Source organism: Glandiceps talaboti, chromosome 8, assembly GCF_964340395.1.
Source record: "Glandiceps talaboti chromosome 8, keGlaTala1.1, whole genome shotgun sequence".
NCBI classification, from domain to species: Eukaryota; Metazoa; Hemichordata; class Enteropneusta; family Spengelidae; genus Glandiceps; species Glandiceps talaboti.
Genome location: NC_135556.1, coordinates 17557433 through 17660228, shown reverse-complemented (window position 1 = coordinate 17660228; position 102796 = coordinate 17557433). Strand labels below are relative to the sequence as shown.

At 35.1% G+C, this 102796-nt stretch overlaps 2 protein-coding genes across 5 annotated transcripts; both read left to right on the top strand.

Moving 5' to 3' along the window:
- The first annotated feature begins 31890 nt into the window (after positions 1-31890).
- On the top strand, positions 31891-60279 carry LOC144439281 (glutamate receptor 4-like). Its single transcript, XM_078128558.1, has 18 exons — positions 31891-32113; positions 44006-44187; positions 47231-47284; positions 48891-49055; positions 50003-50164; positions 51045-51167; positions 52185-52298; positions 52995-53204; positions 53728-54107; positions 54642-54840; positions 55445-55689; positions 56128-56242; positions 56524-56658; positions 56943-57065; positions 57489-57506; positions 58184-58286; positions 58800-58841; positions 59939-60279. Exons 1-18 carry the CDS (start codon positions 31891-31893, stop codon positions 59950-59952), a joined length of 2607 nt encoding a protein of 868 aa, XP_077984684.1. The 3' UTR covers positions 59953-60279.
- Positions 60280-64698: 4419 nt separating this feature from the next.
- LOC144439079 (glutamate receptor 4-like) lies at positions 64699-96981 on the top strand. Of its 4 annotated transcripts, XM_078128332.1 has the most exons (19): positions 64699-64845; positions 66102-66266; positions 70486-70737; positions 77408-77589; positions 81233-81289; positions 82016-82177; positions 83001-83159; positions 84787-84909; positions 86210-86323; positions 88018-88224; positions 88472-88851; positions 89661-89859; positions 90560-90807; positions 91489-91603; positions 91886-92020; positions 92776-92898; positions 94124-94144; positions 95243-95354; positions 95755-96110. In XM_078128332.1, exons 1-19 carry the CDS (start codon positions 64752-64754, stop codon positions 95844-95846), a joined length of 2940 nt encoding a protein of 979 aa, XP_077984458.1. In that variant the 5' UTR covers positions 64699-64751; the 3' UTR covers positions 95847-96110. The 4 variants fall into 4 exon arrangements, with proteins under 4 accessions (XP_077984458.1, XP_077984459.1, XP_077984460.1 ...); XM_078128333.1 differs by lacking the exons at positions 95243-95354; positions 95755-96110 and adding an exon at positions 96722-96981; XM_078128334.1 differs by lacking the exons at positions 94124-94144; positions 95243-95354; positions 95755-96110 and adding an exon at positions 96722-96981.
- The last annotated feature ends 5815 nt before the right edge of the window (positions 96982-102796 follow it).

The window sequence follows — 102796 nt, the reverse complement described above, 5'->3', positions numbered from 1 at the left end:
AACAAGAGGACCTTACCACGTGTGAACAACCAATAATATTATTAATATCATATTGTAAATACATGAAGCTACTAGTACTAAAATTTTAAGCAATACACACAACAAAATTTGAGAAGCTGAGAACGTTCGACTGCAAAATGTCAGTCTCGTTCACTCTATGATAGAGGGCGCTGTTTGAGATCACATCACAAAGTTTTGTTTGTTTGATCAATGCAGAATGCTCCCAGAGATCTTAAGGAAAAACCATTATTTTTAAGATAAAAATTGTATACCATAATCTTGGTTATAATGTGTTATTGTGGCTGAATTAATATCAGTTGCAGAAAGTAATCATTAGACGTTTCAGGAATTGAATTGGAATGACGATATGTTATTGATGATTTCAGAGTGGTTATACACTTGGACACAGAAAGTAAGCAGCCATGTTTTGAGAAAAATAAAGTTGCTTGGAAGTAACATTTTTAAGTCACTGTGGTAGCATCACCATTTTCTTCTGCGCAAGTAAAGGTACTTGGTGTTAGAGTACATGTTGATCAATCAATCCAGTGACCTATAACCAAGGAGTCAAATTCCCTCTCATATAGATGCGAAAACAAGAAAATATCACTAGCTGATTCACTCTTCCTTGTAAAGTATAGCTCCACTATGTGCTGCTAACAACAGTGGTGATTTCTCCTTGTTTGTAATAGCTTTCTTTTAACAACTAAAACAAGTATATTCGTTGCCATGGTCTCTACAAACATTGTGTAGTTCTGTGTATAAGTAGATATAGACCTGCAACAAATCTCAGGCTGTATTAAACTCTGAAATTCTAAAATTTCTTTATAGCGACAGGTGGATGTATATTTAATTATGTACAGAACTCAAAGTTTCATGATTTCATTATACGAATAGGGAACTTGCAAACCCGCCATGTTGAATGTTGCATCATGGGAAATGTGATAATAAATACTAATAAATACGTATTGTAAACAATACTGTTACATCGTTTGCAACCACGAATGGTCAATTCATAGTTTACCCTGACTATTGTGGGAGGTTTTTTATCGGTAGCTCAAGATTAGGTATTACGATAACCACATATAATCCAATAGTCCTTTGCGTCTGAGCATGCCCAGTCTGAATTGCAAGTTCCCTATTATGCATACACATTTGTTTGAATGGAAAATTCTGCAAAAGGGTATCAAACAAACAGTTACATTTTATGTTCTGAAAGTTCATAATTTAAAAGAACCATTTGACTGACGTGGCTTCCAGAAAAGTTTGACACTACGTATTTTGTTAGCATATACAAATTACTGCATATTTGATCAGATAATAGCCACTGATACGTCAAGTGTCGCCATTATGTCGGTGATGCCTTGTTAAATATAAAACCTATGTTGTCTGTTGAAAACAATTCACAATTCGAGATTCAAAATATTGGTGGCAGCTAATTAAAAAAACACCAGTTTTTCATTTTTGAGGTTACATGACAAAGCCTCACATCTATCTAGTAGTCATTAAAACATTTTTAGTATCAATGATTTGAAAATCAATATTTATTTGAATTGTATTTTATTATTTATGATATGTATAATTAGCGAGTTTTCTCATCACATTTTGTAATTATCCATGTATATCGTTATTCAATTTTTAAAGGTTATTTCTGACAAAATACCAAATTTGAAAAATAAATGATTTAGTGAACTTGTAACATTTTTTTAAAAAGGTAATCGTTTTAATAATCCATGTTAGCTGGAACAAGTTAAGTATCAGAATGACGTCACAGCTCGATATATAATTTATGCATAATATAACTACATGTACAGGTCAGAACTATAGTTTTGATTGAATGTTTGTTTGTTTGCTTAAGTATTTGCAATCTGATTTTGGCATTCTTTTAAAAGCATTTGCTTTTTAGAGACTCGTAAACATAAACATGAGAACTTTGGCTACATAAATTGATAAACAATGAGGAATGAAGTATTCCGAAATATGGTGAAATGAAAAGAGGTAACGGGCTTAGGATAAAACATTTCATAACTTTGTAATAAGTAACAATTATTTCATACCTTTGTATAGTTTTGTTAAATATAATCATAATATACATTGTACTTCTCAATGCATTGTGTTTCGATGTGATAATATCGCACAATTGTACGCATAATTTTGATTTATAGCTGTATGTATATGTATATGCATATGTATATATATATATGTATATGTATATGTATATGTATATGTATATGTACGTGTATACATAAACATAATGTCGTCTAAAACGAGTGTGTGCTATTGTTAGCAGTATATTGAGAGTGTACTGATAGGCCAACAGTTGTACCAATGTCCGTGTGTATATGATTAACTCGATTAAACATTCACTGTACATTTCAACGCATAATGTCTTTGCTTCTTATCTAAATGTTATATTTTGTTATCAGGATTGTGTAACCATCGAAAAAAAAGCAATGACGAATCGTTTAATATATATATATATATATATATATATATACTCGGTGAGTATCAATCTGCTAAGACAGTGCTCTATACCGCAGTGGCAGAGCGTAATAGTTTTGGTAGTACTGGAACTCTTTCTTGGGTGTAACTCGGAGTTTCACGCATATTGCGATCATCAGACACTCTGATGTGAGTGTCTGATGATCGCAATATGCGTGAAACTCCGAGTTACACCCAAGAAAGAGTTCCAGTACTACCAAAACTATATATATATATATATATATATATATATATATATATATATATATATATATATATATATATATATATATATGACCATGCTGTCGTTCGTATGATTTGTACCCCAGGTAGGAACTGTGATTGTTCGAAATCTGAGTGAATCGCTCCTTGCACCCTATCCACAGCATAATACACATATACTGTTATGGAGCATCAGATATTGTCACTTTTCGACTTTGTTCGGCAAACATATCTGAAGTCTACATACCTTACTGGAAGACTTATAAGTTTGAGTGTACGCAGTACCGGTTTGAATCACTTTTAGAGGACACTTACGATATTAGCAGTAGCTGTGCAGGGTTAGAAGTTAAGCATCAGCAAAGATCCTGCAACTGTTTACATCGGGAAGGGGGGGTTAAAGTTGGTATTTGCTGGTATATTGCTTCTGTCTCTTTATACGTCAACATGTCGTTAAATATCTGAAACTCTACTTACAATATGCTATTCAAACTGACATCTGCAGTTTTTTAAAAGCACAGTGTATTGTCATCTAATCGATCAACATTCGGTACAATTAACGCACACTGACAAGTCACGACAGTCTGTTTAAATCTGAGTCGGCGAGGGCGTACGCGCGATGGCATCTATATTATATACCGTATTTGCTACATCTACAGTGACGTCGGATAGTTCTTTAAACGGGCAATGGGGACACAAAAGACAAACCAAGTAAGATGTGAAAATGGTAAATGAATCAAACAGCAACATATTGTTTTTAGGTTGTTCACATATACATATTTCAATCTGTCTCCACTCGAAGTGATTATACTGTGTGAAAATGGTAAAACATGGTTATTGTTGTCATGTTTTATGCTTTCCACATACATTTCTTTAAAGTCATCATCCTTCGTAAGCTGAAATATTGCCATGATAAGTGGTACTCTCCCGATAAAGCTATATATATAATGCATATTATAATGGTGACGGTGGCAGTATCACTACGTACATCCCACACTTGATTTCCATGGTGACCTTCACTAGTCCCTTAAATACTGAGGCAAAATTAAGTGCAAGAATTAAGGGCTTTAATACTTATGTATTTATGATAACACACCGTGCGCATAGTCTGGTTAATAGCGTTAGGTTTTTAGTGGTGAACACAACTCGCCGATGACGATAAACTCCATTGGTAGACACCTATTATCAGATTCAATTTGTCTCCGTGAGTTGTTTTTTTCTACCTCCTATAGTGATTTGGAGTGAATGCATAATAGCGCCACCAGCGCCGTATACGGTTTTGCCTTTTATACTCTTTCCTTTTATTTAGTAGACTGCAAACGAATAATCGTGTTTCAGGACAAAGCAGTGGGTAAGTAACGTATTCTTTTGCCATCTAAACAGTTTTGAACTCATCATATCTCTATGTGAGTATCAGGTTTTGCTGTTTTGTGTTTGCTTTGTCAGATTACACCTATGAGTTCTCTACAGATAAATCAAGCTTTGGAGTGAGTAACAGATACACGATGGGGATAGTTCCATTAAATGATATGATACGGCTGATAGCTTCGAAACAAAATCACACTAAGTAATACTTCTATATGGATAGGGGTATTCTAAAATAACTCTTACAAATGGAACTCACAACAACATGAACCTTTTTCACGAACGTTTACTTGAAATGTGATTCTACTTACGCCAGTACATTTACAATTATTAGATGGACGCACGTGTAGATGAATAATCATGTATATGTTTCAAACTTGTTAATCCAACTTAGTATGCCATCGGGGACATTCAGTAATATAATTGAAATTATAATATAGTAGAACAAATAAACTTTGACATTATGACATTATAATTAACACTATTAATAGATCTAAAATGAAATAGAACACAAGTCATCATTGTGTGACATCAATATATGACATTTGTGAATCAGACCTATTATCGATAAATTACATCTTAATAAGGGGCAAGATCAATAGTTCAATGTAGGATGAAAGACTTTTACTTAAGGGCTTGGAGGGTGGGGGGGGGGTTGAGCCATTTTAGTTCTCATCCTACTAAATACAATCTTTATGTCAAATTGAGAATAGTACGATTTTTTGCTATAGTAAAATTCATGGGACTAAAATTCAATAAAGTGTCAACAGACGAACGATTTTTTACTCACTACATACTGGCTTTAAATTCATAGCACAACATACTGCTACATACTGATTTAAAATTGATTGTGTGGTTTGAAGCAATTTTCAATTTTTGGCCAATTTAGTTAGAAGAGGTGGGGTGGGTGGGGGGGGTGTCTGAGGCCTAAGTATAAGAATTTAGTTTTTTATCCTTCGTTGAACTATTCATCGTGCCCCTAAGAACAAATGATCGAATTATAAATTTATAAAAAAAAATAATGTGGCTGACCTCTGATATGGTATCGTGTTGTTAGTAAGAACGTCACAAGGGATTAGACAAGAAGCCTATGGAACAATTCTTTAAAATGTTACGTTTGCATGTTTCACCCGTTGTAGCAAATGTCATAATTATTAATTTATGACCTTAATTATAGTTCGGACGGATATAAGTAGTATAATTATAGTAATAATAAAATCATAATGAAATGTAATTACTACTTATAATGATCGGCCTGCTTTGATATCTAACGGCACCGTTTTAACTTTTTAAAAGTAGTTATTTATAGTGTTTAATAGTCATCATTAAAATATGCATAATTAAGATGTTCGTGTATTTTACATTGCGCACATTGTTCTGCGCACGACGCACTAAGTAAGAACTATATATTAAACTAATCATTTTTCAACAATGGTTTATACGATTTAGTTGTCATCACATGTAGAAGAAATAATGAATATGATTATTACGATGTATAAATTTTCCAGTGTCTACAACATAATGGGCATAAAGCTTTTTAACCCCATCCACAGTACGTGCACGGCGAAAACACCGTACCGTGTACACACACATACGCATGTTCCGACTGACACTAAGTTAAAACTTGAGACACTTTTAATCGAACATATATATTACTTCCATAATAAATATAATGATTGTGTTATTTTCAGTTTCACAAAACGGCAGTTCTTTTCAAGCCTAGGTTTTTGTGGTAAAAAATAATCAGATTACATTGTAAACTAAGAAATTGTAATCGATAATATGTGTCACGATTTATAGACAAACAATCAAATCCCAACATCACTCCTTATTGAAAATACACAAATTGTTTCCTCGTGATTGAAAAATAAAATCATTTCTTAATCGAAAACAAACCGAATAGAAAAGCGAATCGAAGCTGCTCACTGCTTTTTGTGCAAATGTGAGAGACGGTCGAATACCATAGGGAAACAATTATACGAAGTTTTTCATTCTATACAATGAATAAGTATGACATATTGAGTTTTCGTTATTCTACTTACTTTTTGTACGATTGAGATGAGACTTATCAAAGTATAGCTCAGAACAAGACGAGCTATACTATGACGTCATAATAAGGTCAAAGGTCAATTACGTTGCGCGCACCCATGCGACACTTTTTACAAGTAAAATAAGGGGCTTTCCCTTTGTGGATATGGTGACCATATGGGTTTTTTTCTATTCGTTGGATACATAAAACTACAATTACCTTTCACAGAGAGATTAGTTAAGAATCAATGGTTAATTGTAGTAGATTTCGTCCAATTCTCTATAGATAGAGAATTTTGAATGAACAATTATAATTATAGACTCTCAAAATAACACTAAACAGATATTATTTTTGACGATATTTTTGAAGTCTATTAGTGTGGGGTGACAAAATGGAATGCAAAATTGAATAGACTGTAAACATATTAAAAAATATACTTCAGAATTTATGCATGTTATGAAATTGTAGATTTTGGTGATGTTACCCATTTTTTGGTAATTTCAAGCTTCAAAGTAATATGGTGACCCCCTTTTTTCCTTTCACATTTTAATTCATTGCTACATATTCTATACTATACACATGCAAAGTTTCGTTTGGAATTTATGGTTAATACGAAACTAGCGGGCCTCCTTTAAAGAGTCCTTGTTGTAATAAATATGTTATTTTTAAAGAGCATGTACCTATTTCATTAGTTTTTATGCCTTGACAATAATTTCAATTAAGAAAGATCTGATAGGAAAATCTTGCTCCGTTTGCCGACTTTATAATTAATGGCATTCTGGTAGTTTTACTGATGCACTGTCACCACCAAGTCTTCTTAACCCAAATTTAAATTAACCCATCATATATAGTGTTTCTGTATACTTGATGTAATACATGTAAAACGAGTGTCACTGGCAGCCTTTCAATCTCTCTGTCTATACCCAGATAACTACATCCATCATACAAACAATTCAAATTCTGTGAGCATCTCACTTTTTAAATACAATTACATCATTTCCCTTCCCTAAACAAAACTGATAAAGCACTTTTACAATCAGTGAATTGGGTTTAAGAAGTAAATATGTTTTGACACTATATATAATTGCTAAATTCCCCCACTTTGAAGCTGTATAACGCAATTGCATTTCTTTGCTATCCCTAATAAACTGTGACTTCATGCTATGTTACAGCTGCAATTGCTGTAACAAGAGTTTTGACACAAGATCATCTGCCATTTTGTTCCTAGTGTTCACGGTATATCTAGAACCACATTCAATGGTGCATATCAAGTAAACCTATTGTATATATAGCTGTGCACATTATATGCTATTCAGAAATGATGAAGATTAAGCCATTATAAGCCTATTAACAAAACTGTCCGAAACAATACTGCTATTATTAGGCCTAAAATATAACATTATTTGCTTCGGGTTACCCTCCCCCACCTAGTTTTACACTGCCGACCCTAATTTTTTTTACGTATTCATAGAGGAAACTGACAACTGAAAAACACAATATGAAACTTTTCTTCCAATCTGTAGTGGTTGTACATCCGATGGAAAGAAACTAATAACATAGAGACCATAATATGGAAAACAACAGAAAACATAACTACCTGAACTAGACATTCATATATATATATATATGCAGATAAAAAACTGTGTAATAATGTCAAGCTACTGTTCAGTTAAACACGAGTCATTGTGGTATGGTTAATTATATGTTAGTGGTCAGAGTATAGATTTTAGAAACGACTGAACTCTTTCGCTTATTTAGATACCGTAAGTTTTGTTTCCACGCCTTAAGTACGAAATCCAATATTTGTGAATGAGCAGTACGTAGATGGAACGATTGAAATAGTGATATCATGATGAGTACATCGATATAATGTGTTGTAAAGTTATTCAAATATATGTGTTATATTAACTACTGTGTACATGTATGAATGTCAATGAGCGTTAATGGGTAGACAAGTAGATGTATCTGAATCCATAGATGTGTACGTACATGTGGTGATGAAATGCAATAAATCTACACTGTATATTTGAATGCAATCTGTCTCTCCATCCTGTTCAGGATATAAAGTGACGAGGCGTTGTATTCAACGAGTTAATACTCTTAGGGTGTTAAGAATACCAAATGTCTTAACTGTTCAATAATCACATGGGGAATATCCCTACCAGTATATGTAGAGGATGATCCTCCTTTCATTTGTCTTTTTTACCTAAGAGGTTTTTACACCGTTCAAATTAAAGTCTTGGCGATTTTCTTGAACTCTACGTACGGTAGGGAATCTTCTTTGAAGGAAACATGTCATTCTCAAATGTAAGACGAATATGAGTTGTGCACTTAGCATTACTGTTAACGTTCTACGTGTAACTACAAGACTACAGTATCTGGTGTATGTACTTTGATATGTTGTTGTTGTTGTTGTTGTTGTTGTTGTTGTTGTGTTTTTTTTGTTTGTTTTTTGTTGTTGTTGTTGTTGGTGGTGGTGGTGGTGGTGGCGGTGGTGGGGTGGTGTTGTTGTTGTTGTTGTTGTTGTTGTTGTTGTTGTTGTTTTCGTATTCGTATTCGCTTGACTCCTGCTCAATCGATAAATTGGCAATACAGGTATTCAGTTTGGATTCTTAATTAATAACAAAACAAAGCAAAACAAGATTATTTTACTATTTTTGATTAAAAACGAATTATACTAAGTCCAGGTTCGTAATATATATATATATATATATATATATATATATATATATATATATATATATATATATATATATATATATATATATATATATATATATATGCAAAAATGTTATGATACTTACAAGAAGTGATTCGTAAACTATTCAGGACATTCCCTGTATCCAAATAACAGAAAAAGTGAAAACAAATGAATGAATTTGGAAAGAACAGAATACGATCACAAGCATTCGTTTATCAAGGTGGTTAAAGCCGCATTCATAGAATTTGATGAATTGGGGTTAAATGATGAATGATGTATGATGTAGACAGGTGTGGACAGGGCAAGACACACATTTCACATGTCAAACAACAATACCAATAGATTCCTGTTTCATCCCCATGTTGAATTTCGAACTGATGAAAACGATTAAAATTCTACAAGAGACTTCACTAGACGTGGGTTTTATGTGATGTTTGTACTTTTCTCATTTTCCCCTAACATGAATTATTCCTATTCCTTTCAACAACGTATTCCGTCCATTGAGAGACATTTATCTTCTGCAGAAGCTGACATCTTCACGGATACTGTAATACATCTATCTGGCGATCGAGTTGATTTAAATTAGTTATGGCTAAACAATTCGATATCGAATGATGGGGTAATCTACTGCTATCCTGTATCGAATTTCAAAATCTCTCCTTTGAGTCAGATATGACTTGATACCGCAATAGCATCTAGACTATGAATGCTTGTGGGGGGGGGGCATTTCAGAGTTTTTTTTCTAATTTAGAAACCCTGTGGAACATTCCTATCAAGACTAAAACAATATTATTTCAAGTCCCAATTTATATATGACCTAATTGCCAGATCGACCTCCAAATAAAATTGAAGCAACAGAATATAGTGTGCGTAAACGATACTTCCAGCTACAGTTCAGTTATATAGATATTTTAATGTGCATTGTATGGTCTTAAAATTAGTATATATAGGTATATAATGCCTATTTTAATGATACTTAGAAATTTTGTTCACTGAAAAACGCTTTGAGTCTGCCATAGAGGTGAAGAAACTCGCTGTCATGAGGCTGGATTTTGATTTGATTTCCTCCCATCACCCAACTGCAACCTACCAGGATACCATTGGACCTAAACTGGAATTAGTTCAAATCACAGCGCGCATTAACTGTTACTCTGTTCTTTTTATCCTGTAATAATTTCTCGTTTACTACATACTACATACTTTCCCAACGTACTATTAAATGTGTGTGTGTGGTCTTTCACTTAGATAGAAAAGTTATTCTGAAAACATCATTTTTGTATTGCATAATTTAGTCAAGGGCATTCTTTTTTTTTCTGCAAGCCCGTTTTTCCTCCCCTATTTCAAATTTCAAATGGTTCTCAACTTGCTGTATATTGAAAACGAGGGAAACGTGTCGAATATCTCATCCACCATCCTAATGGTGTGATACAACAGATAATTACCCTCAACTTAAAGTAGAATGATCGATCATAGCATGAATGTTATTTTCTATAATTTATGCATACATTTGCATAACAGATACAATCTTGTACTTTTTTCCGTGCCATACTCCATGTTGTTAGCGCCTCCAACGACGGAGCCTTTATGAAAACATTATGAATTGATTGGATTTTATGTTGTACTTCGTCCATCCAAGCAATCTGGTATACATGACATCTTGAAAGCTATAACAAAAATGAAATGAATGTGAAAGAATAAGTAACATATCTATATGGACTGGGGGATCGTATTGGAGGGTCACACTAAATGCCACAGAATCCGATAGGGCCTGATTTCCCTCGGCCCTCCACCTTATAATTACTGAAGACTCCCTCACAAGAGATGGGGGATACATGAAAGTGCACACCATGCTATTGTATTAACTCCGAAATCATATTTCTATTTCACAATGCAAGGGTTATCAGGTTATCACCGTTTGCGTGAGATACAAACTATCTGCTTGCTATTAAAGCAGTAGAGCTATCTTTAAAATTGAAGAAATTGATTTTGATGTCTCTCTTTTATATGTTACCATGAATCGTGACGTAGAAGTCTTTTGGGTAAAACCAAAAAGTACGCTCTCGTTCTCTCTGCTCTTCACTGAGTACGTGTCCATTGCAGAATTGAATACAAATTGATGTATACACTCAATAACACTGATCAGGATTATATTGCTGATTCACAATAAACCTGCAATTTGTTCATTTCGTTCAAATGACAGAGCTATACATAGCTTTAGATGCTGTGATGTAACACAAGGTCATATGGTGAGCATGCATTCGAATTCTCTCGAGCAGCTCCGCTCACAGTCTGTCATTTGAACTGCCATCTACAATCTGCTGGTGATACATGTTTCAAGGACAGCAAGACACATTTATCTGCAAAACAATAGCTATCGATTCATTATTGTTCCTGTCAGGAACCAAAGTACATTAGGTCGTGTACACTTTCTTGATTGGCTGATTCACTCAATCTAGATCTATTTTTTTTCTATATAAACTGTTTTACCAATACTTTGATCTCGGTAGGCTGGGTCTCAATACTCACAACCATCATATAGACAAAATTACCATTAAAGTGGGTGGACAAGACAGGTTTTCTTAATTCAGAATCACACCACTAACTTTTTATTTGTAATTGTAAATGTGAAGTCAAATTTATGTTCTTCTTAATTCGTACATGTACTTTTTCAACGTAAACGTTAAAAATGAAATAATATCTTCGTACTTTGTGATTTAAGACATTCATTTCTGCAATTACACTGGTACCCCCTCCCCACCCCACACCCGTGCCCACCTTCATCAAATCATATTGTGACAGCTGTTCTTTGAAACCTATAACACACAAACTAATGCCATCAATTTCACGAAGTGGTGGGTACAGCCCCCCCCCCCCCTTATAACTGATACAATCATATATTGTAAGTATGGGATGACGATTTGGTATTCGGTTGAACTGTCATTAATCATGGGGTTCAACGACCTGTAAAAACTCTTAACTATTATTACATCCAACAATACATGACAAGTTAACAGCCATATTTCTCCAAGTTGGTAAATTACGAATACTTGAGAAAAATATTACTTTGAATGACCTGAAACAAACTTCCATGAATCGAAGATGGCTTCATAAGGATAAGCTAGAGATGTGTACAATTTGAACTACTCACTTACAGTTATGTAACAGTTATGGAACAATTTGCATACATTAAATATGGCCACCATTTTGAAGATGATCGCCATGCATAATACTAATAGTATGACGACAACAGACCAAGACAACCTAAGATCTTTGCTAAAAATGTACCTGTGTTGCATATATGTATGTGTGATGGGAAACAATTTTTCTAATATTTTGGCCTTCGTAATATTTTTTTATAAATGCAAACTCATAATACATTTGGTACTCTTGAAGATGAATACGGAAAAGAAAGTAACGTTGGAAATCTGTTAATCTTATATATCGATTAGACAATCTGGTCCTAATGCAAGATACTTGTTTTCTATTTTTTTTCCCTTTACAATATAAGAATGTGTCTGATAGCTTGCATAAACAACGAGATCATTCTGACAAAACCTTCTGCAAATCTACGTCATATAACTATTATCGATAAAGCCGACAATGGAGGGCTGAATTACACTTTAATATTGGCCTATAGGGTATGTTGTCGGGAGCTATCTTCATCTCCTGAACGAAACAATGTGTACAATAGATTTTAAGTGAATAATGGTTTTTTTATTTAAGTATCATTTCGAATATTTCTGCAATTACGAAAGTAAATTGTATTTTTCGACGATTGATGGTCCCTGCGTCGTGATTTTAAGATTGCCAAAAGGTAACTTATCCTAAGTAACAATATTACATCTCGATGATAGCAAACGTAATGGGTTATAAAAGCCATGGCGACGGATTTGTGAAAAAAATGTTCACTTGCTGATACACACGTCAACAATTGTTCGAAGGCACAATTTTGTCGTACTCATCTAAAATCTATGGATTCCGAACCATTTCAATAAATTCAAACAAAATGGCCATCATTTTCAAGATGGCCGTCATGCATATATAATACTAACAGTATCATGACAGTAGGCCTTGGGAAGATGTATAGTCGGAGCGCGCAGAAGTAAACATTTCATGGAAGACTGGCGGTGTAACACTATCACATCCCATGAAATATTAATTATATCAGCTGCGGCAGATGTACTCAAACGTTTGAATCAGCATTCGACCTGAAATTCAATATTCCCTAGCCGGAATTATTTCACAATTCTTCAGTCAATCCTTTCACATTGGTGCTCCGTAAACAGAATACAACTAACAAAATACACCACTTGCAGTTTGCAAGACTTGAGAACGTTACATTACAAAAATATGCTGTCTTGAAATCCGTCAAATCTTCTTTAAATGTGCAATACTTTGACTCACTACTTAATATGTTTTTCTTACAAAAACACCCACGATATCTCTTGAACTGGAATTATTTATTACTTGATAAATGCTCAAATAATGGTAAAAAACTAACATCATAAAAGATTACGATTTGTTTCCCAAATCCTTGGCATTCAGCTACCAGGTTAATGTATATGTATGCAGCAATAAATCAAATATACGACATGACAGGGAAACTACTACATGGTATGGACATGGCATTTCAACATCTTAAATTCATGAGAGTGCTCAACTCATTACCTGAACATATTCTCAACTTGTTTTATGGATATAGGTATTTACAACACAAGGCAGTTAATCCAAAACATAAAAAAAAAACAGACTCCGGTTCTACAATTATGATATAATTAATAATAACAATGGTACAATTTCATCATTTGAGGCGACAAGAAAATTTGCATTGCTGTATTTTCGTTGAGTGCGATACATTTATCTTAGCAGATCGTGACCAAATACTCACATACAATGTAATGATTTATAATTCTCAAGTGTCTATTGTATTTTGGAATGATATGAAAGATATTTGTAGCTCGTGCACGAAATTTGAGGCAAAGTTGACGTTTATTTTGTCAAGTCAGACAATAAAATGTAGCAATGTTTAAGATGTTTTGTCTTGCCAGACGATAGAATGTAACAATGCTAGTAAGATGTTTTGTCTTGCCAGACGTCCTGTTCCAGATTAACTGACTCCTATCATAGGTACAAAGAGATAGTGATACTGTGCTATTCATACACAATTCGTTGTACACAAACAAATCATGTGGTGGCATATATATTTGCTGAAGTGGAACAGACTGATAGCGGTTGTGATTAGATATATGGTGCATGAAACCCACTCTATTCTCATCTCAGTGAATACAAGATACCTTGTCAAGAAACAATTGATCACCACTTTCGTCATTTCATTCGATTTCCTCATCAGGTAACCACTTGGTATGTAAGTGAATGAGATAAAACTCAAATAGACTACATTAGTATAAATTAACACATATAGCATGACTGAGAATATCATCCCTTTGACGCAAATTCTTCACATAAGTAAAGCATCTAGTATCTCGCATCTAAAGTGCCTAGAATACAGGAAATCAAGGCTTTACTAAAACTACTGATAAAGTTGATGGTCAATGGCATGATTAATGGTATAGTGACGGTGATCGTGGACATATTCACCAAGTGGAACACGTCCAATGTGATAGTGACTAGATCACTTTTATATACAAATAAGAATTGATTCGTGGTTTGAAGTGAAACACCACTCCTGATCAGGAAAGAGATACATTTTCATAAACCGTGGGTTCTAAAGAGTGATTTCATCACTCGATTACTTGGATTTCAGAAAAACACTAAGTTGAGCCTTTATAGAGTATCATTGCTATGGCCCAATGGATGATGGGAGACATCTGAAATACTATATTCGTGGTTGCATAATGAATATTCATCACTCCTGAGTGTTTAGTCCCTTTAGCGTAAAACATTTGTCATGAATATTCATTGCACAAACATGAATATGTTATTTCTACCGATCGACTCCCATGATGTACTTGCCCATCACGACATGTGACACAATATGTAATCTAAATTAGGGGGAGTATTTGGTTTAGTTTATCATATATAATTTGGTGTTCGTATAACAAGGTCTATACTGAGGAATACACTGGAAAATTAAAAACCTAGATTTTAGGAACACCAACGCCTAGTTGTGGATCATCCTAACTATTCCTAAGCCTATCCATAGAGACTGCCCAGAACACTAAACAGGTATAGGAAGAGTACTAGTGTTTATGTTCTAGCTAGACAACCGGATAGGTTACCAGGGGAAACAAAAGAGAAATACAAGACATAAAACATGGAAACTATCTCCAAGAACAGACGGAGGGAGTTGCACTTTACCCATGTCCAGAATAGCAGTTTGAAGTCAAGAACGCCTAAACATCATGCCATCATCATCGCTGAACACCATCAAGGCCTCGGGTTGAAAACTACGATCAATTCAAGCATCTTAGTTCAGTTGAAAATAATTTGATTTTAGTGACGTAATCACCTACACAGGTGAATCAAAGTTAAGACAATTCCTCTTTTAGACAACGGCTACGGGTCAGTAACCTTTATCGATTAACATACGGCTTCAAATAATTGAAAACACACTTACAGAGTCTTTTATCAATGTTGTTGTGATGTGAAAATGGTATTAAAAGATTAAACGGATTGCTTTTGGAATGTGATACGCAGGGTGGCTGAAAGGCATGTTAACGATGGAAATGGGAAACTGGGTGAGGTGAAAGCTATATACACCTTACGTTTGTTTGTTTGTGTGTGTGTTTGTCTGTTTGTTTGCTTGCTTGCTTGTTTCTCTGTACGATCGATCGATCGATTGTGTGTTTGTTGGTTCGTTTATATGTGTGTTTGTTTGTTTGTTTGTGTTTTTTTAAAGAAAAAGATTATATTGTCAATTTCAACCTGCCTGCATCATCACTTGCTGCCATATTGTTAAATGCGACCTAATTATTTCAACCTAGTTGGTTACAGTTCAATGCATTTATGAAGAACTGTACTTTATTATTAACATAATATATTCGTCTACTCTTAGCTCTAAAGTCTCCCGAGTGTTGCCAAAGTTCCGTGCAATGCTTTCACTTCTAACCTTTGCTCTATTGAGACGGTATCATTGCTATCGTGACATATTTGCTGAAGGCCAGAAGTAACTTTCTATCCCGATAAAATAGAGCTTTGAGACAATTGGTTCAGATAATTGTGTCTCTCTTGGCACAGCAAAGCTAAAGTAGCCATAGAAAGGTTTTTCAGCTCTTCGACACTTTTGGATGAACGGCGAGGGAATACAATAGTCTACGTTTAGATTAACCTTTCTGTCTGCATAATAAGACAGTTTCATTTGTATTCTTCCGTGTCACAATCCCACGATAAATGAATATTTAGTATCAGCAACATGATTCCAAATTAACACGTCACTCTTACTATGCCAAGTGTGTCAGATGCTAACTGTTTAAACCTGCACTACCTGTAACTGGGACATTTTTGTCATCACATAACCAAAGATATATTCACTGAAAATTGCAATTAATTATTTGAAAAAAAAAACCACAGTATCTGTTAATTAGTGGTCATATTATCCATAGGTGATGCAGTAACTAAGTTTAAATATGAGTAATAGTTTGCTTTGAATCTGTCGCCATGCTAAAACTGCACTGGCTTGTAAAATTATTCAATAAGACAACCACAATCTATTTACTGAAAATTGCTAAAATATCAATAATCAGACATTGCACACACCAATCAAAGGTGGATTTTATCGCGCGCTGTTACGGGTGCGGACCAGAAAATGAATTTGATGTCTGATTGGTTGTACCACATCTACACAATTGACGTTCACACACGGGTGATCCAGTACTGTTCAGGGTGTACGATATTACGAAAATCTTCAAAAACTGTTCCAGACGCAGCTAGTGCCTTTTTTATCTTCAAAATTATTACATGGTTGAAACATATTGTTAATCATGAATATCCCGAATTCAACCACGTTTATCTGTTTGTAAACGTTTAGTTCCAAACTATTATTGAATTTAGGACTGACTATTATGTCATTAAATGTGATAATCAATGCATGTTATGCTTATATGATGTATCCACTGAAGAGAACACTAATTTAACGGTAATCTCATTTAATTTGTGCATTTCAATGAAGGAGAAATATGCTTTGAATTGTTTGTCATTAGTAATTACTGTCTTTATTTAAAACTTTCAATTGTAATCATATGAATGTACGCGAGTGTAGTACTGCTTAAGAATGTGACATCATCTCAGACGATAAAAAGACGCTGTCCAGATTCCATACCTTAATCTTACTATCCAGATAATGACCTTGGCGACGTTTCGAAAGTATGCTAACACTGAAAGCAACAATTAATCACAGTTAAATATTCTTTTGACGTCGATTTGCTAGTGAAGGTTTGACCTTTACCCTTCATAATCTTTGCAACAGACACACTGCATTAAAAGACGATATTGTCATGGGCTACATTAAAAGATTAGTCAAGAATTCACTGATCCAATGTTTATGAAACTGTAAATGTTCTGTAAATTTGATTATAATGAAGTGTGTCGATGATGAGCAGTGGCAAGTGTTCACTGAAATGAAAACTGTGACTCTGGCCTCATCCTTAGTTAATGATGCAACTAGTACTTCGATACTAAAGTGCAATTAATCATCGATAGGTGTGCAAATACACTACAACACCTAGAAGAAAATCAGATATTTTCAAAACAGTTTGTCTGGTTTGCTTTGTTCCTAATGGTGTCTACCTACACACGTTACAGATAGCTATATGTGATTCATGCGGACAGTTTTCTTGGCTATCAGAATGTCTTGTTCTAATTGTTTTGATACTATTCGGGTCGTTTAAGCTTAAGTACAAGTGACAGTGGTTTGCGTTAGTTTACGACTGGATGATAGCAGTGGCTAGCTATTTCGTACCACTTAGTGTCAAATAGTGTAAAACTGATAAACCAGTCATATCTGATCCATACTACGTATGTCACCATAGTGGACAAACGTTTATATCACCAGTACATGTATGCCATTATAGTGAACAAACGTTTATGTCACCAGTATTGTAGTTGGTGATGTTCTTATTGATTTTAATTTTATTCTTGCCTTTTGGTATGAAGTTGGAGTAGCTAAACCTCTCCGGACGCATAGTGTGTATATGTTGCCATGGCAATATTGTATGATAGGATATGTTTATACAGCTGTTACACCAGTTTAATTAATCTTAACAATGAAGTGCAAGAATTCTGCGGTCTCGTGGCAATATTGTAGGCTACCAAAGCTCAGTCTTCTGTGATATTGGATAATGGAGGATAATGGTCTCCTTTCTCTACAGACATGGAGTCTATTTGCTAAAACCAAAATACATACTCTACTGGTCACATGACATCAATTATCATGATAACAGCTTGGTGTCTCGTAAATGTATGGATTTATACAGTGAAAATCATTCAAACAATTAACAATGCCAGAAGCTAAACACTGGAACGAAACCCTTGTGAAACTAACTCAATAAAATAACAACCACGCCAACATAAAAAATACTATATCATCGCGATTTGAAAACATCTCTACAGTATGTACAAGAATACACACACATACATACATACATACATACATACATACATACATACATACATACATACATACATACGTGCAATCATGCATGCATGCATCCATCCATCCATCCATACACGCACGCACGCACGCACGCGCGCGCACACGCACGCACGCACGCACACACACACACACACACACACACATACATACATACATACATACATACATACATACATACATACATACATACATATGAGAATTGCTCTAAATAACTGCATAGCTTTCAAAAATACCTAAAGTATGTACGCCATAAACTTGCATATGATATCACAATTAATAACCAATAGAACTCTCAACATATGTGGACTGCCAAATTATTTGAAGATCCCTTTCAGCTGAGACTTTTCCCCATGTATAACTATAGATAATGTTATCTCCTACTCCCTTTGTTTGCGGTACTTTTCTATCATTTAATGTAATTACATTATTTAATCAGCTAATAGTTGGCACCATGCTTTCTTTTCAAAAACCAGAAAATAGCGATTCTATTCTAATTAATTGCCAAGAGCCAGCTGTAACCGATGCTTTGTTAGTGAAACCCGTTTATAATTACACTGATGACGCATGACAAGGCAATGATATGCAAAAAACAGATACCTACGAACATGTTAAAATGTAAAGCAATGAAACAAAAGAGTCGACTTTGATATGATGCATATCAAATCGATCGGTGTAGATTAGTCAAGGGATCAGACACTATGGCGATGGAGTTATCGATTATGAATTTATAATCCTAGGGTACGTTTTTTCCTAATTGCAATCGTGAGTGGGATTTCCACGCTTCAGGTATGTCTTATTTCCATACATTACACTTAATACATCTTCCAACTGACGAAAAAGAAAACCTTTTACTCGAATTTCTCGTTTAATAATTAATGAATCTGCGTCAGTGGTGCATTTAAAGAAATGATATATACGCTTACGCCTTAAGCTGGCTTTGGTATTAAAAAGTGCCTGCATGTATACGGTTTGAATGTCATCTTTAATATTGATGGAACAATTAGCTTAATTAATGGCGAGACCGTCGATCATATCTATTTGTGTGTGCGTGGCATGCTTAAAACTTGTATATGTGTATTTTCCATGAAGTAAAACTCATTGCAGTACGTGATGCCTAAACATTTCAGTAAGATTGCATAACTGTTTAAGATGGACCTGAAGCGATATTTTCCCTCGTCGTTCTTCAGCCAGACTACTTGCACTTTTTGTGCATTTGATTTTTTCTTTATGATTTTAAGGATAATTTACTACTGCTTTTGGAATGCTGAAGCACGGCGTCCATCTTAGAACGCTTCTGAGCACATTAAACGACTTCTAATATATGACTGTTCTTAAAGAAACTCGAGTCCATACTTCCAAATCATAATTCAAAACACACATACTACTACTACTCCAAACGAAGCTAGTTGAAGGACTGTCCTATACTGAACAATGAGGAAAATGGAGTCTTATTGATTGATCACAAAATATAACATTGTTTCAGGAGGATTACATCGTTGTTAGAAATGTTTCGGTTGAATAGCCAAGGCCAAGACAATCTCTAGGTTTCGTGTAATTGGATTCTGGGCATACCGAGATGAACAATAATATGATTGTATCGCTATCTAGTATGGTAGAGCTGTGATATCCACTTCAATTCAAAAATATATATATATAAAACGAGGAATTGTGTGCGATCCTCGGATTTAGCAAAACTGCGTTGCTGTTCGATTTCCTGATGTCGAAGGACATTATCAAAGCATGTAAATTAATAAAAGTCGTCCCTGTTTTACACGTGAATAAAAAGCGGACGGATTATCAGACCAAAATCTAGATTAGGATCGTTATCGTTATAAATTTAATATATCGATACAAAATTGTGTAATTAAACGACAAGTTGGAAATACTCACTGGTGCCATAAGAAAATGAACCGATTTCAGTAGAGTTTACCTTGTTAAATGGCCGCACTTTCGACATCAAATCTATTAAGGGTAGGAATTTATGATATCATTTGCTACGCATATGCTTCGCTGATTTGGCACAAAATAGTTAAGCCGTCATTTGGTTCTGTTCAACCTAATCCTCTATCCTGTCCGTTGAGAAACACTGCAAATCAACCAACACAAATTATAACTTGGACCGTAACGGTTGAAAATTGATGTTTTCATCACCACTGAGACCTCGTTAGAATAGTAATCGATGTTAGTTCTAAAACTTATTACTACTAAAAGGAAACGAAAATGTCGTACTTAGGTTTATCTTACTTGTTATATCTACAAATCATTGAACAGTCAGTTCACCGTAAGCTCAATATGCCATTTCTTTTTTTTAAATCCTACTACTCGAAATAGTGGAAAGGTTATCCACCAGAAGTTGCACCGAGACTTGCACGTCAAGTAGAGAACTTTCCCCGTCAGGTAAACTTCTTTAATGGAAGAGGGGAAATATTGACAAATTTCAGAATTGTGTGACAACGTGTATATTAAGTAAAATACAATGAAGTCAAAATGATTGATTGAGATTCTGTGAACATATAGGTGACGCAGCTGGAGTATGTTCTGTCAATCGTAAACTTAGGTAGTCATGCAGAAGAGAGTATTGCTACCAAGAAATGCCAATCATTACGATATTAAGGCTTACAATCCCTTCCAAAAAGGAAAATGTTAACAAAATGCTGGACTATGTTTCTCTGTTTCGAGCACGTCATTATGATAACAAATACCACAATCACATATGCATATGCACATGTTCACATGTCTATACGACAGACTTCAATGTGATTCTCTACTCAACAATACAATAAGATATACATACATACATACATACATACATACATACATACATACATACATACATACATACATACATACATGCATACATGCTTACATGCATACATGCATACATGCAGACAGACAGACAGACAGACAGACAGACAGACAGACAGACAGACAGACCACCTAGGTATCAACTCGAACACTATATGTACAGTGATGATTTAAGGAGTGATGACAACGTTTTGTAAGAAACGGAAATTGATGAATAATGTTTCAAGAATTAGAAACTATTTGACATTATTGTGAGCAGTCTAAATTCAGATAATTAATGTCTATTGAGTCATTCTATAATGTTAATGTAACGTCAGTGCATTTAAACATCCCCAGATCAATAGGTTTTATTTTGAATCATTAATTTGATTAACCTCAACTAGCATGTAAGTACTGGAACTAAGTGATATCAAATATAGTCTTCTTTCTGTACGTCCTATTTCTACTTTTGTGAGTGGCATTTTGTTTCAAACATGTTTTGTTCCCAAAATTCATAAATTTTTAAAATGTTGTATGTAGAGTTTAAATAATTTATTGATCGGGAGGTGGCCGATTTGACGTACAGTGTGTGCTCTGTCTCTATCAAAGTTAAAGTGTATCCATCATCATGCCGATATCTTTCAGAGATGACTGACCTATGACAAACACAGGAATATCAAAATGGTTGACATTTGACAGTGAAAGGAATTTACAGATTGTTGACATTTGACTGGAGTTGGACTATCAGGCGGTTTTACATATGATAGGGTTGTTTGTTTGAAATTTCTACTCTTCAAGAAGCTGCAATATTTTGTATATTTCATTAGTGTTAAAGTTTTACCCATTGAAATTTACACCACACAGTTACAGGAAAGTGTTCAATCATGCTAATAAAATATTTTGTCTCTTTGTTAATTTTCGTCGATAGTACTGTGAACATTAAATTGATGTCCGTGTGTAAACAATTGTGAATCAGGAACGGACCAGGTTACTTGTTTGTCAACAAATTGTGAATCAGATGAATGCTGGCAGGGTTTGACCGCTAAGCATAAAGTGTATTATAAATACAACCAGCGGAAAAAAAAACACCGGTGCGTTTGCTTACTTAATGTAGTAAGCAGGAATGAGAGACAAGGTCCATGTAAAGACGTACAGGTACAATGTGATTAGTGTCGGTAACGTATCAAAGCATAAACACCACATGAGCCCAGATCCCATGACTCTGTTTACTACACGTTTTAACACTGTTACATTGTTACTTCCACAGAATAAAAAAAATGATAAAAGCTGAACCTACATCAAATGCCACTCTTGTTTTTGTATAAGTTCAATATTATGTTATGTTATGTTATGTTATGTTATGTTATGTTATGTTATGTTATGTTATGTTATGTTAGGTTAGGTTAGGTTAGGTTATGTTATGTTATGTTACGTTAGGTTAGGTCCAGGTTATGTTATGTTATGTTATGTTATGTTATGTTATGTTATGTTATGTTATGTTATGTTATGTTATGCTATGTTAGGTCCATGTTATGTTATGTTATGTTATGTTATGTTATGTTAGGTTAGATCCAGGTTATATTATGTTATGTTATGTTATGTTATGTAATGTCATGTTATGTTATGTTATGTTAAGGTGTTCTATGTGGACTTAACAAATTACAATTATTATTAAATGTTGTAGTTTATCGTATATCTTCACATGACTGAAGTTTGGTGATAAAGTGCTATTATTTTATATGATAAAGTTGTAAGTTGTAACATTTGTTTTTACCAAAATTTGCTTTTGCATGAAGTGAGCCAAGGAACCTAAATTTGTCTTTCTTCGGCTCACTTCATTCAAGCAAACGCACTGGTGTTTTTCCAGTTAGTTCATTCCAGTTATTCATTAACTCTTTATTACAAAAGTAAAAAAGTACTGAGAATATAACAAACAATCTCTGATTGTGTAAATATCACACTTACAATGTTTTAATAAAAACTAATGTAATTTTACTGGACAGTCACTTGAATTTAACATGGATTTGACTTGATTCTTTTTCTACTCGTTGCCCTTACATTATTTACGTAGTCTGCAGTATTTACGTTTCTATTTTTTTTATTTCATTATCCCTTATTGAAATGTCTTGATCTATACAACTGTTACCTCGGTGGATGAATAGCAGTCATGTTTTCTTTCAGTTGGTTGAATTCAAATAAAAGAAGGGCAGCAATAATAGGATTTAAAATAAAGCCATAAATTTTGCTTTAGAACAACTGATTGATTTGATCATGTCCGCAGGAAGTTTGTAATTACATTTACTGTACATACTGAGTATGGTATTAAAGCAGCTATTGTATATTATCGCTACTAGCTAAATGGTGCAATTTCCATTGGCTGTATTTACATTAATGATCTTGTCGTCATTTATGTTATTTATGATGTTCTTTGTGATGTAATACATGTTGTTGTTGTTGTTGTTGTTGTTGTTGTTGTTGTTGTTAGTGGTGATGATGGTGGTGGTGGTGGTGGTGGTAGTAGTAGTAGTGGTGTTGGTGGTGATGGTAGTAGTGGTGTGGTGGTTGTGGTGGTAGTATACGTAGTAGTGATGTTAGTAGTGGTGTGGTGGTGGTGGTAGTCACTATATAGTTGTGTTGGTAGCGGTGGTGGTGGTGGTATATGTGTTGGTGGTTGTGGTGGTGGTGGTGGTGGTGGTGGTGATGGTGGTGGTGGTGGTGATGGTGATGGTAACAGAGGATGTAAATGTAGTTGTAATTACAAATACGCCTAGTAGCATGTATAGTTATATCAGGTAGAGTCATACAAATGAATTTAAAACGGCATTGTATTTGATAGTATACTAAATATGATAGAAAACTTTCATAATAGGGTCTTCGTGTTATTCATGTTGCTATTAAGTATTCTGTTTTCACTGCAATTTGCCACATAGTTAGATAAGTTTTAAAAATAAAATCATTCCAATTCATAGATTTGTGTACTGACCAACTGTATGGGAAAAGAACTAACTGTTGTACAAACACTGAGAACTTAGCATGACTCTTGAGATATAGTGACTGGGCTATCTATTTCTGACCTGCTTACATAAACAAAACTGTTGACATATGCACGCTATGATTTATTACAAATAATATCCTATTATTGTACAGTACATCTTATTATGATCTTTATCATGTCAAACAGTACACGGTGTTAAAAAGTAACTAATATCTATCTATCTATCTATCTATCTATCTATCTATCTATCTATCTATCTATCTATCTATCTATCTATCTATCTATCTGTCTGTATGTATGTCTGTCTGCCTGTCTGTCTGTCTGTATGTTTGTCTGTCTGTCTATCTATCTATCTATCTATCTATCTATCAATCTATCTACATATGTCTGACTGTGTGACTCTATATTTGCATGTCTATATTTATATATCTATCTTTTATCCATCTATCTTTTAGCTATCTATATATCTATCTATCTATCTATTTTTCTATCTATTTTTCTATCTATTTATCTATCTATCTATCTATCTTTTTATCTATCTATCTATCTATCTATCTATCTATCTATCTATCTATCTATCTATCTATCTATCTATCTATATGTATGCAAATATGTATATATACACATAAATACTAAATAGACACATGTGTAAATGTATGTGGTATCTGTACGTATGGTTTAGTAGAGTGTTTCACTAAAGTAATGTCATTATCTCTAACGACTGATTAAACAAAAAGCGGAAACACAGAGAGCTAGTCCATAAATAATATGAATATTATTGGCTGATATAAGATCATTTCACAAATAATTATCATGATTGTATCTTCTCATTATTTTTATTCCAATAAAAAAAACTATAAAAAATATTAGACTTTAGTGCAACGTTTTTATCACAAATAAAGATGATATATTTCTTCGCAGTGAAATGTACAAAAATAATTCGTGGACAAAACATTACGTCATTGTTTTTGCCTAATATGGTAGCACAACAATTATCCCAGTGTCCAATTTCTCATCATACGTTTCGTGGCTTCTTCATGTGTATTTAACGTATGAAATGTAAACTCAAAACGATTTAAATGTAATGTTTATTCTGAGGAATATGTCCCTCTTTAGATCTCCCCCAACGTTGTTAGCAGTAGTGCGCTTGCCAAGCATTGACCTCAACATGTTTGTAAAGTTACTCGGTTTCCTTGAGATGACAGTACGTCTGGCCATAAACTAGGGCTGTATAGCTAAGCATCATTACAGTAATGGCTTAGTAATAGGACAGTCTAAATTTGAAACCGTTTTATCTTTGAACACGAAGTACGAGTATTCCATGCTATATCAGTGTGATTCGTGTGTTTTGAACAACTGAAAGTATTCGATAATCAGATCCCGGAATGTATCGGTTAGCTCACTCCACATTGCTTTGCAATATGAATATAGCCAGGCACGTGTACTCACACACAGATAAAGGCACATAGAATAATACGTAAACTGTGAAAAATGAACGCTTTATTACGACAAACGAAAGGGCGATGAAATTCAAGAACCGAAACGAGGTGGTTGCTAATGAGAGTCGAACATATATATCGAATGCCTGTACACAAGCATCTGTCGAATTCCATGTATGGCCTCTGATGTTGTTGTTTAGTGATTTTATTCTATATGCTTTGCCATCTGTTGTGTTGTCTTGCATATCTAATTGTGTATAAATCACATGGTATAATTACAGGTCTTAATGCTTTAGATGTTGCAGCGGTATTACCTGGGGGCCTGATGCGAAAAGGTCCGCAACTGTCCTTATCACTATTCATGACAAATGCTGCGCATGCTCCTTGCAAACCATGGCAGATTGAGTTAGGAGAACATAGAAGAGGTACGAGTCTCGCGGGATGAAAGAAACAAGCCATCATTGGAAAATGTAGACAGGACAAATGGCTCGGCTTTCTACGGGTATAGAAAAGTGACATGATGGCGTATGAACTCAGAAACTGGACTACTTTCTACTTTCTTTGTTTGACCTTTATCTTTAAAGCACTGGTCGATTCTGAGGAGGTAAACATAGGTAAGTTCACACAACTATTTTCACTCACATGCGTGTTGGAAACACGTCATATTTAGGCATACCTTATTGAGGGACATTTTGAAATTCTATCATACCATGTCAAGTATTATGATGGATTAAATTCATGTTTTGAAGTTTTCTTATAAAGACATCCATGTATTTCTCGTTATTTCTGCTATAGTGCAATGAGACGACGACGACGATGATAATAATAATAACAGCACACAGAAAACCTTTTTGTCATGGTTATCGCGTAGTTCAATTTCCCAGCCAAAAGCCATTTAAAATTGACGGAAGATTGCATCAAACTCGTTTGGGTAACAGTAATGGCTGTCAAAATTACAGATCAAACCGATCTACGTATCATAATCATAACTTTTATCATTCTGAGACCTCGCTTTTCGAACAATAACACGAAAAATTATAAGGCTTTAATACTTGTATTAAATTGTCCACAAACAGTTGGCATCCAATACACCAACATGACAGTTTAATTATGGTTGAATATTAGAAGCGTGTCTTTTGATCATCTAATTATATGTATGTGTCATAACATATATAGCTGTATAGGAAATTACTCATGGATGGTTCTTTTTTATTAACTATTACAGTAACATTGTAATATGTGAGAATTGTTGAAAGGACTGTGCAGACAAAAAGTTGTCAATTCCTCATAACAATGTTGGTACTTGTACAGTTGGGTTTTTTTTACACCATGTGGTATATTATGTTTACTGTGTGTTTGTGTCACTCATATATGCTGGGATATTGTTTATGTGGACATTTTTGTTATGTAAATTGCTGTATTGCCCAATCACAACACTTTCGATTACATTCCATTGCTATCCCATCATTAAACCGGGGAAGGGAGGGGTCGTCAATACCCATCTTGAGATAAGGGTAATAGCTAAATGTGTGTGTGAGAGTGTATGTGAGTATTCACTTAAGCGTGTGTGCAGTATGTGCATGTATGTATGTATGTATGTATGTATGTATGTATGTATGTATGTATGTATGTATGTATGTATGTATGTATCAATGTAAGTATGTTTGTTTGTTTGTTTGTTTGTTTAAATTTACACAGGGTCAAACAAACAGCCATGATTTGTAACTGTTAAACAAAGACATGGTCTGGCAGACACGGACAATGTCAGTGGCACGTAGAGAATGGTCGATCCGTCGTCTGAATAGAGCAAAATCGTGAAACTCCGAGTTACGGCTTTTGACCTCCTATTTTTTGGTCAAGTCTATAATTCTTTGCCACTAATATTCCATTGGGCACTAGTGGAACGCCTTTATCTATACACAATACACATAGACACACAGTTCGAGATCGCCTGACAGAAAGAATGGCGATTGAGCGTATATTGCAGTGACGTCATCACTATGCAAAGGTGTGCATATTACATGTTGCATATAAAATCGTCATTATCTCATTGATCAGTTGTCATCTCAAAACTTAACGCGCAGTGGCGAATCCTTAATTGCTGTTGGCTGATAACACTGGTGTATCTCAACTTTCTCACGCATACACAAACATGCAAAGAGTAAGTGGTGTAACTTAATACAACCCCACAGTACAATAAATGTTTACAAGTAATAATCCTATAACATGTGCAGATTGTTCCTTATATAGTGATTATAGTGAGTTCATTTGATAAAGACCCGCGGTTAATGATACTATTACAAGTTAATCTAGGGCAGATACAACTTGCAAAGATTTGTGGTGTTGTCGTGAGGAAATTCGGCTTTATGAGTAATTTACAATTTACGATTAGTTCCTGCTATGGAAGACTTTTGTGAGTCGTAAACTTTCACTACCTTAACTCTGTTACAGTAATACTTCAAAGACTAAATTACATTTTATGGTCAAAGTTTACGGTGTAAATAACGAGTAATTTTTAAGTAGTGTATGTCTGAACTTTGAAATTGTAAGTATCAGTTTATTTGCACAAGGCGTTTAATTCTTGGAAATGTTGTGATATTGAATATCCGTGTATGATATCACACTTCGAAAGGCAATCGTCCATGTATGTATGTATGTATGTATGTATGTATGTATGTATGTATGTATGTATGTATGTATGTATGTATGTATGTATGTGTGTGTATGCATGTATGTATGTATGTATGTATGTATGTATGTATGTATGTATGTATGTATGTATGTGCGTGTGTGTATGTGTGCGTGTGTATGTGTGTATGTATGTATGTGCATGTGTGTGTGTATGTATGTATGTATGTATGTATGTATGTATGTATGTATGTATGTATGTATGTATGTATGTATGTATGTATGTATGTAATTTATGTATGTATGTATGGGTATGTGTGTGTGTGTATGTGTGTGTGTGTGTGTGTGTGTGTGTGTGTGTGTGTGTGTGTGTGTGTGTGTGTGTGTGTTGGATCGTAGAAATTAGCAACTTAGGATATGAAACTAACGTACCCAATTTGTATTCCAGGAGGTGTATTTAGCCACACGTTTTCTCAGGAACAGGGAGCACTAAAGCACGCTATATTTCAACACAACATTCGGAGCAACTATACCACCCCACAGTTGCTGATAGGAGCAGATGTTAAGAACCCTGAGCTATCAGATATATTTTCACTGGGAACAAGTTGTGAGTATAACAATCTCTATTTTAAGAGCTTAAATTCGCCATGTAGAATATTTATGCTATTATCGCGTTTAAGGTCATATTAATATGCAAACCCACGATCACGATCTAAGTGTCTGGTGACAAGTAAAACAAGAGGAAGAACACACAATAGCGGCCTTCCTTTATTTAACCCAGGGCCTATATGTTAAGTGTACATTTGTTGTGTAGATGGATGGGAAGAATATCGAGACAGCGTAGATCTGAAGATTGGATATTTCTCTGCATATGCAAGGAATGGCTTGTCTGTTTAGCCTTTGTTTGTGTGTTTGTTTTTCAATGATAAAGACAAATGGTGTTCGGGAATGGATGGCTTCTACACAGACTATCGGGTTTTCCGTGACAAAGTAAATAAAACGTGCGAAGAGTTGCACTCGATTCCAGTAATTTCAATAACAGTACGTGACGTGAGTTATTGCCGGCCAACATGAAAAGAACTATACATTGTTCATTGTCATACCTGAATGACAATACGTAGCTCCAGCTCCACAGTGTTTTCTTCTTGGCTGTCTACTTATTTGTATGATCACCCTTCAGTCGATCTAGATGATTACAAGTTGATAAGGAGCTCTTAATAACGTCACTATATGAATGAGAGCTAACTACAGTGACGTTTTGTGTAAGCGTTAACTCTAGTGTCGCAATGTTACAACTTATCGAAATACATCCGAGCAGTGTTGTTATTTTTTTGCGAGCTCAAGTTTTGGAGACCTTATACTAGTATATGCAATCTTGAAATTATAATTTTGTAAGCGGGGGTATCTTTGTATTCACATTATTATATAACCTTACAGTGTTCGTACATGTCATCTAATGTCACTATCAAACCATGCATCTTGTACGTCACAATAGTGTTTCGCATTTCAGTCGATAACTTTATCTATGTGCAGCCACCCATGTATGAAGCATTACTAAGACATTATCTATAACAAAAGGTATCTACATTGAATTTCAAAAAGATTCATCTTCCCCCAATCGTGACAAAAAAAGAGAATGACTCGAAAAATAATATTTTATGCTGCGTACATATACATGAAAATGATTAACGAGATAACTTCAGTTCCCAGTAGATTTGTCTATTTTTAGTTACCCTGCACCATATATGACAAGACTACGTGAATATTTCGTCCTAATGAAATCGTTACAGAAGTAATAATAGTAATATATAAGAGTGTAAAGATTAGCCTGTAATATCTAAAGTGCAAGTGCTGGTCAGATTCCATGTTTTCCTACTTCCAAGTACTTTTTTAGAAATTATAATTCCTTTCAATGCGTTTGAAGATATGGGCGAAAGTAACGCATGCTAGATTGTATGTATCTAAGAACGTGAACCAGGGTACATTTATTTATATTCAGACTATAGCTAAGATTCGTAATATCGATTACATACATGGATATTATTTACAATGGATAGTAGAGACAATATCAATGGATCATTTTGCAAACTATTATATTAAAAAAAAATACATAACAGCGTGAATACCCCTGTGGGCCCAATAATGGCACTCGCAGTTGATGTCTACTGTATTTACACTGCGCACACAATGCGATATTTCTTCTTTAGAAATCGCTATTTGATTACATGTCTGCGCTTTCCAAATGTAGTGCCCATTTTATGGAGATTACGACTACTTACAATGCCATACACAGGATCATTTATTCACTAGTCAAACGTATTATGGGATTCAGTAGAGTGTTTGTCAGCCGTAGAAAAGACACGATATGATAGCATTGTGGCTATTAGATTAAAGCGGCTGTCACATTTCATTTTAACGCAGGGGATGTTCGTTGGGAACCCTTACGACAATTGTGGAATTAGATAGAAGTAATCGGAAAATGCAATCTAGAGGGATAATAGAGTGGCAGATTAAGCTAGGAAAACCAATAATAAACTCTTTAAATATTGCAAACTATTCGTGTTCTCTGATGTGAATTCAGTCCCCTGAAGCCTGATTCCTTCATTCATAGTTCACCACTGGTAATAAGAAATCTAAACTATTTTTTCTTGTCATACTGTGTGATTTACTCCATTGTAAAATTCCCTGTTTATCTTTTAAAAAGAAGCGACAATTATCAAATAATCTAAAAGTGGAACGAGACATTAGTATAACAAAGGGTCAGAAGTCAAAGTTCAGAAGCCCGTTTGTAATACTTCTAGTACAAACCAACAACTTTTTCACGTTTGTTTACTCATACATCTGTCTGGTACGTAGTCATGATTAACACCTGTAAACAACACCAAACCTGCAAAACGTTTACCGAAAAAAAACCCCACATATGAGATCTTGTGTGGTATTCAAGGGATAGTCCAATTGTATACCAACAAATGATGTTGCTGTTCATAAAATAACGGACAGAAGTCGTGTCAAATGGCCATCACTTCAACATTATAGCAGACTTCATTACACATCGGAACCCTCAAACATTGCCGAAACATTTTACCCGGCCCCTATAATGAACAAGTTCAAGTCCAACATATATATATATATATATATATATATATATATATATATATATATATATATATATATATATATATATATATATATATATATATATATATATATACATGTTGAACTTCAACTTGTTCATCATTCAAGTTCAACGTAAAATAATGGCCAAGAGTAGTGAACTGTTTGCCGTCACGATTACGTCATACTCCTTATTAACTGCAATATAATAAGAACTAAAGGGGCATGTGCTTCTTGAGTGTATAATTTGTATATTGAGGATTTGTTTTGGGTCATGGAGATATAAAAGTGTCTATTCATAGCAGAGTTCGTAGTCCTTTTATCTCGATGTTGATCCATCAACGTTTGTTATAAAATATTATATTCTTGCAAATTGCAATATGGAAATCTATCAACTCCTCTAACGTGGAAGATTGATAGTTAGACATTTCTTGATAAAAAATCTAGATTCAACAAGAAACATGACGTATTTCTTTCTTTTTTTCCTTTGCAGTGTGCGATCTCTTCAATTTTGAAGGAGGGATCTACATGGTAGTCGGGGTTTCCAGTAGTACTTCACTCCCTACTATTAAATCCTATAGCAATAAATTTCACATTCCATATATTACACCCAGTCTGTCGGGAACTGGTCTTTTATCCGACGAGACAGACTTTCAACTGTATCTCCGACCCTCCCCTATTCCAGTTTTAGTTGAATTAATTTTCCGTCATCGATGGGACACGTTTCACTACCTATACGACGACTTAGAAGGTGAGTTGGATTAATTATACTGTTTTCACACCATATCGCTGTAGAAGTGTGTTAATGAATGGACCAACACAAACGAATTTGAAAGCGAGGCTTATGACCTCATAAAATGGTGCAAAGTACACAAATGACAGAGGGCAATAGCCTCGCTTTCAGTATCAATATGGCCGTCGATGTCAAATAGTTATTATGTAATGATTGATTGCAACTACTAGTGTTTGATGAAACGTTCTTTCAATCTTTCAAGTTTAAAGCTTACAGTTAACACAGTCACCACTGTAAGTTAAGAAGCTTATAGCACTGATTAAAAAATGTTTAGGATTGAAGCTTATTTTGGCTATTAAAACGTCGCGTGGGGCAAATGTGTATGAAATGCTCGCACACAAATAACCTGATAACGATCGAGGTCAGATTGTCTTTCCCTGGTGCAATGTTTTACCGAACCGTTACTGTGAGAAGATGACTGATCGATCCCGAATGACAAACGAATGATTGCTATCGTAAACATATAAATGATGTCGACCAAGGATAATAGTTCTTAAGAATGGGGGATTTTTACCTCGTTAATCGTGTGAGAGGTACAAACACAGTTTTCAATTTCCAGCCATTTGATATTGAACCAGACATGTTTGTTATCGCGTATACGAACACATTGTGGCTTTTATTCAGAATTGAAAGTGATTATTAATGACAATGGTGTTATTGACACGGTGTTCAAGGATAGACGCCTGCGTTACTTGCCTTTAATGGCTACAACAAACATTAGCAGCGATGTGACATGTAAAAGTGACGTTTTTTTTATAGAGTGATTGATGTGTTAACTTCGATCGCGATACGTTTGCATAATAAAATTCACAATGTCGTACATAGAACTGAAGACAAATAGCCGATTTTCACAACGGTTGAGTGGTGAAGACTGAGAGAATGAATGACAATTACATGTAAATTAACAAAACAAGCAAAATATTCAAAGACGATGACGTCATTTACGTGGCATAAGTTGAATTTGTAATTTTTGTAGTCAAGCTAAACTGCTTACATGAAACCTTGATGAGAATAGTGTTATTGTCAGTGTATCTCTTCTAAGTTCTATGATATAATGAGTGTCTTCTGACATCTTTAGAACAGTAATTGAAAAGTAAGGATTTCCGCTATATTTTATACGCATAGTACATTACGTCATCGAAGCGTATATCTCTACACAGCTTGTGCCACTGCGAATGTCACCAAATGATTGTTTATGCCAGTGTAGTTTCGAGCACCTGTCTATACAAATGAAGACATCAACCATGTCACTGCGTCATCAAAGAATCCACTCTGAGATATACTAGTTACATCCAATCAAGTAATTTAATTGTAACAAGATATGAAAAATCACTACCCCGAGCAATGTTAAATATTCTATTCAAGCCCCTGGCATCAGTAAAAGCTCACTGCAAGCTCCGTAGGAGTCACTGTTAACCACGTTAACTGACTCTTGTATCTATACGCCAGAGGATAAACCAAGGCTAGAAATAACCGTGTGTCATTAACGTTTCATAGCTTTATCGGGAGTAGCAATCACTTGTTTATACATGCAGTAAGGTAACGAAGAGAGACTGATATAAACCAGGGATGTTGTCGTGTTATCAGACTCAATACACGCTCCCTTTGTCACCGAGTTCTCATATCAAACCAAAGTAGTATGTTATGTTCACGTTACAATGTGAGAACAGTTTGGGACAAAGAGATATCAGATATCAATTTGATTAACGAACTATATTTTCATAGTGACTTTTAGCCTATAAGGTTTCGACAATACAACCTAATTCACGGTGATTGACTAACTGTCAATAATTGATTAGTTTTACCAACCAACACGCGTTAAATCACAATAGTATACAATTTAAGATAACTTGAAGAAGCTTTTAGGTAATGATAGCTTTAACATCATTTGAAAAGACACATTCCCCGGAGCTCACATTATCTGCAACTAATACTTGAGGTCATTAGTATTCCTAGTTTTTAATTTAGTTTTCTTCTACATGTTGTCTAATTTCCAAGTCTTTTATATTTGGAAATATTTAATATACTAGATTATATGCTGTTTATACAACTAAGACAAGTCGTTCATAACTCGAAAGATGACACATTAAACAGACACATTCAAAATGTATGCACATATCCATCTCATTGACCAGGCATTTGTTTATGGCCTATCAAAATTGTGTTTACACCGCAACTATCAGTCCCATTACTGAGCAATTTAGGAAAAGCCACGTTGTCGTTAGACTTATAGGTCGTGTGGTTGCGCGGTAGGGATTCCTTGACTGGACTCTCCTGTTGAAGAGGAATCACTTTTGACAGAACAGGAAATGTACAACACCCATAGAAGCGTCACGGGAATTGCAATGCTTTACGTTCGACAATTCAATTTTGCTTGGATAGGCTCTGCAAACACATTTCGATTAGTTTGTCATTATTCCACAGTGCATTTTTCCTGTTGACTGAGTCGTGTTTCCCTACTCGGTCTGTTTGCTTGTTATATTTAATATGCAACCCTACACTTACAGAACATGTTCACGAATATATGAAGACTGCATGACGGTAGACTATACACGTCACAGTATGCGATCTTAACGTTAACACATTTAATACTCTCCCTTCATCCGTACGCCTTATCTTTTTTCATACCGGATATTACACTCAAATTGCCATTTCTGTCTCTTTTCAAGAGAAAACTAGCCTAGCACGGTTCAGTGTTGGCGTTTATATGAGCTTCCTTTTCCCTTGAGCTAAAACGAAAGAGAAATCTTCACTAGACTCGCGATATAGAAATGTCCCGGCGCTGGATATGATGATGGCACATTCAGACACATACTGGATGATCGAGAATGATGTGTTTTTCACGTGTTCTGGGGGTTTAAAGGGATGAATGCATAATTGATCGAGAAATTACGCCACAATCTTCTAGGAGAGCCTTGTGTATTAAAAGTTACGATGAGTAGGGAGTATCATAAATCTATTTCAAGGAATCGAACACGATTGTGTTTTTGAATTATACGAACTTACTTTTTAAAATCCATAAATTTGACACTGCGACTAGCCAATTCGAGGATTGATGCGTTCAAGAGGGAAATACTCTCTAGAATAGAGGATTTGGTGAATAGACAGACAGACACATACAAACTACAACTTATCTTGTAATATTATACCTGTATGAACAAATTAATTTCAAATTATCTTACAACACTAATTACCAACAGAAATATTTAATTGTATCTGCCTCGTCAGAAACTTTAATCAAATGTGATATTCTATCAAAATGTACCTGCAAGCTTAAGGTTGCCATAGAAACATGACATCCGGTACGTACAAAAGCAAACTTTGAAGTACCCGATTCTATTCTCTAAATATTGGATGCTTTTATTTTCGTAAAAAAATTGACACGCCTGTTTCATTTGATTGTTGTTTTCGCCACATATGATATAATTTTTATCACTTGAATGAATCTGTACTAACATTTGCGACGGTAACTACGTCATCAAGACTAAAGGTTAGTGTTAATGGCAATGTACGTATTTACAGCTTGGTGCTGCGAATTTATGATCCATCTTGTATATCCCAAATGGAATACTGATGCGTTCCCCGGGGAATCTATACTGTCATCTTGATTAATCTTAAGTCTCTTTTCGGCCTCGTTTTGCGCATGCGGGGAGACAACTATCTTCCAATTTCCTGTTTCCGTTGGCCAAGTGAGTGTAGGTATTCTTCACCGATGAGATCCAATTCCGCGCAATCGAATGATCACTTCTGTGTTATTATATTGACAAACGAATCAGACCTCTAGAAATGTCATTTTTTTTGCGTGTCAAAGTGACAGGTGTGTCAAATGTCATATGACGGTCAGACTTACAAAGCGTTTTGGGACATGTTGTCCTGTTATCATGTTATGTCAGCTGGCTAACAGGAATAGTTGAACAGTAATGACCGCGGTTATAACTTTAAAACGTGTTTGGCATCGATAATGTAAAAAGTGACACACTCTTTTGCGGGAACACGTTCCCAGGTCACCACTTGTACAAAAAAAGTGGCCAAAGGTAAAGTGATGTTTATCCTGAAACATAAATATGAATTAATCTAATGTGACCGTGACACCTAGAAAATGGGTTTAATTGTTTTCTTTTTTCTTAATGTTTTTGGTTTGTTTTCTTTTCTATTTTCGTTACTTTATCTTTACTCTTGATACAGAGACGTGTATATTACGCTCATGTTTTGAGAATGCCCATATTACTAGTAGCCAAGCAACATATCAATTTCGAATCATTATGACACTGTCAATATATTTGAATTATTTTTCCTGATGAACGATGTTCGAATTACAACGATCTTAATCGAAATGAATATTCGGTACCACAATGTTTTAAAGGGTCCATGCAATGATATCATATACATTGAACATATACGAATGTATTAAATTATTTCAATTGGAAATGTAGATTATTTCAACCTTGAAATTTTACATATGTACACCATGTTTGTCACATTAGGTGGAATTATTTAGACGTGTCTTGACGTCTTAGCCGTTAGTTGATAACACAATCATTGTAGTCATGAGGCTCTTCACAGTTAACACTGCTCTTTATGGGGCACACGCTTTAAGGTTATTGGCTGTATTGGTCATGTTTGTTGAATAATATTGATTATCCTTGTTATTCCATAAATAAGGAAAAACGTTTCCCCGTCTGTTATTCTAACTTGTGAAGGTCAAGTCGTGTCAAAAAAATAGTGGTCTAGCCCTCACCAAGTATGGAAATATTACACAGAAGACACATTATGACATGGTTGTTTTACAGTGAATTTACGTGGAAGGAAACCATTCAGGGTTTTAAAGACCTCTTATTGTTCTGAGGTGGTTATCCATACACGCTTTAAAATGATTAATTGATGTAGTAGCAATAGCCCTTAACTTGTCAAATGTCTACGACACGTTGACTGAAAAAATATTTACGTATATCCATTCTGGATCTGTCCTTAAATAATTTCAAACTGTGTCCTCTTGTTGTCGAAGTAGATACTTTGAAAAAACACACAACTGGATCAACGAGAGTATATATGTCCATGGAAAAGTCTATACACTTCTAGCAAATCAGTGTTTTAGCACCAATAAATTCAGAAATCACCATGATATTGGTTTTCAAGCTACTTTATATATTCAACTACTACATCGCTACACTGTCTTTAGTCGAAAAGGAGGCTACAATTACAGACGAAGCCACTTTAATATAAACCGACAACTCGGTGAGATGGAAGTGTAGCAACATTCGCTATTCATCCATCAATCCCTCGTACAAATGCTAAACTAATCATCCCAGTTTGTTCAAACTTAATTCCATTCACTAAAATCCAATTTATGGATAATCATCCTATTCAGTAACCTCTGACCCCAATTAGGCATATACAATACATAACTCAAGTCATAATTGAATTGCCAGGAATTCATCATTGATTTTAGTGTCGTAATTGAAAAAAAAAACTCTCCTCACTTAAGCAATGTACTGCAATTCAAAATCATTTGCGCAAAACGATAACATAGTCATTAAGTATTATCCCCAGCTTTATGTTATGAATCGACAATTCGTAAACTGTAACATTGGCTAGATCATTTTCGCTTATATCGTAAATTGATTTAAACATATTACAAATTGTTGGTTTCATTGAGAATCTTCAGCTTTACTCTGAGTGGAGAGGTCGATTTTAGTGTCAATTTTGAAGATAAACAGATTTGAAATAATGAAATAATTTCAACAAAAGGCAGATGAAGTGATGTTTTGACATTTATTCACAACTCAGGATTGGGTTGTTTTTTTTGAAGGCATATTGAACTTCAAATATTAATGCTATACTAAAAACGAGCAATTGATTCTGTATACATGTATATGTAGTAGTGTATGTAGTGTGTATATGTGTTTGCCTGTGATATTGATTAATTGGTTTAAGCGGTAAGGATGGGTATTGCACTGGTTCTGTTAGTCATGCAAGAGACTGGGGACATGAGCAGCTGGTGCTAACGCTTAATTAATTATATGCAGAAACTCCTTGTAGACCAAAAAACACTCAACGTCGTGAGAAGTGGGCGCTGACAATAGCATTACTTGGATGTGAAAACGACAAAACACTCTTTATGTCATGCAAACATATCCCACAAGGTTTGAGGCCTGGGTAAGGAACTTTTTGTGATGGCCGGTATTAGTTTGTCAAATTCGCATACACTTATTCTTTTAATATTGAGATCGATCTATCTAGCATAGACGCACCGCACATTCACACGCACCCCTCCCCTCCACATGCACAAAGCTTTGATTATTAGATGTATGTATGTATGTATGTATGTATGTATGTATGTATGTATGTATGTATGTATGTATGTATGTATGTGTGTGTATGTATGTATGTATGTATGTATGTATGTGTGTATGTATGTGTGTATGTATGTATGTATGTATGTATGTATGTATGCATGTATGCATGTATACATGTATGCATGCATGCATTCATGTATGCATGTATGTATGTATGTATGTATGTATGTATGCATGTATGCATGCATGTATGTATGTATGTATGTATGTATGTATGTATGTATGTATGTATGTATGCATGTATGTATGTATGTATGTGTGTGTATGTATGTATGTATGTATGTATGTATGTGTGTATGTATGTGTGTGTGTGTATGTATGTATGTATGTATGTATGTATGTATGCATGTATGCATGTATACATGTATGCATGCATGCATTCATGTATGCATGTATGTATGTATGTATGTATGTATGTATGCATGTATGCATGCATGTATGTATGTATGTATGTATGTATGTATGTATGTATGTATGTATGTATGCATGTATGTATGTATGTATGCATGTATGTATGTATGTATGTATGTATGTATGTATGTATGTATGTATGTATGTATGTGTGTGTATGTATGTATGTATGTATGTATGTATGTGTGTATGTATGTGTGTATGTATGTATGTATGTATGTATGTATGTATGCATGTATGCATGTATACATGTATGCATGCATGCATTCATGTATGCATGTATGTATGTATGTATGTATGTATGTATGCATGTATGCATGCATGTATGTATGTATGTATGTATGTATGTATGTATGTATGTATGTATGTATGCATGTATGTATGTATGTATGTGTGTGTATGTATGTATGTATGTATGTATGTGTGTATGTATGTGTGTGTATGTATGTATGTATGTATGTATGTATGTATGTATGCATGTATGCATGTATACATGTATGCATGCATGCATTCATGTATGCATGTATGTATGTATGTATGTATGTATGTATGCATGTATGCATGCATGTATGTATGTATGTATGTATGTATGTATGTATGTATGTATGTATGTATGCATGTATGTATGTATGTATGCATGTATGTATGTATGTATGTATGTATGTATGTATGTATGTATGTATGTATGTATGTATGCTTTTTCTGTAGTGAGTGGCTTTCCTGAAATCAAGGCTTAAAATGACGCGTAATTGTTTTTATACCTAATTGATAACCTAATTATAGTAGAGTAAATCACCAGTTTCTCCATTGTGTCAGAGATACGTAACAACAACACCGAAACTAGAATAAACCTGACATTGAATAACACAGTATTCCCTGCAAATAGTTCGTCAAATTACTCTCTAACAAGACACTGTCTTTTTGAATTGGCGACTGCTTATTCTTAAATCAGTACTAATTTCTTTGTCGAACAGAACATTTATCAAATAAACGGTTGTTTGTTTGCCCTCTATCAAGTAGATTCATTTATGATTTACTGTGAAACACAGAACCATTTATAGTAGATGAAGATAATTCCTCCTATTTCGTAAAATTATAGTATTGACTAATTATTCATGTATTATTCATTAAATACATCACCTTTGTCATATTTGAATGCACTAATACATAAATAAAAACTGTCGATAAAGAACACTCATCATTTTTAGTCTTGTATTCAATGGAGCACAGTGTAATTTCTTACTCGTAACTTTATATCATTCCATGGTATTACATTCATTTGTTTCGGATACAATAATTCATCATTCATGTCAAATATTATGATTCCCAAAATGTCATGACAACAGATAGAAGAAAAGATATTATCAGATATACAGAGTCATTGTTTTATTTGTGTAGCTAGATAGTCCAATCTTTATGACATTATCATCATGCAAAAAAGGTCAGGTCAACAAGATAGATTGTCTAAAGGCCAGAGTTTACAAATTGATGTCATTACACAGACAACTACACATTTGGAAGCCATCACGTGTATTAATGACAGAAGTAGGGTACTTTATTCCAGGTGCATATCCTAATGACTTTCACCTTGAACTGACAGTTAAGTCCAACTCGAAATTCCACTTTTATCTTAGTAAATATTTGTATAAAATTCATCTAGCATGGCCGTCCAGAATATGTCGATTTATGCCTTGAAGTGAGTGTCAAAGCACTGCATAGCGTGAACATATATATCAACGCACGCGAGGTTTCCCTACGAGTCTAATATCAATGAAAATTTCTGTGCGCGCCCAAATATTCTATCAGCGAATCGTTCATTTAATTTGTTATCACTGTTATTATTGATGATTAAATATGACTAATTATGTAGAATATATTTTATTACTGGTAATCCATCACTTGAAATTAAAGATTATTGTTTAAACACTTTGAGATCTAGAATGTTTACCATTAATCGTTATACAGACATTCAAGACGTGCCTTGGACAAAAAGTAATCTTTGTTTTGGAAAGCGATATCTCTGATCATGTTTTACTGTTGTTCGGTACAAATACGTCTATGTACATGATTAGTATGCCATGTTATTGATGACGTAATGGAAACATCTAGTGCCATGATCGAACGTAATTGTTATGTCTTCGTTAGCTCGTTCAATTTGCCTATTCACGAGCCATTAACTTTTATTATTTGTAATAAATTGAGGTTATTAAATGATTTTGTCTCAAGTGAGTACGAATGTGTCTTTCTCGGCCTTCTACTGATAATTGAGTAGTTCTATCATTGTTAACTTTGTGTTGTCTTTATGGCAATCGTATTTGCCGTGGGCTGTGTGAGTACTTTGTATTGCCAACTCTGCTGTGAATTGACCATGTAATATCAGTCTATCGTCCTGGTAACCGCCGATATACCGTGTATCCCGGACGAATGTACGCTAAAACTATCAACGATTCATAATGACACCCGTACACCTGTCTACAAAGGAAAGTTCTTTAAACTGAAGTGCCTTCAAATACCTCTGTAGAAGTAAAGACAACATACTTGTAGGCATTTAAGAAGTTTAGAACGCAGCCAGAACTCGATACTGATAGATGTATTGCTATTCAGTACAGTTAGAATGTTTTCTTCTTGTTTGTTTTTTGACTTAGAGTAAGATTGGTCATGTCAATAAAGTGCAGTAGCCTGGTTGGGGTTGTATGTACTTGGCGACCTGTTTTAACGCGTGGGTCAATGACACAAGTACAATTTTGTTTGAAGGAGCCTCAGAATTTTTATAACGAAAGGTTTCAAATTGAAAGAGATTGGCAATTTTTTCAATATTTCCTGCCTATTGAAGGTGACCGGTGAGATGAAACTGATCACGTGTGTGACACAGGCAACCTGATGTACCTGGGTCAAATGTTAAACGTAAATCTGGAGATCGTATTGCACACAAAGTCAATAATATGTAGCTTCTATTATACCCTATGTAGTAATGAAGTGAAAGTTGTCCACGGTAACAACCGAGCAATTATCATAACAGTGTATTAAACTAAGGTGAATGGTAAAGTTGCATATTATGCGTGAGTGTGCTATCTATCTCTGTTTATAAGCCATTATTAAAGGTGTGCTTATTTCATAGAAAATGCTACTGATATCTCTTTTTTGTAAATTCTAGTTGAATATCTCGAAGTCCTTCAAATTTGGGATAAATTGACAGTCAGACCATTTAAATTTGCACTACCTGTATCTTGAGTATTATTTTGACAAAATCAGACAATCACCAATTTATTCACTAAACAATGTTAAAATACCTTGGACATGTTAACTCGGAGTCGGTTGCATCCATAAGCAGTACTGTACAGTAACAGGTTAACATCATAATTGCATTTGGGTACTGATTTTTAGGTGCGGACCCAAAAACTCAATTTGATTGGATTTATTGCACCATACTGTGTGTACGCACAAACATTATTTAGGCAACAGTCAAGTGATTCAATACTGTTGAGGGTGTACAATATGAGTAAGTCGTTATATTTAACAAAACAGTTTCAAGAAACATTCCAGTTGCACCTAGTGTTCAGCTTTAAATGCTCAAAAAACATTCATACATTTTCTGAATATATTTATACATGTAACAATAGCTATAATCAAACATGATTGGTAACATAAAGAGAAATAGGTATTATACTATACGTTTTTATGATACCTTGTTCTTATCGATTCGTTAAGGTTTTTACTATCTCTCACATCTAAGGACATAAACTTATCTTGGCCGTCTCTTTTCTTTCAAAATGTGTATCTTGCTTTCAATGCATGGAGAAACATGATTCCACTTAATTCTAAGGTTAAAGGCTAAAATATCCGGTTAGACGAATGTATATGTTTGGTTAGTTAGTTAGTTAACGATAATTCTAAACATTATATCGCCTTTTCTTTCTGAAATAGTAATTGGCTCTTAAATGTTACCAGGCTCATTCAAGTACTACATAAATGTGCCCAACCGAAAATTCAAATGGTATATTGGGAAAGTGATTAGTCTTAGAATCAATGGAAAAAACAGTTGCCGCTTAGTCTTTTGGTCTATGCGTAATTTAGCAAGCAGCATTTTTACCATTAAATCCTGTCCTTACGTGACGTTTAATATACACTTATCTTTCTTTCAATTATGTTGATATTCTTCCAATAAAGTGACATCAAAACTCACCGATCAAAACTTCATATATTTGAAGGATTAATTACGCTTGAATTTAGATTAAACTGCAATTGCACTGTACATGTACGTGTCTACTATTCTGAGAGTGATCATGACTGTGTGTAAGCTGAGACAATCTAGTCGTGATGATGCAGTATCACTGTATTCGGGGTGATTGTGGACCAGTTACTATCATACACTTGGGTAAAAACAAGTTGTGTATTTCCGATAGCCCGACAGATCCCAGTTTAAGCTGCTGACCCTAATAAACATTATTAAATGTGATATATATATGTGATGTGATATATATATGTGTATGGTGTAGGGGTGTAAAATACGGGTAGATTAGTAATAGTAAGCAACTACTGTATCGCCTTGACTTTTTGCCATCCCAACTCCATCCGCCGACTATAAGGGACTACGTATTTCCCAAGGCAGCACATTCAGCGTCCGATAAAGTGTCGATCATTATAATTAACGGGTAGCAATAATCTCCGTTCAGCCGTTAATGACATTTTGACTAGGTTTCCATGGATCTTCTCAGGCTGCAGGATAATTTCTCACGTCAATACCTCGATTTAATTTGGATACTAATGGCCGGCAAAAAATCTAGGGTTTATCTACTCTCATTCTGGTCGATTTCGTGTGTTCTAAAAGAGTAAATGTATTTGCTTTTTAAGGTATTGTCATTTGTTTGTCGAAATTATTACTTACTTCTCTATTTCTTGCAATAATGCATTTGTAATTCTTGATGTAAATTTCAGTCCACCAATTGTCATCGTTCGTATGGAAAGAAAGTGTTGAGTTATGGTTCCTTTATACTAGTAATAATATTGATGACAAGAGCAGATAAAAGTTACATGATCTGTACAATATAATACACATTAACTTGTATTTCTTTATTCTTTACAGGTCTCTATAGGCTTGAACAGTTACTAGAGGTAGCTGCAAACAGAAACTTTAATATAAAACCTTTACATTTACGCGGGGTTGCAGATGTAAGGCCTTTCTTGAGGAAGGTGATGGCGTCACAAAAGCTAAAAATCGTGATAGATACGACATCAATAACGAGAACAGAAACAGTACTTACACAGGTAAATATCTCTCTTTATGTAACTGATTGTCTGTCTGTCTGTCTGTCTGTCTGTCTGTCTGTCTGTCTGTCTGTCTGCCTATGTATGTATGTATGTATGTATGTATGTATGTATGTATGTATGTGTATGTATTTATGTAGGTATGTATGTATGTATGTATGTATGTATGTAAGTTTATCTAGTCCCTTTTTCCATTGACGCTATTGTTGTTCATATTTGTTCAATATCATATCAGAACAATTGTCATGTTATCATTATCCTAGCTATCAATACGTTGCATCACCAGTTCAACAAAGGGGCAAACATTATCAATTGAAAACAATGCTACATATGTTATACTTGTGTCCACTAGCATTCCTGTAGAAATCATCTTATATGTAGAACTCTACCTTATCCATAACTCATGGTTTGCTGCTAAAGTAGTCACCTACTTCTAAATGAGATCCCATTAATTAGTTAATTAGCATTCACATTTACCTTTTCGATGTCTTTGATAACCTTTAGATTGAAGGTTAATGGCCTTCACGTCCTCGGCTAATGGTTCAACATTTCGTTTTCCTCACTATCTAAGGTGTCTGATATTTTGCTCACCCCCCCCCCCCCCCGGTAGTATTTTGCACACAGTGTTTGTCCCTCTTGGGGACTTCCGGATTGGTGAGGTTCTTTAATTTCTGACCTATTCAATCCCTGTCCTTGAGGGGTACCAATTTTCGATGCATCATTTATGAGATTGATAAAGCAGAGATTAATATTACACGAGATAACAGTGAAAATGCATCAAAGTTGTAAAATGAGGCATTCGATCGATGTGATTGATCGCACGCTACTAATCCCTCTCTGCTACTTGCGAATTGCTCGACTTATTTTCCAGAATGATTCTTTTGTTTCTTTCGCTCTGTAGCCGCGTTCTCTAAGGGTAAACATTTTATGCAACCATTAAAAATTGATTCCCTTGATTATTTATGCTAGATTACATTTGGCGAACACATTTTCAATTCTCTTTGAAATGTTGATTACCCATGGTACACCAATACTAATTCTTCGATTGATTGTAATTAATACAGACTCTATCGAGATCAATTTTATGTGTGATTCCAGGGAAAACTTAGATACCAGAGCAATTAATGTTTTCTAAGGTTGACTTGTCACTTGGAAAGAGGCATGGTCCATCTGTGGTAGCATTAGTTCCATTAATTTGCCGTGTGTGTAGTAGGCGAAACAATAATAGTACATGCATTATCATTGTTAGTATACCATTTTAGTTTATTTTTAATTTGAAAAATCGAAATTGATTTGAAATTAAAAATTATATAATTACGTGACATTCTTGAGTTTGATGGCAATGAAACATAATCGAGTCACGCATTTCATAATTTAAGTCGAAAAAGAGCAATATATATTTCTGAATAACTGTAGTAACAATAATGAGTATACATAATGGTGGATATGATACGGTTTTCAGTATGACTCAGTGTCAACACATAATGTGAAACTCAGATATAGCAATACAGCGTTTTCTCTCCCGCTAAAAAAACAGCCATCGTATATTATATCAACCAAAGTGACATATTTGAGGATTGGATCCGAGAATGCCATCTGATCTGATCTCGGTCAAATGTCAAACGAGAACATCGGGGAATCCCATTTTTTTGTTATAGTACGTATTTCTCCACGCAAGTTGTCATGTTTGATTTACAAATGCCATATCCGTTGTCTGTGAAAAGCAGCAATTGGAAGAGGAAACTAGTAAAACCCCTTATCGTGGGGGAAATTGAGAGAGGAATTAAAGTGGACGCCATCCATTACGCATGGTCTTAATGGCCTGAAATGACGTGGCTATAATAGTGTATGACGCGATGCGATTCCACTTCAACATTCGTTTGATGAGTATAGTGTAACAGATACAGTAAGAAAGATAACAGACACATAGCGTAAGACATATAATTACTGATGCCATCGATAGATGCATGTAACTTATCTTACAGATAAGGGGCATAGACAACGCATTTAAGAAATGCGAATAGCTATCATTTCTTTATAGTAAGAGCTGCCAACATTGGGTATATGAACAAAGTGAGGGAAATGTACGGCTTATGATAACAGCAGAAATACTTGCCATCCTTGCCATTAAACAATGCTAATGAATATATAGTTCATTTGAAACACGCAACTGAATATTTTCGTGGAATTCGATCATGCAGATCCTACATTTCACATTTAATGTAGAAGCGAAATTAAAGATAAGATAAAAACAACTCGACTCGTATTTCACAATATAGTCTCATGGACAGCAACATTTGGAAGAGGTGTGTTCAAATTATATATAAGAGTAACATAGCCATAAATCATTCCATCTACAACCTGAATTTAGTTAATTTGTGAAAACGATATTATGATTTTTAATGACAAAAATCTAACAGCCACCATGGGTGTAGCATATATTAAGGATAATGACATATTAATTAAAAATGATTAGTACTTTTCCCAATATCAATCTACAAAATTAAAAACGTCATTTTTTGTCGGATATATGAGAACCCAATCATGTGAAACATTCAAATAACATCCATCATATTTCTGTACAACATATAATTTTTGTAATCGGTTCTTATTTAATTAGTCTTAGAAGTGTTATATTTACAAGTTTTGTAAATTGCAAGTATTTTGATAGACATTTTGAAATGACTTACAAAGCGAAACCATGACCGAACTATTAAAAACCATTGCCTACATCTGTGGTTGTACCAATACGTGAATGTATCAAAACCGTGTGAATTCTGTACATGGTGTTATTCGCACTTGGTTGAACAATTTAATAGAGCCTGAATTATTAACTGCATGTATTATATATATATATATATATATATATATATATATATATATATATATATATATATATATATATATATATATATATATATATATATATATTAAAGGTCTAAAACGTTGCAATTAATCATGCCCTGTTACACATTTTATTTGTGTATGCTCGGCTCAAAATTACTAACAAACATTTGATATACTTTTTCCTCTTTCATTACAGGCCTTACAACTTGGTATGGTGACTGAAGATTACCATTTCATAGTACTTGATTTTGTAAGTGTAAATGATTTACTTTACGTTTATCATTAAGCCTTCTCCACTCCTGGTTTCATGTGCGGTCTAGTATGTACCAATATAGGATACATATCCACTGTAATATCCATTTTTTGAAAGTTTGAAATAACAAGTTCATGACCCTACTTTTACCTTGTATTAGAGATGAGGTTGTACGGCGAAGGCAATATGTCTTCAGCTTATTCACGGTTGAACGATTCGAAGTTCAACGATTAATTAACATGCCACCATTTGCATGCAACACAGCTCATATACAGTTATTATCCTGTGAAGGTTATGAATATTAATGAGATGGTCAAGGTTATTGCAAAGCTCAGGCCCTTTAACTGAATGGTTGATATTAACACGTAGTCTACTATGAGACACTGGTAATCCAGCCCTGCTTTCGGTTTTCTAAGATAGAGGCAAACTTAAATTTATTGTTCTTCAATGTGATAGATTACACAAGTGGGTGGTAACAATTCCTCTGTTGTACTATTCTAATCACTCTGTGATCAGGATAGTGTAAACATGGAAATCCCAAAACACTACACTGCAAGTTTATGGAACTTGAACTCCCTACTGAGATTAAAGATTATAATTAAAGGAATGTCCATTCAATACCTTATCTTAGTTGTATCAACATGTTGCGACAACAGTTTAGTTTGTGTCTATCTTAATAGTAAATCGATGGAAGGCTCAAATACCAGAGTAATAACAACAAGTCCATTGTGTCACATTTATTTTTCCAATTTTGATTAAAGTACAAGTCCTTTATTAACAGAGACACGTCGGTTTATGACGGAGTCATACTTTGTTCTCTAGTTGGGATGATGTGAAATGTAATCGCTTTGGTGATTGTGTGATAACAGCTCTAGTAGCAGTGTGTACAATCCTTGAGAAAGTACATGTATGCAAGACTAGACTGTCTAGTGTTGTTGGCTGTGTTCTTGGAATGGTGTCTTGCTTTTAATACGCCAATTTGTGGATGCCCAAAAGTGTAACTGCACATGGTTCTGCTCCGTCCATCCGTGCGTAAATCTGTCAGTCGTTCTTCCATTAATGTTTCGGAATCGTTGAAGTCGATTGGTGATACTGTAGTGGACACATGTACATCAGCTTTTACCCAACCCTACCAAAATTAAACCTGCACTAGCGGCAACTGAATTTTTTTTTTCAAATGATCAAAGACAACTTGGTCGACCACTTATTTTTAAAAGACAACATATCTGTTAATTAGCGGTCAATGTCGTCTGCATAAGTGCAGTGGCAGAAAATAGTGCAAGAGTATACATGTAGTAATGAATTATTTGAAATAAAACCGTAACTGTGAAATTAGCGAATGTTAAAATATGAAATCAGGGTCTTACGTCTTCTGTGATCATCTCTTTCGAATATTCTGGTTCGAAAAATGTCAGAAGGATGTACGTGGCATAAGAGTTTCCCTTGTTAGTTTCCCTTCCCAGGATAGCTACCCTCAAATCACCACTAGTACCCCTCAGTATTTCAGTCATATGTGTGTCTATGTTATATTACATTACGTAGGCATCCGGTGGGTGACATCTTTTTCGAGTCAATAAAATTCTTTTCAATTCATTTCCTCCAGGATATAAAAAACATAAATATAGAAAATTTCAAATATGGTGGTGTGAATATCACTGGCCTAGCTATGATGAATGAAACCAATCCACAGTATGAAGGCTTCAAACACACTTGGTCCAAAATTACAAGGAAATACCCTGGTCAGATAAAAAACACAGGCTTCTTCGCGGTAAGTCATCGGTGAACAAAACATTCCTTAAACGTTCTTGATTTGCTTCCCTGTCAGTGTCGATGTCACAAAGTTTGGGATCAACACTGTCAGTTGTGAATGGGATCAAAAGTCTCATATGAATAGTACAACTGGCAACGTACTTTTTATTATTTATTTATTTATTTATTTATTTATTTATGTATTTATTTATTTATTTATTTATTTATTTATTTATTTATTTATTTATTTATTTATTTATTTATTTATTTATTTATGTGTTTGATTGTTTGTTTGTTTGTTTGTTTGTTTGTTTGTTTGTTTATGTGTATAACCTTTGTAAATGTAACTGTCTTAATATCTGGTGAAATTCATTCATTCATTATTTATTTATTTATTTATTAATCATTCATTCATTATATTGGGAAATTTAGTGGCTAATGTTTAAGTCTCAAAAATCCAAACTGCTATGATTATGCTAAAATTCGTTGGCTCGCCTCTTTTATTGATAGTTTGTGCACATCCTTGTGCTGGGAGGAAGAGCACAGCTATGCACCAGCTGTGTGCCTCGCAGCCCCTTTACAGGGTTTATTTTTTCACTGCCCTGGTACATGGGTGCGAAAAAATAGAATTCAGTTTTAATGAGTAATTTGCATAATTAATGGTTTTGGTAATTAGGCTATATATTAAGAAAGCAAGTTTCAAATTCAATATAATTTGGCACAGACATCAACCATAACAAAATACACATACCCTATAAAGCCTGTTGGCATAGTTTTTATTTTTTATGATTAATGTGCATAATTAATTATTTCGGTAATTGGGTTATATTTTGATAAAAATTCATCCCAACAATGTATGTAGGAGCAAAAACCTATGGTTTGCCCTTAGCTACCGTAAGTGCAAACCATTCAGCTTAAATCTGGTTTTCAATTTCAAATAACATGTCTTCTTTGTTCTTTTCACAGTTTCAGTCAGCGTTGATATACGACTCTCTTGCAGTGATAACAGAAGCTTTCAAACTCATGCATGAAGATAAGACAGAAATTTCATCTAAAGCATCACAATGTGACATTCAGCGTTTTAAGCAGTGGAGCGATGGTCAGACGTTTCTCAATTACCTTAAAAAGGTATTGTCATTGTGTTTCATTTGTACATTTTTGATAAGTGTTGGAGTAAAGTGTAAATATCTTTCATATATTTTCATGGTTTATTTTGATAATGAAATAAGAGGGTAATAACACTCTTTGGTGTTGGTGATGGAAGTGTATGTGTGTACCCGATGTATATGATCGAAGAGGTAATGGTGATGATGTGATTGATGAGACTGTAAGAGTGTGATTGGGTTGTAGTGGGGCTGGTCATGATGGAGATGATGGGTGTGTTGGTGATGACAGTGGTTGTTTTTGTGGTGATGGTGGTGGTGGTGGTGGTGGTGGTGGTGGTGGTTGTGTTAGGATGATGATTGTAGTGATTGAAGTGGATGGGTTGATACAGTAATAGATCAATGGAATGGTAATGTACCAGTGGTGGTGGTGGTGGTGGTGGTGGTGGTGGTGGTGGTGGTGGTGGTGGTGGTGAAGATTAGGGTAGTGGTTGGTTGTGCATATTTAATATTAGTAGTGGTTGTGTTCGCTGTAATCAATTATCAATTACTAATTATCAATCTATCAACCAGTCAACCAACTAACCAATCAATCCATCTAACTACTTATCTCTCAAACACCCTACCAACCAACCAACCAACCGACCGACCAACCAACCAACCAACAAACAAACCAACCAATCAATCAACCAACCAACCAACCAACCAACACGTCAGTCAGTTAGCCAGCCAGTCAGTCAGTCAGTCAGTCAGTCAGCCAGCCAGTCAGTTAGTTAGTCAGTCAGTCAGTGAGTGACAATGAGCGAACCAAGAGCTGATGAAGTATGAACACAATAGGGTGATTATTTATTCAGCACAACTACAAATGAAAATTAGATGATTATATTTGCATCTTTTCAAAACAGGTGGACGCCAATGGGTTAACAGGGAGATTACAATTCGACGACCTTGGACGGAGGAAAAATTACTACATTGATTTATTAAGCCTGATACCCGATCCTGTCAGTGGCCAAACTAAATTTGACAAGGTAAGTTACATTACCCATAACACAATTGATATATGTATTTCATTTGTAAAGATGTGCTTGTGAAAATAGACATTTTGATTGGCGACATACAACTATTAAGCTATTAACTATTCATAACAGCTTTACAGCAAAACTAAAAGTGACAAAAATAAGACCTTATTTTAAGAATCGCGAGCCTCGGGCTCCTATGCGGCGAAAACCAATTTTTTTGAACACACTATGGATGCGCCAAAATAACTTTGCTTCTCAGCAGAAACTGGATCATATATGATTTATGCAGCACTCCCCCATCCCACCCCCACCCCCACCACACCCCACCCCTCCATGTGAACTCTGCTGTCATGTGCAATGCAAACGAACTAAATCCAACATGCCGGTCAGATGTTGAATTGGGTATTCACATCGCAACGCGAAGCATCTGTTTTGTCAATATGTGTACAGAACGATCCCCTGAATGAATTCTAAGCTAACACCATTGCACAAAGTACACGTACATAGCATTGCATAACTTGAATGAATTCTAAGCTAAACCACTGCACAAAGTGTACATGCATAATATACCCTGAATGAATTTTAAGCTAAAATCATTACACAAAGTGTACATACATAACATACCCTGAATAAATTCTAAGACCAATTCACAAAGTACACATACACAAACCTACTGGGAGCAAATCTGCTATAGCATAGCTTATTAGTGCTTCACTATTCACAAAGACGTGTGGTAACCCGGACTGTACCGGCAATCCAATGTTTTACTTACAAAATATGATGTCATGTGTCATCTATATTAAATCTGAATATCTGAAGACGCTCAACCATTCAATAGTCATGTGATAAGTTAACATGATTTGATGATTGGGTTAATATAAGTATATTTCAATAGGAAACAAAAGTGACCTCTAAATTCCATAAGATTACAAATTGTGCTCTCAAAAAAAACATAAAGATTACAAACTGTGCTTCTGTAACAATTTAGAAACTGATGAATGATTTCGATAATTATTTACATTGTAGATTGGAACATGGAATTCAAGTGCACCCAAACAATTCTCAATAGGAAGGGATGGTACTATTGTTGAACCCGAGGGTGATATCTTAAACAAAACTCTTATAATTACAACGATAGAAGTAAGTTATATAACTTATAACTTTGTCCATTTGGGAGAAATATGTATGTATGTATGTATGTATGTATGTATGTATGTATGTATGTATGTATGTATGTATGTATGTATGTACATTGTATGTATTATGTATCTATGCATGTATGTATGTATGTATGTATGTATGTATGTATGTATGTATGTATGCATGCATGCATGCATGCATGCATGCATGTATGTATGTATGTATGTATGTATGTATGTATGCATGTCTGCATGTCTGTATGTATGTATGTATGTATGTATGTATGTATGTATGTATATATGTATGTATGTATGTATGTATGTATGTATGTATGTATGTATGTATGCATGTATGTATGTATGTATGTATGTATGTATGTATGTATAATGATACAGAGTGTAATATCACTCTTCTTGCAGTTAACTAATGTTCATAGTTACTAAAGTTTAGCAATTAGGTGAGTTATGTATATAGTCACATAAACCTTCATTTTGTTGTCCATTTGGGAGAAATTCAGTTTCATACATCACCCGGTCTTTAATTTTTGGATGAACCTGATTCAAAGGCGAGTAATGATGTTTATGATCAATGCAGTTGAGTGTATTAAAGATAGCTAGAAACCGTAAGAATGTCGTTCTCGTCTCTCATTTTAAAATGTACATTGATTTCTTTTTTCAAAATCTTTATTTTTTTCAGGCGGAGCCATATTATATGTTAAAGAAAAATGCCGATGAATTTACGGATGAGCAAGACAAATATGAGGGTTACTGCGTTGATCTTTTGAAAGCAATATCGAGTGAACTTAAGTTCAAATACAAATTCAAATTGGTTTCAGATGGCAAATATGGTGGTTACGATATAAAAACTGGCCAATGGGATGGCATGGTCAGAGAACTTATAGACGGTGTAAGTGTTATTTTGTACGTTATCTTTATCACAGACACAAGTGGGCCTGAGTACTTGCATCAAAATATACAGAAGTAAAGACAATATTCGATTGTGTTGTTGGTCAGTGAAACATGGAGAATTATTTTGGGGATTTCTTAATTTGTAACTCAATAAGTTCATTAAGATATAGTTGTGTACAAAGAAATCCACTGATGATTGTCTTGAAGACATGTGGAAACTTATTTTAGTACATGGTGTGTACTTATATGTTTGTTTTATACCAGTGGCCATTTTTTATACCAGTGGCCATTTAAACTCAGTGCACTCATTCAAATTCCTTTCTGTACCGTATCGATTTTGTAGAATTTGGCACTAATCATATCATATTGCATAAGAAACTGTGGAAACAGACACACTCAAAAAACTTGTTATGCTGTTTGTGATTTTTGTGATTACTCAGCACTAGCTGTAAACAAACAATACATTCCCGCAAAATATTACAAAGTTTTTTGTCAGTTAACATGCGGCATTTTCTTTGCAGGAAGCTGATGTAGCTGTGGCCCCGTTAACTATTACTTCTCAGAGAGAACAATTCGTCGAATTCACAACTCCATTTATGAACCTAGGAATCAGTATTATGATCAAGAAACCCCAGAACACTAAACCTGGCGTATTTTCCTTTTTGCACCCCTTATCCCACGAGATCTGGATGTGCATTGTATTTGCATATGTCGGTGTCAGCGTGGTGCTGTTTCTGGTTAGCCGTTTCAGTCCCTACGAATGGCACACAGTGGATGCTCCTCCACCACTGTTTGGTGATTCTGGGGATCGACAAGAGATGGCCAATGATTTTGGAATCTTTAACAGTCTCTGGTTTTCATTGGGTGCTTTTATGCAGCAAGGATGCGATATTTCGCCAAGGTTGGTTGATTGGTGTGCATGATACATTAACAACATCATGGTGAATACATACAAGTAGTGTAGACAGAACTATGAACACTAGTCTATCTGCTAGACCTCGGGTGTTCTTCCGATACAATACGACGCACGACCGAACATCGCTATCGAGGATTTTTCAACATTCATATTTCTACTGATAAATTTCATATAATTTCCATTTAATAAATTGAATTCTTAAAAAAAATATGTTTGCAAACGATACTTTGACCTTTCATCGACATTTATGTCATAACATGTTCTCAGCCATATTAAGCATACTCATTATTTCAATGTTTTCAATTAAGCGAATTTGTGACGTTTCAGCTAATAACTGAAGATTGTAGTGAAATAACAAAGTAGATTTAGTATTGCTTTGACAAGCAGGGTACAAGTTTATACACGTCAGATGTTTCATAGAGATTATTGCCTTTCTTACGACTCTCACTTTCTTTCACTCATGGTTTCTAAAAAACTGTGGAAATGATAAGTTCTTGTTGTTGTTTCTTTTGTGCTTAGATCGTTGTCTGGACGTATTGTCGGTGGTGTTTGGTGGTTCTTTACTCTGATCATCATCTCATCATACACGGCTAATTTAGCTGCCTTTTTAACAGTCGAAAGAATGATCTCCCCCATCGAGTCTGCAGACGACCTAAGTAAACAGACAGAAATTGCTTACGGCACTGTCTATTCTGGGTCGACTAAGGGGTTCTTTGAGGTGAGTTACATCGAGCATGCAGGCAAGGTGATTTCCCAGATGGCTACTATATTATTTAAAGACAATATATAATATGAGATTACCCAGCAGAAAATATCAACCATTATCCAGCATCATACTTTTAATGCAACGTACTTCAATAAAATACTTTCCCCCACTGCATGATGAAGATATGATAAAAGCTACATGTACGTTACCGGAGAATTGATAAATATATTAATCATAATGACATGTATCGTTATATATGTATTACATAAGATTGAAGAAACGTGTACATTGGAAAGTGGCCTACTTATTATCCTCTCCTTGCTAACGTGCTGCATTCTTTTGTGGTCACAGCCTCGCTTTCAAGATCTGAATTTGGCTCTTGTGCATGTTAGCGCCCCGTATATGTGCCTTCTCAAAAATGGTATCATGACACTCATTTGGCAGCGTACAGAAACATAGTCGGAAAGAGCATTGATCACCATTCACTGCTCAAAATTCATTTTGCTTATAAGATGAAACAAAGTGCACGTGATATTACATAGAAAACTAACTGCCTGTGGCGTAAAATACTTAATACAAATAATAGCAAAATATTCTTCTATGGGTGTTTTAATAGACAACCAAAGTTGACGTTTATAAGAAGATGTGGGCCTATATGAGTGAAGCCGAAGACGTCTTTGTTGACACTATACAAGATGGTATCTCAAAAGTTCGAAGTTCCAAAGGCCGATATGCATTTCTACTGGAATCCACTATGAATGATTATGTTAATCAAAGGAAACCATGTGATACCATCAAAGTAGGGGATAACTTAAACTCAAGAGGATACGGCATTGCCATGAGAAAAGGATACCCCCTTAAGTATGTTAAATTATTTATAAGTTTAATTATCTATAAGTTTAATAATTTTTTGTGATGTGTGAAAGTGTTTGGAATGAATTTGATGGAAAATGACGTAGGTCAAGTTGCTGAAATGCCGAATGAACACAAAACCCTAAAAGAAATTTGAGAAATGGACAAAAAATGACGTTAATCAATAACACAAATCTTATCATACACCTCGATTTGAATATACAAAGAATGGTGTGGGCATCTAATATAATAATAGACAACTTGTCGGGCATATCAAATCAAATTCAAGCGGCACATCAAAGAATAGTAAAAGTGGTGTTCATTTATTAATCATATGATGATGTTGTTATTCATCACCAAGAGACCCAGTATCACCATTAAAACTTTAATGCGAATACCCGTAAGCTGGATGTTGTATGTCTGTAAGTGTCTTCTGTTTTGTTTCAGAGAAAACTTCACTCTTGCCATACTCCGATTACGAGAGGACAGTGTTTTGCACAAACTTGAACAAACATGGTGGTTTGAGAAAGGTGAATGTGGACCTCCTGATGCCAAATCACAGGTGTGTGTGTCATCAGTACATTGCATACACGTTTTAGTGATTAGTTATCACACTTTGAAGATCAGTAGACCCATACGAATGTATGTTATATAATCAAATTTGCATTTTTTGCCAAAGGCAAACTTAACCAATTTCAAAATGAGGTAAAGGAATTAAATGTGGCTATTTTACCAGCCAAAGTATGTTCTGGGTTTCCTATGGGTAAATATACGTGATCTTTTTTCATTATATAAAGTGCGAGGAACAGTAACATAAGTTTGTACCATCCCCTTATATTGCAGGAGACGGCCAGTGAATTGCGTCTAAGCAATGTTGCTGGTGTATTTTATATTCTTGTCGGTGGACTGGGACTTGCTATGCTTGTGGCACTGATGGAATTTTGCTACAAATCAAGGAAAGAAGCAAGGAAAGCTAAGGTAACATTGCCTACTCTATATACGTTACGTTTTTATCAAATGGTGTATATATTGTAATGTAAATAGAATTATCTGTAATTGCAATAAGATGTTAAAGTAGTTTATCTAACAGATTGCTTGAGTGATCGACGATTTCAAATGTATGTATGTATGTATGTATGTATGTATGTATGTATGTATGTATGTATGTATGTATGTATGTGTGTGTGTTTATTTGTTGGTTTGTTTATGTTAGGTCTACTTGCGTATCCGTAAACACCTGGTTATGCTTTGCTTGATTTCAGACCAGTTTATCCATTGCTATGAGAGCGAAAGCACGAATGTCAGTCAAAGGTGATAACGTTAATGTGTCAACGCCTGAGTTTACTAAGTCACTGTCCACTGTCCCTATTTCAAGGACAAATAATGTAAGTTACTAAAAACCTTACAGAATTATAATCACGTCATACCATATCAGTACAATGTCTTGATTGCATGGCAAATATGATATGTACACTGCAGCACAAGACATCAAAGTTAACGCCACATGATCCGTTTTCATTTTATTTTACCAATTCTCAAATTTAAAAATGGCACAACTATATATATGACTTGAATAAAAAACAAAAAATTGTTTTCCCTTAGAATTAAAATAACTACTAATTTTCCCAATTCGTTATAACCTACTTTGTCCATCAGCACACTTATATTTATCGATATGAATTATTAATAAATATAAAAGAAGTAAACAAAGTCCCTCCTTTGTTTTTCCATATATTTACACTTTAATGTACTAACCGAGTTGCTTGTCTGATATCATATCATTCCACTGTTTCTATGGTTTACAACAGTTAAGAACATCACAAAAGGTAATTAATGTTTACGCAGTGTCATTCTGAAGTATATTATGCATGCTGCTGCATGTTGCCAATGTTAATTCAAAATGAAGTCATCCATCCATCTTGGTGTTGCTTTCTAATGTCATTTCTGAGTCTTGTGTCCCAGTCATCTGCACGAATTCGTGAAGTTATTTATTGGTGGTGTATGTTTGTCTGTAAAGAATCCGCTATAGCGTGTTACCATTGGAAAAAGAAAACATTTAGTTGTAGAGATGTTACATGTAAGACCAACAGGTGTGCTTAACGCTTGTGCTGGAAGACGAGTAACCTATCCTTGTATATATGTGCATATAATATAGGCTTATATAAAACGCAATCTCATTCGTAAATATTTCCAAATAACTCATCTGTAACCTTTTACGTTTAACTAATATACTCCAGGTTAGAAATTAACATTTTACATAATGTTACAAAGTGAACGACACCAATGCAAAAAATGAATAAAGTATATCATTCTTCAATTAGATCATAAAACTTACACAAATTAACCAAACTCAATTCCAGGCCATGACGCACATTTAAATATTTTGATGATTTGAAGAGTTCTGTCTTTAGCAAGTTACTATTTCACTGGGAAGCGCAGATGTGAGCTTGTGATGAGAGGTTTTGTTTTGAACAATGTCTCTCTGAATTTATTATATCTTTAGGGAGGTTCGGGGAATCCATTTGCTCGAAAAAGTTTAACTCACTCTCCAAGTGAAGAAGATTTGCTAGCGAAAGGAAAGATGGAAGAAATCTACCTTAAAGAAAGTATCTAACACTATGATTTTACTTTTTTCTAAAAGATTTGTTGGTCAATATTTATAATATCATGAGTTTAAATAGATATGGGTAATCTAAATATCAGCAAGGGTTAATAAAACTTGAATCTTACACTTCCATTGCACTTTATACTTTAGTTGCTCATAAAAAGACACATTACTGAAATGGACTAATCCCACATACTTTCTAGACCAACACTTAATGTATCAAAAGGGCGCATGATAGAATTCAAATTGTTTCATTTAGCTCAAAAGCATTTAAAAGCATGATACATTCTGTAAATGACATTTTGGAGATCTGGAGATCTATCGCATGCTTTGCTGTTTGTTATTGTTGTAAAAGAAAGATTCAAACGATGCACGATTAGACGTAATCTCTTCAAAAGATCACAAAGCGCAGCAACCAAAACCATTCAGCATGCTGTAGCTTGTCAAACGTTATAATGTGTTGATAATTGTCTGAAAATGTCTAAGATCTGCTTTTGAATGTTTTTGTAAACAGGAACAGCGCCCCAAAATTATTTTGACCACGCCAGAATTAAAGGTAAAAGCGCATCACCGTTTCACCACCAATGGCAAGTGTGCTCAAAATAATACATGTGTAGTATATGTAGTATTGTGTCTCCCTCGTTCGATGACCGGAGTTGTCATGGAAATGTTTAGACGTGTACTCCATTGTACATTCAAGAATGATAGGGGTCGGTATTTGTTTAAGAGCTTAAATAATATCAGCATCGCCTTTTGAGGTGAAAAAAGAAGAAACCGACTCGTTTGTGTCGGACTGTTCCGTGCAATGTATGATTAAACACAGTATATAACAATGACATACACACATACATACATACATACATACATACATACATACATACATACATACATACATACATACATACATACGTATTTTATGTGGTTATAAATTGGCCTTTTCGTGCACGTCTTGATTAATAATATATTTGAAAGGTTCCCTGTATTGCCAGTGATTGTGAATAAGGTTCCCGCACATTGACAAGTAAAATGTCACAGAGTTTATCATTAGTTGGTAAATTTATCGATTTTATACAATGGTGTTTTGCACTGGTCCCGAGGATTTAATCCATGAGGTCAGACTAATACATATACTAGCTGCATTGTGTTTTAACCCAAGGCCCTGAACTAACACAAATTATATATACATTATGCAACAGCACTATTGAAGAGAATTTTTTTGTTTTGTTTTTGTTTTATGTCGAGGAGGGGGGTGATGTTGTTAATGATCTTCTTGTTGTTGTTGTTGTTGTTGTTGTTGTTGTTGTTGTTGTTGTTGTTGTTCCTCTTTCGATTATTAACGTGTTCAATGAAACTTATCATGTTCAATCTTATATTTCCTTATACGCGTACGTTGATGGTATATCGTTCAATTCCTTTGACAGAGCAAATTATAATACAGTAATAGTGTATTGACTTTTGGATCATGTAACAGATACCTTGTACTGGATACATTTAGTTCACAGTCATTTCGAGTTTTGGTGTGTTCGATGCCTGTGCAATATGTCATATGAATGTACCAAAATAAAGACATTGCATGTACATAATAACATTCTTTTTAAAAAGCTATATACTGATAATGTCTTTCTTTTTATTTGTTTTCCATTGTCCATACAGACTCTCCATATTGATGGCTTAGACACCTGTAATGGCACTAATGCGCAAACTCAAGTCTGACGTCACCGAGACCGGAGTTCAGAAAAAGTAGCGGAGCATATTTGGAAGAATCTTCTTTTTTGTATCTAGCTAGTAACTGACCATCGTCACAGCTCACATTATAGTTGCACTAATCCTGGAGATTGTCTCATGATATAGCCATGAGACCGATCATATAGTCTTAAGTTTATTTTAAAAACATTTTGATAATTTCGACGACTGAATTGAAATTACATAATTCATATTTAAGAGATTTAATTACACGTTGTGTGAGAATGTCCATATAACTGATATGTTAATTATTAAACCATAGTAATCTTCTAATAAAAACTCGTTTCTTGTTTAATTTGGCATGATGTAAGTACATATATGGGCGTTTATGTCTATGTACAGCAAATTTCAAATTACCGTACAGCTTCTCTCTTTGATACAACCATGTAGCAGCTATTAAATACGAAACTACACATGCCACAGCAAAGATTGAAGAATGTACAGTTTCTTGCAACATTTTGTTTAAACGAAATGAATTGATGTGCCACCATGCAGACATCAAATGCCGTCGTCAAAACAATGGCGTCCGCGTGTCTGCTGCCTCTTGCTGAAGTACGTTTATTCAAATGGTTTATTTCATTTGGACACACTGTAGCAATAAATTGTATATTGCTGTTACAGTGTAGCATATGAAGTTTCTTATAGAGATATGCGTGGTTTTATCAAACAGAGAAGCTGAACGGTATATTGAACATGTTGTTTTGCGTGTCTGCTTTTGTGTCAACGTATGTCTGTATGTAAGTTTTTGTATATATCTGCGTAATTGTTTATTTATGAGCCTGCATTTTCGTGATGGTCGAGCGAACAGTGTTTCTTGTACTGTGAAAAAAAATCGTAGCATGCAATCTTGCTGCCTTTCTAAAGACTAAAAATGAACACGATTGTATGAAGACAACACTGGTATCTGTGAAGTGTTGATTTTCTCTTCTCATGTTAACTATCGAAAGAACTGGCCATCATGAAAACACTTTGAGGTTGCATTATACCGTCTTCTTTTGAAAAAAACACGTACAAAATTTTGGCAATCTTCATGCAGATCAGTGATTGATAAGATTACTTTCAAAATTTTGTCTAAGTGCTGGAAGTACAGAGTCGAGGTAAATAAAGAGATGAAGAGAACAAAACATTTTATATTACCACTCAGAACGACAGAAAATAAAGGGCCAGATTGTAAAAAAGTCTGTGATATGTGAGAACAAAACACGATAGCCCCCCCCCCCCCCCCCACCCTCTACTATACAATGTGTGAGCGAACTGCATATACTATTGCTACCTTTAAACCAACACCGGCTGCAACTGGTACAAACTATCATCAATCATCAACTAAAGATATGTTCGCTAAATGTTCTTCAATAACTTATTAAAAGACCTTTGATTGGTCGAAATGGTGGTCGATTTTATCGGTTGGTCTAACTCTTGGGCGAATGCTTGATGTTGAATCCGGCAACATGTTAGTTTGACTTCTCCACATACTTATGCATGTATGGTAATGCTCATTAAATATTCAATAGTCGGGACACAAGCTAGGTCATTCACTTTTAGTAATAGCAATCCTCATGTATTATTTCACAGCAGTGTGTCTCGTGAATGATTACGTTTTTGTGTGCGTCGATGGAGGCAGTGATCTGTATCGTGAAATACAATTCATTACGTGTTTTTACCGTTACAGTATTATGTGTACAGCTACATACACACATACACACACATACACATACATACATACATACATACATACATACATACATACATACATACATACATACATACATACATACATACATACACATACACCACACACACATACATACATACATACATACATACATACATACATACATACATACATACATACACACACAAATTTAAACACACACACACACACACACACACACACAAGTTTACCTACAGATGAGTCAATGCACCTCATGCTGCAAAATATTTAGCGTGTCTTTATATTTTACAAAACAAAAAAGTTTCAATAAATTGACCAGCTACAGCTCGTGCAGACAGTACAAACAAGTATAAACTGCACCATTATACATATATCTAAAGATGGCAATCAACTTGTTTACCTCAAACTGATCGATCGAGTAGCCTACACCTGCAATCACATCACGTATGCGAACATATAGTATTTGTGCCTGCGTACAACCTTGAAAATTTAGGGACCGATCACCTAGCTTGCACAAACACCATTCCCCCACCCCCACAACAGGTGATAATATCAGGATGCTACACGACTTCCCTTCTCTCGTTTATTGTATCACTACGAGTGTCATCTCCTCAAACAGTACAGACTAGTGTCAAAGACACGAAGTGGTACGAGTTGTACAATCGAAACGAAAATGCATTAGATAATAAGTCTAAAATATTTTTCTCCTTTCAGCTTGAAATTCTCGTGACCAAAGGGTTTAGTTAAGTCCCTCGCAAGAAAGAAAATATCTGAGAATGCTTATTATAATCATCTGCTCATACCCTAGGCCTGGAATACGTTGAATTATCTTGTCCTTATCGCGGAGGCTATTGCATGTGTAAACTACTTAGTTGGAACTTTCGAACTTTTCCTCAATTATCATAATTCTTAGATATTGCTTTCCAGAAATCAAATTTCAAAATATCATTTGTTTGGTTTGTTCACGTAAATTGAATTTAGCATATGCTAGTATAGCATATAAACATTTCAGGCTATTATTTGGGTATGAAATTGAATGTTTCAGTCAATCACTCCCTATACTTGGAAGTAACTACATTGGCACTGTTACATGTATATGTCATAGCATTTTCCTACACTGAACTGCAGATGTTATGGAGTTCGATCGGAAGGCGCTTCCTGATGACGTTACATTATAATACGCCGACGTCCACCGTCTCAAAGTGCCAGCGACATTTTACTGAAAAAGTCATCAGGTGCAACGTGGTATGTGATACGACTGTTGAAATCATTTGACTCTGTCCAAATTAACTGAAGTTCCCCTGAGATATCAATACATACAAAATAACGAAGTATAACCCACTTAGTTCAATAAAAGCATTTTTTTAAATTGATTAATGTATACACATACATTGTGCACTTGACAAGGATGAATACACATCAACCTACATTTACTGATGAAAATTGTATCAACAACTCACTTATTATTATTATGAAAGATAATTTTTTTATTAATTCATGACGTACAGACGATGGGTGACAAATTAAAAATGGACGTAGATAACGGCTTTGTATATTTCCTTTCCAAAGGCGCCAAAAATGATGCACGATAAAATTAATGTCTGTCGAAAACACGAATATAATAGCCATGAAAAGGTGGGATTAATGAAGTCTAGTTGATATTTGATGAAACATAAAAGTCGTCAGAGCGCCAATTTCCCCGAACAATGTTCCCATCCACAATTAAATACATTGCATCATCAGGCGGACAAACTCAGAAATACGCACTGGAGGTGGTGGCGCCGTTCTACAATATATGTATTTCTTCCCCCACTTATTAGAGATAGGAAAGGCAAGACAGGGTATTGTGGCTATAAAAATAACCTGATGAAGTTAGCAACACAGGTAGTATCTCACAACTACTGGGTCCGAGTTATCATAACATAAAGAACAGGACGTCAAGTTAAAAGTAAAAGGAGTAAATATTTCGCTTAAAATTGCTCAAACATGTGATACTTAATCTTGCATATCCTTCAATTACATGAGGAGTAACTAAACAACCACCACATGGACATGATAAAAATACACTATATATATATATATATATATATATATATATATATATATATATATATATATATATATATATATATATATATATATATATATATATATATATGACTGTCTGTCCGTCTCTCTCTCTTCTCTCTCTCTCTCTCTCTCTCTCTCTCTCTCTCTCTCTCTCTCTCTCTCTCTCTCTCTCTCTCTCTCTCTCTCTCTCTCTCTCAATCATCTATGCACATTATCTATGCACATATAAATATGTGATAAATACTCATGCCAGTGTATGTGTTTGGAGGGTGTGGGCGGGGGGGGGGGTTGTTGTCGAATTATCCAACTGGTGATAACTATAGGGTCTCAATCCCCCATATCATATTCATATATCAAGTGTAAATTATTAACTATAGCTTCTTTTATTTTGTACAAGGTGGTCTAGGACGCAATTAATATACATTATTCTGATGTCCCGTGTGATGAAACACTTTAAAAGAAAAACTATGCAGTAAAAATGAGAGAAATGAGATTATTATTTTCATAAGGTTTGTACCTCGGAATTTGTGCCTTCATCAATAGCTGATGTTGATACTTTTAAAGTGAGACCTAATGTATGTCGATTGTGTTCTGATGTGACAATAGAAACGGGGAATTACCTTTAAGAATTGGTAATGGTGTTTGACCTAAACAAAACATACGCTGTTAAACCTAGCATCTCAATTTCTTATCTCACTCTATCACAAAATATTGTTTTCGTATTCTGTGTGCACTGTTGTTTATTTGACACTTTGTTTTTGTTCATACTAGTCATGTGATGAGAGATTATGGGTTAACACGTCTTATGTTGCATCGATATTACCCGAGGGGCCTGTCGTCATCACTATTCATGGCAGAACCTTGCGCATGCTCAATACATAGAGTGGTACGAGTCTCGTGGGAGGATGCAAACAAGCCGTCACTTGAACATGTAGACAGGGCAAATAGCTTGGCTGTCCAGAAGAATACGAAAATGACATAATGGAGTATGAACAACGAAGGTGGACAACTTTCAGTATTTTGTGTTTGACTGTTATCTTTAAGACGGTGGCAGATGGACAAGACATAAAAATAGGTAGGTTAATTACTAGACTGTATTGCCTCTGCCGCACGGTCAACAAACGTAAATGTCAAGGCATTACTGTTATTGGGGGACATTTTGAAACGTTACGGTACAGTACCACATGAATAACAACCAATGTTATATACATTCTGATTTTGAATTCTACGGGATAACAAACATTCTGTTTAAATTCCAGTTATCTCTGTAAGTTATCGAACTCGAGCAAAGGCCGTGGGCATCTTTTGTCATTGTTATCGTTTCACATTAATAACATGGAAAGATTGCATCAACATAGCTCGGATAAATGTCAAAATAACAAATCGGGGGATCTCAATATTACATTCATAACTTTTTATCATTTGAAAATCGGACAGGGCAAATAATGTGGTTTTTATACAGAATTCAATAATATCATGATATATCAACACGGTCATGCACTATTTACATCCAACGTATTATCATGTGTAGCAGAAGGCTTCGTTGCTCGATCAGTACGTGTGTTTGTTGATCAAATCATATACAGACCACCAAAAGTACATAGAAGGTACGGCAAGGCAATTAAAGCTTAGACAATCCATGTCATTTCAATGTAAATGTCATTATATATTGTCCTAGTTTCACACGCTGTTTTGTGTGTTTATTTGTTCAGAGAGAGGGGAAGCAGACAGACAGACAGACAGACAGACAGACAGACAGACAGACAGACAGATCTAGACTGGTTGGTTGGCGGACGGATGGACAGAGAGACAGACATATAGCTATACAGAAAGTGACAGACACAGAGAAGTGACATGTTATTGACCTAACAGAAGTCCGTAGAATTGGAAACTTCACACAGCAGAGTGTTTTGCTATGACTGTATACCTCAATTGGTCGATAGAGTTCTTATTATCCCGTGTTATTATCTAGTATCCTTACTGGATGGCCTTAAATACACTCATAAACTTTTATGTAGAATAATGTTATATACTTATAAATTCTTACACATTTGTGTGTGCCAAAAATTGAGTATCTAAGACAAATCATGGGCCTTTTTTCCTAATGATTATGTGGGTTTGTATCACTATGGCCAGGATTTCACTGCATAACCAAATGTTTATCACACACTAAAACAAATAACCAACAAAATAACAGTCCAGCTTTTATTATAGTTTTGAAATGTTCTGAAAAAATTATCATTTAAAACAAATCATTGAGTCCTTCCTTGTCTTATGTATTCTTAACCTATTTTATCTCCGAGTTGATGATTTCCTCCTCTTTTCTTTTAGGAGGGGTATTCCCCAACAGGATGTCTCAGGAACATGCAGCGTTATTCCAGACATTACATAAATACAATAACCAGAGCAAAAGTGCAATACCACGTTCAAATCTACATGTGACACTTGATGTACGGAACGTTGATCTGACTGATTCGTTTAACCTGGGAGTAAGTCGTAAGTACTTCAATAATTACTTTGTCTCTTCAGTTGTTATATTGATCTTGAGACTTCGGTGGCATTCACCAGCAACACGATCACGACCACATTCGTTATTTATGTGCAGGAATTCACCAGCTACAGCGGTACGGATTTCCCAAGACTCGGGCCAAGCCTTAGTGGTCTGTATTTTTGTGTGGCTCAATAACGTACTTAACTTTCCTTTGACCCTGTGCATTCAGTACGAGTGTATCAAATACAGTATTGATATCGGCATTATGAGTTTACACCAGAATAGTCTGCATAAATCGCAACAGCCCCCCCCTCTCTCTCTCTCTCTCTCTCTCTCTCTCTCTCTCTCTCTCTCTCTCTCTCTCTCTCTCTCTCTCTCTCTCTCTCTCTCTCTCTCTCTCTCTCTCTCTCTCTCTCTCTCTCTCTCTCTCTCTCTCTCTCTCTCTCTCTCTCTCTCTCTCTCTCTCTCTCTCTCTCTCTCTCTCTCTCTCTCTCTCTGGCATGAAAAGTGATGGACTTCATAGCTTAAGGATCTGAAGTTACATAATCATGTTGTACACTAAAGACAATATTGAGAACGGGCAGGCAAAATAGATTTCACTCATGTAAGACAATCGATTTTATAAATAGAACGTGCAGACAGGCCCCACTTTAGTACAAGCAATCGAATGACAGTCAGAGATGATTTACGATCGGCGGTTCAAATGGCAAGAAGTGCATATTACTTTGCAATACCTGAGTAGTATTGTATTGTTCTACTTTATTAATGTTTTTTCCCCGTCTAATAACTAATTTGCCTGATTACGCTATAATCGATCGCCACGATGTACATGCAACGCTACTGTACTGTAGTTGTGTTTTAATATCGTTGGTCTATAGTATTACTCTTGCTACCACACTGTCGTCAAAACAGACAGATGGACTGTTATAAGACAGATGGACTGTAATGTGACAGATTACTGCGAACTGCAAAATATGCCACATCATAGTAATTACTGTCGACAATATATGCAGATGTGGTTTGGTGGAATTTGACAACCTAAAAGAACAGTATACAAATCATCTGCCATCAAGATTTAATCACCCAGATTGTCGCAAATGTTGCGTGGTTTAGTTGAATGCAAGTCTGTCTATATCGATTCTGAAATATACACTTTTAATGACAAAGATTTGTTGAGTATTTTACTTGAAACACTGTCTTGTCAACCCATATCAATTTATCAAAGTCTGCTAAAAGTACTTCAGCCCAGGGCCTTGTGTGACTTTGTGCTGACATCCTATGATGATATTTGCAACACTTATTTTTATCAATTTTGATGTAACATTTAACTTTCTTCCTTTATAGGTATAATTAAATAAGTTCCGAGTAATGTCTTCACATTTGTTCAAATTAAAAATGTTATCTTCCATAAGGGAAGGTTATGTTATGTTTTTGTCTGTCTGTCTGTCTGTCTGTCTGTCTGTCTGTCTGTCTGTCTGTCTGTCTGTCTGTTTGTGGACGTAATATCTCAAAAACTACACGTCTATTATAACGAAAATTGCTACACATCTTTCTTTTATTTTAATAACAACAAGAAATTATGCGGTTTTGGTGAACATCCTCTGAATATTAATGAGTCATTTGCAAAGCCAAATATTTTCAGTAATTAAACTATATCTTAAGAATGCAAACTTTTCAATAATTCCAATACATACACTCACAACAAGAAACTGGATGTGTCCTGTAAGTCTTATTGATGTAGATTTTTGCTGTAATGAGTTATATGCATAATCAATTCTGTGATGAAGGTATATTTTAAAAATACAAGTTTTAAATTTCATATAATTTGGAACATACAGGGGCGATTACAAAACACATAAACCTTGAGAACTTGATGATGTAGCTATTAGTTTTAATTAGTCTTTTCGGTAATTAAGCAATACCTTAAGAATCATGCAAAGTTCAAACTTTAGATACTTTGGTCCATATAATGACATTGACAACGCGAAAGTATCCTATAAAATTTGGCTGATGTAGTTTTTAATTGTGATGGGTTATTTGCATAACTAATGATGTTTGGTAATAAGGCAATATCTTAGGAATGGAAGCTTCAAATGTACAACATATGGTACATACATTGACGACAACGAAACACCGATTGTTGATGTAGCTTTCAGTTTAAATGTGTTAATAGCATAATAAACAATCTTTACGAAGTCAAGGTTCAAATTTACATAATTTTGTATATGTATTGGTGATAACACAGAGCACGTGTCCAATGCAGCTTGATGTGGGTGGTTTTTTTTTCATTCATTAGTCACTTATGTTATGATGATCATTGGTTTATTGTAATCAGACAATACCTTAAGAATGCAAACTTCAAATCAAATATAGTTCAGTACATACATACATACATACATACATACATAAGGCAAAATGTAAACAAATTTGTTTCCTATAAGATGACTTCAGAAAATGGAATTAAGTTTTATTTTAGATTAAATTATTACCATTTTACCTTTTTGCATAAAAAATTAGGGTTGGGGCTTAAACTAGGGTCAATTGGACTATCGGAAACACACTATTTTTTTTATGTTGACCTAACCGATTAAAAAACGCATTTGTTGATGTAGTTTGATTAATTTGCATGATTAATTTACCAATTAATAATGGAATTCAAGTATGGTAGCTCAGAATTATGTACTCTGACAGCGAGTGTAGCTGAAACAACAATTTAACGGTTTGCATTTTCACCCCAACAGAAGGCTGACAGTTTACATCGTATTAAAATTAGTTGATATTTAGTGGAAAGCAAAAACTGAAGCTTTCGTCAGCAACTGTGGATTTGTTCACATGTCTGGTGTCATGGGTTGGTCACATGACTCATTACTGGAATCATGTGACAAAAGAATGGAATCCCATATGTTTGTGTCTCAAACACCCAAATGCAAAGTATAGTGTAAATTTTGTAATATGTAGATGAAAGGAAAATATTTATATCGAGAATCGTTGAAGAAGGGATGGTATTGTTTTACTTCAAACAAATTACTGTGTGATCATTCTACAGTAACATTTATGATGTACATGTTACTCAATGATTTTTTCCACGCTGTTTAAAATTCTTAAGACATTATTAATAAACCATTTCATAAACCGCTATAGAAACATGGTGTAAACACCCAGGTGGGCCCAATCGTGGCTAAGACTGAACTTTGATGGTTGAGTGAACATACACTGCAGCACACAATATGATTGTCCATGGGCAAATTGACATTTTAATTATATATCCAAGCTTAACGAATACACAAACTATTTATCATGGGAGAACTACCGATTGTTAAAACGTCAACTAGAAGAACAGCTATTCACTAGACAAACCTATTACAAGATTAAGTCAGATGTCTGTATGGCCTGTATATCTAGCAAAGACAGGATATGATAGCATTTGCTATTAGATTACAGTGGCTGTCGCATTTCATTTTGAAAGAGAGAGAGAGATATATATTCCTTGACACTCTTAAGATAATTATAAAGTAGATGTTCATAGTCAGAAAGTACAACGTATGTACGTATGAAAATAGTATAATTCCAGATTAAAACAAAAATGGGTCAAAGCTATTCTGAAAGGCCTAATCAACTTCTGATGTGGATTAAAACCCCTATAATAAAACTTCTAAATTATTAGTTCATCGACATTAAAAGGATTACATATTACAACTTGTCTTTTCCCATTGGGAAATATATAAGATTCCCTACAGTGGACTGATGACCGCCACTGCAATTCAATTGTATCCTTGTATTGCCAATGTATTAATTCCTCCATACTAAATGATCGTGTTGTAGACTTCGTCAATAAAAGTACGGTTTATAATGATTGCTTATTTGGGGGCAATATATTTTTTATCGAACTCAATTGCATGTAACCGTACACCACTTTTGGCATCTAATATCACGTAATCTACACCATTTCGTATTTAATAAAATAGACTCCCTCAATAATTCCCTGGAAAACTATTATTTGAACCTTGAAATACATATATTTTTATTCAAAATAACGATTATAGTACAATAAATGTGTGGGACCTACAAGAGTCTAGCTATTATTATAGAACGTGCAAAGTCCTGATTAGTGCGTTTGAGTGTTTGAGAGGGGCTGCCTCATCATAATAAGTATTCATTGATAATCATTGTACATGAAATGTTTCAAAAACTTATTTTCTATTTTACTTACTTTTTTCCTAACAGTGTGTGGAGTATTTGAAAGTGGAGCTTATCTAGTGGTTGGAATTTCAAGTAGTACCTCACTACCTACCATCAAAGCCTATAGCAATAAATTTCATATTCCATATATCACACCCAGTCTGTCAGGAACTGGCATGTTGTCTCACGAGACGGACTTTCAACTGTATCTGCGACCCTCGCCTATTCCAGTTTTAGTAGAATTAATTCATCGGGAAAGATGGGATTCCTTCCACTACGTGTACGACGATATGGAAGGTGAGTTCTGTCTCTGTGTGTGTGTGTGTGTGTGTGTGTGTCTGTGTGTATGTCTGTGTTTGTGTCTGTGTCTGTCTGTGTGTATGTGTGTATGTGTGTCTGTGTCAATCCAATCTCATTCTGGTGGTAAACATGCACCATTTCTGTTCGATCGAACTTAACTTGTTGTACCGTTTTCATAAAGAACATTCCATAGTGGACATAAAAATGGGACAAGTATTTGGTCGAGAGAGCTTACTTCCTTCAGATAAATAGTCTAATAAATAGTCTAATACATATTTATGTCCACTAAATATAAGACCTATGGTGTTAACTGAAAAAACAACAGACTGAGGTGAAAAAGAATTTCAATTTAAAAATAAAATCATAAAATGACTCTCCAGAACCCAAAGTTTTATGAAAATATCTTCATTTCCTGGGGTGGTATTCCCCTTTATAGTTATATTATGTATAGTACGTGTAATGTCACAATTCAAGAAACAAGACCTCAAATTGCCTCACTTAGCAGAAAATAAACACAGATTATAGTTCAGTTAAAGGTGAATAAATGTAAGGTTGATTTCGTCTCTAATGGAGTTTTTTATGCTCATAAAGCCTAGAAAATCCATTTTCACAGACCCTGCTACGTGTAACCACTCTGAAAAAAGTCCTTGCTTAGAAGAGCTTTTGTTTTGGTGAGGCATCATGGGTACGTACAGAATGTTAGGAGCTTCACGTTTTGAAATCTTGACCTGATAATGTTAGGGCCAATTGTGGAACTCCTATCATTGGTTACTTACACATGAAACGTCTTCCCAGTCTACAACGGGAATCTTGTTCTACGCCCGAATTTACACCTTTTGTAAGTGTAGTGTGTGCTGGAGGATTGGAACAATGAGAAAATGCAGCTTCACTGTTTGTACCCCTTTAATAGCTGCATATTACTCTTACAACGTGATATCTTTTATTTTATTTGCCATTTGTTTTCCCACTCCTTGACATAGTGACACACACTAGTGAAATCCTTAGCTTAAACTCTGTTATCGAAGAGTAATCATTTTCTCTTTTTTTTCGACTCATAATCCACGAAGCGCATGGTCTGTGCCGCTTATTTTGGCCTTCCAAATTTGAACAATATAATACATGTATGTCTCTTGGCTTCTCTGATTCCACAGTAAAGATGACATTGTTAGCATACAAAATGACGTCAGCCAGCTCTTGAAATTTCGTGCAACGTGTCCCTTTCCGTTTACTAGTAAAGTGGTGTCTGAAGTAGTAGTGTTCTATGATTTATTGTGATATCAAATACATAACGGTGTGAACAATACTTAGTGAAGAGAAATTACTTGAAAATTTACTCATGGGAAAGTCTGTTAATGCCAGTCGTGACTAAACTTATATTGGCATGCTATACATTATAGTCCGAATTACGGCGATTTCACAGGTCGAACAAACATTTACGTTCAACTTGATAGGTTATCTAGTCTGTGTCAGTGCTATTCTCAATTCAACCCTTTCGAAACGGTGCTCCTTTCCTGTGTGTATTACCTCAGACTACTACAGGTATTACAAAGCGCGGGGTAATCTTTTTAAAGTATAAAGTACTACGAAAAAAACCCAATCAAGTCATGAAAACTTCAATTGTGCTACTTGCACAATAACTAAATTATTAAATCTGTAGCTGCTTCAATGATTTTTAGTTGAAATATTCATAATATTCAGTAAAGAGAATCGGTTTAAAGGAGATCGTGAAGTCATCACCCTACGGAGGGATATGAATATTCTATTAAATCCATAGGCAGTGTTGGTATCTTAATGCGATTTCCACTCTCAGTCGTTTCTGATGCTATTCTTCCAACAGAGGACAGCCGAGTATACTATAAGATGATGACTTTGAAACTATAAATGGTATCGTCTTTGTTGTCATGAAGCTTCTAGGTGAAGGCTTTTGTGTTATTCTGCAGAAAAAAAATGAACAATCAAGCAAACCGTTGTGTTTTCACGAAATGAAGCAATAAGCCACCAAGTCTGCTTTCTATTCTTGTCTTGAGTCAGCTTTTCGAAAACAGTTAGGAACGAATAATCGTTAACTCGCGACAGAAATTGAAACGGTAGCTTGTTTCCTTACAAAATTTCTTGTCTGTTTTGGTTAAAGTTATATTTTATTGGGTGTTGCTGTTGTTGTGTCGTCGTCGTCGTCGTCGTCGTTATTGTTGTTGTTGTTGTTGTTGTTGTTGTTGTTGTTGTTGTTGTTGTTGCTGTCGTCGTCGTCGTCGTTGTTGTCGTTGTTATGTTATGTTGTCGTCGTTGATTTTGAATTTATTGTTGTTTATATTTGTGCAGCTGCTGCAAATATAACAATTTAACTCGCTTCGTGAATATAATTTACATTTGAGTTTGAGTTTCCTACATCGTGTTAGTTTATAGTTTCAGCATCTATTCGAATGAGAAACACCGCACCGCTGGGAACACATACTCAATAAAAGAGCAAACTATCGAACAGACAGACTACGGAAATAACGCACGCACTTCTACACTTGACACTGTAATTCTGCCTTGATAGTCAATGCAAACCTCCTTAATGCCTTGTCATTATTCTACAGTGCATTTTTTTTCCTGTTGACTGAGTCGTGTTTCTGCAACTCGGTCTGTTTGATTTGTTAAAATATTGAACGCTACACTTAAAGAACATGTCAGCGAATCTATCAAGACAGTGTGACGCTTATATCAAACTTGTCAGAAAATACGACCTGTATCTTATTTATTAACACGTGCAGTACTCTCCAGTTCAGCCTTTACTTCTCTTTTGATACTGGATTTGAAACTCTACGCATCCCTTCTGTCTCTTTTGGTTCATTACTGACATCAATTGACATTATACGTTATACCCAAACATCACGACAAAAACTGAGTTTTCCTTCAACCTATGTACTGCAATATGGTATAACTCTTGATCTAAATAATTCGTTTCATTGTTAATGTTTTAAAATTGAATTATTTAGCATCGTCTAGCATTACTGATAATTACTGATACTAGCGTGTTACAATATTTTGTCTGAAAGTCACTTGAAAAGCTTGGCATGTATTGTGAGTAATACTATTCAGAGAGCCTTCTTACTAGTAAATTATCAGTTGCCAGGTGTGTATGGAATTCTAAACATGAGGATTAAAACAAGCCAATGCAAATCGATAAAAAAACAACGAATTAATCTAATCTCTGTTACTTGTTATAGAGAATGGTATTTTTATCTGGAGAAAGCTTCCGTGATGTCATATTCCGTTTTAATTAAAATATTATCAAATGCGGCACGCATGTGTTTAAACATTCTTCACTTGTGTCAAGAACAGGCGTTTTCGGTCCTTCTGGTGTTGATCGTCATGTCAAATCAAGTTCACGACTTTATATAAAAAGTTTATTTTTCATAGTAGCATTTTCCTTTTAAGTTTTGGATGCTTAAAACAACGAACATTAAAACTATATGTCCTGGGATAGACACTTTGATTAAATCTGCTAAATCGAATAAAAAGACATGTTTCAAATTTTCTGTTTAAATTTCATAAAAATATTATCATTTCGAATCACCTGAATGAAAGGAAAATCTGTCTACCAGCAGATGTGTCGTTATTTAGACAAAGGAAAGTTATAATGACAATGTGCATGTATTTTTACATTTCCATGGGATACATTTATCATATCAATCATTTATCTCCAAAGAGAATAGCTATGTGTTCCCATGGCGACCATACTGTCATCTTGACTTATCTCCATGGCTGTTTGATGTGCGCATGCGTACTCATTCTCGCGTTTGATGGACGAACATCATTACTTGGTGTATTTACTGATGAGCTGTAAGTCACCGCAATCGAGTTATCAATGCTTGGTTATTACATTTGCAGAGGAAAAGATGAATCTAATTGTACATTTCAAAGTAGCTGTTGTATTAAGTAATTTATATATGGCGGCTTATTCTCTTTCAACATTGCTTTATCACATCGCGGGCTTCTGTTGCTTTTTCTGTGATAATGCATTCTTACCTATTTACTTTTTAAAAATTAAAACTAGGCCCCTGTTTGCATTTGGAATCAATTTGCTCTTTGATATTAACCGATCACCTGGTACAGTAGTAGTGTAATGACATTATATTTTAATTTGTCAGCTGCCAAACAAACGTTAACTAAATCATGGTCGTGGTTTGTTCTCTTTGATTCATTCTACTTTACTTCCAATTTATGGCCAAATCATCCTTTATAGTGACCCCTTGACCCCAATTAGTCAAATCTAATGCATACCATGCGTCATAATTTAATTCTACAAATTACTCACAGATAATATAAAAAGCGTAATTTGGAAAGCAAATCTTGGTCTTTCGAAGTGTTCCGTACTTTTTAGGATCGTGATAATCAGCAGAGCCACAAAAAAGTACTGATGGAATTCTGAAAATCGAAAGTCAACAAATGTACGACGTGATAAATAATTCATGGAAATGTAGTTGACTTTGGTGCAACCATTTTCCGTAATTGCTTCATCTGAAAACAAAAAAAAACTTGGTTACTATGATTGTTCATGAATATACTATGCATTTTGAAAAGGAACGGTTCAGTGTAGAAATAGTTCAAATTCAGAAAAAATATATATCGGGTTAATGATCTATGTTTGAAAAATGATTCGCAATTTGACTTGTGTAATTGCCTTATACTCTCGCTAATGCTGCTACAAAATGATTACTCTGTAAATGGTTTGTTTCAAATTAGGTTATACCATTTCATAATACCATAAATAGCGCAGAAATTGACGTATTTATTTTGTAATTGCATATACATTCACATCACCAATTTATCAAGAAATATTTCTGCTAGCACGTTGATAAAAATAGGTACACGGCGTGCGATGTTGATTTTTAACGGGAAAAAATACCACAGTCACACTATTGCCAAACAAAGATTGTTATTTACAGAGATGATTCTATTCAGGACGAATGTTTTACCCATAAATAGATTCTACTGTTTCTTGAAGCGTGCAAGTAGCAGGGGACATGGGCGGCTGACCGCAGCTGGTACTACTAGTAAAAATAGTGTCTGGAACTCCGTCAGGACTGAAAGTCACAAAGTGCTACTAAAAGTGGGTGGATACAATAACGTGACTAGCATAGCCGCCGGTGGCGTCATATTACATTGTACTGTAAAAGATCTAGACCTGAAGAAATGTTTTAGTTGTGCAATGTTGTGGGCTGGCTGGAGAGTAGCAGTTGAGCTATGACGTAAATATGGAATACGTTTTTTATTCCAATACTAGTTTAAAAGCCCGCAGACATTCTGACTAGCAAGGACCACACACGTGTTCAAAATAAACTTTCATTTATAACGCCAGACTGCTTGATTACAAGATGAAATAACGACGCACGCAGATTTATCTCAGTTTGTAAAGAAGACAGGTTCGTGGCGGCATGTTAGTAAACATTAATATTCATTTGAGAATTCATTATGGTTCATTACTGTCATATTTTAAGCGTCAAATTTACATCGAATAAAATTGCAAATTGTAGACGCTAATGTTACTTTGAGAAAAAATAGAGAACATTTGTCATTGTATTTTAAGTGGAAACAAAATTTGATATTCCTGCGATGAGTTTAGAACACGTACATTATCCATTAGTGGTATCTCACTCATCTAAGCACCATTTCTCGTCGTAAAGAAACACTTATTATGGCAGCAGGAAAACCAGATAACCTATTCGATATTGATTCGTGATCATGGTGTTACAGTTGTATAGCTTGTACTAAATTTTATGAAAGGTAACTTACTTTTGTTTCTTTCAAATGCTGAGAAACTTATGGTGTGTCGTAAAAAAGTACTGGTCGACTAAACGACATGGAGTGTAATACATCATGTATATGTTCTCCTTTCCCTGATTACATATTTTATCGAATTTCTTGAAAGAGCACCCTACGAGTTGAATAAAATCTGTCATATCTTTATTATGCATTTAAATACTAATTTTCATATCAATATACATTTGTATTTTAAAGAATTGAATAAAGGTATTGTTCAGACAACAATGGCGCCCTCACTGATGTAACGATGCGGTGCCAGGTCCGATGGCTTTGCGTTTTCATATAGAGTCGGGCTAATTTTCGCATTTAGACCAATCTATTGTAGGTTAAACTTTTTTCTTTTTTTTAAAAAACACAATTTATCTCACATAGTTAAGATTTTAACTTATTCTTAATATACTAGGGTTACAATAAGATTGTCACTCTGGTATCTTTCCCCAACCTGAGGGATTCCAACGTCATTTTTGACAGCTGTGATATTTTACTTGTTTTATTATGTATGTATGTATGTATGTATGTATGTATGTATGTATGTATGTATGTATGTATATGTGTGTGTGTGTGCGTGCGTGCGTATGTATGTATGTAAGTATGTATGTATGTATGTATGTATGTATGTATGTATGTGTGTGTGTATGTATGTATGTATGTATGTATGTATGTATGTATGTGTGTGTGTGTGTGTTTGTATGCGTTTGTGTTGAAAAATACCGGATTGAATAGCAATATAGCAGTAAGTTGAGTATCTGTCAATATCTAATTGACACATACAGCTATGTAAGTCAAGACAACATGAATAAACAATAATGATAATCGACTCCAATGTTTTAACTGGAGTGTTCTCTTTTCTTGTATATAGGTCTGTACAGACTGGAACATTTACTCGAACTAGCTAATACAGAAACTCTGGGCATCAATCCACTGCATATACGCAAATCTCCAGAAATCTCGGCTTTCTTTCGGAAAATAGTGGCATCTGAAATACGTAATGTTGTGTTAGACACGTCAACGTTTGAAAGAACAAAATTAGTACTTACAAAGGTAAATCGCGTTATTTACTGTTTGACTATAAGATGTATGGATAGTGTGGGTGTTTCTGTTCTGTGTTTCTATTGAATTCTCATCATAGACCAACCACCCCACCCCCACCACCACCCTCCCCCACTATGTTGCCCGATATATACTAACGAAGGAAATCAATGTTTTGAAGTAGGGTACTAAATCCGCCACGTAAACCTTGGTTTTGAACTTGATCCCCCGATCTTTTCGAAACGTCCCATGAATTTGTTACTAGTAGTTAACATTCACACTAAAATTACTTTAGTAACCCATCTAAGTGCAGGTTACAGAACGCGGCGTCCTTGTCATACTAAATAGTTTACTTTTCCCAGTGCGCGCTAGACTGTTTCATAAAATTCTGAACACCGCTATGTGGCACGTAACCTTGAATCCCTTGGGACAATGGAGTGGTAGTATCATGACATCTCTAAAAAAAATATGTATTCCCTATGTAATTTGAGCACTTAAAATATCGATACATAATTAATGATACGATATGATATATCAACTATATTTATGGGAATAACCATCTTTGGTTTAGATCGGCCACATCATGAGCCCCATATGGCATGTCTTGTGGACACCCATATGTAACTACTAGAACAAGTTGTAAGACTGGATCTTGGCGGATCTACGGCTCATATCATTCGGAGCAAGAGGAAGATAAGTGTTTACTGTATACAGACACGCATATCAACACGATCAAAGCACATGCAACCTTTGTCTGACTTTCAGTTATTGCCATGGTGATGAAATATATGGCAGGAAGTGGCCGGCCATGTTTAAAGTTTGTATGAGAAACCATGAATGTGATTAGATATTATCTTCATCATTTGTCAAAGCTGAATAAAGGGAAATATCACCTATGTATTTTGGGCTTACAAATTAAATGTGACTTCCTCTACTAAGATATTATAAACCAATCAATAACTGTACAAACAAGAAAGGAAATACATTGTCATCAGGAAGTCGAGACATGAAATATTAAGTCATCGATTCAAAACAATCTCATGATGTAGAGCTTTTAAAAGAAGAGCAAAAAATCTGCTTCGTAAACGTGGACTTTTTGAAAATAGGATAGTGAAATACTACCAAGCAGTTTTTGAATAGAATTCTGTATATCTCGAACACCTAAATACTGTGCGTTATCGACAAGGGGTGTAGAAAAGTCCATCTCATATCTAGTAAAATGCGTTCGGGTGAAAACAACACACGGCACTGTCTCTTGGACAATGTGTATTCATCGGACTTCGATCACAGATAGGGGACTATAGATAGAGTCGCAATAATATCTAGCATATCGGTCATTTTGATGATTAGAGAGCCTTTTTTGGCCAATGTACTTGGTGTTATTCTGGCGTGCGCGTAGTTGTAAGCTTAGTAACCGTCGCGTTTACTCTGTAACACCTAATTTTCTCGATAACATTACAGACATGAGAAGTGTTCACATTTGTAAATTTAGAAAAAAAAATCCTTCATGGCTTACCCCATTACCCCCCCCCCCCCACACACACACACACACACACACTCACCAACTGAATAAACCAAATGAACGACAATTTAAAATTAGTGTCCGTGAGTCATAGGGATCTAACCAAAGATTATCTAAGATGTACATGTAGTTATAGAACAATTTGTTATTGCATGACTATATATATATATACCCATATCTTTCACCTGAGTACTTGCATGACGTCATCAATATTCAATGGCTAATCATTTAGAACTGTAATCAGCTGGAAAGAAAACATGTTGAACTTGAAATTATGAGATTAAGTTAATGGTTTGATACAATGTGGTTATTTTAGCGTATGACGTGATGTGTTTCTACGCCAACCTCCACTGATGAGCTGATATACCGGATACATTATGGACGATAACAGACACATAACGTAAAAGAGTATTGATGTCATCAATAGTCTGACGTAAATTATCCACCAATTTAAATGGCACAAACTGAGTTTATAAGCGTTTTGAAAACACCCACACAATACTTTCGAAAAACTATTCTAGAATTATGTTTATGTAGTATGCGTGCCTTCTATGACATTATAAGTTATGTTCAAGTATATTTAGAACTGTTGGTTGCATAACAGGGAGTTTCGCCTGTACGTACCTTTTTCATACGTATAATCAATTACGTCATGGAATCGTTTATAAGTTAGCTAATACAAGGTTTGAGAGTTCAGTCAGCTGCATGCATGTGGTGATTAAGTGTACATCAGTAAGTAGAATACTGTGGGTATCTGCTCATATGTAGAAAAAAATTACATCCCAAAAAACTTATAAACCCAGCTTGTGCTCCTCAAACAATTCCTAGGTCTAAGAGAATAGGTTATCTAGATACTACTAAATGCGTAATTTCCGCTTAACGAGGGCGACACATTACTTTTAAATACCACTCTCTCATCATGACTGATCAAGGTCAAAGGTTAGAACCATCATCATATATTCTGAACCATTATAGAAATCTTACAATATCTTTAACGTGTTCTGTGACATTTCGTTGACGTAATTCGTTTTCTAACGTGTGTTAAATCCCAATGTTGTGATATAGTACATGTAAGTAAGTAGTACTTATTTCACTATACTAGCTATAAAAGTGACTACTACTAACTATTCATAATGAACGTTGAAAATGATACTAAAATAAAAGAAAAATTAACTTTGTAAATATTGAATTTGGTCTGTGATGAAAATATACTAACTCATATATATAGGGTATAATTGATCGTTTCGTTTCCTTCGAATTCTCCAATTTCTCATATTTTCATTGTCTTGACTTGCGCCCTCATGAGTCGAATTTATAGTTTTGTTTCGACTTTCTTTGATCTGTGTTGTTTTGTATGTGGTTTGTTGGTGATGTTGTTCTTTGGAATTAGTTATCCAATAATTATATAATGTACACAATTTTCTTTGAAATGCTACAGCTATTGTTGTCACTTAGAGAAATTAGTACAAAAAAAGGAACAATAAATTCATTTTTACAGCTTATAACTTATACCAGGAAGTAAGAACGCAGATATCAGCATAATATGTATCTGAATGGCGTTGCGACAATCTCGGTAACTTGGCATGCTTGCTATACTGTACGGCAAAGTCAGCGTAATTTCTCAACCTGCATTAGTCACAACAGCCTTGCATCTCTATAACCCCCACCCCACCCCACCCCGGTATTTCATCTGGGAAATAGATTTAGTGTTTCAATTTTTGAAGAATAGATTATGTTTATCAGATTGGCAGTTATAGCAGGAACTAATCATGATATTCTGAGAATTTGACATGAGTTGGTGACAGACTGATGTTTTAGATATGTAGATCAATAGATATGATGTACAGATGTTTAAGTCTATAGAAATATATAACCTTTCCACCAACCCACCACATACCCTGTATCGCCATGTGTATCAGTGCAGTTGTGCGTTGTTTTTGCAAGGTATAACCGACAACTACCAATATCTGAACCCAAATTTAGTTATTATATATTTCAGATATAAACACCGCGATCTATCAGTCTTACTAGTAGATCCGGTTATCGTTCATTCTTTTTTGATGTTTAGAGATTGCGAAGAATTCGAAGGCAGTTGTACCATAATATATATATTGCGTTTTCTTTGGTTTGCAGGCGTTAAAATTTGACCCTATAGCGACGAGTGATTACCATTTCATCGTTCTTGATTTTGTAAGTATGAATGTCCTTTGTGTTAATTTTGCTATCAATTTGATATAAAGTCCAAATTTTATTACTTAACAAAAACAGGTATATTACTGTCACTCAAAGTTGCGCTAACTGCAATTAGAGCATTTTTGAAACTGTTTTGTGTGATATCATTCACTTACTCGTTATATCGTAAACCCTGAATAGTATTGAATCATCTGTGGGTAAATGTATTCGTATAGCTGTACACATAATACTATAAATCCAATCAAATGATTTTGGGTCCGCTCCCTAAAATCAGCACCCCCTATGCAATCAGGATTTCAGCCTATGACTGGGCGACTTATGGATAAAGTCAACCCCTCATTTACATATACAGTGTCTAATTATTGGTAATTTAATAATTATTGCTGGTTGTCTGATTGAAAAAAATAACACCCTAATTGCAGCTAGTGCAGAGCAATATAGTTACCAACACTCGGTTTTCACTCGTGAAATATAGGCAATAGATGTATCTGTACGAAGAAAACTAATATTTTAGTACAATTTGTAGATTATCATATCAGGGTCAAACTTTAAGACCAAAGTGTGAATTACCCTAGGGCATTTTTATAAACGCACAAGGTAGATCGAGTTGCCCCTCCCTTAATCACACCAGTTACATTTGCTATTAATACAGTTTAATATTCTAACAGGAATTCATTGAATAAATGAAACTTATGACTGTTTCTCCCGTCTTTACTTTTTCAGGATTTAAAACATATAATTTTCGACAGTTCAAGCTATGATCGAATGAAGATCACAGGGTTAGCAATGGTGAATGAAAACAACTCAAAGTATAAGGAGTTAATGACATATTGGTCCGAACTGAAGAAGAAAAAATACCCTAACAATAACATTGACTACTTAACAGTAAGTAAAGAAAGTGTCTCTGTTAGTGGCACTTATACTTGTATATACAAAATTACTGAATATGGTGATCATTTGAAAACAATATGGAATGAAGTCCATGTGCATTGCAAGCACGAGTGTTGCAGTGTTCTTTCAACACATGTATTCATTCAAGTCTCCGTTCGTTTCCGTACTGTCAAACTGCCGCGCTCTTATTGGTATATGCTAGTATCTTCATAATTGTATAAAGCTGTGTTCTTAAACATTCCATGTGCATCGGGATAAATGGACGAACATTTAAATTCTTTTGGTAAATTATGAATATAGTGACTGTCATAATTTATGTTAGCGATCATGGACTTATTCTCACGATGGTCCGTTGGTACATTCGCGTGTTCGTTTGCAGCAATCTTGTTCAAGAACCCCCACCAATACAAGCTGTTAATATTACTGCTGTGCTACAGCCTGTCCCGCCACTAAAAGGGCGCCATCTGTTGTTTTATCGCCGCCGAAATATCACTTGATTTTGTTAATATCAAACACAATTGACAGGTGAAACTGCGGAGTTTCAAAACGGTTCAGAAAAAAAAATAACACACGGTGGGAGAAAAACGAAAGACGAATAAATTGAACAAAATCAACGAGGACATAAAACTCGTTGTTAGAACCCTATTTTTTTTCCAGGACATTAAAACGCATTCGTTCAGCAAGGAAAATAATGAGTAACATAAGGGGCCTTGTCATGACAAGTCAAAGATGCGGCAATCCCAATTATACCTCCACAGCTTCAACTAAATGAAGCAACTGTTTGAATAACAACCTATAATGTGTCTCTATCCAACAGTTCCAAGCAGCACTGACCCATGACGTCGTTGAGGTCATAGCTGAAACTTTTAGACTTGTGCGTGAAAACCGTACAGATGTTTCAACGAATGTCCTTAAATGTGACCATCATTCCACACCTTGGAGCAATGGACGAAGTTTCCTAAATGTCCTTAAACGGGTAACTACCTTTTTTCTCCGAGCATTTGCTGTTAAAACGTTACTAAGCTTGCTACTATTTACACGATTAACGATGACCGCGTACATCCTGGCCTTACTTTCCAAACGAGAATATTATTAGGGAGCCTTAAGTAATTAATTACAAGAGATGGGGGTCACATTTTACAAGTCGGTTGTGGGGGAATGGCCGCATATTTTAGAAAATGGAAGTTAGGGGAGGGCCATATTTCCCTTTGACTCATTGTGTTGTTATTTACCTTTGCATTATTTTGGGATTTTGGGATCCCGCCGCTGCCACCAGTGCTACATTCCACTGCCATCACATCCCACTACTGCACGGTTGTATAAGGAGTTGTATCATTTAAATCGCTGCTGAAAACCGTGCAGTTAATCAACTGTTAGCCACATTGTTAGGAGAGGGGTGCATCTCCAAGGAAGTGAAGCGGGATATTGTGTGACAAGATGGCAGATTGTGGTGTGTGGGGGATGTCGGTCCAAACAATGTCGGTAGTACAACCATATAGTCTCAGTGGGAGTTCTGGCCTTCAGCTCTGCAAAATCATATCAAAACACGGAAATCATGATGTGCGAATGGAGTCATGATGGGCGTATGCATGGTTAGAGTGGCCGGCTTGGAATCTGCAGGTTGCAGGTCCGAGACCCATTGATGCCGTTTGTTTCAATCTGAGTGGCTAAAGTCCGTGGGCAAGATTTTAACCATGACTGTGCCTCAGTCAACCCAGCTGTATAATTGGGGACCTGGTAGGATAGAGGTTGCAATGTGAATAATTTAATCCTATGCGCTTATAAAGGCTGTAATGGATTGTATGCTCCCCAAGGAGTTGAGGAAGTATAAAGGGCCGTTGTGCCGCTACAGATCCGAATCAGGAGTAATAATTATAAAGACTGGGTGGGAAAGCGCTATATATAAAAACCAACATCATCATGATTATCATTAATTATTAAATCAATAATTTAAACACAAATTCACTGTGGTGGTGGTAGTAGTAGTAGTGGGTTACAACCAATGCTTTTGAAATCATCAATGTGGTGGCAGCGAGTACCTAAAATATTGATCCTGAAACTCGCAACCTTTTTTGGAAATATTCGAATAGGGAGGAGCGTCATGTTTTAGAGAAAGGAACTGAGAAGGGGCAAATTTTAAGAAAACGGAATCGGGGGGGGGGGGGGGCGAGTCAAAATTTACACGACAGACCAACCTTGTTTTCTCCAGCCCAGTGTAATTACTGAAGGCTTCCTTACAGTGACTATAAATACAAGGCGATGAAAATGATGGTACAATATAGTATTTGATATAATATTATGCATGTATGCATGCACTGGCTCTTATTTCTGGCCATTGAATTCAATAAATACGGAATATACAGTGTTCTGTATATTGCACAATAATATGAAACTCTATATAAGTATGAGATCATTGGAACTTTCGCAAGTCTTGTATATAAATTTGAACTTATACATGTAGCAGTTTATGTAATATTCTAAAGTCCACTTTCCTAACTAAATAAACCACGATCGAATTCATATTCTGATTAACCCATTTCTGTGATCTTTAATCTGTGGTTTCATAACAAGCTAGGTGTACACCATTTTGTTTTCATCTACAGGTTGACGTGAATGGCTTAACGGGACGCTTACAGTTTGATGATTTGGGGAGGAGGAAAAATTACTTTCTTGACATAATAAAACTAACACGTGATCTCGAGACTGAAAAACCTAGATTCGACAAGGTACGCCAATGACTGTTACACTTTAATTCTTCCCCCATAGTTACTGTATTTGGGGTAACACCTATCGTACATTACTTGAGCCACTTTTACTCCTACAAAAGAAACTTGTCCGACTTATAACTTTTTCAGATTATCAGACACACTCTGCGCCCATTTTCAATTAGCTCCGAATACTGGATATCTTTAAGCTCTGTAAACTCCAAACCTGCATGTTTGTCGTTGACTTACAAAATAACCGCTATACTCATAACCTTAACCACTACATTACTAATCATCTACCCCCATAGCTACCCTACCAGATCAGTTCTCAGTTGTAACCTTCCCATTCCAAAAGTTAGCCTTACAATATGTCAGCAAAATTTCAAATATGCTTTAACCAAACAATGGAACTCCCTGCCAAATACTCTTAAGAACATACATGTACTTAAACGTTATGAATTTAAGAAATCAATAAAGTCACACCATTTTCCACATTGATTGTTATTTGCCCATTGCTGTATATAATTATGTAAATATCTGTTCGGTATTGATTTCGCTTGTCGTTCTGATTGTTTGATAATCTTTGTGCTATCACGTTTTTCTTTGTTTAGTATTGCTCATTTGTAATAATATGTATACAAATGTAAATAAGTATGTGTATTTGATTGTTTATTTCTCATTGATATCTACACCTTGTATTTAGTTACTTCCCATGTTTGTCAGGACCATGGACTAGATTAGTTTCAAGTCAACTATTTCCATGGTCCTCACCAGAACATTTTCTTATTAGTGATGTATTCTTTTGTATTGTTATTATCTTAATATGTTTCTGGTTGAAATAAAATTCAATTCAGTATAAACCTCCTCGGCTCTTAATCAGCAACATGAGCAATTAGTACATAATATTTTCCAAATAGTAGATATTATTTCCAAGTAGTACTTTTCTCCATTCAGCAAGGGGAAAATGGCTGATGACAATGGGGGTTTCTTCACTTCGAGTCGAACATAAGAAGCAACACGATCCTTAGGTCATGAATACGGTTTTTTTAATGTTCAACATTTTCACTTGGGTTTCGAGCATTGTAGATCGAATGACATAGACGCGAGTTGTCGTGACTTAGAACGGTTAGGGTTAAGTTACAAATAACATATTTTGTGCTCATGCGCTCTAACTTGACCTGCATTTGATATACTATTGTAGGATTGCTTCAGGTGAACCAATGATTTAAAGTGAATCTCGGAAAGGACCTTCCGAATCGATTTCAGGTCACTAACAACTAATGAAACATTATGAACGTCTATTATTTGTTTGTGTTTCTAGATTGGAACATGGGATTCAAGTTCACCAGAAACGTTCGCGATTGGAAAAGATGGTAGCATCGTTGAACCGGCGGATAACTTTTTAAACAAAACTCTCATTATTTCGACAATAGAGGTGAGCGATTTCTGTCGAGTTTAAATTTATACACTAAAAGTTTCAAAAAGATTTTTATGAATGTTTAAATCTATTTATTTCAGCACGATGTTCGTACTCATACTTATATGCATTGACTACCTTTTGTTCGTATTACTTTATTAACGAGAGAGCTTTTGAAGTCACGTGACGTGATTACATCGATATCGGTTTGAATTTGTTTGGTTGAAACTTTTCAATAGTTTCTATAATTTCCATGTATGAGCTCTGCTGTCAGCAACGGCTAGATCTAGATGGATTGTCTGTCATTATTCCTGTATTCATGTCTATCAATTTTTATTGTCATTCTTTGAAGCAAGCTTTCAGTTTTCAGTTTGCATTGGTAGTTGGTATATATGTGGCTAGGTGAGGGAGAGGGTTAGAAACTGATGGACTGTTTAGATTTTTTAATTGAAAATTGACATCTTACATTTTTCCTCCTTTTTTGGATAGTTTTAATCAAATGAATTGTAATTAAATGTCTTGTCTTAATGTTGACACCAGGACCGTTTGAAAAACAGCACATACACAAGCTTCAGTTGTCAATGTTACATGGAGCTTTTAAAATGAGTTTTAAGGTTCATGGCGTCAAGAATACAATACTAAACGGGTTATTTGTAGATAAAACAAGTGTCTGAGTAGGCTCACTTCAATCTTAAGATATAATTCTTAGGCCATTAAACCAGAAAGAATCTTGTTGTAGGAAAGCGATTTTTAGAAATTTGCAACTGCGTTTATGTTGCACTGTATATGGCCCCAATCAAGGGCTTACAGGTAGACACTTCCAACGTTAACCCTGCTCCAGTCTGTGGTCATTACTAGCAGGATAACACTCTCTGTCTTGTAGAAAGTAGCCATAGACCATACCGGGCCAAACTTTTAAAGCATGCTAGTCCAAAGATTTTAAGGTGTTTTCCATTTTTCATTACAACGCATACCCACCCCATCCCCACCTCAAGCCCGTTATGATCAGACGCGAAGAAATGGTCTACCCATGAAGGTCTCTAATACGTACGATCTGGCTTTATACGAAAATTGGCAGACTTATTATCTTCAGTTTACGGTACAGAATATACATGTATATAATGACACCCATCAAATGAAAGATTTGTCCGGATTTATATGTAATAATACGGAAATCAGACTTGTTTGTTTGTTTGTTTGTTTGTTTGTTTGTTTGCGAATTTTGACAGATGATGGTTTGTTACTTTCTAGGCACTCTATGCAAATATGTTCATCTAGAATTTCATCTAATAATGATGAACATCTATTGTGCATGAGAGCAAGAAGTCTTCATCCAATTATAGGAAGGCTTTCATTATATATATCCATCTATCTATCTGCCTATCTATCTATCTATCTATCTATCTATCTATCTATCTATCTATCTCGCTATCTGTCTATCTATATATATATGTGTGTGTGTGTGTCTGTCTATCTATCTATCTATCTATCTATCTATCTATCTATCTACCTACCCAGTATCTATATATTTATCCATCTATCTATGTTATCTATCTATCTATCTATCTATCTATATATATATATATATATATATATATATATATATATATATATATATATATATATATATATATATATATATATATATATATATATATCTATCTACCTACCTAACCACTCTCTTCTCATCTATTTATAATTCTCATTTGCAGGCAAAGCCCTACTACATGTTAAAGAAAGACGCAGACTTGTATGAGGACGAACAAGACAAATATGAAGGCTATTGTGTCGATCTAATGGAAAAGATAGCCGCCGAAATGAATATTTCTTACAAATTCAGATTGGTCGCTGATAGCCAGTATGGCAGAATGGACGCCAATGGACGATGGAATGGAATGGTCGGAGAACTTATTTATGAAGTAAGTTTACACTACCAATTAATACTAATATATTTTGAAAATCAAGTTCTTCATTTGGTGACCCATAATCATTTCTACATCGAAGTTGTCGATTAACCTGCCAATTCTAAGTTGAAAAAGTATATTTATTACTAATACATGATCAATTATTTCTACACCCGGCCAAGCGAATTCGATGCATACACTGACATTCATATGGTTGCAAATGCCGTATTGCCTAATTTGCTTTAAAACATTCTTTCGACAGCAAGCGGATATGGTTGTGGCCCCACTGACTATTACATCAGAAAGAGAACGCTTTGTGGAATTTAGCACCCCGTTCATGAATCTTGGAATAAGTATTTTGATCAAGAAACCCGTCAACAATAAACCGGGTGTATTCTCGTTTTTGCACCCGTTATCCCACGAGATCTGGATGTGCATCGTATTTTCATACGTTGGCGTCAGCGTGGTGCTGTTTCTGGTTAGCCGTTTCAGTCCCTACGAATGGCACACAGTGGATGCTCCTCCACCACTGTTTGGTGATTCTGGGGATCGACAAGAGATGGCCAATGATTTTGGAATCTTTAACAGTCTCTGGTTTTCATTGGGTGCTTTTATGCAGCAAGGATGCGATATTTCGCCAAGGTTGGTTGATTGGTGTGCAGTGCTTTTACGGTCTTTTGCAGATAGTAACAAAATTGTTGATACATTAATTAACAATAGCATGGTGAATATATACAGGTAGTGTAGAAAGCACAATAGTGTATAGTGTTAAAAATAAAAGCTTTGCAAGCTTATGAGTTTAGAGATTGTGTTCTAGTATATAGCGTGCGTGTGACGTTTTGCATTATTTTGCTTCTTGTGTCTGCTGCAGCCTTTATATACACCATGCATGCAGCTAAGACCGTAAAATGCTGACATTTTGTTTGCTTTGCAAGAAGCCTCCTTAGAGGGATATCCATTCTTGTTGCATAGCATTTTGCGGTCGTTTTGGCGTGCAGTGAATATGATAAAAGCACGGTCTGGAGAGAAGAAAGACAAATTGAAAACTCCATTGTCCGTTTTCGTCTACAGCAAGTTTCAACATGGTTTCATTTCCAAACATGAACAATATCTTTTTAAAGATATACACTTCTACCACTCACCCGAAAAATGGAAAGTGTCCTTAAAGTATATCATATCAATTTTCACTTATATTACTATTGTGAGGAAATTACTAGTGGGTGGTATAGTAATTTAATGCATTGCTCCTGACAAAATATATTTCCCAATGAAAGTGAAAGATACAAATGTAAAAAAGAGGCAGGCATTGCGTACAATTGCCGGTCTCTTTTTTTTGTATAATTTCCTCAATGTTTCTGTTTCCCTGTTTAACTGTACAAATGCACTACATGTTACACTGTTCAACAGAAGCATTGGTACAGTGCTTTGTTGTTTCCTCTGTCTTCATTCAGATCGTTGTCTGGACGTATTGTCGGCGGTGTTTGGTGGTTCTTTACTCTGATTATTATATCGTCATACACGGCTAATTTAGCTGCCTTTTTAACAGTCAATAGAATGATCTCCCCGATTGAATCTGCCGATGATTTAAGTAAACAGACAGAAATTTCCTACGGCTCTGTCAAATCAGGCTCCACCAGAGAGTTCTTTAAGGTGAGTTCAAATCTGGTTTACCTATATAGTCTCTAGATGTTCATAGACGGTACCACAAAATTACAATAATTTATTACAATGGAAATCAAATGAGTAGAAACAAAGTGTTGTCTGATTCAACAAAGAATCTTACTAACATAGCTTTCGTCTGGCGTAATTTGACAAAAATCTTACCAACATTTACTACTTTTTTAAAAATTTCTTTGCGTTAAGTACTATTTATCTCGAGAACAGACTGTCGTCAAAATATGCATATTGTAACGCACACTTTTTCTAGGCATGTCAGAGATTTTACAACTGTAGGCCTAGTGCAATCTTTATTCTGCCAGACGGTAATATGTAGCAACAAGCCAGGGACGCCTTGTTTCTACTCAGTTAACTTCCGTAGATATGTCACTTTCGCACTCACCTGACGTAACTTCATCTTTTCAACCGATTCGTACAAGTTGTTCCTCTTCCTTTAGGTACTATTTTTTGACAATGAGATAATGAACATGAGAATCATTTAATGATTTTGCATCACATAAATTCCACACGATAACCAAGAAACATTAAAATGATTGAAACTCTTTTCACCTAATGTTTTTTGCAGTGGTACACTCAGTTACCTCGTGGGACTTTAGCAGACATACATAGGTGTGACATGATGAATAAATATGCTTAGAGTCTTATATTTTGTACTGTTTTTAATAACCAACAGACATCTAATGTTGAAACATACCAAAAGATGTGGGCCTTTATGAGCCAAGCCGAACCTACTGTCTTTGTTGACACTGTACAGAATGGAATCGATAGAGTTCGAAGTTCAAAAGGTCAATACGCATTCCTACTGGAATCAACCATGAATGATTATATAAGTCAACAACAACCGTGTGATACCATCAAAGTGGGAGATAACCTAAACTCTAGAGGATACGGGATTGCCATGAGGAGAGGATACCCTCTGAAGTATGTTTTAGTTATAATCTGAACTGTGGTCGTTTTGGAGACATTCGGATAAGGGATTAGTTTTAAATTTGTAGTTACTGTAGAAAAGGTTACGTTGATTGCAATTATTTGTTAGACTGTACAGCTGTCATTGTCTTCAATATAAAAATAATCACCATTTTAATAGAAACATAAAATATGATTGTCTTTTTATTTGCGATGGATATGATGACACTGTAAATACGTGTATGTACTCGCGTCCATCATTAATCCATCCATCCATTCACCCACCCACCTATCTACAAATCCGTCCATCCATCCACCCACTGAATGGCATCCATCCGTCCACTCACCCACCCATCTACCAATCCATCCATCCATCCACCCACTGAATGGCATCCATCCGCCCATCCCCCCACTCACCCATCTACCAATCTACCCATACATCCATTCATCCATCCATCCACACGAACAGACAGACAGACAGACAGACAGACAGACAGACAGACAGACAGACAGACAGGCAGGCAGACAGACAGACAGACAGACAGACAGACAGACAGACAGACAGACAGACAGACAGACAGACAGACAAACAAACAAACATGACGAAAAACCAATAGTATGAGCTGGATTTAATCTCATCTGTCAATGATATGTTAAGCCACACAGCAATCTTGATACTGTTATATTTCATTGCAGACAAGACTTCACCCTTGCAATCCTTAAATTACGAGAGGACAGTATTCTACACGGACTTGAACAAACATGGTGGTTTGACAAAGGTGAATGTGGTCCACCAGATGCTAAATCAAAGGTATGTCGTCCCCTGAATTAGATCTAATTTGGTTCATAACAATCGGGTGAAAAGAAAGTACTACTAATTCGCTTACTTAGTAAGTTTTTGGGATGTAAGTCCTATATACATGTAAATTCAGCCATGATATTACCGTAGCCGAAAAATGGACTATGAGATGAGATGACATTTAAAAAATTTTTTTTTTTTGCCTAGACACTCAGCGATCGTTTACTTGCGATGCACACACTGAAAATAAATCGCTAATTCTCATCCTCTTTATATTTACTTCTTACCTTTCAGGATTCGGCCAATGCTTTGAGCCTAAACAATGTAGCTGGTGTATTTTATATTCTTGTCGGTGGACTGGGACTTGCTATGCTTGTGGCACTGATGGAATTTTGCTACAAATCAAGGAAAGAAGCAAGGAAAGCTAAGGTAAACTCCACGTTCTTTAAATAACACCTGAAAAGGAAGGACCAGATCATGCCACCAATTACTTGTAATTGAGACTCATACTTCGTATACTAGGTTTTTTTTCGAGCGTCAGACTCTTCTTCAGGTGTACAATTCTAAAAAAGTTAATACAATATGTCTGGGATTATAATGAAAAAAAAAACGATCTAAAATATCCACTGATAAAACCAAGCTAAAGAGGAATTATATGTAGAAATGAAAACAATTGACAATATTCACCAAAAGCTGTTACCTGTCTCTTTATAGTAGTAGCAGTACTAGTGACAGTAGAAATATGCAAACTGCAGTTATTTATAGATGTGTGAAAGGGCGGGAAAAATAAATTGTTGGGTTAATAGGTAAGGTGGGTAGGTGTAAATGATTATTCGTGTATAGTTATACCGACATGACTTTTAGTAACGCAATACATTGATCTCTTTCCACACAGACACCATCCCTACAAGTCAGCATATTGTGGTCCCCCTACCCATTTCTTTAAATAAAACTAGCTTTTCATTCTTTTGTGTGTAAGGATATAAAAACTACGCCAATCCATGAAATTACATTTATTTTTTATTGTATCATATTGTAAACAATGTTCATTTCAAACTTGTACACCATGATCAGTTTCAAAGCCTATGGGTTGTAAAGACTTAAAGTTCATATTGACAGGTAACTGTAATGTCTAAGTCGAGTATGATCAATATATATTGTTCTTAACATTCACTTATTTACAGACCAGTCTGTCAATTGCTATGAGAGGGAAAGCACGTATGTCAATTAAAGGAGGTGACAACGTTAATGTGTCTACGGAGTTTAAAAAGTCGTTGTCAACTGTTCCCATTACAAGGGCGAACAACGTAAGTGGTCGCAAACTTAATGTGAATTTATAAACTTACAAAGACATTGCCAATCAAATGCCCTTGCCAACACTCACAATCCAACATATATTTGATATTTTGAGTTAACTTTCCCACAAACTTGGTATCTGTAAGTCAAGACTCCTGTTACTATCGTGATGAGGTATTGGGAGGCTTGTGGTGTGGGTGGGTCGGGGATTAATACAAGTAAAAAGGAACTTTTAATACATTTGCAGATTTTGTTTTAGTTGGTAAAAGATTGATTTAGTACAAATATTAAACTTGTAACCTACAGAATTAAGCGGCTTTATTAGTGTACAGTTCCTGGGGAAGTGATTAGGATAGAAGTGCGCCCCCTGTGTTGGTCAACTTGACATTCTTGTTCACGTTCGATACCCATCAGTGTGGTTGCATCAATCGCAGACAAAATCATAAGAAAGAAGATTATACAAAGAGCTCACTTACAAAATATAACACTGCTACTAGACATTCTCAGAGATATTTATTAATTAATGTTATGTCATTTAAGTTAATTGTATACTGTTTTTGTATATACTTGTAATTACATATATGTATTACCATATGTGAATATATTAACATACCGATATTAAGCGTATTTTCAAAGAAAAAATAAAATCATATACTTGTCAGGACTAGCCAACATATTAAATAGTCCAAGGTTCGTGTATTGGAGCATTCATACCGTAGCGTACTTTACATGTACCCATAAAAATCACTCCATATCAGTAGCAAAAAAAAGGTTGTGTGTTTTTTTTAACTTAATAGGATTCCCCATTTTATAATTCTTTGAATTCAACAGCGTTAACAAAATTTGTGATTAATCATGACATCGCCATTGTCGCGAACCACTTTTAGCGGCGGCATACAACACTCGTACACAAAACTTGACGTGTATAAAACGCTGGTACTATATAAAGAGCTGGGCGTTATCATGTGAAAATTGTAAAATTATGTTATGACAAAACCTGGCAAATCAATTTGTTCATTACACATACATGTATAGACATTAAAACATATGATTAAAACACTGATTCCTGCCAAATTCTGAAATTTTCTTTACTTTCAACAGCAAACAGTACATACAAAAAAGAAAATTCATTTGCCATCCTTCATGTTGTAATTTTTCATTTATTTCAACTTTATTTGTACTAACCAAAATAATTTATTTTATCATTCTCAATATTTCTTTTGCTATTAATAACAGTCAAGAAAATCCCATCACAAGGTATTATTGTGATTTCCAACTTCATGTATTGACGCTTTTGTTTAGTTTAGTTTAGTTTGTTTTATTTTGTTCACTGCATGTTAGTCATGTAAATATGAAATGGGGATCAACTTGTTCATTGATTGCGTTGATGTCGTACGATAATGCCACTGTCATCTGCACGAGTGTCTGTGTTCGATGTGTTTATAAAACACTTGTTTTTTTGTTTTATTTTTTAAAGTGTTACAATTTGAAGACATGTATATTCTTTATTAGATATGATTTAGGCTAGACCTGCGATGTTCTAGACAATAATGCTTTTAAGTGGTGCTAATTTTCCTCTTAGCTGCAACTGTGCACTGCAGCAGCAGTAGTATGTTGTAGGAATGGCTTGACTTTTAGATTGTTTGAGAGCTTTGTGCAATTATGTTATCTTGAAGACTTCAAAAGTTAGTTTTTGTTATTAGAGTTAGATTTACATTGTAATAAGTCTTTTGAACGTATTAATGAACTATCTATATATAGTAAGCTGTTACAATAGTCATTGAATAATCTCTGATGCAATCTATACAAAATGTCCCTAACTTGTCTTATTAACGTCATTATAACCACATTTCCCCAAGGGTGGGATTTATCCGATGACAAAAAGAATGAACCGGTAATCAAATATCTCACCCCTTTTATGAGTTTAGGAATGGGCATATCAAATTAACTTTTACCAATTTGAAATTAATTCACTTTTACTATTGACTTAGTGGATAGAATATACGTATATAGGACTCTCTAAGGACAGGTTATGATTAGAGTTTTGCCCCTTTAAGCATTAGGTCCAATTTTTATAGAAACTCTTGTCATTTAATTCTTACTCAGTGGTTAATGAGTTTTAGTCCGAGAGACGTCACCAAGCAACTGATTGATGCAAGGCTATATGACGTCACACTCTTTCTATCAGTATCAGTCGCTCCTTGAACAATAGTAATTAGTTATCAGTCGAGACTTTTGAAAAACGACTGTGTGAAATTTAGAGTTATTTTTTTTACTAGTTGTCATTGCCACGTTGGTTGGAATCTATATAAATGTGATGTGTTGAAGATGTCTCTTGATTTGGTATATCTATAGGAAAGTTCGGGGAATCCATTTGCTAGACAAAGTTTAACTCACTCTCCAAGTGAAGAAGATTTGCTAGGGAAAGGAAAGATGGAGTATATCCAACTAAGACAACTTAACGAAAGTATTGAAATATCCTCATTTTTTGTTTTTGTAATCATTTCTAGCTAATGCACAAAATTTTCCTTTTTATGACATTTTCTTTTCTATTTTTTTTTCCTTTTTTTGAAATAACAAATTTTGATTTTAACAAATGAACTTGAACTGTTCGTAATTTTCGTAATCAATTGCGATGATTTGACTGACCTAAAGGTTAATCATTTTCTGAGTTTCCAGAGAAGCATGTGAGAAATTTAAAATCTGAATTTGAGGGCATGCTGGAGCATGATGCACTCAGAATAAAATAGAACAATGGAGATCTGTGGCATGTTTTTTTTTTGTTAGCCGACGTCCAGTGTAACAAATGTGTACAACAGTGTCTAAACACTATGTATATTATGTACTTTTGCATATTTTGTGAACAGGAACAGCGCCCCCAAATTATTTTGACCACACCAGAGTCAAAGGTAAAAGCGCATCACGGTTTCAGCATCAATGGCAAGTGTACTCAAAATAATACATGTAGTATAATAGTACGAAATATAAAGTCAGTTTACATATAAAAAATAATGTAGGAGGCGACGTGTGTTCTGTTATTTAGGTAGAGAGGCAATAGACGTTTCTTGAGCAGACTATCGTTTTGTTGTTAGCCAGAAAAGTGATCATCTTTGGCCAGCACGTAGACGCGCTGAGAGATTTTTTATCGGGTTGATATTCATCACACATATCAACCTATCGATTCATGAGTTAACGAAAATACTAAAGAAGTTGTTATTTATCAGTCTAGTTCGATGAGAAACAAAGGTAACCGTAAAAGGCATAACGTTACAGACCTTTCTTCGTTAAATGATTTCAGGCAAGGACAAGGTCGGTATATTTTAGAAAAGGTACTAGTACTCGTAAACTTGGTTTCCCGGGGTTAATTGTAATATACTGCTGCCCCTTTGAGGCGTTTGGGCCAGGCGATTGAGTGGTAATCCGCCCAAGATAAGACGGGCGGATAACCTCCTACCCAAAGGCGCAAACATCTATATTAGGGCTGTATTTTTTTGATATACCGAGTGCATATATATATATATATATATATATATATATATATATATATATATATATATATATATATATATATATATATATATATATATATATATATATATATATATATATATGAGAGATGACTATTGCATATTGGTTTTTTGGTTAGATTGCCACAATATAATTGATTATCTTGCCAATGTCATTCTATTTGTCAATCGAGGTACTAATTTGTCTCGTATATATGCCCAAGGACGAAATAAGGTTCACTAGTTTTGTCCGGCAATATTACGGCAAAGTGGTCTGTGTGTATTGAGGCATGTACTAATTCTACCTACGTTATCTTGTCTTTCGCAGATGCTTCATATTGATGGGTTGGACTCGTGTAATGGTACCAATGCGCACACTCAAGTCTGACGTCAGTGACCATGAACCAACGACCTCACATTTGCTCATGTGTAGAGAAGTCTCCCTTGTATCTAATTAAAAATAATTACACCCCAATTGGCAAATTTGCATAGTACTTTACTGTAATCGCACTAAACCCCAAGGAGATTCTATCATCACAGTCACAAATCTACAAATAATAAGAATATCGAAAACAATGTTGGAAGTACCTAGCGCTTCGATGATTTTGATCGTTGAATTTCAATTACGTAATAATATTTGAATTTAAATGTAAATATTATTGATTCATGTTAATAATATTGTAGTAATAATTAAAATATCGTTACCTTTATAGTAAATATTTGAGTTGGTGTGAGGTTTTTTCACGGTCGGTATGATGGTTGCTATATTAGTTGGTGTGTTTTTTGTCACGGTCGGTATGGTGGTTGCTTTAGTTGGTGTGTTTTCTATCACGGTCAGTACAACGATTGCTATGTGAGTTGGTGTGCTTTCTGTCACGGTCAGTATATGGTTGCTATGTGAGTTGGTGTGCTTTCTGTCACGGTCAGTATATGGTTGCTATGTGAGTTGGTGTGCTTTCTGTCACGGTCAGTATAATGGTTGATATGTGAGTTGGTGTGCTTTCTGTCACGGTCAGTATAATGATTGCTATGTGAGTTGGTGTGCTTTCTGTCACGGTCGGTATAATGATTGCTATGTGAGTTGGTGTGCTTTCTGTCACGGTCGGTATAATGATTGCTATGTGAGTTGGTGTGCTTTCTGTCACGGTCAGTATAATGGTTGCTATGTGAGTTGGTGTGATTTTTGTCACTGTCGGTATGGTGGTTGCTATGAGTTGGTGTGTTTTCTGTCACGGTCAGTATAATGATTGCTATGTGAGTTGGTGTGCTTTCTGACACGGTCAGTATAATCGATTGCTATGTGAGTTGGTGTGCTTTCTGTCACGGTCGGTATAATGATTGCTATGTGAGTTGGTGTGCTTTCTGTCACGGTCAGTATAATGATTGCTATGTGAGTTGGTGTGATTTTTGTCACTGTCGGTATGGTGGTTGCTATGAGTTGGTGTGCTTTCTGTCATGGTCAGTATAATGGTTGCTATGAGTTGAGTAGAGATGATTGTGTTTCACTTCATTGGGAATACCACAATTGTGTACAGTATAACACAATATACAGTTATAAATTTGGTCTGAAACCTAGTTAGGTTTATCGTCACCATATGACTCAAACTAATATCGTTAAGATGTATGAGTGTTCATTTTTTATATAACAATTTAAAATTTCTGGTGGAACACTACAAATGACTTTTCATGGCTTTAGAAACAAGTGTATTAAAAAGAAATCAACTGTGAACTGACCAATAACGGCACTCCTGGGACGGGGTCGTCGAAGTCACAGTCGCCCTCAGCGGTGATATAAATAAAGCATGGAAGGCATCTGCAAAGAAGCAGTAAGAGAAAGTGGCGCTATGATAAACAATCAGAGGACTATTGCAGCTTTAGTTATGATCAAAGTGGTAGGAACTCGGGCAGTAATATGTCGGAGCTATGCAGCTGTCATGAGTTTTAACCGCAATTTGGTCGCACCCGAGACAAGAGCACGGGTGTCACCAGTGAATATCAATCGCCACAGAGTCTATACTCCATAAGGGTCGTGAATTTCGAATTTATGTAAGTTTGAGACCTCATATTCTTCCCTTTTCTCTTTGACCAAAGTTATTGGGCTTTGTAAATAATTCTCTTCTTTGTTTGAGCTCAGCTGTAGACAGTCTTGAAATTGGTCTGGCAACAAGTTTGGCGCTTGCGAAAAAAGTCCAATTCCAAAACTTAAGTAAAAGGGAAGTGATTGATAAGATCAAATGCAAAGAAAACCCCTACCAGTATTAAGAATGCATATCGATCTTGTGTTAAAAATATCTAAGCAGAAAGTCCTCAAGGGATCACTGCTAGTCAAGCCTCCGAACCCTATGGTTGATCCGGCAAGTTTTTTTTATCCAAACAGCTTGTAAACTCAGCACTTCAAATCTAGTATTCACTGTCACGTGATTATTGATTATGTCAAATTTGTCCGGATGTGACGTAGTTGTCCATATATACGAAAATGTAAAATAAAACTCCAAATGCCAACAGTTCAAATGGTGTTCTTTCAGCCTATAACAGCAGTCTGTACATTGTGTTTGTCTACTTCTGAATCACAATGCCAAATTTTCCCCCATGTGTTTGCAGATGATAAGGCGTATAACCAAAAATACTACATGGAATGACAGAGTTCGCAGGCTATGTTGAGAAAGTGCTTTACATAGTCGACCATCCAGCCTACCAATTGGGTACTATTAATTTGAAAGAATAAATTACTTATTCATCACTGTCATCATGAACGAAGTCTTTGTACTTAACTAGTATCTGTCGTGATCAATTTGACAGTTTTCACATCTTGAATTATAGAGGGATTTGAGTTTTATTCATCGCCAATCTAAATATTTGAGAACACAGGGTCAATATTCGTAGTATGTAGCGCGCCCCCACACTGGTATAAGATTGAATTTATCCTCAGTATAACTTATTGACAAATCAGCGCTGAATATACGCTACATGAGGACACATCCATCTTAAAATGGACGTCAAATGAATCGAATCACCATATATATATAACAAAGTAGGTTGTCCAGTGCCATGCTAGAATAGCTAGATGGACAGTTGCTACAAAGTACATGAAACTCAACTGGGTGTATTTAAGGATTTAGAACGGAGATAGATGCAATGGAATTATACCCTTTCCTTCATCGCTTTTGTTGCAGTGATTCATGTTGCTGTATAAGTTGCTGTTGTTGGTGGTGATACTGTAGTGATGTTATTTTTTATATGTGTGGGGGTGTATGTGTATATGTATATGTATAAGATAAGATAAGATAAGATAAGATAACACTTTATTTTAGCCGTTTAGAAAATTTTACATTTCTAATTTGGTATTTAAACAAAATAAAGTTAATAATGATCTATGAAATATAAATATTAAAATATACAGTAGTTCTAGTGTGTGTCTATTGACTACATGTATCATCCAGGTATATGTAGGTGTGTGAATGATCATACACAAGGTGGGGATGGTCGTCTGCTGATGTACAGGTTCGAGGTGTTGTCAGTGCATGAGCTACTGCTGGTGCTGCTGCTGGTGGTGGTGGTTGTGCTGCTGCTATTGGTGGTGGCGCTGGTGATGGGTGTGCTGGCTGGTGCTGGCTGGTGGTGGCGGCGATGGTGGTTGACTGATGTTGTTTTCGATGGTTTCAGCAATGACACGTCACATAATGCTTGATAAAAGTTTTCAACTGACAGAGTAAATTTAATTTATCATAGTCTATAAACAATCTCAATATATCAAACAGATTCTGCCATCACTATATAGAATTATAGATATCACAAATCATTGATATATTGCATTATTGATATTATGCATATCTTTCGATCTCATTTATTTAACTAGTGTGTGACACAACATGGCTATGAAAGTTTGTATATATTTTTTACGATCACATTAATTTCCTTCACCTAACTACACTTGCAGTTTAGTAGGAATACATATACATTATTCAAAGAATTCCTAATTGAATTACTGTAGTTAGCATTTCCTCTGTTCGGGCTATATTTTTAAATGTTGAACAATAAAACTAATATTTCATCTAGCCTGAGAACCTAACAAGGCCTTGCTAAATTCGGATTCTAGTTATCCGATAGTCCTATCACGCTTATTGAGTTCGTCTGATAGTGGGCTTCTTTTAATTTGGCATAGCCATGAGATGTCTTCGTGCTATTCGGACTGCGCAGCGGTACTATTTTCTCGAGGGCGCGGATCAAGGGAAATAACTGTCACTTTCACTTTCACTCTCACTCAAGACGGGTGGACAAATTGACATCTGGATCCAAAATGGTATACATTTGTAATAACACATAATACTGTGCCGAAGTTACAAATTAATCAGCTATATTAGCACAAGATAGTGTTCTCCTTTGCCATCAAACACTTTAGAAAAGTCTAAAAAAATATATATATATAAAAAGGGGGGAGGGGGCTGAAAATGATTATTTTCCTGTCCTGGTATACTGGTCTTTCCGACAGCTAATGATTTCAAAAGTTGCTGCAACACTTTTACTAAACATGTCCAAAATAGTAATGGTATATGTGGGATTCGCCATCCACAGAACAAACAAACTGTGTTGACACGCATAAAAGTCAACTTTGTAGCCGAAAACGAATATGACTACCATGTTGAATAGCTTCAAACTCGGGCAAATTGCAGCGTCCTCTCGAGGTGACAAAGAGTACTGTGAAAACTGACTTTATTAATTAATATTTCTCATTAACATTAATTGCACAGTATGTTCACCGAAACAGTCAAGCATACGTAATTACTTATCGATGACCTATGTGCTACCTACGTGTAATTTCAAGCCTTATAATTCTCTAGACATTGCGCAATGATAAAAACCAATTCTTTATGCAAACAACTCATTATTATGCATATTATTTGTACCAAAATCCTCGTAATTACCATAGCATATACGTGTGACAATTTTAATAAGAAATGGGACAATAGTTTATGAGATATCGCGTTCACAGACAGACAGACAGACAGACAGCCAGACAGACAGACAGACAGACAGACAGACAGACAGACAGACAGACAGACAGACAGACAGACAGACAGACAGACAGACAGCAGACACAAACAAACAAACAAACAAACAAACAAATTCAATCCTGCAGTTTATTGCATAAGGTCTCTTAACCAATGAGCAGACCGTTATATAACAATATGAATGACGTAACAACAGAGCAAATTTAGTGTACAACATTTTTAAGTGCTGGTACAATTCGGCACCAAACACAAATGGTTGGAGAAGGTACAATGATGAATAAATAAAGTGTTATTCATTTCTTGTGTGTCTCACTTTACAAGAGGTAAAGGAACAAATGTATACATATTCGGAAACCTCCAGAAATATTCAGGAATTAACCTTTTTCTTAAATAAAGTATATTTCCAACAAACTGAAAAGAAATGATATTCATCTTCCAAAAGTTCACAGTTTACAAACTCTATCATCTAAAGGTTTTCTAACAGGTCTATACCATCTGCCTGATTCAATTTCTAGTCTATGCGACGTCGACGAAGCTCTTAATCCCCGAAAGCAATGGATAGTAACAATATATACATAAATAAATAAATAAATAAATAAATAAATAAATAGACAGACAGACAGACAGACAGACAGACAGACAGACAGACAGACAGACAGACAGACAGACAGACAGACAGACAGATAGATAGATAGATAGATAGATAGATAGATAGATAGATAGATAGATAGATAGATAGATAGATAAATAAATAACATGACCTTCCCATAATGCGGGTAAAAATACAGATATCGTTCACAATTGTCCTATACATTCATTCGGTAGGTGGGGGGGGGGGGGGCTCATTATACTGCAACTGAAAAGCAAATCTTATCCACGAATAAAAAGGTTATTTTAACAATACATTAGATAATGCATTTTTTAAAATAATAATAGTATTAATAATAATAATAATAATAATAATAATAATAATAATAATAATAATAATAATAATAATAATAATAATAATAATAATAATAATAATAATAATAATAATAATAAATAATACTATTACTAATAATAATGAATATGATTATGGTACAGAACAGATGTGTTCGAATCGTCAAAAGTTCCCCTTTTTAAAACTCAACGACCCCGCATAGAAAGATATGAATCCTAAGCAGAAAGCAGACAACCACCTATTTTACCGTTTTTATCAGTCCCCGTAGAAATTTCAGGCGTGTCCCAAAACAAATTGGATGGAGACATCCTTCTAATACTGTAATGATCTAGACGTTTGCAATAGTCGATTACATGGGCTACTACGTAACTGCACAGTAGAAGATGTCCAGGGTAACAGCACATTAAGTTGCAGACGATAATGATACGTCTAGGTATTGGGGGGATCCTTATCT

Excerpts from the sequence above, each read along its gene's own strand:
- LOC144439281 (XM_078128558.1), top strand. The coding sequence starts at position 31,891 with ATGGTAGTCGGGGTTTCCAGTAGTACTTCACTCCCTACTATTAAATCC. Across the intron at positions 54,841-55,444 it reads CGACTAAGGGGTTCTTTGAG|ACAACCAAAGTTGACGTTTA; the intron begins GTGAGTTACATC and ends GTGTTTTAATAG. Across the intron at positions 56,243-56,523 it reads CTCCTGATGCCAAATCACAG|GAGACGGCCAGTGAATTGCG; the intron begins GTGTGTGTGTCA and ends CTTATATTGCAG.
- LOC144439079 (XM_078128332.1), top strand. The coding sequence starts at position 64,752 with ATGGAGTATGAACAACGAAGGTGGACAACTTTCAGTATTTTGTGTTTG. Across the intron at positions 92,021-92,775 it reads AAGAAGCAAGGAAAGCTAAG|ACCAGTCTGTCAATTGCTAT; the intron begins GTAAACTCCACG and ends ACTTATTTACAG. Across the intron at positions 92,899-94,123 it reads CCATTACAAGGGCGAACAAC|TCAAGAAAATCCCATCACAA; the intron begins GTAAGTGGTCGC and ends TATTAATAACAG.